A 117,908-nucleotide genomic window follows, 5' to 3' on the forward strand; every position below is an offset into this window, starting at 1 on the left:
GATAGAAACATTTATTGAATCAGCAGGGCTTCATTCCAGTTGCATGGGACATTGCCGGTAACTTTTCATACTGGGGAGCAGGCCTGGACATTTGGAATATGAGCTTTTATTTATTTAATTTTTTTATACCTTGACACAGTCGGTGGAGGATAACTGTTAGATATGGTTTTCTCTAAAACTCGGGTTTTCATCCCGTAAATCAGTAACGCGACCACGAGTCACGCAATTTCTAGACAAAATGCAAAGTCCAGGACTTCTCTCTAGTGAAAGTGGTCTAGTTCTAACAATCTTTCCCCTCTTCTTACATTCACAACTCCAGAGACAGCTCATCTTGGAACTCTTTCGAGCAATTCTATCTAGTAAGCAAAAGGAATTTGTATCCATGCCTCCTTCAATGCAGCCAGGAGTTCAGTTGATGAAGAAGGATGCTTTGGCTGCAGCTACGGCTGGCTTTGCGAGACTGAAATGAGGTTGAAAAGTGACAAACTGCTGGTCACTGCCTGCTAATAGACACACTGAAAATACACATTTTTAAATTTGTTCCTGCTTTGAACGAATCTCTTTCACATAGTTTTGATTACATTGAGAGGTGTTTAATTTTGGTAAGGTAGTGTATACAAGAAATTCTTAATAATCCCTAAACACCATTTATAACAGGGTGTCACTCTCTGAGGGAGCGATTACAACATGAACCATGTAATATACTGTGGCCCATGTAACAAATATCAAATATATTTCATAACTTTCTTCTATACCAACCAAAGTGGTGGACTTTGGCTATTCCCGGGGCCCTCAACTAGTGATTTATGGTAAGACATATTCGGCAAAACAAGCAAATCAACCATAGAAGCACGCAATTTACAGACATACAACTGGGCACCTAATGGACTGTTTCCTTGTTGAAATATCAAGAACAGCAAAACGATAGGAGTTAATCACTATAGGGACCAGTTGCTAAATACAAGAAAATAACAAATAAGAATCGTTCTTAGCGTTAACTTGAAATATTGTGAGAGTGATTTAAACCAGAGGTAAGTGGGGAAATCTAGATTGGAATTGATGACATGATGATATAAACGAAATCGGTATGCCATAACATTTGAAAATTCGGAATCAAGAGATTTTCATATTTTCCGGTCACTAAAACTTAAGTCACTTGTAAAAGGTCAAGTCAGGTTAACAGGAAAGATAAAGTAAAGAAAGGTAAAGTCGGATTAACAACTAACAATTCAAAAAGATTTGGACAGACTGCAAGTATAATCTGGATCTGGAAAACAGCAATTAAAGTAGAATGCTACTGAATACAAGGTATTGCACCTGGGAAACATCCAGGAGTAACTTCGCAGAATAAGGTAGAGGAATTCAAGGGTGCTCAGGATGAGAAAGATTACGATATAGAAAGACATGAATTTCAACAGGCAGTGTAAAAAGACAAGAAATTTAAATTTTATTTTAAAAAATTCTGTGTAGTTTTTAACGAGGAAGGGGAAATTTTAAATGTGATTTAGATATATTTCTGTCGATCATGTTATTTTATTTTTCAGAACAATAAAATAAAATAATATGGCGTGTGTTCTGTGGCCTATTTTCTGTCTTCTGGACGAAAAACTCAAGTTTCCGGGAGAAAAAACCATGCTACTATACTCGCCTAAGACTGACTAACTCAGCCATGTTGTGAAAAAGGCCCATAAAAATTCCTCACGTCATCTAACAATTCTAACACGAGCGCATTTGGGTACTTGTTCTCACCACGGGAAGGTGTGCCAGGTCTTGTAACTTTGCCTTATATCAGACTCTCTTTAACCATAGTGCTAAACTAGAAGGTGAAGTAATTCTCTGGGGTGCCCACTTCAGAGAAAAAAGAAAAAAAAAGCCTCCTGTGTGGTGCTGAGAAGAAAGAGAGAGAGAGCGAAGTGTGCCCAAGTGCATAGTCAACTATGTACAGAGCATTACTTATGCCATATACATTATTTATTTAGTATTTTGTGATTGCCCGCCGGATACAGAGATTTCTGGAGGGCAAACACAGCGGAAGCAAGTCCTGAACGAGGGATAGATTGTTTGGATCGCAGTAACACATCTTTATGCCCAGGAGAAAAATCCGGACAGCAGTTCGTAGGACAGTTCTAAGGTGTTCATAGATTTCACACTCGAAAAGCAGGTACGATCGACTCTCCTTTGCACCGCAGAAACAAATCTTCGAATTAGGCAGCCCAAGTTGATGCAATTTTTCATTAAGATATCCATGACCCGTAATAATAAAAGACGTCTTAAGTCCGAAAGAGAACCAAGATCTATTTTTAAGGTTACATCTGGTAAGAATTTTTTAGTAGCAGCACCCAAAGAAGTAGTGTCCCATCTTAGAAGAATAACTCTTTATTGCATACAAAAGGCCCACGCCTTTTGTATGCAATAAAGAGAACTTCTTTTTTCCACTTTAGGATCCATGACCAAATATAGCTGAATATCTAATATCTTAGTGGGTATCAATAAGAAATAGATCAAAAGGATTAGAACCAGCGAGAATCTGAAGAGTCACATTTGAAATAGTCCTGCAAACACGGTTAATGGGAAACGGCGTAGGCTTTCGAATAGAAATAAATTTAGACTGGAATTTTGAGTTGAATGCCCTATGAAACCATGCTCCTGCTGCATAGACAACAATGGGAAGATACACTGCGTGGAAATAAAGGTAAAGCGTTTTACGAGAAAGGCCCCATTCAGAACGGGAAATTCGAATTATCGAACTAGAAAATCCTTTAATCTTCGAAAACACAACCTATAGTCAATCACTACACTCAGAAATTGAATCCCAGTAACAATAAGTATTCGGATACAATTTTATCCAAATTGTGGTAGTCTATTGAGATGTAACTTGGACTTGAACATCATCATTTTGGTTTCGGTTGGACTGATGGAAAGTTTATTAGTAACAGATCAGCTAAATAAGTCTGATAACACGCGGTTAGCCTTATCTTCGATGATCTGCCTTAAACGATAATGGTCAGGTCATCAGCAAATGCAATTACTTTTGAATCGGCAAACCTACAACTAAGCCAGTCCTGCAAAACGATTTTCCAAATCAAAGGGTCCTAATATGGAACCTTGAGGGCAGCCCCGAGAGATTTGTCTGTAACAGAAAGATAAAGTTGGTGCGGACAACCAGCTGAACGAAGTTCGAGGGCACTATCTGACCAAAGGGATTCAATAGCGCCCTGGAAGTCAACAAAGATGGCTAATTCATATTTATTTGTAAAATATTCATTGTGCTGGAAAAAGTCGAATACGGCATCTTCGCATGAGTGACCTGGAGAAAATTCGTACTGATGAGGTGAAAACAGATTTTTATAGTGAAATAGATCAAAAGTTCGCAAAGCCTCTGAAGTTCGCAATGTCTATCAAGAATTTCCCCAAATTAGCAAGTAGAACTATGGGCTATGATCAGGGTTCTGATGGAGGTTCTCCAGGTTTCTTAATGAGTCGAAGCAAGCAGTTTTTCAGTCCCTTGGAAAAGTGCCTTCAATAAGACATTTATTGAACAGCAGAAGTATTTGAGGTCTCAATTTGAAAAAGACAAAAACGAAGGATAAAAATACTCTCCATCAAATCCAGACCAGGACATTTTGAGACATTGATGTGTTTTGTTACAGATTTCAATTCCTCCAGACTAAACAGTTCAGAACAGAAATTAGAAACATAACTATGATTTGCAGTTCGTATGGTTGAGTGGGCATCAGAATTTAAAATATATATATATATTATTATATTAGGGTTACCGGTAATTGATTGCATAAACCCGTATTTGTGTCTGTAAATTGCGTGTGTTCTCTGGTCGATTTGCCTGTTTTGCTGGACGAAAAACCCCCAGTTTCTTGAGAGGAAAAACCTTGCTATCTACGCCTGAGACCGACTAACTCATCCAGAGAGTGAGCATCTAAATCTAAAGGTGGATCTTTAGTGAAGAAATATTGGAAAATTATAAGTTTGCAAACTTATAATGAATCCAGAGCCGGACCAACGTATTTCCGTGCCCTAATCAGAATGGCTTTTCGGCGCCCTCCTACTAAGAATATATATATATATTTCTTGCCTCATTCTTCTTCTTTTGTGTTTGGCGTCCCTTAAAGAATGGCGTCCCGGGAAAGGGCCCTGCTAACACGTGCCTTAATCCGGCACTGAATGAATCTCACACTAAGATCATCAGGAACATAAGTCCAACTACCTAAGCATATTATATTCGTTTGATTTCCCTGTTTTTCTGGATGAAAAACCAGTTTCCATGTTATTTACATCTGAGACCGACTAACTCAGCCACAGAGTGGAAAAAAGCCCATAAAAATTCCTCGCGTCATTAACGGGATTCGAACTCGGGCCTTTTCCACACGGTGTGGAGAGGGTGGTAACGATACCACTGTGCTACCGTGCATATTTACAAACATGAACTATGTAATTCCTGAAATAAGCAAATTCGTTTATACTAACCTCAAAATGAATGGAACTGTCAATTTTAATAAAGCCTTCGCCAATAGCATAGTGGTTATAATCGTCATAATTCCATAACATGATTTCGGTCTGGGTTACCGGGCTGTTTTTTGTCATGACCGAGTTAGTTGGTCTCAGTGTAGGAGAACAATGTTTTCTGGGAAACTCGGCTTTTCATCCGGCAAAACAGGACGATTCAATCATGGAATTTACGCAGTTCTTAGGCACGACGCATCTCGGCTTTCCAGGCGAAAATTAATACAACCCAAGACCTTATTGAACCATGATTATTCTACATAACGTTTAAAACTGGTTTTGCTATCAATGCGAATATTTATTGATATCATGAAAGCACAATCTTCAGGGACTATGCCATTTTGCTAACACGTGCCTGGGTAATCAAAGACCTGGCAGTCCACAATCGAATATTCAAAACTTAATTCGATTTCTAAAAAGGCTAATGTGCAAATTGGACTATATTTTCTTTCCAGTTGTGCTTTAAATAACTAGTTTTTTCTGAATGCAAGCGGGTATTTATTATTATTAGCTAATACTAATAATAATCGTGACTGAGAGGTCTAAACTTTTTTATGGGTAATATAAAATGTAAATACTGCTGTTTATTCTTCCGTGACTTATTATTTTTTCTGTTGAAAGGCGTGTCTTGAACCCACAATTTCAAATTTCGTGAAGAATATTAATTCATTTTGGAGAATTAGGACTACGGAGGTTTGGCTTCCCCACTGATACGTTTCCGTTGTGAGCTACCGCCTTCCTTCCCCGGTCCTAAAGTGATAAGGGAAAAAACTCACTGATGCCTTGTGACGCGGGGTGATAGTCGGTGAACTGCACTCTGCATTTCCGACTTTATAAGACACATTTTCGTTTAGAGGAAAATGTTTGGTAAATGATAATACACAACGGCCAACAGAATCACGGTTTTGTACTGTTGGGTCCCCTGAAATTTGTTTTCTTTAATTTTACACTCATTGTAAATAGTTGTTTGACATCAGCAGGAATTATAAACCTATAACGCATCAACGAATAATACGGCTAAGATAAGTAAATTTTAATTTAAATGAGTGATGGGAACTGCAAATGAGAATTTATTTTTATTAATTCAATAATTAGAAAATTCTGTTGTCTAATTATTGATTACCAATGATTAATGATGCTTAATCATTCGATAGTATGTTTTCTAAATTATCGGTAATTATTTATTAATTATTAATATAAGGATTATCGGAAGAAATTATCAGTACTGAACATTATCGTGCTAGAACATAAAAGGCCCATAAAAATTCTTCAATTCTTCACGTCATCGACGGGCATTGGAAATTAGGTCTTTTCCACCTGGTGTTGGAAGGACAGTGGTTATAACCACTATACGACCATAGAGGGCTTCGATTCCAGGACTACGTTCCAATACACACCCAAAAAATAGACCGACATCATGGTGAGTTCTCCTCCTGCACCCGAACATAGCTGTTTGAAGTGATGCTTTAGGAAGAATTCTATGGTCGATTTTGTTTACTCTAGACATTCTCCTAATCTTGACATTTCGACTAGACATGTAGTGATTCATTGTCGCAAAGAAACTCGTTCCAATATTAACCGAGTCCACACTTCAAACGGTGTTATTTGGTGCTGCTCTTCTGTTAAAATGAATCTCCCTCTTGGCAGTCCCCAAAATAGACGATCCTATTCGTTCATGGACATTTCATGAACCAAATTCCGCTGTCAAATTTTTTTCACAACGTAACCTTTTTTATAAATGGTCTTTGTTTGAGATTGAAACAAACACAACCCTCTGGACATCATATTTTTCTTTCAGGTTCTTCTACGTTTAATTAAACGCAAATGTAGGCTGAATATTTGATCAAATTTGCTATTTCAATTGTCTAGATGGAAGGTTAATCTTAAAGAGTAGTATTGTCTCTATTTTAAAGCAGTGCAAAACCGAAGCATATCTTTTTAAAGGTAGTATTTGTTTCGTATAGGCAAAAGTGGTTAGAAAATAGCAAATTATGATATTAAGGTTCCTTCGTAAATGATTACATCTACCCGTATATTGATTTTGTCTGTAAATTGCGTATGTTCTCTGGTCAATTTGCCTGTTTGCTGGACGAAAAAACCCCAGGTTTTGGGGGTCAAAACCTTGCTATCTACGCCTGAGACCAACTAACTCAGCCACGGAGTGAAAAAGCCCACTAAAGTTCCTCGCGTCATCGACGCGATTCGAACTCGGCCCTTTTCCACCCGGTGTGGGGAGGACGGTGACGATACCACTGTGCTACCCGTGCAGATGGTTAGAAAATACAGTCTCTTCAAGGATGATACTGTCCAACTGTACTTTCAGATCCTTTGGTTTTACTTCTAGCTTTCTGCCCATCAGATGGCGCCAATAATTTCCTTTTCCTCTTGCAGCATCACAATCGCTCCTTAAAGTTGCTGACATCCTCTTCGAATGAGTAGTACGATCTCTGCAATGAACAGATACCCACCTTCTGCAGACCGCGATGGGGGCCGTTTCGCCAGGCACATATCGGCGGGTGATGAAGGGTACAGAAGACGGATGAACTATAACCTGAGAGAAGAATGGGAACGTAGAAGGAGAACTGGAGGAGACATACGGGGTGGACGACAACCAGGTTAGTACGAAGTCAAAGTGTATTAGTTTTTCGTGGCGGTCGTTTGTACAGGGGGGAATTTTACATTACTCTGATTTTCTATGATCGTTCCAAAATACAAGCATAAAATGTATTTATTATTTATTTAATGGATGTTCGAGATCGAATAGTTTGTAGAAAGCTTCCTGGAGTCTAAATGTTATCTGGATCACGTGATTTCCGAGTTCCGTTTACATCCGTTAGATAGTAGTCCGGAAGGAGTAAACGAAGTCAGCATTGGAGGAAATCAAGATGTGACCGATACTTTTCATCGGTTATCCTCATGATTGACTATCATTCTCATAACTTTGCACAAATTCCCAGCGAAGTGAAGATAAGTTCGAATTTCATGGCAATATGCAGATTGTATCATAGCAACCAGTGCAGAAAAAAAAAAAAAAAATGATCCCAATGATGGCACTTTATGAAATGCATACCCATAAAAGGGATTTTGCAATCTGAAGCACCCATTCACCAGATTTGATTTTCTAATTTTGATCTGATTTTTGTTCTTTTTGAAAGTAAAAAATAATGGCTATTTAGGGCAATGTTTACAATCAATTATCAGCAGACCTGTAAGCTAAATCTCTTAGAGATTAGAATTTTTAAGGAAATTAAATGAAGATATTAGACATTTTTAAAGTTACGCTGAATATAAAATAAAACCAATAAAACCGATAAGACCAATAAAATCGACTTCATGCTTTAAATGAAAATTTTATGGTTTCGATCATTTGAACATGAAAAATTAACATATTTTAGAAAATGAGCAAAAAGATCATGAAATCGATTTTCAATTTTTAATGAATTTGCTTCAAATTATACACCCGCTGGCGAAAAATTAGAAACATTTTGCAATTGGTGTCAATAGATATAAGCGTAGGTATGCAATTGCAAGTTGTCATATGGTATGACAACTGACATTTGCATTGATCTGACAAGGAACTTGTGATCTTTCAGGTCACAAGTTCCTTGATAAAATATGATTCCTTGATATCATACCATAATCGTCCCGATTTTCACAAAAGTGTTAACGTTTAGCAGGAGCTACAATTGAGAAAACAAAAAAAAAAATCATTAGTGTCTCGAAAGCAACGGTTATTGAATTCAGTGCTCCGTTAAAATATTCAAATATCAAAGTAAACCTAAAAGGATTATACACGAATTACGTATTGACAGAGAGCTTATGATGACCGGAATCTGGATATAGAGTCTGCTAAAGGAATCCTTGACAGGTAATATGTTAATATTTAATTTTTAGGCATGTATGCTTCGATGTTTTGTTGTAATGAACAGTCAGTCTATAGTTGACTCAGCAGCGGAATGCAGCAATAGTCACTTAAGACAATACGCTGCTTACAAGGTCAAGGACAACGTCATGTGGCGACAAAGTTAGGGATTAAACCCTCCCCACCCCAACTGTACTTTTCTTCTATTATTCTCGGAGGCAATAAGTTGCTTTGCTGTGAGATATTTTAGGAATCTGTGGCCTTTTGTGTGCCTTAAGGGACAAACTTTAGCTGGAAGACATCTGAAGCGGATATAACTAAACTGCATTTAGTTCGTGTGTTTCATATAACTCGCATAAACCTACACATGGATGACAAACAACTTCCTAATATTGAGGAGTTTCTTTCGTCAGTATCTACGGCTGAAAGTTCTGGGTTATTAAATCCACAAGTTGCCCTCGAGGGATCGGATGATTCTGAGTCTTCGCAAGATGAAACTTTTCGTCAGAAATCTCTTTCCGCTGAACAGATGGAATTGGATGGCTCATTGCAGGACTTTGCAACGCAAAAAACACTGGCTAAAAATACACAGTCAGAGTTGGATAGCGATATCGCAAAGGGGGAGCCAACGAATGACAAGTTGGATACAGACTCCGAAGGTGAATTGAACTTACAAACAAAGCTAAATGAAATGGACGCACCAGTCATTCTGGGAACCATATCGAAACTGCATAATGATTTTTCTGGTTTCTTTCCCAAGAGGGAAACAAGATTACTAAAACAGCTGGTAACATCCTAAGAGAAAAGTGGCATAATTTGGAAACCGTGACAATGTCACTTCTCATTGAAAACGAAAAACTAAAGGCACTTAATCAGGAGGTACAAAACAGAACAGATCTCCTTGATAGGATTATAAATACCTGCCCGGCATTTGTGATGAACTCAGATGGGGCCAGACGAGAGAAATCGAAGGATCTGATGGGATCCGAAGTTATCGATTCTCAGCTGATACGGGAGTCACACCTGTCATGTTCACAACCTAATCATTCTGGGTTACTACCTGCTTCTCCTGTTCCTAGATCATAAGCAGACACTGTTCGAATTTCGGTACAAAACACTGGACAACCGAAAGTTAAAACTGATAATGTTATTATTCTTCGAGCTTCAGACACCAGTGGGTGCAAAACAAGTGGCGATGTTAAAAATTTCGTTACTAAGACCCTCAAGTCTGATCTTAAAACTGTTAAAATTAAGTCCCTACGCATGATACGAAATAAAGGAGTTATTATAGAAACCGCTACCAAGACAGACTTAGAAAATTTATCTGCTTCTGAGTCTCTTACTTCGGCTGGCGTCTCTCTCGGTCGCCCTCGCATGGGAAACCCGTCTATGCTTCTTTACGACATTCCAAAAGATTTAAATAAAGAAGAAATAATCGAAAATCTTCATGTGAAAAACTTGGCTGACAATGGATTTTCCTTAGAGGAATGTAAACAGGAAATTGCTCTCAGATTTACTACCCGTGCAAGATCGTCGTCACTTGTGAATTGGGAAATAAGCTTCCCGCCAAGAATGTACAAACGCCTTCTGTCACAAGAAAGGATTTTCTTATCTTGGAGTTCTCACAAATTCCGTCGGTTTACAATTGTAACTAAGTGTTACCTCTGCTTAGGATATGGGCACACTACACAGTTTTGTTCCCACGAGTCCCCTTCGTGCGGTCACTGTGCCCGCAGTGGTCATGTTTTCTCTGAGTACCCTCATAAGGAAGAGGCGGCTTGATGCGCAAACTGCAAGCGACGTAAACGGGAGTGCAGCCATTCTGTAAAGGACAGTGAATGTAATGAATATAAAAGAGCATTAGAAACCGCAAGAATAAGGACCGCTTATGAGTAATTTGACTCATCACTCTCTACATAATGTAAACAACACCACCTCTCTAAACGGTTCTACGCCAGTTTCGTCTGTGAGGAAGAAAGGCCGTCTGTGGATTATGCAGATAAATGGGCAGCGATCTCGGGCAGTAGTTGACGAGATTAGGCTTTCTGCCGAGAAAAATTGTATATACAAGAGCCTTATTTTGCACGCGTCCAGTCTGGACCACAGTCTAAAATCCTGGGTTACTCGTTAAAAATGAGAATAATACAACCCGTTGACCAAAATCCCAAATCTTGTATATTAATTCTTAATGACTCTTTAGACATCACGGTTCTTCATGGATTTTGCACTCCGTTCTCTACCTGCGTTCTCGTTACACACTCAGTAATGAATTTTTACTTAATTTCTCTCTACTGCCCTCCATCGGAGGACTTTAATCACTCTCTTGCTTACCTCGAGACTTTGGGACCGAATAGCAATATATTGATCTCATCGGACGTCAACGCAAAATCAAACTTTTGGCACAGCTCTTCTACAGATGCACGTGGCCTTCTCTTGGAGGAGTTTATAATTAATCATTGTGTTTTAATTCACAACAAGCCTAATCACCCTCATACTTTCTCAAGTTATGCAGAAGAATCTAATATAGATATAACGATGACAAACTCTCACTTCGATTTGCGGCTTACTGACTGGACTGTGTATCCGGACTGGTGCACCAGTGACCACAGAGTCATCTTTTATATGCTTTCCCCTGATTCTGCTGTTCCATCTTCACACACTTTCTCACAGCCAGAATTAATAAGATTTTCCATCAGAAATATTGACTGGAATGCTTTTGACTCTTCCATTCTTCTGGACCTTGACGAACAGAAACTTGCTTCTTTTGAAACCTCACCTATTTCTCATCAAGTGAACTATATTCAAAATGCTATAATAAAAGCGTCATATAAGTCTTCTAGGAAAAAGAGGGTTAATCAGAAGACGTGTTCATGGTGGACGCAGGAGTTATCCCAGTTAAGAAGGGAAGTTCATCGAGCCCGTAGGTACTACCAAAGGCATAGAGACTGGCCCCAAGCCGACGTTAATCGTTTTTACCAGCAGTATTCTTCATTGAGGAAAAGCTACGTGAAGGCCATTGCCTCTCGAAAGTGTGAAACGTGGATGAATTTCGTTCACACCTCTGGAAATGCTAACCCTTGGGGTCTTCTATACAAGACTGCAAGAGGAAAAACCTCTGGTTCTAACATATTTGGCTCAATTGTGGCAGACTCCGTGGAAACACTGAACTGGCATGATTCTGCAAATGCAATCTTAGAAGCTCTTTTTCCGTTGGATGATCCTGCCTCAGACTTAGCTGTTCATTCTAAAATCCGATCAGACAATGAATTTTATGTGTCCTCAACAACCACCGAACCTTTTACGTTGGATGAACTGCAGGCTGTCTCGCATAAAGTTAATGTTCAGAAGTGCCCAGGACTAGATCTTGTAGAAAACATTTTTATTATCAGCTTGAAATTGAAACCTTATGCTGTTCTTCTAAACTTATTCAACAGATGCCTTCAGGAAGAAACTTTTCCTGAAATTTGGAAAGTCGCTCTAGTTAAGTTGATCAGAGAGCCGGATAAGCCTTCTGGAGCGGCTAGATCGTACAGGCCGATAGCTCTGCTGGCTAATTTGGGTAAATTGCTAGAGCGACTAATGGCAATTAGGTTGAATACCCTACTGGTAGAACAGGATCTGCTTTCAAGGAGTCAATATGGGTTCTGTCCCAGACGTTCCTGCGAGGATGCTCTTGTGGACTTTGTCTCTTCAGTTCAAAACTCGGTACATAAATATACCCTGGCCGTTTTCATCGACTTCGAGGGCGCCTTCGACTTCCTTTGGTGGGAGAGCGTCCTGGAGCGTCTGCGATCGGCTAGGTGCTCCAACCACCTTTACCTTTTAATCCGTAATTACTTTGCCAATAGAACCATAATAGTCAAGGCTAAACATAGCCAATTCAACTATCAAGATCAGTATCTAGAGGGTGCCCACAGGGCTCTATATTGGGTCCTTTTACATGGAACATGGTGCTGCAACAGTGGCTCTCCCGATATTTCGATAACGTCAAAATAATAGCGCATGCAGACGATCTCACCACCTTGGTAAATGGTAACTCTAGGGCCGATCTTGAATCTAAGGCAAATTTTGTTCTCCGGTATCTCTATGATTGGACTGTGGCCAATAAGCTTAAAATCAGCCTGTCAAAAACAAAGATGATGATTCTTGGATCAAAGTTGGATATCTCTCGCCCTCCGTTGGTCAAGATCAACAACATTCGTCTCCCCATAGTTAAAGAGTACAAGGTTCTGGGAGTGGTAATTGATTCCAGTCTCAGTTGAAAAATTTTATTCCTCACTTGACAAACTTATCATCTAAAATACGTAGATTTACTGGTGCAATTGTTAGGGTGTCCCGTGTTGAATGGGGGCTCTCCAGAAAACTTTAAGGATCTATTACAATGCAGTTTTCCTCCCTCTAATCATGTATGCTGCCGGTGCATGGTTTAACAGGGCACGGCTCAAACACTTCAAAGCAAAACTCGCCTCATTGCAGAGAACCATTTTGCGGTGTTTAGCTAAGGCATGCAGGACAGTCTCGACGCAAGCTCTGCAAGTACTAGCCGGAACATTACCTTTAGACTTGCAGGTTACTTATAGAGGATTTTTATACAGACTGAAAAGGCAGATTGAGACCGAATTTCTTGGAATAACCATCAACCTTCAAGATGATGCTAAAAGAGAAAGAAGGAGACTGTGGAACGAGTTAGGTAACATCTGGCAGTCTCGATGGGATACAGTTCCCGTTGGTGCAACAACGAGAAAATTTATACCACAAGTTTCATTTCTCCTTGATAAGCGTGTTCGATTGTGGTTCTGCATGGACATATTCACGTCCTACCTGTTGACAGGACATGGATCGATGAACCAGAGTCTTTTTAGGTTCAATTTATCACAAACAGACCTCTGTTCGTGTGGATCACAAGAGAGTTGGGATCACATCTTGTTTCATTGCTCCCTGTATGACGATCTCAGACTTCCTCTTCATGCACTTACTAATTTTCAACCAGGACAGGAGTCGTCTCTGCATCAAAGCTCGGAGTGATATCAGATTCTTCAGGCTTTCGCTCAAGGCGTATTTCTTCGAAGGCGTTCAGTGTCGACAGATCTCAACAAAATGCAGCACAATGATCCTGCTGATGCATAGCTGGTTAGATCTCCTTTAATAATATATAAACTCAAATCCTCAAGAAGTGAACTTTTTCTTCGGCCTGCAGACAAAATTAAGTGCTTTCTTTCTTTTATGCATTTATATATTATAATTTTTTTTTCTGTTTACTAATTTATTTTTATTTTTTATTTTTTTAGCAGCACCACTTTCCTTCTTTTATGTATTTATTTATTATTATAATTTCTTGTTTTTTTTATTAGTAGCATCACTTTATTTATGTACTTATATATTATCATAATTTTTTTTTTGTTTACTAATTTATTTGGCTTTTTTTTTTCTTTTTTTTTCAGTAGCACCACTGCCTTCTTCCATTTTACTTATATTTATTATTATTATTATTATTTTATATATATATTTATTTTATTTTATTTTATTATTTTATATATATTTGTTTTTATTATTTATTTATTTATTTTTTATAAATGTTTTATTTTAATAATTTCGGTTCCAAATCCAGCACCATGGGTGATCGTTTTTTTTTTTCCCCTCTGGAATTGGCCCCCAGAGGAATGGGCCCCCAGAGGATCCTGGCCTACCTTCTGACAACATTAGGTGGGTCAGAGTCTCTCTTGAGACAGTACGTGCTTTACATGGACTGGCCCACCTTCCCGTGGTGTGGACAAGTACCCAGAATCATCTGGCCAGGTGACTGATGCTTCTGGGTAGCCAAGTGGCCAGAACAGAACAACAGAACACACACATAATGCACACATATCTGGCCCATTTGTAGTGATACTGTTCTTCAGATACGAGGCGGAGTTGAACAAACGTTCTAGGAGCCGCCCTTTACATATACACATGTCCACATGTCTCGAAAGCAACTACCTCAAAAGTATACAATGAGTGGAAGACGAAAGGAGAATGCAATTCCAAAAGGAAGAAATGTGATAGAGAGTCGGTACTCCAAGAACGAGACTGCAGGAATTTATAATGAATTGTGCATCGGGACAGTAGGTCAAGTGTGCAGCAAAATTTAAAAATTCAATTAGGCAAAGAAAGTCCCATTTCCAACCATGCTATGCGGTGGGAGTTGAAGAATCTAGGATTTGGTAGTCGTGTGCAGACGAAAAAATCTTGTTTCTGTAAACAATCAAAAGATTTTTTGTGGACCGTTTTCCAACGTTACAAAGTTGTGAAGCCATGCATCCAGGCTTTGTCGTGGTCCATCAAAGCTACAGAAGGTGGTATCATGGTATAGGTTCGTTCTGTTGGTATGTACCAAATCCACTCATACCCTTAGAATGCTATGTTACCTCCAGTGAAAATTTTTCTGTCGTATCGCAGTACCAACTTACTGCATTGCTTCATTTTTACTAGGATTCCTACATTGCTTCATTTTTACTTGGATTGCGATGGATTCATCAAGATGGATTCAACAGCACAACTGTCCCAAGTTCAAAAATTGTATCTTCAGGAGCGTTTCCGAGATTCCACACATCTACCCTGGCCACCTGATTCTCCAGATGTGAATCCAGTTGAGAATGCCTGGGATGGATATGCTGGAAAGGGCGGTTCATCTTAGCAGCTCTCTACCGACCACGTTATAGCAGCTAATAAATATCCTGATGGAACAAATGGTCAAATCTGAAGCTAGATTCTCCCAGGGACGTAGTGGAATCCATGTAAGGAAGCCCTTTTGGCTGAATTACAGGCTAGATATTGAATAAAGGTTTCTAATTTTTTGACCAGTAAGTGTATATCCGAATGTTTTGATTTTAGAGACTAGTTATTTAGCTATATTAGTTTCTTTCTTTGATGAATAATACTTCTTTAGAGGATGATTTTTAAACTTGAGGTAATATTAGTCATAAACGGTAATTCACGCTGTATAAAATTCGACATTTATTTTTTTGGTTACGGCATGTCTGTTTGTGGGGACCACGAAAGGCATTATCCTCCTTTGAAACAACTATCATGTTCCAAGTTAGCACAGCTCCCAGTTATAATTCCAATAAGATTTTACTACTTTTCATTTGTTTTCTAAAAGTAGATTTTTTTTTTTTTTGTATTTCTAAGATACATTTAGATCCTATAAATAAATTTAGCTTTAAATTTGTCGTATTATTGTTTGTCGCACTGCAGCTGGCGATCGAGGCATCGAAGTACAGACGGTGGAGTTTTACCCAAGAGAAAATGCCAAAGAACATCACACAAAGATGTATGACCTGGTAGACGGAGCTGATCCTGCAATCATACTAAGGAGAGGTCAGCCATTTTATATAGCAATCCGTTTCAAGAGGACGTACAACCCACAGAAGGATAAAGTGAAGTTACAGTTCATGTTTGGTGAGTATCTTTCCACCAACATTCGCAATTCTCTAGAAATAAATAACAAATGAATAAATTTTTATAATCCATAGCAAAAAAACAAGTTGCCTTTCATCAAGCAGCGCTGGAAGTAATTTCCTTGCTGATTATAAGAATATAATCAGCAAGGAAATCACCTTAGAGATTATAAGAATATTTTCTTTTAAAGAGACTGTGTAGCTGGTGAAAGAAACTCTAGGTGGGATAATTTAAGGATCAGTTATAAACAGAACCTTTCGACTTCCTGACAGTTACGGCTTTAGTTGGCTACTCCAGGAAGGAAGGAAGAATGCACGGAAAGAGATGATAGGACCATGTGGGAGTGGAGAATGTTCTTTGCCGCAGAAAAGTAAGAAGCAACTATCAACACTGATTCCACTCCCCGACTCCACTTGTTTAGAATGAATCAATGAATGCAAATTTCCTTATACATTAAACAGCATTTATTAGTGATTTCCGACTCAGATTCACGAACAAGGGTCAGGGAATTCGTCCCAGATGGTGTTTGATGAATGAAAAGCATGTTTTTGTACATCGTGCTCATTTATTCCGCGGAAATAGTTCCCAACAGGCAGATTCTGTCAATGAAGAATATTTTATTCGAATGCAAGGTGGTTGATATTTTCCGATTGAGCCACATAATTTTTGTTTTGTCTTCCAAAAAAATGGGGTTTCGTGTTGTTCAGAGAGGTGTGGTACTTAGATATATAACAGTATTTTAAGGGAAAACTTAAACTGTCAGTTGAATCCTTTAAACATCCGTTTAAACAGGAATTTAAAAAGTATAAAAGGAGCAAATGCGATAGAAAATAGAAATATGGCGGAAGTAGATAATTCTTAGGAAATATTAGGATAGTTCAAATGAAATATTACACTTTTAGAATAAACAGTTTAGGGGATGAGCCTTCTTAAAAGCAATCACTGCAACGTTAAGCAATCGGTCCCATCGTGTCATCACGTCAGGCACTTCGTTGGCGTAAAACTGGGCAGCAGCTGACGAAACCAATACGTGACGGCATCTTTATCGTCTGCGAAATAGGGATGTCAATACTTCTTCGGGGGAGGAAGAGTGTTTAGTATTAGTTGGAAGTTTATTCCAACAATCAATTACTCTCTGTTTGCAAGGAAATTTCGGCACATCTATCCTGCAACCAGCCGTCCTCAATTTAAATTTATGTACACTTAAGTGTGTTATCAGAGAAAGGATGCCATCGGTATACTCAATCCATGTAAGGCGTTCAATCAGATCTCCTTGCAGGTGCCTAGTTTCTAGACACTGTAATTTGTAGAATTGAAGACCTTCATCATAAGAGTATCATTTGTGTCCTTGCTTAATCTGGTCGATCCTCCCAACAGATCTATACTTGAAATGAGGCATCCAGACCTCTGTGCAGTACCAAATATATGGCTTTACCATTTCCTTATAGTGGAGTAATCAGCTGCCACGTGGAAAAATTCCATATATCATTAACAGAACCCCATGAACTGTCCTAGCAGAATGTTTACACTACTCAGGGAACGCAATAACGCGAGAAATTTTTATGGGACTTTTTCGCAACGTAGCTGAGTTAGTGGTCTCAGGCGAGGATTGTATAGTTTTCCTCACGGTAACTTGGGGTTTTCATCCAGCAAACAGCAAATCGACCACAATTGATATTTGTGGGCAAGAAATTTAGCAGACATATTATATACGGCCAATATGGTATAAGTTGCTGATGCACCTAAAAAACTTGCAACCAACCAACTGAATAATAAAGCGCCGTATATATTATGTCAGTTGATTTGTCTGTTTGTTGGACGAAAAACAGAGTTTCCCGAAGAAAAGAACTATGCTGTCCCCGCCTAAGATCAACTAACTCAGCCACGTTGTGAAAAAGGCCATAAAAATCCCTTCCACCCCGTGAATGCACCCATGACTACAATTTTGCGTGCTCCTGATGTTTAGGCTGTTTTACCGGAATGGTGAAATTGTTTCAAGTAGCATTAACTGAATGCATAAGATAAATCTGTGGTCTATAAAGGAGGTTCACATAATTTTCTTTGTTAATGTACTTTTTATGTTTTCAGGGCCGGAGCCTCATTCCATTAGCAAGGGAACAATGATAATACTTCCTATTAGTACAGAGCAGTCCTTCACCAAAGACAAAAACCTATGGGACGTACGAACACACCATTACAACGGGGCCATCGTCACAGTCCAAGTCCAAGTTCCAGCTGCAGTGGCTGTGGGGGTGTGGAAAATGCAGATCAATTCTTACTCGCCGGATTCTCCACCTAACGCAGCTCCTACAGAAATAAGAAAATGTGATGATAATATTTACCTGCTCTTCAACCCCTGGTGCAAAGGTCAGTGGAAAATTAAAAAAATAAATAAAACTACTTCGATACTCTTTCTACAATATTCTTTCTTTCTCTCTTTCTTCTCTCTTGATCTTTTTGATAACTGGCAAAAGTAGTGAAGCATATTCGTATTGCAGAGGACGCAGTATACATGGAGAATAAAGAATGGAGGCGAGAATACGTACTGAATGATGTGGGCAAGATATTTGTGGGCACCAAGAAACAACCATCTGGTCGTCGATGGATCTATGGACAGGTGAGGGGTTTCTTCATGAATTTAAGGAGTATTTTTTTAATCACGCATAATACACTATCACAAAGTAAAACCAAAATTTCGGTTTGAATACAATTCAACTGGAAATCTTAAATTGTAAAATGAAAGTAATTATACATAAAGTATAATTATTTTAGCATTTTTTACATATCATTGTGCATTTTTCGAAGCTCTCACTATTTTTTATCATATTTGAACCTACGTATTTTAGTAATTTCGTAATTAAACACCAATTTTACTTTTTAGTTTACAGACAGCGTCTTACCAGCAGCCATGTTTATTTTAGAAAATACAGGACTTGACAGTACTGGCAGGACGAGTCCGGTTACAGTGGTCAGAAGCATATCAAAATTAGTAAGCAGGATGTCAAATTTTATCTTCTTTCTTCAATCTGTTGTTATGAAATCATAGCGAAGTTTCTAAAAAAGAATTAACTAAATAAACTCTTTTAATTCTTAATAATTACTGTCACCGTGCAGGTCAACAGCGAGGATGAGGATAAAGGAGTTCTGGTAGGCAACTGGTCAGGAGACTATGAAGATGGAGTGTCACCCTGGATGTGGACTGGAAGTGCAGCAATTCTAGAAAAATACCTGTTGGGAAATGGAGAAGAGCCTGTGAAGTATGGACAGTGCTGGGTTTTTGCAGGGATTACTACCACAGGTTAGGAGAAAATTCCTCCTGAACTATATTTTGCGATCTCAAAAATACTGGTAAAGATAACGTAAACATTATCATGTTTTCCAAATACCCTATTAATAATTTAAACTCACAAAAATGGAAAGTAATCTTTATAGCTCAACGAATTGATAAGTGATCTTTAAAAGATATTTAAGCATAAATAAGCGTGGTGTTCCACCATTGTAAGAATTGTGAAATTGTATATGGCGCCATCTGTCGTCGAAGAGGTATACTACAAACCAATTTATTAATTAAGAAATCTGTTAAAATAAATATATTCGCTAAAATAAATATCTGTAAGTTTTAGAAAGAGCTATGGATTTTTATTTATAAAAAGGACATTTATAAATATGTTTTTAAAATAAATACATCGTAATTATTGTTACTCATTGACCATTTGCTTTATTAAACAGTTAATAAAAAGACATTTCTAAGCTGTAGAAAATGTTATAATTGTAAAATTTTTATGTTGATATTTTTTTATTTTTTATAGTGTGTCGTGCTCTGGGAATCCCATGCAGAACAGTTACCAACTTCGTTTCTGCTCACGATACCGATCGAAGTTTGACCATAGACAAATACTTCGACGATAATGGAGAAGAAATCGATGATATGACAAGTGACTCCATCTGGTGAGTAAACCGATGTTCTACTGCCTTCGATTACTGTTGTAATTTTTCTTTAAGGAAATATGTCGAAAATGCAGGGCAAACGTGGAATTTTCAAATATAGTGTCAAAATTTTCAATAACTTATGAATCATTTAATATTGGCAGCATTAAAATCAGTTAAAACGTATAGAAGTTACGATATTTAAAGGCATCCTGTATGTTACTTTGAAAATGGTTGTCAGAATTTTTTTCCTGTTCACTAGGAATGTTAATATTTTTAAATGGATGGCAAAATCTTTTAAAAATTTTCTATAGAACGTGGAAAATGTTAAATAAAAATTTTATAAACTTTAAACTTTTATAATTTAATGTGGCAGCGGGAAAATAATTTCTGAGAATACAGTACTCAAAAATCTGAAAATATTTCTAAACCCTGGATATCATTATTCTTCTCTTGAATTTTTTTTTTTTTTTTTTTTTTGGCTGGTGCAGCATAAGCCTCAGGCTTCTTTGCACCCTATGATTAATAATAATAAGTCCTTCTTGCTGTTCATAGAAAGTGAAAGATCGTATGTGTCCCAAATACAACCACATAAATAATGGGAGTGAATTTTATTTTTAACAAATTTATAACACATAATAATTATAATTTTGTTGAAATAAAATATAATTGTAATTTTATTAAAATAAAATACTGTACAGTATACAAAAAATACGATATACTCTTCACTTTTATATGTTTCAGAGGTATGGGCATCTGCTGTCCCCTAGCACAATTAGACTACTTTTTCTGCTGAGTTTTGGCTCTTAAAATGGTGATTAGGGTTAACGCCTTAAGACGATTGTCAAAATGATCATTGGCAAGATTTTGGCAATATCATTCTGGGACTTGTGCTTTTGGAGAGTCCTTCAGCCTTCCTCAGAGCGACTCCAGCTTTATGCCGACATCTCAGCCTTCTCCAAATATCCGATAGGTTTCTGCCTTTTCAGCTATTCCCATGTGTCCAGTCTTTGGATGCTGACCTTAATAAGTTTGCTTGTGACAGGGAACACAAACGCCGCATCCTTGAATTGTACTTCCCTGTCCCTATCCCTCTCCTCGAAAGTCGTCTTAATGGCCCAAGTCATATGTTTCAAAAGTCCCGAAAGTTATGAAAATGACTTACTAACTTTTCAGTTTTCCACCTATATCTTCTGATGTATATAACTGTATTATACTTTGAGTTTTGAGCTGCATTTCCTTTTGTGTGTCCACGTAGGTGTTTCCTTATGTTTAATTTATTAATTTTCTCTGTTTATTATTATTATTATTATTACTCCATTTTTTCTTACATATTGCATTATCACTGTTAATTCCTGGCCTGGTGGCAGTGAATGGCAATATTGCAAAGTGTCGATTTGTGTTATTATTTTAGTGCAATAAAGATTTCTATATAATTATAATTTTGTTATAAATAAAGTTTATTTCATCTTACTATTTTTGCTTATTTATTTATTTTTAATTAACACAGGAATTTTCATGTGTGGAATGATTGCTGGATGACAAGACCTGACCTTCCCAAAGGGTACGGAGGATGGCAAGCAATCGATGCAACCCCTCAAGAAACCAGCGGAGGTACTAACTTTTACAGATTAACAATAAACAGTAGTAGTTACAACACGACAAGAATAATAATTTTATAAATACAGTAGGCATTTGTGCAGGCAGGAAATTTTGCCTCTCATAAGCTGTAAGCGTAAGTGTGTGTGTTGTTGTCATATGGCACCAGGGGGTTCCCCCATCTCCGCGTTGTTTTCATTGTTGCGTGGGAATTGTTCATGTGTAGTGTCCTGTACCGTTGTTCATCTGGTCATTTAGCCGTTGGACCCCTACTGAGGTCTAAAGTTGCCCCACTTATGCCCGTGGAGGCAGACCAGGAACCCAGTAGCCTTAGATTCACTCTGGCAGGTCCTGCCGCTTAATTTCCTGGGATTTCGGTGGCTAGGACCTAATAAAAAAAATCTGCGCTATTGTAGGGGTAATATCGCTTAGGTTTGCTAGGCCGAGTTTTGGGCCTAAGGTGATTTTATCACGTTTTTGATGTGTGGAGCTTACGCTATGATGAAAGTAGAGAGGGGAGGGAGACCGAAGATTGGGGGTAAAGACAGAAATATAGGGCCAATAGAGTAGATAGCCCTAATTTTCAGTGGGGCATGCCCATGCCAAACCAGAGTAGAAGTTTGAGGTCGGAGGGAAGGGAACAGAGAACGTCCCCTTCCTCCAAGGAAGTGGGAATAATAGGTGAAATGGGCTAGGGTGCCCTCTCTGTACTGCGTTTAGTCTGTTCTGTTTTGTCATACATGGGGCAAGCCCCATCTTTGCTTTTCTTTTCCGTGTGATCAGTACTCTTCTTGTCCACGTACTGGTCCCCTGCGGGTTTCAGTTTTCTGTCACATTTGCGGCGATTTTTATCAATCTCTATGTACGTTCCTGTAGATAGCTATTAGTGTTTTTCTCCTGGTGAATAGGTCTTGCGCATACCAGGAGAGTGCCCTATATTCATTCTCGGTGTCCAGGAAGTGGTGCGCCAGTCCTTTTGGGATCTCAATCTTGTTATTAGTAGCCCTTTGAGGTCTTCATAGTGTTGACAATCATAGACTATGTGGCTCCAGCTTTCGCTCTCCCCACATATGTAGTTGGGGTCCTCAACGAGTCCAAAGCCAAACAGTTTCTCCTGTTTGGCTTTGTGTCCGGTTAATAGTGTTGTCATATGGTACCCTGGGAAGAACCAGGACAGCTGCTTTGGGTATATTTTCCGGAGGTCTGGTAGAAATCTTTTTGTTACTTCGTCTTTTGTAGTCCACCTTCTCTGCCAAAGGTCTAGGAGGTGGGTCTGTAGCCTAATTTTTTTGTTTTTCTAGGTTGCCCGCCCGGGAACCTAAAAAAAAAAAAAAAAAAAAAAAAAGGGTGCTCTTACCAAGAAAAGCTTCATTCTGCAAATTGCAGTGTCTGGAGACTAGGCACCTGAGAGGTGATCTGACTAAGGTGTTTAAGTCTTTTTTTATGGATTTAGCAAGCTCAGTGCTGATGGGATTCTTTCTCAGACTACGCACATGAGAGGCATAAATTCAAATTCAGGAAGGATAGTTGCAAGATAGACGTGGGAAAGTTTGCCTTCAGCCAACGGGTGTTTATTGTTGGAACAAACTTCCATCTGTAGTTGTGGAAGTGGGTCGCTTGAATAAAATCAAGGAACAACTAGATAAATGCTTGGAGGGGATGGACAGGTGATGTGGGAAGTTATTTTTTTAATTAAAAATTTTTTTTTTTTATTTAGTTGATACGTTATAAACTTGCTTGCATCACTTTCCATTACTACTATTAATAATAAATGATGAGAAAAATCATTATCAAAAAATTAATTTAAAAGATAGATTTGATTTTGGAACTGAATCTTAATGCGATTGTTGCGTGGTTAACTGCATAACTTTGATCTTTTCTGGCAGATGTGTTCCAGATGGGTCCAGCGTCTCTGGAAGCAGTTCGCCGTGGTGAAATTGGGCATCAGTTCGATTGTCCGTTCGTGTTTGCTGAGGTGAATGCCGACGTCGTGCACTGGAAAGTTGATCCGAACGTTGAGGGTGGACTGGTCAAACTGAAGACCGAGAAATGCAGGTAAGAACCAACTGTAATATTATTGCGTTGCGTACAAATCACATCGGTGGTCAAAGTTAAGTATGCTCGCTAACGGAGAAAGAGGCTATTGTTCGCACTACGTCCACCCTCTGCAAGCAACAAGTCGATTTACATTTTTCGTTAAATTTCATTCAATTCGAATCAAACAGAAATTCTTTCCTTCTTTTTTGTAAATAAAATAAAATGCGAAAAAGATAATAAACAACCCGTTTCTTTCTCTTATCAAGTAATTGTCCATCTGACTTTTAAAGCTGCGAGCGTCAGCTAAACAAGGAGGTAACTTACTCCAGTAACTAACAACTTGCTGGCTGAAAAATCTTTCTACAATCGCGTGTAAGTCTCTCGCTTTCCCGTATATTTTTGGTTCTATGGTCCCTATTTTTCGCGTCGTTTATAACACAGAAAATTACGCCTTCATTCATTTTACTGCCACCTTTCAGAGTTTCACACTGGGAGGGGTTTGATTTAGGTGTCTGGTTGCCAAGCTATGTGGTCCACATGTTCGAAGGCGTTCCTCACATAGACGCCCTTTTGTCGATCTTACCATTTCCCTTTCCATTACTCATTTGAATTCCCAGAAATCGTCTGAAACACTGCCTTCATGAACGGATTTCCTCTACATGTTATTAACAGAGCAATAGAAGACATCTCCAAGACCTTCACACAACCCCAACCCAGCAGGGACAGAGGAGCCACTATGCATACCTTACATACCAATAATCAGTATAAAAATAGCAAAATTAGCAAGAAAATATGGAATCAACACCTTTTTCAAGAAAGTTCGGCCTCGGTTAAGTGGATCCTAAAACAACAGCCCAATAACCCAAACAACCTTAGAGGACCTATTTTTAAAATAGATTGTAAGTGTGCGGGTTCGTACATAGAAGAATCATATAGAAGACTCAACTGCAGAATCAAAGAACAGAAAAGAGATGTACAATATGGAAGAATTCTAAAATCCGACACAGTTCTACATGCATTATAATGTGATGGGACTTCAACAACACTAGAATCTTCTTTGCAGATAACCAGTACAACAGAAGAAAATTTAAAGAAGCCTTCTTCATAAAAAATATCGGAGCCTCATCAATTATAACAGAAAACAAGGAATCAAATTCAACCCTCAGTGTTTCCACTTATTCAGCAAGAAAATAGAAGAAGAAATGGAACAACGGGGGGGGGGACGTCCAGATATCCGTAAGAGAAACCCACATACAACTCTCCTCCAGATCCTAAGAACCAGCCTTCAGAACAATCACAGATAAATAAAATAAATTTTCTGTTTATACTCCGGGACGACCAAACAGTCAGAGAAGTTAACAAGATAGACAGAATACAAGAAACAGCACCGTATTCAGCAATCACGGGTTTGAACCCCGGTCACTCAAGGCACGTGTACTTATGCACCCGCGCGCCTGACCACCAGGCTACGGCTTAGAATGTGAGGGTAATGTTCCAAGGCTTCCACTCCAACAAGAACTCGTGGATCCAGGATAGTAAAACTTAACATCTTACTATTGATCAATAGATTTAATTCCTCATGCATAAATGAACTGTTGGCAAGAGGTGCTGCCAGTATGCGCACCAGGTTGTGAAAGCATCAGCAAGCAGGAGTCTGACAGCAAGTAAGAATTTTATTTTTATGTATATTTATCCGTATGTATTTATTTATTCTTAATTTCTGTTTTCTGGTATAACACAAACGGAAATTTAACCAAAAATTATTTACACTTAAAATTCACAATTAATATTTATTTCATTATAATTAATTACAAATGTTCCCAAATTGTAACCTTTCCTATATTCTACCCCTAACAGTATGGTCTGATGATGGGTATCCGTAAGATGCCTGAAACGTCACCTTAAGTGTATAGTGGTTTGGGCTATAAGCTTAATAAACTATATTATTAATTTCACTTGGTATGAATGGTTATTAATTATAGTAATTAAAAGGGGTACAGTTCTATTCTTTGATGAGTCCTGTTTAGCTTACAAACAGATTCTAATTGTTATTTCATCTGGAGACGAGGAATGCGGTACAATTCCTCCAACATCAAAGAAAAGGACACTTGGGGTGGACATTTTCACAGTGTCGGAATAGAGATACGCCTCACTTCCCGTTTCAAAATATCCCCGCAGTTGTTCAATTGGACTGAGATCAAGCAAATTTGGAGGCAATTAAATTGGGCGGTATCTTCATTGTGTTTCTCGAACCACTCGTGCATGCAGGCCCGATGACGTGCCCATTATCGTTCAGTAGACCTAACCAGTGAAAGGTTGGCCCCCTACGCATCAGGGGTCCTAGTTGTTGCGAGCAAAACATTTCCCATGTTAAGCAACTACCGTCACCTGTCTGGATAGTGGACACCACGCAAGTCACACACACATGCGTCCGTCGGTGTGTTGCACTGGGTACCTGGACTCATCCAACCTGTACACTCGTTTCCAGTCCTAAAGTGCCCAACTAGCGTGGTTAACACCACAGCATTCGCCGTTGACAATGATCAGCAGTGAGGAGATTTTTTGATATTGTCCTTGATATTTGGGATATTGTTCTTGCTTTCCCCATATTACACAGTACTGCGATGTCACCAGTCGCACAGTGACCTGCCGTGTATCCCGTACAATTCGCTGCCTCCTGCGCTCACCACGAACGTCCACCTTGCGTAATCCTTTACAGTTCTGTCGGAAGGAGGTGGTTTGACTAGGTAATTATAACAAAAATAATAATAAGCAAAAGAGAAAACATATTATGGTGACACTAACAAAAGAGCTATTTTTCTCATTCAATTAAGAGTCCTTGTATATTGTCTTGCCGAGATATGGTTCAACGAAAATTAAACAATATTTATAATTCCGGGTTCAGCAGGATACAAGGGTCGGTCTGAAATTAAAACAGCTGAGAAAGGATGTAGCGTATGTACGGGTATTGTACTGTAAGATAAATTTAAGGTCACAGTGACATGTGAGTCACCATCTAATTATTTTGATATACAGTATTCTCTGTCCAGGCATTTAAGACCTCAAGGCTTCGAGGTATATTTCGAGATTTATGACCTCACAGCATGAGGGTTGTTAGTGCTGCAAATCTGACTAAAGGTATCACTCTACGAAGAGATTTAAATCTTCCATCTCATGACGAAATCAGAGAAATACTGCTTAATAATTTACATCTGCTGTCGCTAAAATCTCTGACTCAGAGCTAACAAGAACGTACCAAAAATTTCATATCATCATTTCTAATGTATCTGCTTCTTTTATGAGGTCTATACGACCTTCAATTTTATTTTAATCTTGTTAAAGATTAACAAAAAAAAAAAAAAAAAAGAAAAACTATATAGCATGAACAAAAAATTAGGACTGAAAATAACCAATGAAAGATATTTTTGATATCACAGGTTTCTAACCTAATTGCTGTCCTGAGGTGTACGATAAAGGACTGGCGTGGTCTTCAATGTCATCTGATTTAAACCAATGTGATTTTTATCTCTGGGGTTATCTCAAAGACAGAAGAATTCGCGAACTATTCCTGCGCTGAAAAAAAAGTGATTGAAGATGAATTTTTTTCTATCGGAGGAAATGTTGGGGCTTCACACTCCAGCTGTGACATGTTATTGATAAACGCAGAGTACACCTTGAAAATATTGTGGAATGAATTTCTCAACACCTCTAAAAATAGTTCAAGTGTAATTTTCTGTTTCTAAACAATATTTTAATGTTCTTCAGATGAATAAAATAGTACGGTGAATAAAAAATCACCATGTACATTGATGGGTACCCACCGATGAGCAAAAAATAATCTACGAACGACAAATTGGTAGTTGTAAGTTACAAATTAATATATAGGGGAAAAAGTGGTTTATAGCGATGCAGGATATTTGTAAACATGAAACCCAGATTTAGCCTGAGTTTTTATACCCCAAAAAATACATATTGAGTGGACAGAAATCATGGGATATCAACCTAATAATGGGTAGGCCCATCTTTCGCTCGGATAAAGGCAGTCACACGGCGAGGTATTGAGCCCAACAGTTCACAAAAGCGTTCCATAGGTATTTCCATCCATGCTTGCTGCACCGCCGTCCATAATTCAGTCGCATTCCTGGATGGAGGATCCACAGCTCGAATGGGCCTTTCCACACATCCCAAAGAAGTTCATGTCTTCCACAAGGTTCATGTCTGGTGAACGGGGAGGCCATTCCATGGTGTTAAATGTGCAGAATGCTCTTCGAACCATGTTCAAGTTACCAAGGCTCTCTGGGGAGGCGCATTATCCTTTGGGTGCACGATGACCATGAAGGGATGCAGATGGTCTGAACTATTCAGACATGCATCTGAACGTACCAGAGGTCTCAACGTGTGCCAATTGAACACGACCCAGATCATTACCGACTGTACACGTACCTGAAGGAGTTCCATGTTGACATTACGAGTGCATAGCTTCGTGCGGTTTTCGCCAGATACGCACCAGCCCGTCCGTTCGATATAACTGGAAACGAGACTCTTCGGACTAGGAGACCCGTCTCCAATCATTCAAGGTCGAATGCCGATGTTCTTTCGCCCAGATGACACGTGGAGTCCAGCGTTGCGGTGTTAGCAACGGGACTCCGGTGAGTCGGCGGCTTCCATGGCCTATTGCAACTAATGATCGATGATGGTCTTGGTGGAAAAGTTTGTGGCGCCTCCCTCGTTGAAGTCGGCGGTGATTTGTGCCACTGTCGCTCTTCGGTTGGCTGAAACAATGCGAGACAGACGTCGACAGCCACGTTCAACCACCATCTTTCTCCGCTAACACTGCTGTCCACGATGAGATGTTATTTCGGAAATGGCATATTCCCGATATACTCTTGATACTGTCGAACAGGGATAGTGCAATTTCTGTATCACCTCCGCGATAGAGTGACCCATAGTCGGGCACCCACTATCATCCCTTTTTCAATGTCGGTTAACTCACGACGTTTATCTATACTGACATCGATTTACCGTCTAAGTGAATGCAGTGATGCAGTGTACCTATATTCCTGCCAAGCGGTGGGTTCGTCCACTAGCGAAAGGGGTGACAGCGTCGCGTTGCCCAAGAACTAGGTATCCAATGAATTCTGTCCTTTCAATGGTATTTTCCAGTCTTGTCTTGTCTTGTCTAGCAACTCCCATTTCAGCGCTCACTTCAGAATTTCATTTCATTGCTTATTAATCTAAGTTTAATTTGCATCAATCGCTTGTAAATTCCCAATAATTTTTATACTTTATTCTCCTTTTTAGAGATTTCTTGATAGGTTTAAGGCAAAAGATCGGAAATAGGGCAAAGATTTAAATACAAGTTTGAACCTCCCTTCCTGAAAGATGCTAAGAAAAGCCTGAAAAGGTTCATAACTCAGAAGGAAATTTAAAAAAATCGACCGACTCAAGGAAGCATTACATGTTCTTTTGGTATATCTTTTAATGTTCTCAAACACCTTACGTTGTCCTCGAAAACAGTTAGCAGGATTCCCTGGGTGGAAAAGACCTGAGTTCTACTCTCGTCGATGATGAGAAAAATTTTTATGGGTTTTTTTTACAACGTGGCTGAGTGGTCCGTCTCAGGCGAGGGTAGCATGGTTTTTTCTCCCGGAAACTCGGGTTTTAGGTCCAGCAAACAGAAAATCGACTATAGAACAAACGCCATTTATATATTATGCACTGAGCAATATGGCCTTAGTTGCCGATGCTCCTAAAGCCCTACTTCAACAAGAACAACTTCTTATGTCTTTATTTATGTTATAAAAATCCTTTTCTAAACTATAACTTGGACACAGCATAGTTTTGTTAAGGGGAAGTCTTGTCTGACCAATTTGATTGGATATTATGATATGGTCACAAAGGAACTAGATGCAGGGAATAACTTTGATATCATATATTTGGATCTTAGAAAGGCTTTTGAGTTGCACATGGAAGACTGCTGCACAAATTAGAGCAGTGTGGCATTGGAGGCAAATTACTGTTATGGATAAAGGGATGGTTGAGTAGGAGAAGAGTGGTAATCAATGGACATTGCTCTTTATGGACTGATGTTATTAGTGGAGTCCCTCAGGATTCAGTGTTGAGTCCACTGTTGTTTTCTGTATTTATAAATGATATTGATGATGGTATATCAGGCTTAATGTCCAAATTTGCAGACGATGCGAATGTTGTCAGGGTTATTAAGGACACTAATGACAGTACGCTGCTGCAACGGGATCTAGAAAAGTTGAGCAGATGACAAATGAAAAGTTGACAAATGTAAACTACTACATATGGGAAGCAGTAACCCCAGAGTAATGTATCAACTTTGTGGTACTACACTGACAGTGGTAAAGAGTGAAAAGGACTTGGGGTTAATTGTGCAGGCAGATATGAAGTTTTCTGAGCAGTGCAGACGGTCTGCAGGAGTAGCTCATGATGTCTTGTCAATGATATACAGGAATTTTTCTAGCAGGGATAAGGAGGTGATTATCCCCTTATATAAGGCAATGGTCAGGCCACACCTTGAGTACTGTATACAGGTCTGGAGGCCTCATTTTAAGAAGGTGTGTGTGTGTGTTATGGAGGTTTAATGGCGCATAAGCTGCTGAGGCTATAGTGCGGCTATTTTAAGAAGGATATAGAGCTGTTGGAACGAGTACAGAGAAGGGCAACAAGATTAGTGAATGGAACGAAGGGTTGCTTGCTCTTACGAAGAAAGGCTTAAGTTTTGCAGATTACAGTGTCTGGTGACTAGGCACCTGCGAGGTGATCTGATTGAGATGTATAATGCCTTGAATGGTTTGAGCATGATCAATGCTGATAGGATTCTTCATCTTGCTCAGAATAATCACCTGAGAGGGCATAAATTCAAATTGAGGAAAGACAGTTATAGGATAGATGTGCGGAATTTGCCTTTAGCCAGCGGGTAGTTGATTGGTGGAACAGACTTCCATCTTTTGTTGCGGAAGTTGATAGGTTAAATAAGTTTAAGGCTGAGCTGGACAGGTATTTAGAACGAACGGAGGGGTGAAATGGGAGCGGTTTTTTTTTTTTTTTTTGGCTGATGCTGCATAAGCTTAGCTTGCTTTCTTACATCATATGCCTCTACTAATGCTAATGCTAAAAATATAAACTTTTAGAAGAAGAAAAAATGGAGAAGTTTGATCACCAACCACTCAGTAGTTGGATGTTTGAATTTTTTTAAAATAAATTCCTCTAAAATATTGCAGACATCTCCAGTTGTGCTTTACTCTAGCATGTATGTTCTAAATTAATGAGGCCAGGAAGTTACATTCTGGGAGTGCCGTGCCATCGTGCCATCTGGTGGCCGACATATTCCAGATGGAGGTTATATTTGGTTTTGTAATCTGCTTTCTGTGAGGGAGCGAATTAGTTAAGCGAAGTACATGAACAGCTAGCTAGCTATGTTGAGTACTGCAGGGTAAACTCCGATATCCAATCACCTCTGTACAACCCATTTTAGAGTTGTAAAATACACAAGACACCGATCCTTTACAGAAATCCATAAATGGTGCATGCGCGTTAATATTTTACAATAAAATTCTATAAACGTGAATTTACTACTGATTTATAAATTTAAAATTAATTTATTAAATATAAATTTAAATTTTACGGTTATTAAAATTAAAGGATGTAAATTTAATAAATTTTAACAAATAAATTATACATTTCATAAATAATGAAGTGCAAGTTCTTTAAAATTAAACTTTTAATATTGAAATGCTAGAAATCAATTATAAAAATGTTTATAAACATTTTATAAATACATATGTTTAATGAACATACTTAAATATGTTTAATAGATACACTGGTGTTCAAAGAAAGAGCATCACCTAGGAATTTCACATTTCTAACCCTTTTTTCGCGATGGTATGTTACATTAATGACTAGCATCACAAAAAGAACTATAAACAAGATATTTATTAATAGTTAAGGCAAAGCTAAGTAATATTTGGGAGGTGCTCTCAAAATATTCCAAAATGAGCTTTGCAATCTTTATACAACAGTTCTGGTAAATACGACAATTATGGCTGAAATGTTATCAGAATTTGCTTCAGTGTATCATTTTAAATGGAAAACAAAATGAAAAGTTCACCAGGTGCAAACTGATATTTAGTTGAACCGCCTCTGGCTTTGATGACAGCAGCACACCGTCGAGGCATTGACAAGATCAATTTCTGAAGATAATCAACTGATAGTTCGTGGTTCCAAACACCAATTATGGCTTCCTGAAGTTCACGAAGGGTCTTCGGTTTCTTTCTGGCAACTGCAGATTCCACACGATGGCAACAGTTCTTTATAGGATTCAGATCGAACTGTTTCCTGGCTAGCTAACCGTTGTAATGGACCGTTCTTCCAACCATTTTTTCACCTGTAACAAATGTAAACACATTACTGTCGAACCTCTAATGCAGAAATGAAACCAAAGTAACAACGGAAGTGCCTACTTACACTTTTCGCCCGATGACAAGGAGCAGAGTCGTCCTGAAAGATGCAGTTGCTTGGCAGGTTAAAATGGTCTTTAATGGTTCGCAGCAATTTACCTTCCAATATAGCCAGGTATCCATTGGCATTTTACGGAACCTTTTATAAACTTTTGGGGATTACCCTGACTTCTAATCTCTCTTGGCACAAGCACATTACAAATATTGCTTCCTCTGCATCTAAAAAAACTTGGTTTTCTCTTTCGCTCTCGGCGTTACTTTTCTCCCAAAACAGCTGCTCACGCTGTATAAATCGCAAATCCGCCCTGCCATGGAATATTGTTCCCACATCTGGGGTGGTGCCCCCAAAACCTCTCTCAGGCTTCTTGATTCCATTCAGAAGAGGGCAGTTAGGTTAATTAATGATTCATCTTTAACAGAGTCTCTCCACTCGCTTTCTCATAGACGCACTGTTTCTGCTGCATGCCTCTTCTACAGATACTTCCATGGGCACTGTCCTTCTGAATTGGCTTCTATAATTCCCGCTCTCTCTTTCAAAACAGTCCGAACACGTGCCGCCACCAGCCAACACCATATACTGTCCAACTTCAAACCCACAGAACCAACTTTTCATCTTCCTCATTTATTCATTCAACTGCCATTTTCTGGAACAACCTTCCTTCATACGTATTTCCTGAAAATTACAATCTACAGAAGTTCAAGTCCAATATCAACATTATATCTTCTTTCGTCTTCTCAACCTCCCAACCCAAGCACGGTACTAAGTACTATAGGTTATAATACCTCTCGTGGTTTGGGGTTCTCATAAAAAAAAAAAATAAATAAATAAACTGCAGGTGACCTACTCCACTAAATGCCCCGCCCATATCATTTTGCTGGTAGGAATTTCACTGTAGATACCATACAGTCTGGATGGTATTCTTCACCACGTCTACGGCGAATCGTTTGTCTCCCATCAGAGCCATGCAGGTTGAATTTCTTCTCATCCGAGAAAATAACTGACTTCCACTGCTCGGGGTCCAATTAATCGGGCCTTTTTTATTTTTTGTGTGAGTACGGGCTTCTTCTTAGGACGACGGGCTAAAGTCCAATTTTGAAGAGGCGTCTTCTGACTGTTACTGCACTTGCTACCATTCCTGTATGTTCTTCCCATTCTATTTTCAGCTCAGACGAAGAACCCTTACGGTTTTAAGGCATAAGCGCTTCAAAACGCGATCCTGTTTTGGCGTAGAGACTCGTTTGCGGCGTCCGGTTCCTTTTCTCCTATCAGCAGAACCAGTACTCTTGAGTTTGAAAAGAAATCTACTCACTGTCGACTGATTACAAGACACTCTATATAAACAATATGACGGGAAGAACATCTTTCCTCACGTAAAGCAACAATAGCACTCTTTCTTCGTGGCGTCAACTGCACGTAACTCGCCATCCTGACACAAGCAAGGAATGACTGCAACTCTTGCTGAGCGTGCTTATATAGCTGAAAGTAACAGCTGATGCAATATTACGTCATCCCTACGCGTGTCAATCTTATCTGATGCAATCTGTAAGAAATATTGCCATATAATTACGTTATTCGGACGACAATTACAATTTTAAGGGATGATGCACTTTCTTTGAACACTAGTGCATTTCATTTACTAAATTCTTTTACAATGTGGTGAGTTAGTTTTTTTTTTTTTTTTTATGAAAACCCCAAACACGAAAGGTATCAAAACCTATAGTACTTAGTACCGTGCATGGGTTGAAGGAGAAGTATGGGGGGAGGGGGATGCCGGAAACTTTGCTCTAGAGACTAAACATGGGTTTCACCATGTTTAGTCTCTAGAGCTCATGTACTCCAATAAGCAAAGTGGTGGTATTTCACCGGTTGATGAAAGTCATCTACCACCTCAGTTGTAGTAGGAGTTTTAGAAGCGACTAAGGTCATATTGCTCTGTGTATACTGTCTGTAAATTGTTTGTGTTGTGTGGTCGATTTTTTTGTTTGCTGGGCGAAAAATCCGAATTTCCGGTAGAAATAACCATGCTACCCTCGCCTGAGACAGGATAACTCTGCCACATTATGAAAAAGATCCATAAAAATTCTTAATGTCATCGACAGGATTCGAACTCAGTTCTTTTCCAGCCGGTGTGGGGAGGACGGCTATTCTTCCAACTGTGCTACCCATGGGGATTACGATTTGCTATGTGCGCGACAATTTGGTGAAAGACAGTTCAGTGAGTATGATGAATTCTATGGGAGGTCTGCGCGGTAGCACAGTGGTATCCTCACCGTCCTCCCGACACAACGTGGAAAAGGCCGGGGCTCGAATTACTTCGATTACGCGAGGAACTTTTATGGCCTTTTTTCACTACGTATATGAATTAGTCGGTCTCAGGTGTAGATAGCAATGTTTTTTTTCCCCCGGAATCCGTGGTTTTTCGTCCAGCAAAGAAGGAAAATCGACCAGAAAACACACGCAATTTAGTCACAAGCCACATGGGTAGATGAAATGACTTTCAGGGTGACCCTAATAAATAGTTTTAAATAGTGTTTAATTCTCTGGGAGAATTCGGTGTATGGCAAAGGAAAACAGAAAATGCAAACTCTTACAACTCTTACCATGTGTTGCTATAAATATGATCACGGAACCGTTTTTGATATTTTATATGTTTGATGGAGCGTACTATCCACTTTTGTTTATTAACGCACATTCTACTTTTTTTTAAAGGAGATCCTATCACCAAATTGTCTCTTACATCGAAATGTTATGCACAGAATTGTTGCATACAGAGTATTGTCATGCATCGTACAATGAACTGGAACCGACGTGGACCAGTATATGGGATGACCTTAACACCTCATCCCAAGCATCCTACATTATGATTTGGTTGATGAGATTATTCACTCAGCTAATTCTTTCTTGTTTTCTCTTCGACAGCATTTCTCCATTTATCCTGACCAAGCGAGTTGGAATGGATGATTACGAAGAAGACCGTGACGCTGAAAATATCGTCAGCGAATATAAGAATCAAGAGGGTAAGTTTCCCATATATATGTAATCTACTTACGAGTACGTCATAGTATAATAGAATCAAATGGAGATATTGGAATGTCCTGATCGATACAATATTCTCCCCTATGTTACCATTCAGGCATTTTTCATTATTTATAGGGAAATCCAAAGAGGGCTCGTGCAATAGGCTAATCCTTATTATTGTTTTCTACAGGTAGTGAGGAGGAGCGACTGTCTGTATTGAACGCTGCACGCATGGGCGGTAACGACACAACCCGCAGCGTCATTTACAACCTTCCTACTCCAGAAGCTGAGGACGTATCCTTCGATTTAGTTGAGATCGACAAAATCAAGATTGGTGATCCGTTCAGTGTCACAGTGAAGGTGGAAAACAGGTCATCGGATGTCAGAACCATTTCCGCTGTTCTGTCGGCAAGCACCATCTACTATACCGGAGTGTTGGCCGAGAAAGTAACACGGCAGAGAGGGACTTTCTCCCTGAAACCAGGACAATGTAAGATTTAAAAAATTTTAATAATTCTGTTTTTTTTTTTTAAAGTACACCTTTCTTCCGACCGTTCGTAACTATGAAGACAAAAAATCATATTAAAGATTTTTAAAGAGAGAGAGAGAGAGATCAATTATTAAATCGTTTTATCTGTCTCCAGCTGAAGAGTTGGCCATCACGGTGCTCTCAGATGACTACTATGACAAGCTAGTTGACTACAGCATGATGAAGATCTATGCCCTTGCCACAGTTAAGGAAACTCAACAGACATGGTCAGAAGAGGACGACTTTGCTTTAGAGAAGCCAACTTTAAGACTAGAGGTAGGAGTTGTATGTTGAGAAAAGAACTGAAACATATTTTGACTCATTGTGACTCAAGATCTTAGTGAAATCTTGGTGTTACTTTTTCAGGTGCCAAATTTAATTCGACTTAGGCAACCATTCGAGGTAGGCATCTATTTCACCAATCCGCTTCAGAGACCATTGAGGCGGTGCTGGTTTATTACCGAGGGACCAGGGTTGAGTGAGCCACGACGGACAAAGTTCAGGTGAGCAATGAAAGGGGCGAAAGTTAAATTTAGCAATGCATTCAAGTTCTGACGCTTTTCCAAAATCCGCTGCTTCGGGATCCCATTCTAGTAATATTTAAATGTCTTTCTGTGTATTTGATGGATTTCTATGGAGATAATTATGTGATCTAATGCGCATCTGAAGCACGAATACGTAGTGAAGTCCTTTGAACATTTGACTTATACATTTTTTTTTCCTACTTACAGGGACATTCGCCCAGGAGAAAGCATTAAACACAAAGAAATTCTGATTCCAATGCGCTCTGGGAAAAGAAAGCTGGTGGTCAATTTTAGCTCGATAGAGTTAATAGAGATTCTGGGATCCAAAGAAATGGAGGTGTCTGTATAACGCCTCTCTGAAAAAGGTCGCTTTCAGATCGTTTATGTTTTGTATTTTTATATCTGAATCATGATGTTTGTGAGTAGATATTTTAAGTTGACGATCAAAGTAAGTTTTGGCCACCCGAAGAGGCTAGCTTTAACCAATTTTTATTTGCCAGTGATTAATTAACGAAATATTTTGTTACTATAGAAGAGAGTATCAATATAACGAAGTTTACAATAAATAGTCCTTTTAATGATAATATTTTCTGTCCCGTTATTTCACAAAAATTACACAGGGATTCATCGATTGATTGTGCAATTCTGGGAACCCATTTGAAATTTATACATTAGCCAGCTGAAACCAGGTTGTCTGAAGGTTTATCTGAAGGGAATTTGAGATGGGCACAAAAAAATTTTAAGATTGTTTTAAAATAGGTAATATATAAACTCACTGACCGAAAGCTTTAATTCACTATCTGGTAGGGCCATCTTTTGACTGAAATACAGCGCATACAAGTCGTGGTTTCCGACCAGGCTAGCCGGGTGGGTAAAGTACCTGCTTGGCAACCCAAAGGTCGCAGGTTCGAATCCCGCCTCGGGCTTGGATCAAAGTACTGCAAAAACCTTGGGAGGTGATTTATGGCCACAGAAGCCGATGCGCCAACAATTACCAAAAAAAAAAACAAAAACAAGTCGTGGATTCCACTAAGTGTCTGAATGAGTCTAGCTCCATATTTGACCGTCCTTCCATCAGGATATTTGTCAGCTGCTCAGTTGTGGAAAGTAGTGAAGTTCAAAGCCGAAGTGCACTTTCCAACATATCAAAGACATTCTCAATTTAATTCGGAATTCGGCAGCCAGGGTAGAAATCTTAGGAACATTCCTGAAAAACACAATTTTTGAATAGTGGATTTTAGCTATATACAGTCTTGAAAGAATTAATCGCAATCTGAGTGAAAATGAAGCGCTGTAGAGTGAACTAGTCCGATACCACAGAAATATATTCGCTGTAGCTTATACTACCTTCTATTGGTATGAGCTAAACACATACCCGCACCAAAAGAACATACCCCATACCATGATACCATCTAAAGACCCCCTGAGTGGTCGACACGAGACAGTCTGGATGCATGGCTGCATAATGTTTACTCCACACTTTCACCGTACCATTAGTTTTTCACAAAGTTTCCCTCAAAACGTAAAAGTACATAATGTATAAGTAGACACTATCCTATAATGGTGTGCAAAACTTAAGAACCAACACTATTTCTAAAGGTTACAACCACAAAATCTTTACTTAAGATACTCTTTACTGATGAGAGTAGATTCAGTCTCAGCAGCGATTCTGGACGTCAGCTAATCTGGCGAGAGGTTGGCACACGGTATCACCTCGCAAACATCACTGAAAGGGATCCATATGGTGGTAGAGGTGTTCTCGTCTGGTGAAGCGTTATCTTGGATGGACGTACAAAACTGATACTGGAAGGCGGTACTGTACACCAGTGCACGCTACTGTACTGAGGTAATCTTTCCCCATGTGCGTCTGTTCCGAGGTGCCATTGGCCCACCCCGAGTTCGTGTTTATGGATGATAACCCACACACCATCGCACTACAGCTGTTGATATGCTTTTGGAAAGTGAGGACATTGTTCTTATGGATTGGTCTGCCCGTTCGACCGATCTAAATCCTGTCGAACACATATGGGACGCTCTGGGAAGACGCCTAGCGGCAAGTCCACAGCCACCAAAAAATGTTCACCAGCTTAAGATGACGCTGACAGAGGAATGGACGACGTTACCGCAAGAGGTGTGGCGCCCACACCACATGGAGGAACGCCGCCCCTCTATGTTACCAGGCAGTACTAGGTGGTAGATGACTCTCATCAACCGGTGAAATACCACCACTTTGCTTATTGGAGGCTTGAAGTGGTGGAACCCATGTTTAGTCTCTAGAGCTAAGTTCCGGCCAACCCTTCCCTATCTCTTCCATCATGCAGTATGATTGATGATTTTTGAGGTTATGATGAATATCGTGGCGAGATCCAATATTCCCTACATTTCGAGGGTACAGCTCTAAAACGGTGTTCGCAGGCCAGCCGCTAGTTAGTACACCGGACTGAACCTATTGGTAACTCTCTAGGAAGCTTCCGGATCAGCTAGTGTATAATCTTGCTACCTCTACTCTGCCAGATAGTGACTGGAGGGAGTCCGAGTAGTGTGTATGCGGGGAGCATTGTCGAGGCCACGTTATGTCAAGGATCTGGGTATATTCTTACCACATGTACGCCATATCCAAAAATTTCATTACTTCATACAGCATGTCCCACCCACTTTTTCTTACTATTGAATACACCATGAATTGTCAAAATAATAGAGCAAGCTTATCTGCGAAAAGATCTAAACCTCCCAAGGACTTCCTAATTCATTTCACAAATATACGTGGTCTCAATTCTAATCTCAACGATGTCCATTTCCACTTGCAGTCTTCCAAACCCCATGTACTTTTTCTGACTGAATCTCAGTTATCAGTTGATTCAACTACTGCTCATCTCAGATGTCCAAATTATTTGCTGTATGATTCCTTTCGCCTCAAAGGTGGTACTTGTGCATATGTCCGTTCTGATATTCCCTGTCAGAGACTTGGCAATTTGGAATCTCCTCTCTTTGATCTTCTCTGGCTTAAAATCTCTCTACCTCATTGTGTAAAATTCATCTGTTGTCTCTACCGTTCTCCCAACTCCACTAATCACTTGGAGCTCTTTGACTTCCTCTCTTTGCAACTTGACTTTCTCCAGTCCAACTTTCCTAACAGTGAGGTAATTTTCCTTGGTGATTTTAACGTTCACAACTCCAGCTGGCTTCCGTTTTCTAGTCACACCGACCCAGCAGGTCGAGATGCTGAGGCTTTTGCAATTACTAATGACCTAGCACAGATTGTTCATTTACCTACAAGAATACCGGACAATCCTAATCATACAGCCAATACGCTTGATCTTTTTCTCACAAACAACCCTTCTAAGTACAAGGTCGAAGTGAGAGGTCCTTTAGGCACTTCAGATCACAACTTGGTGATTGTCTCTTCTCCAATGGAACCTTTATCTCATGGCTATTCCCAACCTCGTATTGTTTGGCATTACAAGAATGCAAAATGGGATGACCTGCGAGACTTCTTTTCTTCTTTTCCTTGGTCTGATTACTGTTTCAAAACTTCTGATTTCAACGTTTGCTCAGATCGGGTCAGTGAAATTATTCTTGCAGGAATGGAATCCTTTATCCCACACTCCACTTTAAAATCTCGTCCTTTATCTAAACCTTGGTTTTCCAATAAATGTGCTAAGGCTGTTCAAGAGAAGAACGTTGCATATCGTAATTGGCTTGTTTCTAATTCTTCAGTTTCATTTTCTGCCTACACCAAAGCTCGCAACAATTGTAAAGCAGTTATTAATCAGTCCAAACTAGAGTTTGAACAGGCTAAGAGTAGAAAACTTGCTTCTTGCCCTAATGGTAGCCGAGCATTCTGGTCTCTTGCCAAAGCTATTGGCCGCAACTTTTGCCCATCTCTGCTCCCACCTCTGTCCAAACCAGATGGTTCTGTTGTCACTTCAGCCAAGGATAAAGCTGACCTGCTAGCATCCCATTTTTCTTCCAGCTCATGTATTAATGATCTTGGTAAAACACCTCCCACCATTCCTAACACGCTCCATTCAATGCCTCCTGTGGTCTTCCGTCAAAAGGATATCAGAAGGATTTTGATGAATCTTGATGCTAAGAAAGCTCCAGGTCCTGATGGTATTTCTCCACTTGTTCTCAAAACCTGTGCTCCTGAACTTACTCCTATTGTTTGCCGCCTTTTTTCACTTTCTTATTCCAAAGGTGTTTTTCCTTCTGCTTGGAAATTTGCTCATATCCAGCCAGTTCCTAAAAAGGGTGACAAATCCCTCCCATCCAATTATCGTCCCATTGCAATTACTTCTACTCTTTCTAAAGTAATGGAGAAATCAATTAACCGCCAACTCTTAAACTACCTAGAAACCTTCCGTCTGATCAACGATCGCCAGTATGGATTCCGTCAGTGTCGATCCACTGGTGATATTCTGGCTTATTTTACCCATTTATGGACTAATTCAATGGAAAGGTTCGGTGAAACACAAGTAGTTGCTCTTGACATCTCAAAGGCTTTTGATCGTGTTTGGCATAAAGGTCTTCTAAACAAGCTTCCATCTTATGGTTTGCCAACTGTTTTTAGTAATTGGTTATCCAGTTTTCTCTCTGATCGCTCACTGAGGGTGATGGTAATGGCTCTCTGTCTTCTAACTTCTCCACTAATGCCGGTGTCCCCCAAGGTTCAGTTCTTTCCCCCACTCTTTTCCTCTTGTATATCAATGACCTTCTTCCATTGACTGGAAATCCCATCCATAGTTTTGCCGATGATAGCACATTGCATTCAACTTTCCATTTTGAGAAACCTTGTCCAGCTCAATCAGCTTCAAGTTCTCGAAAATCTGCTGCCAATTCCTTAAATGCCGATCTTCAGGTAATTCTCCAGTGGGGCAAAGACAACTTAGTTGATTTCAACCCTTCTAAAACTCAATCTTGTCTTATATCTCGCAAAAAAGGATTCTTCTGCTCCTATGCTTATCTTTAGTGACACTCCGATTTCTAGGCAAAATGATATATCTCTTTTGGGGATTACCCTGACTTCAAATCTCTCTTGGCACAAGCACATTACAAATATTGCTTCCTCTGCATCTAAAAAACTTGGTTTTCTCTTTCGTTCTCGGCGTTACTTTTCTCCCAAACAGCTGCTCACTCTGTATAAATCGCAAATCCGCCCTGCCATGGAATATTGTTCCCACATCTGGGGTGGTGCCCCCAAAACCTCTCTCAGGCTTCTTGATTCCATTCAGAAGAGGGCAGTTAGGTTAATTAATGATTCATCTCTAACAGAGTCTCTCCACTCGCTTTCTCATAGACGCACTGTTTCTGCTGCATGCCTCTTCTACAGATACTTCCATGGGCACTGTTCTTCTGAATTGGCTTCTATAATTCTCGCTCTCTCTTTCAAAACAGTCCGAGCACGTGCCGCCAATAGCCAACATCCATTTACTGTCCAACTTCAAACCCACAGAACCAACTTTTCATCTTCCTCATTTATTCATTCAACTGCCGTTTTCTGGAACAACCTTCCTTCATACGTATTTCCTGAAAATTACAATCTACAGAAGTTCAAGTCCAATATCAACAAATATCTTCTTTCGTCTTCTCAACCTCCAACCCAAGCACGGTACTAAGTACTATAGGTTATAATACCTCTCGTGTTTGGGGTTCTCATAAAAAAAAAAAAAAAAAAAAGAACTTATCAACATTGTTCTAAGTATGGACAGGTGGTGCAAAGTCTGCATCGACATTAGGGGTGGCCATATCTCCTACTGAGGACCAACTCTTCCCTTTGTTCCATCTTTGGCAATGATGAATCTGTATCATGGCAGCCAGTGCTATGTTTCCATTTTTGAATAAAGTCCCTCTGTACCGTTTTGATTCCGTGTTGTTTCCTTCATCATTTCTGCACCTCACGAAGTTCCTTTGGTATGCTTTTCCCATATCCAGGCCACTCCTATGAGAAGCTACAGGTGAAAACCTGACTGGTCCTTAAATTTTGCACACCGGTGTATAAGGGAGTCATGGGAAACCTTCTGATTGCAGGAAATTGTGTATGACTATGAATAAGACAATACTTTGACCTAAAAAGGTGATCAGCAGCCCAGGATCGTTGAATACGTACGCCGAACAAACGATGAACCCACGGAAAGAAATAGAGTTTCAGAGAGCATGGCAGTTGGGAAAAGTAGGTATTTGTTGCTCGGGACTCTCCAACAGTCCTCAAAGAATTTTATGAACCGATCCTTACTCTTTCAAAGCAATAAAGTGCGAGTGGGGGAGATAGTTTGAGAGTGAGAGTTAAAGTGGAAGAAAGCACCCTCCAGTTCAGTAAGGATGGGAAAGAGGAAGGGTTTGACATCCCTGAGTTGGGGAGCCCACCCACCCCAGGGAAAGTAAAAAAGACTGCAGGGCAAGGGTGCCATGCAAAGAATGGCACCATTTAGTCCTAGGACATCCGAGGATGTCCCAAGCCTAAAGGTGTTGGGACACCACTGGATGGATGTCAATCACACCTGTCCCACAACAAGGTATTCAGGTGGAATCCTACCCTGGATGGATTAGTAGCTGTCCCGCATTATCAAATGAGTGTACCTGCAATGTGTGTCGCAGCTGTTCCACATCAATGTATGTAGGTGGAGTATCAGCAGTGAAAGTAGTAAAGGTTGGTATCAGCAGTGGAGGTGATTCCGCGTCCAGGAGGGCCCGGAATACTGACTGGGAGTGTCAGCTGCATATTACTGTTGGAGGTTTGCAATTTGAGATATCACATCCTTTGGGGACGGAAATTTGCTCTTCTCAAGGTGAAGGCACATCCTGTGCGAAGGTCGAGAAATCAGTAAAATAGTGCTCGTCAGTGACAAAAAATTCCTCTGCGCCAGGAAGAGAGCGGAGTTCGTGTGCATTTTGCTTTTAGATTGGTATATTGATGACAATGATAGAGGATGTGCTCTATATCCTCAGAGAGTCTGCAGGAACATAATGGATCCTCTGTAAGTCCCAGCTTAGCAAACTTGGAATTTAGTCACGTCCTGTAATCACAGAGGTTGTGTAGAGTTCCCAAGAGTCCCACGGAGGAGAATTCGGATATGTGATCGTGACGTCTGGAATGAATCTCTTGGTAACGCTGCCTTTTTGAGTGGTGTTCCAGTTTGCTTGCTAGATGTCAGTAAGGTGATCAGTAATCTCTTCTTGCTTCCGGGAATTTGTAAGGTTTAGATTGTAGTTTAGGATGGTTACAGGCAGTGCCTTCTTGTGACAGTAGAGCAGGCCTCTGGCAATGATTTCGAGGTGGAGGAGAAGATCCCTCGCAAGAACCTGTGAGGGATCTTCTCCAAGATAATATGTCGCTGAATCGAATTCAATTTACATTGATTTCTAGCGATGATGGTCCGATGGTACCAAACACCAGCACCGTAGCACACCGCCGTAATAAAAACAGCAATTTACAATTTATTGTTCTAGGCGGTCCCGGCCAGCTTTCCTGGCATCCACACCATTATTTACAATACCACACAGATAATTACAGACTTATATCTACTAACACCCGCTCCATTATAAGACATTGAAGTTCTGAACTTCATGTACCCGCTCCACTATAAGGCATTGAAGCTCTGCAGTTCATAATGTAAATTTGATGTCCCAGTCACGAAAAGTAGCTAGTGAGAAGCAGTCAATTAATACAATCTCAATGTGATGTCCAGTTCAGTAAGTCTTTAATAAATGAAATGTAATCCGGAAAGCTGAATTGCGCACACGCCATGGAAGTACTGTATTCTCATCAGTTCTCATCAGTAAATTGCAGTCAGAGCGTGGAAGAATTCTGAGTAGTTAATTGCAGTCAGACCACGGAAGCATCTCATTAGTGAATTGCAGTCAGACCACGGAAGCATCTCATTAGTGAATTGCAGTCAGAAGATGAACAAAGATGTTACAAGTGCGTCATCTTCATAATCGTTGAAGTATACTTAATTAGACGCTGACGTTTCCAATGGCCTCGTCGAGTACACCGACTTGAAAGGTCAATCAGTGATGAAATGTACACCCTGAAGCACCATCCTCGTCGAGTACTCGGACTGACCACTCAGTGAAGCACCTGTCCTCGAATACTTTGACTTGAAAGACTACTTAGTGATGAAATGTAAGCTAACTAGGGATGAACTGGCCTATTCCGACTAGCCCTCTTGAATCATTAGTGATTGCCTACCAACTGTCAAAGCTGGTGCCTGCAGTACAAGGACCCGCATTGCATAGTTGTCCGCGGCGGCACAAGGAACCGCTTTGCAGTAATCTAAAGATCGCCAAGTGAAGCAACTCACCCGAGGATATCGTGTGATATGAACTGGTCACACCTTGAAATTTTAATTTCAATACGTTGTAGCCAGAGGATCATGCAACAAGGATCATTCAAGAAAATGTTGTAGGAGCTTTTCACTGAGTAGTGGAAATTTTCATTGTGATGTTGCATGGATCACGATTTCAGGAAGAAACAGATTCCTTGTAGTTCTTTGTATTTATTCCTGACCATGACGGTTCTGGTGCTTAAATAATAGGGACAGCTATGAAACGGCAAAAAAGACTCGGCCACCACAGGGCACCGAAAGTACTTATCAATGGCTATGTCGATAAGATAAGATATTTTTGTTTAGTAGCAGCTGGATCAGTTGTAAGAGACAGCGGAGCACCCTCAGCACAGCAACCCTGTTTGAATCCATACTGGAGGGGAGAATGGGGATTGGCAGTGTAATATAGGAAATTAGTCCTGTGATGAAGGAGACACTCAAAGATTTTCCCCAGTGCTGGTAGAAGAGCGATTGGACGATAAGAGTTAGGCTGAATCGGTGGCTTTTCTTTAAGACGAGACGAATAGATGCAAGTTTCCAGCAGTTTGGGAAGAGTGGATAAGGCATTTGTTGAACCAGATGCTGAAGGAACAGGCTATGGAATTTCTTAATAATTTCTGTCTCAAGGTCAGGTCCAGGTTCTTTATTGTTTTCAGTTTTCTCCAAAGCCAGATTAAGCTCTTCAGCGGTAAAAGGCTCTCCAATCGTTTTCGTGGTGTACGATCCATTTTCACTGCAGATTTCTCCCAAGAGTTGAGGTAAGGGTGCACGCAGGGTTGAGCATACAGAGTTGACTACTTCACCATAGGGGAGCTTTGAAGTAACATTATAAACTACGCTCCAAGGATGGTTGTTCCAGTGGTTACGACTAGGTGATGCCAAGAGGCCCTCTTTCTCTCTTGCACACGCTAATGGCCTTCATATAATTGTTGCGGATGTATGCGTCAAGGAAGACGTTAACTTCCGGCTGTGGCCATGATGATCTAGCTTGCTGAAATATCTCTTACGGGCGTTATGCCCTTGTCACTTGAGGGTGTGGAGTGCGTCGCACAACCAAGGAACCGAGTTGGATTCTTTTTTGGAATTGCATCTCTACAGGCATCGAGAATGATGCTTGTGATCTTGTTTGTATGTTTCTCTGGAGAGAGTGGGGCGAGAGTCGAGGGTCAGCAGTCCTGCAGAGATGGTGGACAGCAGAAAACCTGTCCCAGTCGGCAGTCTTGAGGGCGAACCTAGTGATATCAACATTGATGGGAAGAGCTGAATCCACCTGATATACCTGAGAGAAGGAGATGGTCCTGTGGTACAGGTCTCATTTACCCGCTAGTAGGCGAGATGGAACGGGTGGAAATAGTAATGTCAATAATTTATTCATGAAGAGTGCTGCAGAAGGTTGCTGGGTGTTCAGCTCTGTTGACGATTACTAATGAGGAAATAGCAATATTCAAGAAGACTGCCATTTGCAGAACGGATATCATCAATAATCAGGTCTGTGCCAAAACCGAGAGAGGCAGTTGGTGTCCATGGAAACAAGGATCTTTTAGTTGGTCAGAATGGATGTGACTGTTTGTAGATGGTGCACTGTTTGAATATAGAGAATAAAATCAGTACACTGAAATGGCCAGGAGATAGCGTCGACCTCAACGCGATTCACCTTTCATCTTTTGGACGAAATGAACAGAGGCCAAAGTACCCCCTCTCTGTCGGTGCAACCCAAGAATGCTTTAAAGTAGTGGAACACAGTACTAAGAGGCTGCTGCAAAAAGTTCCCGAACTGCTGCTGCTGCGGTCATTTGATGAGTTTAAAAATAAACGGAAACGGTATGTTCCAGTACAAACTTCTTCCAACAGATGGTGGTACAGAGATTGTCCAGTAGGCTGACAGGTTGCAAGTACAACCAATTTCGTTAGTAGCGTTAGCGTTCCGTGTAATCATTTTGCAGTGGGGCAACGAACAGCTATCAAATATCACTTTAAATTATCTACAACAGAAACGTACGAAATGTTAAAAACTATGTATGGTGATGAAACGTTAAGTCGCGCCATTGTGGTTGAATGGTATAAGCGGTTCAAATGGTATAAGTGGTTCAAAGACAGACGTGAGGATGTTTGCGATGACCCAAGAAGTGGAAGTCCGTGAAAATTTCGAAATGAGGACAGAGTTGCAAAATTTCAGGAAATTTTGGCAGAGATCATCATTTCACTGTCAGAATAATGGCTAATTCGTCAAATTCCGCATGAAGATTTAGGGAAAATGATGGTCTGATCAAAATTTGTGCCGCATAGCCTCAAGGATGAGCAGAAGCAACGAAAGAGTGTCATCATGTGAATACTTCATCCAGACTTGTCAAGATAATCCTAATTTCTCCGACTGTATTTTCACTGGAGATGAGTGTTAGGTGTTTCAATACGACCCCGAAAAGAAGCGTCAGAGCAAGCAGTCGTCTTCAAAATAATCGGCTCCAAAAAGTTTCGTTTAAGGATGAAGATGTGCTAATCATGTTTTCGACAAACAGTGCGATTCAAAAGGAATTTGTACCTGAAGGGCAAAGAGAGAGAGCCAATGCTGATTTCTAAGTACAGATTCAAAGATACTGACGTTCATTTCTTGGGTGAAGCCGCCACTTCGAGAGAAAGGCAGCTGGGTCTTGTTGCATGACAATGCAGTCGCCCATTCCGTATGGTGCTGTACAGAATCAACCATTCAATCCAATCTAGCACTAGCGGTCTTCCTCTTTTCCCAGGTGAAAAGTGCCCTCAGAGGAAAGAGATTTCAGGATGTTGAGGACATAAAGAAAAACGTAACCACCCAACTAAACATCATGTCTTTGGACGCCTTCGCTGACTCTTTTCAGAAACGTTTAGAGCGGTGTAGCAAGTGCATTAAATCAGGTAGTGTTCACTTTTGAGTTCTTTCACTTTGTGTCCTTTTTATTGCCCCACAACTTTTGTTATTCAAAAAGCTGAGAAATGTTAAAAATATTGTTTAACTATGCCTGCTTTTCCATTTTTAAAAATGGTTTTGTGTCAAAAAGTCAAAAACTGGAATAGTCAGTTGCAAATGCCTCTTTTGACTGCCTGTTTGGTAGGTGTAAAAGAACTTAAGTAGTTCAGGCCTTTGTAGATACCATTATATTGGAATCAACCATATTTATAAAATTGAAGATAAAGATTCGCATATTAATAATAATTAATTTGAAAGCTACACAGAGACCACCATCTGGCGTCTGCAAGATCGAACATGAAAGCGTAACTTCCTGCTCTAGGAGGAAGACGATGTGTGGCTCTCTGATGTTTAACTGTAGCAATAATCACGACACAAAGCGCCACCTTGTGACTGTATATGTTTGTGTTGTTTTGGCAAAAAACGTGGGTGTCAGCGGACGTGTGGTCATGACAGGGTGCGCATAACTTCAGAGAACAGGTATCGTGAAGTGGGATGCCCACTTTATTCACGTAAAACTTCACCGCTGACCTTCGGAGGTCGGAAACGAGCAGTTTATATAGGAAGGAAAATGTACGGGACATGCATGAAACTCTCGCAGTTGCACGAACACTCGAATGGTAACAAAAGGGTGACCCGGTTGCCATTACACCGAAATTTTCTCTGAAGGTTATTTGGAAAAGTTGTTTTCATAGAAAGACTGGTTGAGTACTCAGAAATATATATAATCTGGTACGGCCACTATGGCAAAAGGAGTTCGCTGTTGATGGCATCCGAAATAACAGCGCCACAGTTACGAATTGATCGCGCAATTTTTGTGTTGGAGTAAGAACTTGAACTCAAAATATCAATTTGTACACAATAGTTCAAGAGGAGTAAGGCACGCCGAAATAGTACGTGGTTAAATTATGTTCAGCAAGTCCTCTTCTAAATACAGTGTCCTATCTAAGAATGGTGATTTACGTTATCTGAAAAAGGTTTCAGTTGAAAGCGAATGAAATTCTTTGCGCAATTTCTTTATTTCATAATAGAGGAGGAAGGAAGGAGGGAAGAGCTACTGTTTTGGCATTTATTTATTTTACTTAGAATAATGCATACATTACAGTGCTGAAAGTTGATGTGCTACTTCATTTGTATTCAGAAAACAGGTGAATAATATTTCTAAGGCATTTACATCATTTATGTATATCCATTTTTTGGTCATCATGCGCCACCTCCTATGATACCCTAATTTATAAAAGCTTTATCGAGTACTGTGTCGGTTTATGGGTTGATTTCGCCAAATAACTGACAAGGGGGGGGGGAATCTTTCTTTCTCTTCCCGTGCTCGTTTAACTACATTTCCTATTGAAGCGCTCTTAAAAATTCCTCCACGATCCTACAGATTTCAACTCAGACCGCTAGCGAAACTCACTATATATACTGTCGCAGAGGAATGACAGAGAAAAAGAAGAACGGATGGGCATACCAAGAAAGACAGAGACCGGAAGAAAGATAGAGACAGATAGATGGAGAGGAAGAAAGAGACAGGCAGAAATACAGAGAGAGAGAGCAGAGGGACAGATAGAAGAAGAAAAAGAGAGAACCAGCGAAGAAGAAAAAGAACAGATAGACATACAACGAAAGACAGAAAGTGAGAGACAGGAAGACAGACAGAGAAGAAAACAGAGAAAGGCAGAAAAAGAGACAGACAAAGAAAGAAACAGAGGGGAAGACAGAGAAAGGCAGAAAAACAGAGAAACAGAGAAAGAAAGAAAGGCAGCGAAGAAGAACAGATAAACATACAACGAAAAGGAGAGAGAACTGAGTGACAGTAAAACAGATAGAGGGAGAGGAAAATAGGGAAAGGCAGAAAAGCATGGAGAGAGAGAGAGAGAGAGAGAGAGAGTAAAGCGAGGGACGGAGAGAAAAAGACAAACGAAGACAAGGATTAAGAAAGGAAGAAAGGCAGAGAGAAGAGGCATACAACGAGAAAAAGACACTAGGAAAAAAATAGAAAAAGGCACAGGGCGAAAAAAAAAAAAAAAAAGACAGAAAAACAGTAGAGACAGAGAAAGATAAAGGCAGGTCAGGTGCGTGTGTTAAGCGTCAAAACTAAGGCTATGAGGCGTTTGTGTAACTCCGTTTTATGAATTTTTTTGTTCGATGTTTGCTGGACGAAAAACCGGGCTTATTTTACGGAAGGAACATCCATGCGACTCTCGCGTGAAACCAACTAACTCAGCACTTTGTGGAAAACGATAAAAATTCCTTCTGTCACTGACAGGATTTGAACTCGGGCGTTCTCCAACCGGGTTCAAATCTTGTGGGGAAGAACGCGGACTGTGTTCTTTTATTCTAAAAAAGCGGGTCCTTTATCCCTCAAATCGAATACTGTGACTGTAGACGCGCAATACCTCATGGCCTTAGTTGACTTTAAACAATTGTTAATAATTATAACGGTAAGGCTACCGTTATAATTCTATAACGGTAGCCTAATATTATAAATCTACCACTTAACACCTTCCTCACAGGAAGATTTTTTTTTTTTTTCATGATTGTGCTCCCGAATGTCGTGTCATGTGACTTCTGTAGAAAGAAAGAAAGAAATACCCGGAATACCGACGTTTCAGCGTGCGCGCGGTCACACACACGTTCTTAATTTAATAAGCGGGTGGATAAGTGGAACCGACTAGGGATAATGTAGCGTTCGGTGTTGCACTGGCAAGGTTATAACTTAAGCTGAGGAGGCGAATGGGGGGTGGGTTGACACCTGATGCCTTTTAACAGAGCGCGCAGTGAATTCAGCCGTGTCGCCTTTCATTGCTCAGAGTCCACGCGTAAAGCCTCCAGAGACAAGCCACGATGGCATTCCTTACCAGAAAAGTTGAAGAAACGAAAGAGAAACCTCCCAAACAGAAAAATAGAATTTAGAATGGCCAACAGATGGCGCCCCTAGTGGCGTTGGGAAATTTTTGCAGCAGTCTAACGATAGTTGGAAAACGCCGAAAATACGATTGTAAATATCCAAACGGATTTTCACACAAGCCAGCCGGGTTTGAGGTGAGGGGGAGGGATAGCTTGTTCATCGCTCCTGATAACCGGAAGAAGTTGGACAATGTCTTCCGAGAAGCTTTTCCTGTTCCTTCGAAGAAAGATTTTATTTCTTCGAACAGGAATTCCGTGTTTGTTTCCGTTCTAGCGTCCGATTTTCAATTAATTAGGCTGTTCCTGAGCTGGGGGTTTTCCTCCTTAATGAAGTTCCCCACTCGTTGCAGGGATGTTGAAACTTCGCAAAATTTCCCACACATACGGACGCAACTGAGGAAATGATCTGTGGATTATGAATAAACGTAGTATTGGTAATGCGTCATCATCAGCAAAATACTCGTTTTGGTATCAAATGTTTCTAATTTAGTTCGTAAACAGACATTACGTGGTAGCTTTTACAAAATCACGAGTCACGTATGTGAATGCCACTTTGTGTTCCCCCCCCCCCCAACACTTTTGGAAATATGGTGTATATACATTGATAAAAAGGGCGTATACTGTACTTAATTTTATGATGTTCCCTGCGTTTTCACCCACTACATTTAATGCAATTATTTTGACAAGAATGCAATCATTACCGTATTTCACAGTCACGCGGAGCTGGAACCAGGGTCAATTCAAACGAGTGTGCTACTACACTCCCTACAGACTGAAAGTATAAGCAGAACCAATTTCGGTATCCTGTCCTATTACAAAAGATTGAGTTCTAAGTCAACTTCAGTTTCCGTAATAAATATGATTTTAAAATTTCATATTTTAAAATTAAATTCTCATTTTTACCACGAGCCAAGAATCGTAAGAATGCACATTACAGAAGTGATGGTTTTTCAAAATTTCTCCTCTACAAGGCTAGACAATTCAGTTCCAGGATCCAGTACGCATGCAAAAGTACGTAGGACCACGATGCAATGCGCTGCAACAGAATACGATGAAATAATTCAGGCTGTTGATAGCGATGATCTCTTCTTGCTCGACTGGATTGTAATAGGTGGAGTCGCAGGGTTTCGAATACGAACCATAAATAGAGAAAGCATGGATTGGAGATCAACATGCTCCTTCGAGAAATAAAAATCTGTTTGTTTTCAAAATCAAAAACCAAAGTTCTATTGATCACTTTCTTCGACCACAAGGAAATCTATTCCAGTTAGCTCTTCCATTTCATATTTATTTCCACAATCAAGAAGTTATCCAGGAGTCAACTGGTAGAACAAATAATGGTGTTGAGGACATGGAAAGAAGTGCGACAAAAGAATTGGTGGAGGTCAATTCAAATGCTTTTAAAAAATGTTTCCCTGCTTAAGGGGATTATTTTTAAAAATATTGAAAGAGTTTTTCATTCTGATTTATTCTGAACTGAGTTAATTTTTAATTAAATTAACTCAGTTCTGAAATTTAATTATCCTATGTTGTATAATCTATTGAAAACCACCTTCTACTTTTCAGTTTGGTTCCATGTCTTGAACTCAATCCCCATAGGACTCCCTCAGTTGAACCTCAGATCTAAGTTCAAGACTCAGGGAAAGGAGGAGATGATAAAGACGGTTGTCAACAGACTTTCCTCGACACTACTGTTCAATACGTTCATTCTCTATGAATTTGAAGGTTGGTGTCAATCTTCATTTAGAACGCATTGTTATAGAGGCCAAACAACTAATTTTGGTCAAGACGTGACCAGTTGACGTATTCATACGTCATCATCCTACCACTAATAGCAAAATAATGGTTGAAAAAAAAAAAGTAATAATTGTTGACAGTTAAATTACTTCCATCCATCTGTCAACCCTGATTCTCAGAATAAATTGCTTTTCTTATTTTTGGAAAATATTTTTGGCATTGTTAAAGATATCAATTCCTTTAGTTCGTAGAAACGCAAGCTTAAGTTGTGGTCTTTATCATAACTGAATCTTGGCTAACTGGTTTCGTTCCAGATAATGAACTCACATTGCATAATCTCTCAATCGCCATACTTGTAGTACCGGTTTAGCTATTTGTTTATATCATAATGTCTCACTCCAAATTAGAATGGTCCTCGGTTTCGCATTGGTTCTAATTCTAAAATGTATAAAACGTTGCTTACGTCTTTCACTTTTAATTAAATATTCCTTATCATTCTAGTATACACTGTGTTACCAAAAGTATTGGAACATAGTGTATATTGTCTAGCGATACCCCTCCAACTCATGCCCTGTCGATACAGTTGGCACAATCACCATCCTCCTCACACCGGGTGGGAAAGCCCTGAGTTCGAATCAAATCGATGATACGAGGAATTTTCTTTATGGGTCTTTTTCACAACTTCACTGAGTTAGTCGGTCTCAGACGAAGGTAGCATGGGTTTTTTGTCTAGCAAATCGACCAAGGAACAATATATAGAGGCAATATAACCCAAGGTGCTATGATGCGCCTAAAACCCTACACAAACAAATCAGCATCCAACTCCGCGATAACATCTCTGTAACACATTCAACACTTTGTAAAGGCCAGAATGGGCATTTTGTGTGTGTAATGCAGAGTTATGCTGGTAGCGTACGGACCCACAGAATACCACCGAACCTAGCTACCGTCCATCAGCACTGAGAGCTGGACCAGGTTAGTAGGGTGGCTCTCCAACGGGGCCAACTTCAGAGTCGCTTGAGCCTTCTTGGGAGGGCACAAGATAAAAAAAATCATCTTTTTATTAATTAAAATGATGGAGCACGGGAGGATAGGATAGTAGAGGTGGAAGGCAAAGGGGTAGGATAAAGAGACACTTACCAGGCAAAGTGAACTTTCGGGAGGTTCCACAGGCTTCCTCAGCAGTAGAAGAAAGAGCAATCATAGGGACAGAGTAGTAGTAGTAGTAGAGGCATGTGATGCAAGAGAGCAAGCGTATGTAGCATCAGCCAAGAGGAAAAAAAAAAAACCCATTTCATTGAATTTATTTAAGTTATCAACTTCCACAATGACAGTTGGAAGTTCGTTAAAGCAATCAACTACCCGCTGGCTAAAGGCAAATTTTCGCACATCTATTCTACAACTGTCTTTCCTCAATTTGAATTTTTCCCCCCCCAGGTCAGTAATCCGAGCAACAGAAAGAATCCCATTTGATTTGAGGCTACTCAACCCATTTAAGACCTTATAAACCTCAATCAGCTCATCTCGCAGGTGCATAGTCTCCAGACTCTGCAATTTGCAGAACTTAAGCCTTCCTTGGTAAGAGGACCCCTTCATTAACTGTTTTGTTTGTTTGTTTGTTTGGGTTTTAGGAGCATTAGCAACTAAGACCATATTGCTCCGGGATATGCGGTGGTCATTCTCTGACCTTTCCGCATCCTCTGTATTTGGTGGTGACGGGCTCGAACGCCGGTCTAATCAAGAAGCGTGTGCTACGCACTGCTGCTCCTTCCCACCTGGCTACCGAGGCGCCCCCTTCATTAACCTCACCAATCTTGTTGCTCTTCTCTGTTATCGCTCAAGCAACCCTACGTCCTTCTTAAAACGAGGCCTCTAGATCTGTACGCAGTACCCAAGGCGTGGCCTGACCATTGCCTTATACAAAGGGATAATCACATCCTTTTCCCTACTAACAAAGTTCCTGTATATCATTGACAAGACACCATGACCTGCACTGGCCGCCTGTCTCCACTGCTCAGAAAACCTCATATCTGCCTGCACAATTACTCCCAGGTCTTTTTCATTTTCTACCACCTTAAGTGTAGTACCACACAGTTGGTACGTTTGTCTGGGATTACGTCTACCCACGTGCAGTATTTTGCATTTAACAATATTAAACTTCAGTTGCCACTTCTAAGTCCATCTCTCCAACTTTTCTAAATAATGTTGCAGTAGCACACTGCCATTACTGTCATAACAATAATGACAACCTTTGTATCATCTGAAAACTTGGGCATTAAGCCTGATATGCCTTCATCAATATCATCGATAAATATACAAAACAACAGCGTCCCAACACCGAACCTTGGTGGACTCCACTAATAACATTAGTCTACGAAGAGCAGCGTCCATTGATTACCACTCTCTATCTTCTCCCACTCAATCACCCTTTTATTAATTTGAGAAAGAATCTATATGGAGAGAAAAAAAATCATACTTTTATTGTAATGGAGTCCCGGGGGGTAGGAATATTTTGGTTAAGAAGGCACAGGAGTAGAGTATATGTGTGGACTAGAGCGGTCTGGAATCTTTAAGAATTTCATCATCAGACTGTTTCTATCGTAAACTTTGACTCATTAAAAACACTATGTATCCATCTATGGTCCTAACCTTACTGGAATTTGTGGCGCCTGTTTGTATTAGAGCAGAGCTCTCAAGTATCTAATAAAAATTGATGGTAGTAGGCTATCAATGTGTGCCTTATAGGGATTATTAAGTACTGCAATTTTGATGGTCAAGTTATGGTCAACTGTTTGTGTTAGGTACATGTACGTCTACACGGTATATCTATTTTAAAATATAATTCGAGAATCAATAAAAAGTCATGGTAATTTTTAAGATAGCTTCAAAGATTGAATACAGTTAAAGACCTCCCAGTTTGGAAATGGTGGAAATCACGTGCAAGTACAGTAGCACAGTTTAGCACTTTTTTTTTTTTAATACGAGACGTGGTAGCACAATGGGTGTGTCTACATTTCTGATTACTACGGTGACCTTTCTTGCTGATAAAATAAATTGGTCTAACAAAGTACTTTCAGAAATAAAGATATAAAAAAAAAAAAAAAAACCAACCCCCTCCTTGTGAAAGCATTACGAGGTTTAATTTATCTACGACATCGGCGCAACTATTGAAAAGATTACGTTTCATTTTCAGTTTCCATGATCTAATTCCACACCACTCCGGGACACAGAAAGCAGCTAATTATAGTTGAACAACTATCCCTCTTCTGAAAAGACAAGAGTGGAAAATTATAAATCTTTCTCTCTTTCCCGATAGCGCTGTTGAAATTTCATTCGCTAAAGCGGTCATAGCGTCTGCATGCTTTTTATTTTAGGTCAACGTCTTAACCACCACCTCCTCCTTCCCTCCCAATTCAACAACTGCATTTTCTATCTAAACAGGAAATAACTCGAGCCAATAACGAAGCAGTGCGAATGTTTCGTCTCTTTCTCTCTATCCCCGACATCAGTGGAACTCGATAGGTCACATTTAAAATATCCTCCAGAAAAACTGATTTTTTTTTAGGCACAATTTCTATACTTTTTAAGTTAATGATTTTAAGTGTTCAATTAGCAATGATCACAGTTTCCGGTGCAAAAACATTGGAATGACAGAACATAAACATATATCTCAGTAATGAGCTCAAAATGAACTATATTCAAATTTAAATCACTGTTTTTATGACAGTCTAATCGTTTCTAGCGAGAAGAATAGATGGCAAAACACATCAACTGCTACAGTAGAGAGAAAAACAATAGGCAGCTCATGTCTGACCAATTTGATTGGATACTATGATGTGGCCACAAAGGAACTGGATGCATAAAATAATTTTGGCTGCTTTACAAATTGAAGCAGTATGGCATTAAGGGCAAGTTGCTGTTATGGATAAAAGTATGGTTGAGTGGGCGAAAACAGAGTGGTAATCAATGGACACTGCTCATCGTGGACTAATGTTATTAGTGGAGTCCCTGAGGGTTCGGCGTTGGGACCATTGTTGTTTCTATATTTATCAATGATACTGACGATGGTGTAACAGGCTTGATGATCAAGTTTGCAGATGATACAAAGGATGGCAGGATTATTAATGACAGTAACGACGGTACGCTGCTGCAACAGGATCTAGAAAAGTTGGGCAAATGGGCTGAGAGCACCACTGAAGTTTAACATTTACAAATGCAAAATACTGCATATGGGTAGCAGTAATCAGAGAAACGTACCGTCTGTGCGGTACTGCGCTCAGGGTAGTGGAAAATGAAAAAGACCTGGGGGTAGTTGTGCAGTCAGGTATGAAGTTTCCTGAGCAGTGCAGACAGGCTGCAAGAGCAGCTCACGGGGCCCTTGCCAATGATATGCATGAAGTTTTCTAGCAGGGATAAGGAGGTGATTATCCCTTTGTATAAAGCCATGGTCGGGCCACACCACGAGTACTGCATACAGGTCTGGAGGACTCATTCTAGGAAGGATGTAGAGCTGCTGGAACGAGATTGGTGAGGGGAACAAAGAGTTGCTTTTACTAAGAAAGGTTTAAGTTCTGCAAGTTGCAGCGTCTGGAGGTGATCTGATTGAGGTGATAAGGCTTTGAATGGTTTGAGCATGCTCTGTGCTGATGGGAATCTTCCTCTTGCTCAGATTACGCACGCGAGGAGGCATAAATTCAAATTGAGGAAAGGCAGTTGTAGAACAGAGATGTGTGGAAGTTTGCCTTTAGTTGACTGATGGAAAAAAAACTAATAACATCTGTCGTTGTGGAAGTTGATAGCATAAATAAATTCAAGTAAGAACTGGAGAAACTTTTGGGGTGAATGGATGGGTGGAGTGGGAAATGTTTTTTTTTTTTTTTTGGCTGATGCTTTCGTGCAGATATGCTTCTACTAATGCTAATTCATTTATCCACCCCCCCCATTCCGTACTAACGCCACGGAAGAGAAGGCCGAGTGAATGACCTTGAGCTGCCATTCGTGTTTCCCCTGCTATACGGATAAAACAAAAGATAACTGAAGGTCTAAGCAGTGCTACACAACCCGTAGTTTTTCTAAGAAAATCGCGAATTCTCGGGTGGCCCTAATATGATATATTTTTTAATAACAGAATCGCCAAGTATGCATCTAATTTCAGGCTTTTTCCATACCATATACATATTAAAAAAAATAATAATAAAAAAAAAACATTGGGCCTGTATTCTGGATAAATATTTACAGACCCAATGTTCTCATAAATCATGAACACGTTTTTCACGTAGATAAGAATCCTACGTAAATATTTATAAAAGCCCAAGCATTTAAAAAACACAGATAAGTTTACAACGGGTTCCAGTAAACCGACAATATGATATACTGTAATCAGAGCGCTCTCAGGTAAGGACACAAGTTAAGAAAGATATCGTGGAACAGTAAGTAAAGATTATTCCTGTTATAAATGCTAAATTGTATTTGCATCTATAAGTTCATCAATCGTAGAGAGAAAATGTTAAATTCCACACAGGACCGTGCAATGATAGCTGGAAATTTGGGATGGTTTTAGGGCATCTTTTTTGTTATAGCTGTGATTGTAGCCATTTAATAAACGTTTTTGGGATCCATTCTTTCGGACCGAGTTGGATTCATGTTCCTTTGGACATTTCATTTTTAAACTTGAAATCGTGTTTAATTAATAGTGACCACGGTACTTGTGCCTATGGAATCTACCCAATTATGGAATATTTCCAAGGAAACAGAAGGTCATCATCAAACTTTTGGTCGTAGTAATTACAGCATCCTTGGACTCAGCTGAAGTGTCTAATTTGCGAGTTTGGATACGAGCGTGAACGGACCCTACCATTGTGATGTAGTGATTCATCTGGACAAGATTAACAAACAACATGACTGCATTGATTTCGTCGTAAATGATGCTTTTAAAACAGTATAACTTTTAATATTACTTTTAATAAATATTTAATAAAATAATTTTAATAAACGTTAAGGAAATTGGAGAAGTGCCATTAGGTGTAACTTACTACTGTTGGCAAAGGATCGTTAAAAATGAATATATAGGAAGTATTTATTCAGGTCATTGTCCTGCATCAGCCAAATTTATGAGATACACAGGATTCAATACTAGAATCATGTATTTAGTATTCATTTTCATAATAGATGAGAGTATAACGCAGTGGAAGTTGGTATCAAAACTTTGCCATAATATGAAGTGTAAGGTGGGAGGGGAGGAATTAGTTCCTATAGCAACCAGGATACTTATAGAAGATTTAAACTAAATCATCAGGGAGATATGGATTTTCTGATCTTTGAACTTATACGAATTGATAACCTTGCAATAATGGATGAGGTGAAAAACCAAAAATAATTTGGTCAGTAAGTACATATATTGGTAAATGTAAGAGGTCCCAAATTCCGCTAATAACAATCCTACGAGATATAAATAATAATGGACGATATAGACAGGCTGCTGGAACAGCATTATCATGGAAGGTGGGGGAGTTAAAAAGAAACAGAAAAACCAATAGAGGAAACTATCTAATTTTATGGAAGTGGAAAGTTAACGTAGATTTAATGAGGGGGTGGATAAATATTTAGGCAGTATAGGTCACAGTATACGAGTTATTTTGAATAGTATCAATCTTTTGTTAAAACCCAACCATAGAACTTTGCTTCCTTCTACATTAATTGTAGAAGGAAGTAATTTGGCCCAAAGTGAAAGATTTATTGGGGGTGCGGAAGTAAAAAAGTGCAAACTCACATCGTGTAGTAATTTCGTTTCTAATAAGCCGATCTTGTTAGCGTCTCATCACACATGACACTCGACACGAGACGCTCCGGAAGGGATGTTGAGCAATGAGCATTAAAGGAGAATCAGCCACTCATTTTTCGCTTCATTTGAATTGGTGTGGGTCGAATGACATCACCAACCCTTTTCCTGATGTCTCGGTATAACCGTGTTGACCTTTGATTCATTCATCGAAAGTAAACGAGTGAATCACGAGCTTCTGCTGGTGGACCACTCTTGCTCACCGAGAACAGGTGGCGAAGCTTCTCGTGTGAGGTCATCGCGAACTGACGAAAGAGGAAGCCAAATTGTTTCGGGGTCAGTCCGTATCGAGTTACGGCTCGAGAGAAGTGAGCTCACCTTCCTGCGGAGGTGCTTGTCTTTCAACTCCACTCGTTAAAACAGAGGAAACTCCTCGACTGGGGTCAGTGACGAAGAAACGAAACTCTTAGCGGACTCTCTAAACAAACCCTCGTCCCAGAAACTTGAGGTGATTCCTGACGTCACACTGTCGAGCACGTTTATTTGGCAGAACCGGTCCGTTCACGGCGACCCGCACTTCACCCTCCCGAAGCCGTCAAGTGGTCCGTCCAACCCCGAGTGTGTTTAGTGCGTTCCCGGAACGCCGTTTCTCTTTCGCACCACCCTTCCAATTGTTTCGCCACTTCCAATAAGCCGTGGGAAACATCACTTCGCCGACTTGCCAAATAGGGTATCGGAGCGTGTGTGTACAGCCGTCGCCGCCTCGGTAGTGCGCGTCCCACTTATACAGCCAAAACCGCGCTGACCAAGGCCACTTCAAGTCACCGATGGGGAATTGTTGTTCGGACTGCCTCAAGTTCTTAGAGGCACATTTGCGCGACACACCTGCCATCCCTCTAACTCCTAGCAAGCCTCCACCAACAACGCCCGTAGATGATTCGGGGGACCTGCCGAAACCACCCACTGAAGTCACACGTAAGTAGTTTCAGTGATTTATGCTTTAAAAGTTGACAAACCGGTGTCTTTCTTTACTAGTGTAAGCTCTAACTGAATCTGTGAAAATCCCCTTCCATCGAAGTACACCTCAAAGTTAAACACGCGTTCCTCTGAGATCACCGAACGACGTAGACTTAAAAACAAAACAAAAAAAAAAAAGCTTACTTTTTACTGTAAGTAAGGTTCAGCATAAGTGTCTTCTAAGATTCTTGGACCATCATAGGAAGAAGAGAAGTCTCTTCAAATCTCCATCAACATTTAAAAATAACTTTTTTATCTGTTCATCATATTTCTCTTGGACTTGAAGTGCGTGGTGTGTTGAGGGAAGGTGGAGAAAATATTCTCTTCTGCCTCATTCATCCTTTCATGGAGCAACGATAATATTCTTGATAAAAGGGCATATTGGGGAAAACATTTCTCATCGCACTTCCCACCGCTATTTATAAATACCTCCCCAAGTCCATGTTCCCTCCCACCAGTGAGGGGGAAGTCTACTTCTGATCAGTTAACTGTGAAATTTGGTGAATCACTCAGCTACTATGTGGAGCGTAGACTATGAGAAAAAAAAATCTGACTCTTTACGAAACAGAAAAAAATATAAATTAATTTTCAATTTTTTTTGTTAGTTCTTTCAGTGAATCAATGGTCCCAGATTCCAATTCTACCTTCCCTCCTCACCCCGATCAGTGTTTTGATTGCATAGCATGAGTATAGACTACCCAAGGCTGCAATAATACCTATCGGTGGTATTCAGCCTTGGAGATTGGTGTAGCTCAGTGACGCCATGTACGGGAACAGGCCCAAAGCGAAAGCAGGCTGTGCATACTTCATAATCAGCATGATTAATTAACTTAGATGCCTGTCTTTTCATAATTTTGGTAAATTTTCGATCTATGGGAAAAAGGGAAGAAAAAGCCCGGCAATTGATACCAAAGAGTTCAAAGAGTGCGAGTTCTATGACGTCATCCGCTCAAACTTCAATACACATCCCAGTTTACATCTGAAAACGTTTTTTTGAATGAGCGCTATTTGGAAAGTTAAGGAACTACCGGGTTCGTTTCGAGTGTAATAGTGTGTGGGCGATGAGATACCATCGAACATATGTCAAGGGTATTATTTCCTTGATGCCAAAGATAATGATTGTGTTCCGTGAGTCATTAAGTGGATAAAAGAGCTCATGGTAATATCGGAGAATTGTCCTTTTGATGAAAACCACTTGCTCAGCAAAATTTCAAGAAAAGAAGGATTCCTCTCCCATAATTAATTCATTGGGATGGGGGAGGAACCATTGGGTATCTCTCCCATAATTAATTCGTTCTTTTGGTAGTGTTTTTTTGATGACAGATATAATCGATCGCAATATTATGAGCTGCAGTAATCGAAACCTGACAATTTGTTATAGGGATACCAAACGGGTAATCTTCTGGGTTAAGAATGTGGAGTCTGGTTCAGTGGCCACTGATCTGATGGATAGGAGCAGACAGGAATTCCAATAAATGACGTGTGCTATAAACATCTTGATAGACGATAAGGTGGGCAAAGTGCAGAAATTTGTAAGAGAAGGTTAAGCGTTGGGAAGACCTAGCAGAGAAGGTAAGAAGAGATACTGCTGAGAAGTAATAGGATACAAAGAAGGGATGTTTAGACGAAGGAGAGTATTTTTAATTTAATCGTTAAAAAGAGAACCTTAGAGTCGGGAGTTAAACCGACGGTGGTAGCTTCTGGAATAGAATATCCTTCGAAAGATTGGAGCTGTGAAGATTTAAAATTTTACGAAAAATAATTAAAAATAAATTCTTTCGGTAATTTGTTTATAAATAGATAAACTATTCAGGTCCAGGGCTAGTTTCTCTTGAGACTCCTCTGGTAGGAGAGATGAGGAACAACCAGAGAATGCTCTTAACCATCCAGAGAGCAGAAAGAGAGCTTCCCCTACCCCAGATGCGAACAATCCCCATAAATACACAGCCTTTTTGTTTTTCATCTTCAAAGTGTTGACTCTAATCCTGTGACCTTTTTTTAACTCCCAGTTAAAACGCTTCCCGTAAGTCTGCCAACTTAAAAATAGCTTCAAAAAGTTTGGTTTGCAAACCAGACATAAGATTTGTTTATCCTCCGAGAACTCTTCTAACCTCTCTGTTACTGATGTCATAAAGATCTGTAGTGTGTCTAGTAACAGCGTAAACTTCTATTAGTGGGACTCTTCCTTATGGGCAGAAGGGATTTATTTCAAAAGACATCTTTGGGTCAACAGACATACAGAGGCTGTCTGGAATGAGGTTACGAAGCAGCTGAAGACAACCAGAATTTTAATAAGCACAGGCCACGTGCCTATTCTAGTTATGAGCTAGTGGGGACTGGAAACTTCTTACAAATTTACATATCTGCGACTTTAACTACTGTGTTGCTTAATTTAAATTTGTTGGTTAGTTAAAAAAAAAAAAAAAAAGGAAACACCAAAAAATTAACTGCCAAGGTTTCAAAATAGAGGACAGTGTTATTTATATTATTCGTAATAAAAAAAAAAAAAAAAAAGAATTGTTTTAGTTTACATTTTTTTTCTTTTACACTTAAAAATAACTGAAATCTATAAAATGATGCAAGGTCTATATGGGGGGGGGGGATTGAAAGAATAGTAGTACAGTGTTGAAAATTTGTACTTAATGTATAACGCTTAAAATAGTAACCCACCAAGTTTCATGAGGCTTCAATAACGTCTTTTTTTTTTTTTTTTTTTTTTTTTAATTACAAGTTCTTAAGTTAACAAAGTTGTGTTAATGAGGAAAGATGGACAAAATCAGTCAAACAATATTTGGGGGAAAAAGGAAACTAACGCCAAAGACATTTCATGAGGATACGCACCCCTTCATGATTAAGAAGTGGGTGGCAGAATTTAAACGAGGGAGGGAAAGCCTGGAAGGTGACCCACGCTGTGGAAGATCTGCAACGTCCATCACTCCAGATGTTTTGAATGTATGCATGATGAGTGAATTCGATACACTGCCAGTGTCTTGTCTTGTGTACCACATAATAAGAGGTTCTCGATATGAAAAAAAAAAAAAAAAAAGTATGAACAAGATGAATTCCAAAGTTGTTGACAGTAGATCAAAACCGCACAACAGTTATCAAGTCAAGTAAACATCTGCATCGTTTTCAAGCAGATCTAGCAAATTTCCTTGTAAGGTTTGTGACCATGGAGAAGACACAATCCATTTTCAGCCAGAGATAAAGGTGCTGTCCAAATAACGGAAACACAACTTTTCTCCCTCCAAAGAAAGCTAAGTCGATTCCTCTGATGGCATCGGTTTTTTTGATGTTGATGGACAGCTTCAGAAAGGCCAGACAGTAACAGGAGCATATTACGCAGAGGCGTTTGCTTGAAAACATCCAAGGTAAAAAACCGGAAAAAAACTCCGGAAAGGAGTCTTGTTCTACCAAGGCAAACACGCCTGCTCACAAGTCTGATTTGCCATGGCTGCACTGCATGAGTGTAGCTCTTGAAGTCTTGGACTATCCAGCATATTCAATAGTTTTAACACTATCGGACTTTCACCTATTTCCTAATTTGTAAAATATCTGGCTGGCATCCATTTTCCCCCCTACAATGACGTCATTCCTGGATGTCCAAAAGAAAACTTTCTTCGTAGCTAGAATTAAACGTACTGCAGTATCGGTAGCAAAAATGTATTGACTCCAAAGAGGACTACATCGAGTAACATGTTGCCAGACTCATCAAATAAACTTTTCAAACGCCCCTCCGTATCCTGCAACCATCTGCTGCAGTAGAATACCTTGATTACTGTCATTAACCACCCTGTTCAATCTTTGCATCACCTATAAAAACTTAGATATTAAGCTTGATATTTCTTCATCAACATAATTAATAAATAATGATGTCGATGATGTTGACATTAATATTGAAAACAACCACGGGCTTAGCGCTGAAATCTGGGGAACTCCACTATATTATTATGCTCACTCCACCCTTTGATCCCTCTTTGTGAATTGCGGATACGTTCTCACATCTCCAGTCCATATGGACCTCCCCTGAATTCAAGGTGTTCTCATAATTATAGCTAAAGGTTTGCTCCCCTCTTTTTACTTCTTTTAATATAACTGGATAGATCCCACCACCCAAGTGCCCTTATTTACTTTTTGCTTCAACAATTTCTCTTCCACTTTCTTCTCAGTTATAAAAAAAAAATCATTTAGCTTCCAATTATAACTTGTTGTACTTCTGGTATTCCTATCCCTAAAAAAATGTCTTATCAGGTGAAAGCAGATACAAAATATTTCATGGTAAATCTGCGATAAACCTGTTCATCACAGCGATTTATTTTGCAGGGATTTATTTAGTTATACATTTATAAAAAAAAAAAAAGTGTTTTTACTGTGATTATATAACTGGTATTTCTAATCGCGTTTCACATTTCGAATTTTTTTTAAAACTCGATTAAACTTTAGCCTCGGTATTGAAGGCATTTTAAAACTAGGAACTTCTAAGCGAAGCCAGAATTTTCAGAGAAGTTTTGATGTGTGCTCATTTGCTAAATCTCACGGGAATTCATTATGCTACTGTAATTACCAAGTTCAAACTGCTGCCATTATAACCTCGTTCATAACGAAGCTCTGCGCAAAGAAACACCAGTCACGTATTACTCATACATTTACGTAATTCATTAAACCTAAAATCAACCCCAATTTGAGCTATAAGAATAATTAAAAAATAAATAAACACTTACGTAATTGAATGGAAAGTTCAATTTCCCACAAACATTATTTTTTTTTTAATTAATGTTGTTTAGAATTCAACTTGATTGATTAACTAGTTATAAAATCCTGTTAGCAAGTTTACTTTCATCGTCTGAACTAGGTGATTCATGCGCGACACCTAGCGTTAGCCCATTTTACAGATTGTTATTTTTAAAATTGTATAAACGTAAACGAAATAAATAATTAATAATAAATAATTTGTTTAAAAGAGAAACCAACTTGTGTTTCATTTTAGGAAAGTTTTTAAATTAATAAGAATTTATTTATTTTTATATAAATTAACAAATGTCGCTCAAATGACAAAAGATAAATCATTAATTCTTAGTAAGAATTGGAGTTAAAAGTTGAAAAATAAATTCAAATTTCGCTAATTGTATTAATTGGTCAACTGAGGCGCAAAGTTTCGACAAATATATGTATAATAAGCGTCTCAAGTTTCCCACCCATTTCCAACCACTGTGATTTAAGCTGAATGTATGCAATACAGTATTATATATTATTAAATATATCCAAATAGAGAGTTAATTTTCATTCCCTTCTAACCGAAATGATTGGCAGATGCTGTTATACGTAATGATCTTCAAATTAGGACATTACCAAGAGAAGAAAGTAGGACATTACAAAGATTACACTGTTTAATAATTTTCAACAAGGTGGACCGAATATGACCGTAATTCTTTTGCGCAGAATCAATGGCTTTGGCAGAAACGAAAGAAAATTAAAGACTACACAATAATACTATATCAGATTTATTAACATTTGTTTAATTTATTGACCAATAAATATGTCACTTTTGCATAATACAATTTTGGAAACAGATTGGATATGACTGGCCAAATCACCTTTAGGATCTAGTCCTTTAACAAATTGTTTTACCAATCCTAGCTTGATAGGCGAGAGGGGGAAGCAAGACTCATTTTATTGAACCAAGGGATTATACGTTGTGTTGGCTACGCTCCAACTCAATTGTGGCAGACCGTCCGCTCGTCCTGTAGAGCTAATGTAGTGTCCTGATATCCTAAAAGCAGAGAAAGCAAGAGAATTTAGTGAAAAAAAGTTGCAAATATAGAAGGAACCCCAGTAATCGATATCCAATTTATACTCGATCGCCTCTAAAATAGGCTTCATTTCTGTAATCGTTTTTAATGTGAACACAATGCGCAAAAAGGAACTTTGAGTGTGTACTCCCATTTTAAAACAACACAACTTTTAAAATCATTATGAAAAGATGCCATTTTTCTGGATTGTGACCAATACCACTTTCTTCGTAAAGCCTAATAAAACCAAGCAATAGCAAGTAGGATTCTGCCGAGAACTCTGCAAAAACTTGCGTAAGTGGCTAATTTTTTGTATGCGGAAACCTTTCAGCTGGGGTCCAGTGACTTCACTTTTTTAGCGAGATATCAGGAGCTGCGCATTGGATTTGGCTAGACTAAAATCCCTCGTTGAGTAGCCCAACCCTTGATGATTAAGTTAATATGCTTTACTTGAACAGGCCTCTGAGTGTAATCCGAATCCTCTATTCACCAGATTCGTCACCCAGTTTTGAAGACTTCTCTGGTAGGTGGACTAGAAGACCCAGAGAAGACTTCTCTGGTAGGTTTGAGAATTGACAGGGCTTCATTGTGTGATAGGGATAGAACAGAGGATGGTACGTTGGGATACATTACATCTTTATATTCCACAGATATTTTAAACTTTGATACGCCATGCAGAAGTAACAGTCGTCATGATAGCTTGTGGGTTCTTTCCATATTTGAAGTATAGCAAAAGGTACACTTACGACTACCACGAAACCATTCTCCCAAAGTGTTGTTCTGTAACTACAACATTAAAATGAGGTGCCAATAATTTTTGATCACTCATAGGCATTCATATTTTTTTCTCCAGCCTCATTCTGCTTTTGATCTGTGTAATATTCACAAACAAAGCAGTGTGAGGTTGGAGATAACTTACACCTTCGTTTAGTTGCCATAGGAAACCACAAGAAATAAATGTAATAAAAATAACTTTTTATATAAATACTACAAACCCACAGATATTTTAAACTTTGATACGCCATGCAGAAGTAACAGTCGTCATGATAGCTTGTGGGTTCTTTCCATATTTGAAGTATAGCAAAAGGTACACTTACGACTACCACGAAACCATTCTCCCAAAGTGTTGTTCTGTAACTACAACATTAAAATGAGGTGCCAATAATTTTTGATCACTCATAGGCATTCATATTTTTTTCTCCAGCCTCATTCTGCTTTTGATCTGTGTAATATTCACAAACAAAGCAGTGTGAGGTTGGAGATAACTTACACCTTCGTTTAGTTGCCATAGGAAACCACAAGAAATAAATGTAATAAAAATAACTTTTTATATAAATACTACAAACCCTCAGATATCATAGAATTTGTAAACACTTATTTAAATCTTGCAAAAACACTTTTCAATTCTGGCCAAAATATTGACACCATGTTAAAAGCTGATGATATCATTGGGAATCAGCACATCAAAGATTTAAGAAATGAGAAGAAAACTAATAGCAGTCAAACACTTCCTTCTGCATAACCTTCAATCCTATTTGCTGCTGAAAATTGCTTAGAGCAGTGCAAAAAATTAGCTTTCACAACAAACGTTTTCGCGTGGATTTCTATACCAGCTGCTGACAGTAGTGCATTGATAAAAAAAGAAAAAGGAACTCTTCAAGGTCGTCTGAACACAATGCCGTGTTGAAATCCATCTTTCCAGACAGTGCAAGGCACAAAGAGTGTTTATGATGCGAGATCGTAGGATGAGCAATTTAAATCTTAAGGAAATACGTAACGATTATATTAAGATAAAATAGCCATTAAGTGGACGAAATTAACTTTGACTAGATTAAGGAAAAGTCAATTAACTGGATGCCCACAACAATCAAGAGTGGTTGTTTCGACCAGGCCAAATAAAAATCATTCTAATCACAATTAATGATTTAACATTGAGGGTGGCAATATTAAAGGACAAGAATTAGAGGGCAAGGATAACTATAACTACAAGTAGTTGATCAATCAAATAGTTGAACATACGACATCAATGAGAAGGAATTTATTTATGCACAACGTGTTGCTGTCCTTAGACGCCGTGTTCTAAAGTTATATAAGTTAGTATTGCATTGTATCTAGTTCATTCACTTTCAGATGACATCCACCTCCCTGAAATAAGTCCTTATTTGAGGGGGGTGAGTAAATTGAACAGGCTTCTTCTGTATTTCTTTTTGCGTTAAATTTCGGAGGTTGATTCTGAGGTATATTGGTAAGCATTTGGTTGGTCGTAATTGGTCCGGTAAGGGAAGCCTGTTGGATTTCACGATCAGCAGAGATGTAGCTCGTAGCTGGGGGCGGGCAATTCGCAAAGTGAAGCGTTTCCAAAGATTCAGCTGGAAGATCAGTCCAGCCATCATCTTTGAAATCAAGAAAAGTCTTTATTTTTTAGATCAACAAAGAGGTTTTTGTATTTAGTGAATTTGCCAATTCAGTGGTCCTTTGGGCGGAAGAATTCGGAGCTTATAAGAGGCCCATTTCAATAACCAGCGGTGTTCCATTGTTTATTTTAGGTTGTTAGGGGCGGCATATGCGAAGATTTCAACACCGTAAAAGATTTCTGAATATATACAAATCAGGATATACGATGCAGATGGTGAAATATCAGAAGTACTTGAAGCACCTAATCAAAAGGTGCAGATGGAAGTTCTGGTGATAGTGTTTGGGATGTTGAAAAATCACGTTCACATCCCTTTAGGGAAAGAGTCGATGGCCTATTCTGAAAGAACTCAGAGCCTAATTCTAAAAAGGGAGTTCAGCGTTTTGGCAAATTCACACCATGTAGAAGTCAATTATGCAAAATAAAAGTCCCGAAATTCCCAACCAAGTAACGTGAAACCGTGAGTTTTCGATTTTTTTTCTCTTCTGATTTATGTAAAACAGTTATTGCATGGTCCAGTGGAGCATAATATGCATGTTGGCACCTACCTCCAAAGTAGAGGCTCTCCGGGGATGGAAATTGTGCTATACCCGGAAAGCCTCTACTAAAACTCCTCTCTCGTTGACTCCCGTTAAAGAGTGAGAAGTTTTTAATTTTTTTTCCTTTCAGAACGTGGCTGAGTTTGTCGGTAGGAGACAAGGGTAGAATGGTTTTTCATCCAACAAACAACAAATCGACTACAATTAGTAATGAACCGAGAAGGCCGCAATATGGCCTAAGTTGCTGATGTGCCTAAAATCTTAAAACATCTATCAGGGCTTTGTGTATACTGATATCCAAAAGTTACAGGGAATGTTATTTATTTTTTAAACTTAAATACGTAAATTTTTACGTGAAATTTGATATAAATTAGTGTGATAAATTTGAATATATGTCAGAATACCATTTTAAAGTCCGAAACATGCAAATTAGCGGAGCTTATTAAAGTGTGCACTACAACTACTTCTTTTTTAATTTAACACGATACAAAATAGAATCATCCTCTTCTCAGAATGCAACCACACATTTGGAAGCCTGTATGACTATTGACAGAATGATGGCAGGGTAGTCAGAAGCCAAGGTAGCCAACGTATTAAACGTAATAGGAATGCTATTTTAGGGTAATTGCATCACCATCAGATGATGTTATTACCCTGGTGGTGACTCATACAGGAGACAGATCTAAAAATTGAAATTACATCTACATCGAAATACGCATTTTATACCAATAGGGACCCAAAATTCCCACAGCATTTTATTTTGACGTCTGTGTGCTTCATCAGCTGCGGGAGATGAAGAAAAGGTCTTGACACTGCAGCGGCTCAAGAGCTTTTTCAAAAGCAGTTTCAAGGGGGTGTTGCAGATTAGTTCCAGGAAAAAGAGCTCCTTGAGAGACTTTTTTTTTTTAACTTCACCCTCTCTACACGAAAGTCCCTCTTACCAAATGAGATGGGATTTCCTGTAGAAACAACATAATCTCTGGAGTCAATACCAGTGGTCAGTTTATCTTTAGGGTGTGATCTTAACCGATTGATGAAGTGAACAGATGCATCTTTCTCCAGTTTTCTGAGAGAGAGAGAGAGAGAGAGAGAGAGAGAGAGAGAGATCGATCCTTGTGCCTTATGTGAAGCTTTTCAAAGATTTAATCTGCTCGGAATTGATTTTCACGGACGATAACGTTCTTCTAAACATCGGCTTCATCTAGTCAAGAAAATTCTAAGTACAGGATTTTCTTGACCCATCCCCTTCAGGACTATCAGGAACCGTTATCATGGGAGAAAATACTAAAATTTCCCTAATTTTGTATACTAAAATTAGGAGTGTATTTTATTAAATTAAAGAACTTGAGATACTGGTTAAATCAACAAATACAGACACTATAAACGATCGTCATTTTGATATACTGGACGCAGAATTCGAATTCGAATATGGCAAATACATCGTGTACAGTGGAGGGGTAGACTTGACAGAAAGGGATGAAAGTAATGCTTTTATCCAAGCATATAGGTTCAAAACAAGTACTTCCAGTAGGTAATTATATTGAATTAGTGTGATGTGACATAAGAATGGAAAAATGAAGAAGAAGAAAGTAAGAGTGTGACCAGATGAATATTATGAACATCATTACAAACAAATAGAATGGGGAAGAAATCAGAATGTCTTATTGTGAAGACTTGTGGTGTAGCCTATCACCTAGTAGCAGGACATTCACTAGGAGGAAAGAAATATTCTCGACCTGGTTATCCATAAGGAGCAATCAACTCTTGAGAATCTGCAAGTAAAGAAACCGTCGCTGACAAAGAGTGATCACAGTATTATGTGGACAGGGGTTAGGCATACTGAAGGAGGTTAAGAAAATGTTTATCTAAGAATGTAAGGATTTCTTCGCTTATAGTACTAAGAAGTAAAAGCAGAAGAAAGAATCAACCAAATTTGTTCACTTAATATTTGTGGTAACAGTATTAATGATCCTGAAATGGTTGCTATTAAGCTAAATAAATTTTTTTCTTTCATCTACATTTTTTCATATGACGAAGTTTGTAAGCTTGAGGATACCAGTGACCTAGATAACTCGTTCTTAAACTGTAGTGATCTAAGAACTCCGTTTTAGCTTTAAAAATTTTCCGCAGACCCCACTCAAAGGCCAACAAAACTCTGAATTCTTTTGGTTTTCATGTACTCCCAGGTATCTTGGAGCATAGTATGAGAAAAACCTGCCTTACTAGTACTGACTGGGAGTTGAATGATTTATGATAACCGTAAAGAAACTAGAAGGGGAAGTTATGATAATTAAAAGCGAAACAAGGCACCAGGGGCTAATGAAATCAAATTATATCGAAGGAAGCGGAAAAAAAAGCGAAACAAGGCACCAGGGGCTAATGAAATCAAATTATATCGAAGGAAGCGGAAAAAGAGGTAAAACAAACAAGCGAATCCTTGGATTCAGGCAATGTCGCTATAGATGGAAGATGAATAAATGTCTCTCCTAGGAACTTTGCCAATAGAAATGAAAAATGTGATTATTCTACCATATATTAACGGTTAGACGACACCTTAAATATAGCATATAAGCTTGAAATATCATTTAGGAAAGATGTGGACCTGCTTGAAGTGGGAGATCGAAAAGATTGCTTAAAGTCAGCGCGGGGGACAGGGTTAAATTGTATTGATCAAATTTTTGAAACGTTCAAGTAATTGAGGTAAGGGTAGGACCACTCTTTTTGTTTTCGCCAGTCTTATATCTCTTCAAATATCTCTTATATCTCTTTGTAATAGACCTCCTCTTCCTCTTCCAAAGTTTAATAAATTTCATATTTTCTTCATACTTCTGGTTTCCCAAAAGTGAAATCAGATGTCTCAAGAAGTTTTTCACAACATCAGTTAACAATTTCGTCTTTCTGTTAAATCTAAGTAATATTAGATTAATTATTAGCATGGATCCCTATAGATAGAAACATATTTTTCATAAAAATGAATAAAGCTTTATGATTATTATTTGAAATAAAATCAATAATGATCGCTGTAATACAACCATAAACTATTTTGCAGTCTCAGCAGTTGTTTTTATTTTCTTGCAAAGTGAAGTGACAGTAATTGCCCACATATAGTGGACTCCACCCTATCGAAGTAGCAGGTAGGTTACCAAACAGCTGACGCGTTTATTCAGTCTGAATTTCAAGTTCTAGGGTGTGTATAAAGAGGACACTGACTTAACAAAACAAATCATTAAATAAATAATGTTTGTACAAAATTATTACATATCAAAAATGCAATGTTATTACTCTTGTTGCTTGTTAAATAATTAAGAACAATCTTTCTTCATGTCTGCTGTGTAATATGTTTTACTATTGGCGTTAGGTTGCTGTAAATACCAAGATTGTAGATCCAGACAGTATCGCTAGATAAGTGTTTCACTGGTTATTTGTTCTTTTTATTCTTCCTAAATAAACTTTCTCCTCAAGCGGAAGTCACTAGGGAAAAAAAATATCTGTTGAATTTAGTGGGTGTTTGATTACTGATGGCAACTAGAAACTAGTAGGTTGTTCAGAACTTCTATAGTTGCTTGTCCTTGATCGCTGGGCAGGTTTCCACGTTGCTATGCGTAATAAATGCCTGTGATGTCACCCGCACACCACAGGTAATCAATGGGCAGGTCCCCTTCTACGTCTCAGGAAATGGGCCGCATAACTTTGCCAACCCGAGGCAGCGATACGAAATTTCTTTAAAGTCAGCGTCTTCCAAATGTTATCGAAGTGGCAAACTCCCGTTTTGCTAGAATAGGAAATCCAGAAAGAAAATTATTCTTGGGCTTAGGGACTTTTAATTCTCTTTTAATCGCCTGCCTGATATTCCTTAATCAGCCTTTCAACTTTCATATTAGCGTATTTGTCATATAAAATTGGTGATTTAGGTAGACTTCAAGCTAATGCTCAATTTTCGAAGTTTTGATTCTTGAGAATTAATCCAGACAAAGTCAAAATCGGATTATAGATTACTGTACTTCGTTTATTCAAGATTACAATCGTACTCTTTGGACTTCTAGGACGCATTACAAATGATTTTTTCCCATGTTGGTATAAAAGAAAGCGTATGTCAACTCTCTCTTATACAACTCTTCGAAAATGGATTGCGATGAACCTACATTCATTTAAACTGTTGCCAGTTGTTCGTTCAATTGACACGCTTTAGGGGGCAGAAAAAAGTTGCCTGCATTAATGAACCGGTTGGTCAGGCTGTTGGAGCAGACACGGCTGATATTATGCCGCCAATACTTCCAAGGGTCTCTAGTTCGATTCGGAACCGGACGGTGTACGTCGGTGAAGGAGAAAAGAATTTTATTAATCTTGCTCTGAAGGATGTTTTGAGGTCGCAGACTTCTTTCCGGACTGACTTCACACATTCCTCAGATAAGGTCAGTAGATGGCGAAGTGAGGTCTGCGCCAAGTTCTTGGTCCTGAGATTATTTCTTATGATATTCTTGAGGACTTTTGTTATTCACCGTGAAAGTCAACGCTTGAGTTAATTGAATCGAATAAATCTGTCTTTCGTCTCTTTAATGTCCTGCGTGGTGAACAAAAATCGAGTGACGTCATATTTGGAACGTTCCCAAGTTGAACAATATTTAAATTACTCTAGACGAGAAGAGAGGGGGATGAAAGGGCTTACAACTGAGCTCAATAAGGAGCACACTGGCAGTAATAAAAACGTCGTGTGAGATGTTTTACCTGATGCAGATAGGTTCATAACAGTACAGTGGGTTCACCACTTGTTACTCGTTTGGAGAGATTTGAAATATTCTCAACCAGACTTCAATTTTTTTGAACTCCTTGCTTCAAACCCTCGCTGAGAGGTTAATGAACTCTGAGAGGCGAATAGTAAGACGCCAGGATAGGGGCGAATTGGATAATGACGTTGGTGAAGAGCCCGGTCGAGAAACGTTAATCAACGTCATTAGAATAGCCGGATGTTTTACGCTGTGGAACGAATAGCCTGTCACTTGACCAGTCTGCAAAGAAATAGGCGAGAATTTCGCTGATGATTTAATTCGTACGCTTAGGAATTCCTCCGGAAATCGCTTCGGTTCCAGTGAACGGAAGGCATGACGTCACATCTGCGCGCATTTCTTTCGTATTTGGGAGCAAACCCTTGACCCACTTGTGACACCAGATGGCGCTGATTGCGTGCCATAAGTTCTGGGCGTTCCTATCAGTACATTACTAACATTAATAGAGGTGAGGAATGCGATTTCAACACAGCCTCCTGCCCCACCTTCCTTCTTTTCTTTCTAGCTTACTGCCCTTGAAGAAATCGACAGACGAAAAGAAACTTTTTAAAAGACACCTGTTGCAGATATGATACTCTGATTCATTTTAACATTGTCCGTTTTGTGGATCACCAGTTCTTAGAAAGTGATCTTTGAATGCCGTAGTGGGAGTAATCTGTGTTATTAAGAGGAGTATCACCCACAACTCTGGGGACTTAATGATAGATCACGAGGCTTCAAATGGTTCCTTCAGAAGCACGTCAGGGAACTCAATAGCCAGTTTATAAAAATATTCTGCCAATTTCAAAATACAAAAAAAAAAAAAATCAGAATAGTTCATAATATAGACAATACTGTACAAGGAACATCACCGTATTCAGCAGCCCACGCGACTTGAACTGTAGTCAACTCAAACGATTGTGCGTTCACGGATTGATTTCATAGAAAAGGACTTTGTATATTGTGATTAAAAAAAGTTGTTTACTCCCAGTTTAGACAATTAAAATCCCGATTATATTGTGTCGATTATTTATAGACAACTGTTGAACCTATTTCTCAGGAAGCTGGAAGCAAACGCCTCTCACTTCATCTCCATAAACAGGGATTTCTTGCAACCCATCGCAGCGGACGTCAAAATGCAAAGTAATCAACGATAGATCCTTTTCTATTGTCGGATAATGAACTCTCTGATGGTAGCTACTTTTATAAATCCATCTTGCTTTTTGAGCTTTAATAATGAATAAAGAGACTAGAATAAAAAGAAACTATAAACTGAGTAATTTTCTTCAGACAAAAGCCCCGACTCTGACCTTAGCTTTCCCCAAGGAAAATTCTGGGTAAGTTACTGTGGGATCGGAGGTGTTAGGAATGATTAGAGAGGTTGTTAAGTAAGCCATAGTTAGATTTTAATAAATATCTTTCTGTAGGAATTTATACCACCTTTTTTTAAAAAGCGCTTATACAACAATATCTATCTAAAAGATTCAAAAATTGATATAAAAATTATGGACCGATCACACTTCTTCTTAATAGCTTATCCAAAATATTTAACACTGTCGTTCAAAACTTCCAAACTTATCAATCCTCTATTAGCTTCGGAACAGCATGGTTTTCGCTCATGTGGGTCGATGTCGACCAACATGGTTTTCCGAAATCATTTTGCCTCTAAGGTAGACAGAGGAAACTGTCTTTTGAGCCTTCGATTCTCAAATTTCAGTTCAATTCAGTGAGGATTCTCTTTCTGTATTTTTTATTGTTGACCACTTCTTGGAGGTCACCATCGATCGCTTGCAGTGAGGACAGCATTTGCTTTGGCAGGAATCTGTTGGCAAGTACTAGCCAGTTATGGTCTGCTGAAGACCAGAGATAAGAGGAAGAATGGGCCAAGAGCAGTGATCCGAAAAATTCGGCTCTGTAATTTTACTCCTGGCCATCTTGATTTTGAATAGCAGCCTTCTTTCTCCGATGTAAGATTGGAGCTTGCGCAGTTGAAGGGAATCTTCTAACTGTGCTGCTCTCAGAACTGGGAGAAGGGGGAGTTTGGTGTTGGCCCATTTTAAGAGCTGGAATTCGGCAGCAAATATCCTTTTTAAGGTTGGATTCGTCATCCGAGGCCCATATCTCTGAAGCGTACAGTACTGTCGGGTATAGATTTGATACGCTATATCTTAATATCAATGCCTCAGTAGCCGAGTGGTCAGGAGCGGGAGTATAGTAGCACACGCTCCTTGAGTAGACAGGGGTTCAACAGATTCAAGCCCCTAACTGCTAAATACGGTCGATCTACCAACTCGCACTGGACCAGCGTGGTAGATTATGGTCCATTTCCATCAACATGAATTGCTGAGGAGGCTTCCATCCTGCAGTAGGTTGATAATAGCTGCAGTTTATCTTTATACCAGGTGTGGGTCGTCGGTGTGGAGCAACTGTTGCTTGGCGGCGCCCCATCGTACTGGTCAGCCTAGAATGTATGAGGTTAACGTGATAGCTGAAGGATAGCTTGGTCGAAAACGATCTCCAGATCTTTGTGCGTTTGAGCAGTTGGAACTGAGGAGACATTGAGTATAGGCTCCAGCATGGTTCGGAAGCCCTTTAGTGAGAAAATGATTTGTGCCGATTTCAGAGGATTAATTTGGAGGTTGAATGCGTTATGTAGCCCATCGATCCTACAGAATAATTCATAATGGTGCAACTACTCATAGTATCTCCTTCCAGGGCAATGCTCCCCCAGGGTTCCTCTCTGGGCCTTCTCTATATTTAACATTTACATTAATGGCATTTATTTTCGCCCTTTCCCCCACGGAACAGACTACATTGTATTAATCTTCAGAAATCACTGTTTTCGCCCAGTGTTCTCAGGAAAATAATTTTATTATCAATACAAATAAATGTAAAATAAATTATAGAGACCCTATTAAAAGCCATGTCGACTTTTGTTATTCTGGAAACAACCATATAATTAATAGAAAAATATAAATATTCGCTTGTACAGGTGTTGACTTTCATATTATGAATTAGGATTTTATGTAAACAGATTCTACTTTATGGTGCATTGTAAACGGATTTAGTTACACCTGCATTGTGCCCCGATAACGTCACTTAGTAGTAGACCAGTATTTTTTTAGCTCAACCCTTCATTATGAAGATTCAGTGTTCAGCTGCCTTTTATTTATTATTTGAGAAAAGTTAGAAGATAACCTAAGAAAGTGTTGCTTCTATAGACCGACATTTCGGGATGAAAAAAAGCTCTTAGCCAGATGGCCCCACTAATGACTCTTAAACGAACTGTGAAATACACTTTTTGGATAATTTAGGCAGTTAATAACTCTCGTGTGACATTCCCAGGAACCATGAGGAAGTTCTACTTACGGCATTTTCCGCGGAGAGGGGAAGGGGGAAACTTAAGGTGACCTCATACTTCAATGAGAAAGTAGAACGAATATAAAGGTCGCTATTCTTATTCAAATTCCCACGAGAGTAACGGTTTTTTTTGATCCTAGCACACCAGTCTAATACAAACAGAATTCTAATCATCAACAAGCACTTTCCCATGCCATGAATAAATTCAGATTGCAAGGACATAAGCCATAAACACGATTTATATTGCTTAATGAAGCAACTCCACCTTTTTAAATTTGTTTAAAATTTGCTTTGTCTGAGAGCAGATTATCCGAAAGAAGCGAGGTCCTTCCAGGACCTGTGCTAGGACTTCTTGGTTCTGATTTTTCTCAATGGCATTGAAGACGGGATACACGGAGTGATGTCACAATAGTATGGTCAATGACTAGTCCTGGGCAGTACTCCCCTAGAAAAATGACAGGCTTCAGAGACGGGCAGAAAAGTGGCAGCTATGTTTTGTACTTTGGTACTAACAGTTCCAAAATGACTTAAACATTAGGAGGAGTTGAGTTACAGGCAGTAAAGAACGAGAGAGATTTGGGGATTATTCTCAAGACAGATGTGCAGTGCAGAATAGTAAAAAAAACTTGTCTTAGTTATGCAAATTCGGTTGAATTAGCTTCCAGAGATCAAACACGCGAAAGCAAAAAAAAAAAAATGAAGAATTTCTGAATAATATTTTCCCTCCCGGAAGTGATTTTTTATTGTTAATTAACACTGTGAGAAAAGGTAGTTATGAATGGAGGTCAACACTAAGGGCAAATGACTCACGCGGAATATTTTCCCCTTATTTTCCTCACGTTGTTAGACTCACTAAATAACAAGGTGAATTAGCAGTCAGTTCTCTTTGTGTACAGTAAAAGTAGCTGGACACGCGTGATGTGTTTTGTTGGTGAATCTGGTGGGGGGAAAATGCCGGGGAATCAATAGTGTAGTATACTGTAGACCCCCTCGGGATATGAAAAGAAGGGAGGCGCCTATAATCACATCTCCGGGCAGTACGCTTGCACAACAGGGTTCTCTGTGTCCACGTGTTTGCTTCCACTGGCCCGTGCTCATGGACACCGATTGGGGAAGCGAAAATTAAAAATAGGGTTAATTGCCGGTTTCAAGGAGAATTGCAACATTTCAGGTGGCGCCACTAGATGTAATTATTTTTTCAGTTAGAATCGCAAATCCGGTATTAATAATTTAGATTTCACAGTGGTTAGATTTATACACTGATGTCCAAAATTTAAGTAACAGTTATAAAACAATTTGGGATATCAAGAGAAATAGATGATGGAATTCTGTCACATCTTTTGAAGACTGTGACTCAGTTATATTGAAATATGTCTTTAATTTTTATTACTCATTAATGAAATCGTGATTATCAAAACCGAGGGCCAGTCCCGAATAATTCTAAAATGTAATAGAGCGTGGTTACCCAACAACGCTCACAACGTTTACAATGCTGGGTTATAAGATCAGTGATCACTGAGCTAGAGGGTTCTGGGAGAAAGTGAATGGACCCAAAATTCTTTGCGGAAAAGCATCACTAGCCATGAAAGTGAATTCATCTTATGGCAGATCTCAAAAGAAGCATATAGTGTTCGAGGACCATTCAATGGGAAGGTTGAGATCCTCTTAAAAGTCGTGGAGATGGGTGCCATTTCATCATAATGCCTTCCCAAGACTCAAAATTTATTATTATTATAAATCCTCCTCCCCACTTGAACAGCCCATTGGACTAAAAGGGTTTACAGGAGGATATACAATTAGAAACAAGTCAAATAAGCAGTTGTAAATACGATGTTATGAAATTTTGAACATAATGGATAGATATTAATTATGCAACCAGTAAAAATATGAAAGTGACGTTGCTGTCAAAGACTCATGCATACAGAAGTTGCAGATTATAATTGGAAGCAGTAAGCCCTCCGATCTGCCAACCTGCACTGGACCAGCGTGGCAGATTATGGTCCATTTCCCTCAGCATGAATTGTTGAAGAGGCTTCCATCCTGCAGTGGGTTGATAAGGGCTGCAGTTTACCTTTTTTTTTTTTTTTAATAAGGATAAGAATGGGTTCGTGAGAAGGAAATCACCAATAAGAATTTATTTTCTGTAGGTCATGTGCTTAGAGAACTTCTGGAAGTTGATAGTGTCCATTTGAAACCTAGTAGTGCACTAAGTAGTGTTCTGTTACAAAACAACAACAACAATAACAAAAAAAAAAAAAAAAACAGTGTGGAACGAATAAAATTGAACTTGTTGGTGATTTTGCTATATGGTGTTATCCAGGACTCACCGAAAATCGAAGTTCCAATGCAAGTCTTCTAGAATTTTCTTCCTGAATTTCTTGTCATTGATCAGATTATTGGGTTCTGTTTTCAGAGTGGTAAAATATTGAGGGGTGTGTGCTGGTAACATGTCCTAAGGCAGAGGAGGTTGGTGAGTGGATGAGGGAAGTTGATCTATGGCGTTTTTTATGTCGCTCTCTAGGGAGGATACTTGAAGCTGCAGTTATATCATTGAGAGAATCTATCCTATTAATTAGTAATTTGGCAACCTTTTTTGATTTCCCGTGAGCTTGTTCATATTAGCATCTAGTATAGATCTAGAGATGATGAACAGAAACCCTCAGATCTATTCAGCTATCTCAGGATCCAGCACTCACTTCCCAGGAACTTCTGAATATCTGATGGGATTGGGGATTATATCTCTTAGAGGCGTATAAAGGGATAAGCGTGAGGCATCTTTTGATGTATTTTGGCATCTAATCCCCGTGCCAGATTTCACCTCATACGGATGTGAGGTTTTCATTCGTATAGGATGAAATGTTTGTAATTTGGTTGCCATTTATCGACATATGAAGGTCATTTGTTCTTCGGTATGTTTGATGAAATCTGGGAAGATTTTGCTTCATTCATTTTTAACTTTGACAGCCCTAACTAATAGACAAGTAGGTTGATTTGTATAACAGTATTTTGATTTCTTCATTGGTTTTAGGATTTAAAGATGGTAAACAACTTCAAGTTGTTAATGTAAAAGCTGAAGTTGGTAAACTTTATCAGAAACGGTTCTAGAACCACTGCAAAGAACGTAGTGTTTTCCCCTCCACTTTGTGGTATACCTCTTTTTATAGTAGTCATAGTGTGGTAGTTGCCATGCGATGTGATGAGATGAGTATCCTTTCCTTAAAGAGGTTCCGGAGAACAGGGATTAATGTTCAGTTGCCTTGAAATAGTTTTTTAATATAATAAGCGGTATTTGAATTGATAAATTGTCGAAACCTGAATTAATGTCAAAAAAGATGCCTCTTTGGGACGTGTTGCTGATAGCACGTTGAATCCAAAATAATGCATCAAGGTTTGTTATTGTAGATCTTTGCTGCAGTAATTGTGGAGATGTGGGAGTCCATTTCTGTAGCAGTGGCCGACTATTATATAGGGATTATTAGCTTTACAAAGATTTTTAGCAAAGAGTATCCAATGGATATAGGACGATATTTGTTGGTAACTTTAGATATTTGTTTTTTGGGAACAGTTTACACAGTAAGTCCTCCAAAAAGAAGAATAGTACCGTTTGTAGAATACCCTGAAAAATGAGTAAAAGGATGCCTACAATATAAATTGAACATATTTTGACCTCAAATAAAGGGAAGCCTTCCGGCCCAACTGTAGTCTTATTAGATAAGCTGGTAATCGCTTTAATCAACTGCTCCTTTGTAATAGTAATTTCAATAATGGGCCATGAGAGACTGTGGTTTGCTTTCAGGTAGGAATCTGGTGGTTGCTGGTTTCCCTTGATCTTTCAAAGCTTGGTCTGCCCAATTTCTAAAGAGCTTTTCTTCCATATCAAACGTCCGGTCTTGTCGCACAAATATTCTTCTTAATTATTTTATCCGGGAGATGGTGGGTGCTGCTTTCTTTATTTTAACGGTCCGTTTTATAAGTTTCCTGGTTTTCTTCATCAATATTCATACTTTTTAGCTGGTCCAGTAGGTAGTTTGGTGAAACATTTTATTTTTGGCTTAAGAAATTTAAGGGAGCAGGTAAGTTTAGCTTGTGGAGAGGCTGTTTGATTACTAATTGTTTCCTCTTTGTGGGAACATGTGAGTGGCAGGTGGTCAGAAGTAAAAGAACATGGAGAGAGTTCCATGTCTTGTAAGTTGTGAAAAATAATGTCACCAATTCTTAGAAAGTCGATCTTTTAGCTTTTCCATCTGTTGTTGGTGGAGTTTCGTATCTTTTAAAACTCCATCCATTAATGTAGAGAGAGAGAGCTGGGATGAGATTGGTTATTAACCAGGATTGTAGTTCAAAGCTAGAAGCATCCGTTTGGTAGAGTGGGAGGTAAACTAAGCATATCTGGATGAGTAGCTTTCTAATGGTTAGCATAGAAATAACATCCCCCTTTTGTTGTTCCATTTCTGTGGTGTTAAAGGGACTGCAGCGTGTTCCATTTTCTTTTAGATGTAAACACATGGAAAACCGATTCAGTATTCGTGGAATTTCAATATTTACAGTTTGCAATAAGTATTGAAATTTTTAAGAATTTCAGTACTTAAACTTTCAATTACAACCATCGTGCATTCGGAATATTATACCTTGTCATTTTTCAGACCAGAGGAATAAGTTACCTGGCACTTTTGAAGCAACATACTTTCGTTATTATAACTTGCTACCCTCTTAAATATTATTTAACACCTCCCTCCCTTTTTTTATTCTAATACTTTGTATAATAATAATTGTTTAGTTTCATATCAGTGTCCCTATAACACACCAGAACTAACGTATCGAAGTTTGTCACGATGGACACTAGGTGATTTCCAGTTTTCCAAAAATTGATTGCAGTCCATAATTAATGATGAAAGGTGTGTGTAGTGGAAGATTATTGGCAGGGGTTCCATTTCCTGGGATCATTAATTCGCTCCAGGAAACGTAACTGCTCTCCCTACATCATTCCACCAATTTCTCTCTGTCCAGAAAGAACTGGATGCTAATCACCAAGCAAGGTTGTTGCGAATCCGGACCTCCTTGATGAACCGGGCTGGACATTCAAGGACAGCGATAACATGCTGCTGGCAACAACTCAAGGCTTTATCGATTCTATTTATTACAGGCAGTGACGTAATGCACGTGCGATTTGATCTGTGTCATGACGATAATGAGGACAGCGTGCAGTTATGATTGGGCTTGGATTTAAAAAAGAGCGCACACATTGCCAGGGGCGATCACGTCGATTTGAGGTCATAAAAGCGGAAAGTAGAGGACGTATAATCTGAGGCTTCTAAAGACAATGAAGACAGTGTTTTGGCTTGGAGAATCCTCAAAAGAAGTTTTATAATTGTAAATAGCATTACTTCTTTGAAAAGACTCACGCAATCCGGTTTGCAATTTTATTAAAAACTAATATAGAATTTAATTAAACACTTATTCTTCTTGGTAAAACCCTAGTTACGCACCTCATTAATAATTACTGCACTGCTCTTCAAATATCATTGTTGTAACTGCCAGATGGTAAAAACATCTCTTTATATCCATTGACATCTTATACGTTCTGTTCATTAAGTAATTAGTTTTGTAACTTCCCTGAAGAAGTATTGAATGATATCTTTACTGTTATTTTAGCACCAGATGGCAGCACAGTCGACGACGTCGTCCTCGTTGTGGAAAACGTGGATTTCTGTGTGGGAGAGAACGCTACCAACCACCATACCACGGCCTACGATTCTGTTCAGAAGACTCCACCCACGCTAGTAATCCGCAGGGGTTCTCCTTTTCGAGTCAAAGTGACTTTCAACAGAAACTATAATCGTGACCGAGACGCAGTATGTCTGGTGTTCACAGTTCAAGGTACTAACCGGTTTTAATATAATTGCATTAAATTTTCATGACATAACTATGCAAATTACACACACACCCCTTCTTTTTGCTTTGTATTTCTCACCACAATCGTATTTTTGATGTTTTTTACATTAGATGCCCCCATGCCGTCCTACGCTCAAGGCACTATGATCATCATACCTGTTGTTACTGTGGATGAAGTGGTGCCCTCTGATGGCTGGAGTTGTAAGCTAGTTTCAGCAGACGAAAAAACCATCACCCTAAACGTAAGCGAGTAAATATGGTAAATAAAACGTCTTTTGAAAATATAAATCCAAGATGATGTGTAATTTTTAGCAATTTTCATAAATTAATGAAAAAAACTAACATATTTTTTCTTTCCTTTTTTTAATATCCTTTCTTCTTGGACAAGCTTAGCGCCTTTTATCTGATATTCAGTCCCGCATTATCACTTTACAGTATTAACGTTTTTTTTAACAGTGTAAAATATGTCTTTTCATCAATAATTATTCGATTTTGATTCTAACGTTATTCGTGACCATTTTTCAGGTGTCGAGCACCACATCAACCATCGTGGGGGCATGGAAAGTTGACATAGACACCAAATTAAAGAAAGAAAAAGAAGATGATGCTCAGATACTAAGACATTCCGTTAAGGAGCCAATCTATATCCTCTTCAACCCTTGGAATAAAGGTGAGTGTTTTCGCTGGACCGTTTCAATTTTTATTGAGAACCGGAAGAGTGCTATTTTCTCAGCTTTTGGATATTACAGCCATCGTGTGCACCCCTTCTTAAAATTTTTCTATTTATTAAGACGTTTTGATTAGTAACGAACGATCTTTTATTGCAGATGACACTGTGTATATGTCCAACTTCGAGTGGAGGAAGGAGTATGTACTCAATGACGGCGGGTTAATCTGGAGAGGCAGCTACAACAGGCTGAGACCAACAGTCTGGAATTTTGGGCAGGTACGTTTATTTCTAACTCTGCATTTGAATAACAGAAAGGTGTAGCCATATAAAAAGAGGCGTGACTTTCAAAAACATTTTACATGTGTATTACTATCAACAAAATCCAACCCATTTGTCGATCTCTATCTCAAACATGTGTTCAAATGCCTCCCATATCCAGTAGTGGCTTATTTTTACTTCTTTCTTATGAATTCGAAACTGCTCCTTTAAACCGATTTGCTCTCCTGTCTAGTAACATATCCCGACATCTTTGGATAATATCACAGCCAACTTAAAATACTTTTTTTACTTATTTAAAACATTAAGATAAAATATGGAGCGAAAGAAACTTAATAATACAACCTTTATTCAGTATCGATTGCAACCAATCTTCCAACAAAATATCGAGCAGCTGGGTCACAGATGTAGGAAGAGGCTTCGTTGCCGAATAGCTCTCTCCAGCGTATCCCACACATTCTCAATAGGATTGAGATTAGATGAACATGGGGGGGACAGGGAAGATGGTGGAATTCCGTGTCATGTTCTCTGAACCATTTTTGCATAATTCTGACACGATGAGCTGTTGCATTGCCATTCACAAAGTGGCCAACACTTTCGGGAAAAGTGTTGGCCACTTTGTGAATGGCAATGAATGACATTCGAACCTCCACCGGTATAAACGAGCCCAGCCCGTGCCAACAAAACATTCCACATACCATGATACCACCTCCAGGTTCTTGGGTTGTCTTAACAAGGCAAGCAGGGTCCATCGCTTCTTGAGATTCTTGCCACCCTCTATGCCCACCATCAGGAAAAAATAAAGTGTATCGTGATTCGTCTGACCACATGACTTTCTTCCAAATTTCACTATTCAGTTATGTTCTCCGCACCACTGCAAGCTGGTTTTTCTGTTTTTTTTTCCCTGAAACAATTAGCTTCCGAATATTCAGACGACTACCAATACCCAATTTCTTCAATTCCCTGATCATGGTACTGGTTGAAATAGAGCTTGGTTGAATTCAGATGTTATTTTCTGCACACTGGATGTCAATTTTTCCGTACAGCCCTCCTTAGAGTACGATGGCTTCGCTCTTGAAGTTTTGTTTCTCTGCCACATGTTACATCCTTTTGAGATGTGGAAGAACTGCTTCCTTTCCAGTCATTAAAAACTTTTGAGATGGATACTTGTGAGAAACCAGTTATGTCTTTCGTTTCTTGAATCGTGGCTACTGCTAAATGTGCACCCACGATAAGACCGTTTTCAGTCTGTGAGATCATGCGTTTTCCCCAATTCTAGCTTCAGATTACTGCAGTCGAACAGCCTGTGTACTCTTTATATCCAGTGAGGTAACACGTCCTCACCCCATTTTAGTTTTCTTTACATCTGTTTCCATTTATTTGCATTTCTTCTGTCTAAATACAAAGGTTCGTATATTTTTGGCCAGTGTGTTTATTTTATCTTTTACGTGATGCGCAGTAGTTGTCCATTATTTATTCTTAAATATCTTTTGATTTCTTTCAGTTCGAAGAAAATATTCTGGAATGCTGCTGCTATCTGCTAAGCCACGTGGGGAAGCTACCTGTTGTAGCCAGAGCCGATCCTGTGAAAGTCGCGCGCCACGTATCGGCAGTTGTAAGTACAACCTTCATGATGTCAACTGCCTTGTAAGCAAAATGTTTTATTAAATTGTTCAACCACCACTCAAAACTCCAGGTTGTTCTACATATTGGTTATGCGTATTCTTTTCCAGGTGAATGCGCCAGACGATGCAGGGGTTCTTGTTGGTAACTGGTCTGGAGACTACAGCGGAGGGCAACCTCCCACTCAATGGGCTGGTAGTCAGGCAATCCTGCAGCAGTTTTACAAACAGAAGAAGCCAGTGAAGTTCGGCCAATGTTGGGTGTTCTCTGGAGTCAGTACAACAGGTGAGTTCCATTTCAGCGCTGTCTGCAGTGCCCTGTAGTGTCACGAGTCTAGTCTCACTAAGTTTTTCTTTGCAGTGTGTCGAGCTTTGGGTATTCCCGCCAGAAGTATTACCAACTTCGCATCAGCCCACGATACACATAGTAGTCTCACCATTGACTATTTCTATGACGAAGAGGGAGAGCCGGTGGAACGCCTGAATGTGGATTCGGTCTGGTAAGTTGAGCATTCGGGCATATTTGGACGTGGTCAGAATAAAATAAACGCCGATAATTATCAATTTTCTTTTAAAGTCTAACTACGTGCAGTAATTAAAATTTTTGGTTGATTTCGAATTTTTTGATCCTCAATTTCTTTATTAAAAATATATTTAAAATTTCTAACTGTTAAATAATATTCAACGCTTATCTTTTTCCTAAAACCGCGCTAATAATAAATACATCCCTTCAGGAACTTCCATGTTTGGAACGAGGCTTGGATGACAAGGCCAGATCTGGAACCAGGAGACTATTCAGGATGGCAAGCTATTGATGCCACTCCACAAGAAGAATCATCAGACGGTTAGTTTCTTTTCATTCATGCTCAGATAGAAGCTGTAAAGCCAGATTTTTTTTTTCCGTTTTTTGCAGAGGGGTTTTTATCCTTAAAGTTACTGTTTCTTTTAGGAACGTACCGGTGTGGTCCTTGCAGTGTGAAAGCCGTAAAAAGGGGCGAGATCCTCAAAGGATACGATGCCCCATTTCTGTATTCGGAGGTAAATGCTGACAAGGTTTACTGGAGGTATCGAGGCAGGAACCAACCCCTGAAGCTGATACAGAAAGCGACAGACACGTGAGTATTGAGTGCATTGTAATTAGGATGCATTTTGAGAATTCTCAAAAAGAGAATTCTTTTGTTTCGAAGATGTAACGTAAAATAGGTTATTGACATATTCAAAAACTTGCTGAACGAAAAGCAATCGAAAACTTATTGTAAAAAATTTCGAATCGCCCTTAAATGAAGCGTGCTTGGCATATTCAATAAGCAATTACACAAAAAAAAAGGAATGTTTCGATAATTGTATAATACTCGTGTAGAGGTCATGATTTAAAATCTCCTTTTGCTTTGCATAATCTAAATATTTTAGCTTTGTGTTACTGTACTGCTAGTTAGTGAAATATGGCATTTAATAATTTTGCATCTAATTCCAGCATTGGCCAGTTCATCAGCACCAAGGCTGTCGGAAGTTACGACAGAGAAGACTTAACCCACGAATATAAATTCAAAGAACGTGAGTACGTTTTAATGTTGAAAACAGACATGTGTTGCTAACTTGCCGTATTTATAAATGATTCAATGATTAAATGAAATGCTTTATCTTTTACTTTTTGTTAACAGACTCAAAGGAGGAAAGGGAGGTCATGTTACGTGCCTTGCGGATGTGCAGGAACTCATTTTCTCGGTACTACCTCAACGACGATTTTGAAGACGTTCAGTTTGACTTCCTTCTATTGGATGATATCGTGATTGGATCCCCTTTTACAGTAGGTTTTTAATCTTTTGTTTATGTCCTTTTCAATTCTAACACAAATTCCACAATATTTCCTTCTCAAATTCATTTCGTAGTATATCATATTAATGCTGCACAGTATTTTTTAGTTTTATGGAAACATGAAAAAAAGCCTTTGACCCAGCGTTCTCAGTTTGCTAAAATTTTATAGGCCACGTTTCGAGTCCTCTGCGGAACCCTTCTTCGCTCCAAATGTGGTGGGGAAGCTGAGAGTTCTTAGTAAAATAGCGTACAGTGTGAACACCTCCAAACCCATCAGTACACAGCGTTATTTTGTTACGCTATTTGACACCCTCGCGAATAGGGAAGTAGACAATGAGTCCCTGTCTCAGTAAAAGGGCCTGGCTTGATTCCAGTTGATGGATTGAAATCGAGAAATACTTTCCGTTAGGATGAAAGGTTTTTAACACCACGGCAAAATTATCTCTGGATGAAAAACTAGTTCCCTCGGATTTTCCCTAAAACAACAGGCAAATAATGCGAAGAGACCAGAGCAACCCAGTATTCACGATATAAGAAAAACGGCTTTGGACAACAGTTACAATTATGTTTTCTAAAGTTCAACTAACTGGAACTTTTAGAAGTTTTCGATTAGTTAACCAAGATTAATGATAGTTTCTTTTTTACCCTGCAGGTCAGGCTGAACATAAAGAACAAAAGCAGGGAAAACAAGTCCTATACCGTTGAGGTTATACTGCGGGTCATCACAGTGTTGTATACAGGTCAAGCAAAGAGTCTCGTGAAGAAAGACAAGTTTGAGCTGCAACTTGCTGATGGAGTTGGTAAGTGGCGACACATTTCTCGTATGATTTCTAGCTAATTATTTATTGATTTCAGATCTTCAAAAATTTCTTAATTAAAAGTAATGTATGGATATGATTAATATTTCCCACGAAATTAAAATTTACATTTGGATGGGCTTTGACATTCTCGAAAAAATTTATTCTTAAACTACACACCTTGCTGATTCATCGATTATCTTGCAGAGGAAGAAGCCAAGATGCAAGTCACCTTCAAGGAATACGAGAAAGCCCTTGTGGACCAAGCGGCCTTCAACATTTCAGCAGTAGCCAGCGTTCTAGAGACAGAATTTGAATACTTCGCACAAGATGATTTCAGAGTTCGAATGCCTGACATTAAAATAGAGGTAAGATGAATGTTTTTAACTGGTTGTTCTTTAAATAAGCCTTTTGATGGAAACTAGGGTCAGCGAATCGGGAGTCTATCTGGACACCACTCAAGTCTGGGGCCGACTCTCTGCAATAACCATTAAGTATATCTCTGTATACGAAGTCTGGAAATAAGTTATTTAAAATAAATTATTTAATTAATTATTCTCTAGAAATTCTTTTCAGCATTAGTTTTGTCAACACGCAGAGTAGCACAAAAATTTTGGTGTGCTCTAATTGATCCCAAATGAGACTTCAAAGCCCAAATCTCAAATGTAGTTCTGAAACGTAGTCCGATTTAGGGCAAGATTATCTGGTTATTTGATAATAACAGCGCTACCTACACTAAGTAACCAATAAACAATTTTTTTTTTTTTCAGTTTATCGCGTGCAGCTAAAGTGATTTTATTATTTTAAAGTTAATTGCCTCTCCACGTCATGCCTTTCTCATAAGAATCGCGTGTTTTATTTTATATATGCAAATACTGAATAATGAACAATATTATTCGAAATTTTCAAAAGAACTTTGGCCATGAGAAATTAGTGTAGTGTGTGTTATTGAGGCTTTGCAATGATGAGTTTGGGAGCAAATGAGGAATAAAATTCTCAGTGCAGGTCCTCTAAATCATGGACTGGACATAGTGTGTTTCCTTCCTAGCCGCCTGTTTACACTGCATGGAAAATCTCACGTAAGATAAGTCTTTTTAGTATTCTGCCCCTGAAAACTCCAGGATTTTTGTTCCCCAAACTATACATTTAGAAGCATTAACTGTAGTGTTGCCATTTTTTTGACCCAATATGCAATTGATCTAAGTCTTGTTGAATGGCTTGGCGATAATATTAAAATAAATATCTAATAAAAACATAAAGATAACATAATATCTAATATATGTCTAATAAAAACGCAATTGAATTATTTCACTACTGGAATAACTTATTTTTAATGTTTAGCGTTTTTTTTTTTTTTTTTTTGCTCTTCAGACTGAAGGAGAGTTCGTCCAAGCTCAGGAGTTCACCATTCATGCTTATTTCACGAATCCTCTTCCAAGACCATTAAAGAAAGGGATCTTTACTATCGAGGGACCAGGTCTGACGCAACCGTTGAAATTATATGTGAAAGGGTGAGTTGGTTTATACTAAGGTTGTATATTGATTAAAATATATGCAGTTAGCAATATTAGCATCAGTGCTAACCATACAGTGCAGGGAAGTGGCAGGCTTTTCAGGAACCATCTAAAAATAAATTTCTTGTATGTATTTCTTTGAATTTACCCAAATATTTCTAATCTGGATAACTAAATGATATCTCTGCATTTAGATTAACTCGACGGAATCAAAATAAACAGATTCGAATGGTTGCGATTGAAACAACCTGTCTGTGATTTTCATTATATTAAATTTTTTTATAATTTTTCCTGGTAGATAATCTATAAAATTTCTTTGAATCACTGACTTTTAGACCTACACTGAACTCAGCAATCATGTAGATGAAATGGAGATTTCATCTACTAATTAAAAGGACCCAGTCAATTTGCCGATTCCATTTGGTATATTAGATATCATGGAAATCGGTGATTGGTACCCTTAACAAATTAATGTTTTTGATGCTATATTGGAAAACATTGTAGCGTTTATGAGAGAGAGAGAGAGAGAGAGAGAGAGAGATCTTCAACTAAGTGGAGCCTGCAAATACAACAATTTAATTCTCTAATTATGGGCATTTTTTATTTTATAAATTAGTTTATTTAAGTTAAATCATATCTAATTTATTAAACCATTTAATTTCTGTAGGGATGTCCTACCCGGAAATGAAGCTCGTGTTTCTACCAAGCTGACGCCTAAAACATCAGGAGAGAAAACCATTGCTGCCAAGTTCCAGTCCCGTGAACTTAATGATGTTGATGGTTATAAAGTGATTGAGGTTCACCCAGCAGAATCAACAGAAACAAACAACAAACCTGCGGATGGTCATGACTGAAAGGTCCATATATCGAACTCCATAAAATGTGTGCTATCAACCGCGGTGATTCGAATATTGTACAGGTTGTAGTTTTACAAGTTATTCCGTCTATGGGGTCTAAGACATTGACCGCGCATGTTCAGGAACAACCTGATGACAGGAAAGAGACTTTATTTTTGTTAAGATGTTTTTATAAATATATTTATGATAGAATAAATATACATTGATTAATGATTTTATAAAAAAAATGTTAGTAATAATTTATTAAATTCAGGTGCCACGTGAATAATTTTGTAATTACGCTTCATATTTTGTTCCTTCTGGAGCCGAATACATATTTCTTAATTTTATAGTTATGAAACGTTATTAATTAAACAATTTTTTTAAGTGTTACTTTCTGTTTGTTTGCTTGAACAAAATAATTTCCAGACATATAGAGCGTAATGTGAAAAAAAAAATAATAAACATAATGTTTATTTTGCATTTTGTATTTATTTAATTTAGCATCCATGTTTTCAAATATCCAGTTCAGCGCGTGACCGTGATCGTCTGCCTGGAAATGTATTTTTACCTGCGCTGAAAGCGACATCTTGTGAAGTAATTTATAAATATTGGAAATTATTTTCATACTTTTTATGTTGTGATATATCTTAAATGCAGTAGAATATTTTACATTATTTATTATTTTATTACCACCTTTGTAATTTCTAAATAATTAAAAAACGATTTCATAAAAAAATTTAGAGAAATAACCACGCGACCTCCCATAGAAGGATATAATTAGAAATTATAATAAATTTTCTAATTATGGACAAAAAATTATACATTATGTATATACTCTTTTTTTATTTGTGTAATTGAGAATTTTCCACTTTATATCAATTCTTTAATCTTTCTCTATTCTTGTAAAAGGAAGAATATTTTTAAATTTTGTTCTAATTTATAAATGAAGTTTTAGTTTGCCATTACGATACTGTTCTACAAAAAGCAGTTTATGTGAAATAATGTAATGTATTTTGTGCCAAATAAAGTATTTTTTTCATTTGTACATAATTTAAAGTGCCAGTTATTGTTTAAATATATATTTTTTATTTAATACTTTTTTTTATTAATCGCAATAACACCATTAAGCCATACATTTGTGATTTACAGTTTGCTATACAATTATTACAAATAAACGAAAAACATATTCTTCAGTAATGTTAAAAATTTATAAAATAAATACAAAGCATGTATAATCTTCAATAAAAATATTTATAAAATAAAAGCAAAACTTATTTTTAGATGATAAGCAAATATTAAACACATATCATAAATAATAAGGTAGTATTTAAAAATAATGATATAAAACATTTGAAAAACAAAGATAATTTTACTTCATTATCAGTATGATAAATGTAAATTTTTAATCGTTAAAATAATAGATAAAGCCAAATAGATAAAATTAGAAAAAAATATTAATTTTTAAAATTGTTTTTGCTAATAAAAATATCAATTTTATTTTAATTTAAAAATGCTGCTATTATGTTGTAAAATTTAAGATGTTTTGTTCTAAATTTGGTAATATGACATAAGTTAACCCAAAGCAGGGGTTGGCAACTTGCGGCTCTTTGAACTGCAGCTCTTTAACTTTAAGCTCACATGAAGCACAATTTGAAATGGAGTTAGATGACTTAAAAATCAAGGACGTGAGGAGTGAAAGACTAAATGCCTTAAAACTGAAATTGAAGGTTTGGAGAGGCAAAAGGCTGCCCTTGCAATTCTACAGAATGGATTGCGATAGATGAGTTGAAAATGCAAGACCAAATTGTGTTCAATGCGTGGAGTATCTTACCGGACACGTATATATATTTTTTTGAAAATATTTGCGTTTAGACTTCTCTCAGATTTTGGTTCGACGTATTTCTGCTGGCAAATATTTTCGAACGTGAACTATTTTAAAAATAAATCAAGAAAACGTCTGAACAATGCGAGTCTCTCAGCATCTTTAAAGATGAAAATGACTCGCCTGATGTTGAGAAATTCCCCCAGGATCTCATAGCTGGTAAGTATGGGCTTGGCATCTAGGGTCCTGAGCTGGATATCATCATTCTTCTCTCTCTCTCTCTCTCTCTCTCTCTCTCTCTCTCATGGTAACTCCACAATTTTTTATTTATTATTTTTTTTTGGATGGTGCAGCATAATTTCAGGTTTCCTTGCACTACGATAATGGAATTGCTCAAGAAGTCTAGCAGCAAAAGTCACGTTAATTCGTACCTAACTGGTTGTTTGTTCTGTTTTTTTCCAGTATTAATAAATGTTATTTGAAAAAATATATTTTTATAATATATATATATAGATATACACTGATGACCCAAAACATTATGACCAGCGAGTCGTTATGCAAATCGAAGCAACTGCAGGTGAACTACGGCGCGTGCGCGGGTCGGGACACGGTATAAAAAAACACCTGATACTGAGCTCCCTTAATCAGTGTTACTCTTGTTCTTCAGATGGGAAAGGCAGCGAACTTAGGCGAGTTTGACAAAGGCCAAATTGTAATGGCCAGACGACTGGGTCAGAGCATATCCAAACAGCTGGACGAAAAATCCGAGTTGCCGGAGAGAAAAAACCTTGCTATCTACGCCTGAGACCGATCAACTCAGCCACGGAGCGAAAAAAGCCCATTAAAGTTCCTCCCGTCATCGACGGGATTCGAACCCGGGCCTTTTCCACCCGTTATAGGGAGAACAGTGACGATATCACTGTGCTGCATGGACAGATTGCTCAAAGTATATCCGAAACGGCATGGCTGGAAGGATGTTCATGGTTAGCCGTGGTTAATGGTCCGACGAGGGGAAACCCACGAACCGCCAGCGAGGTGTTGGACGACCACGGCTCATCGATGCTCGAGATGAGTGAAAGCTCTCCCGGATGGTACGTGGCAACAGAAGGGCGACTGTGGCGCAACTCGCCGGTAATTGGAATGCTGGTGACGGGAATAATGTGTCGCAACACACAGTACATCGAACCCTGCTGAAAATTGGGCTGCGTAACCGCAGGCCGCTCCGAATGCCCATGCTAACCACGGTTCACCGACGACAGCGCCTACAATGGGCGCGCGAGCATCGAAACTGGATCTTGAGTGATTGGAAGAAGGCCGTCTGGTCCGATGAATCGCGTTTCCTGTTGCACCATGTGGTCGGCAGGGTACGTGTACGTCGTTTACTTGGAGAAGTGATGGCACCTGGATGCACCGTGGGATGAAAACAAGCCGTGTCATGCTTTGGGTGATGTTCTTCTGGGATACCCTGGATCCAGTCATCCATGTGCCGGGCACTCTGACGTCTACCACCTACCTAAACATCATTGCTGACCAGGTACACCCTTTCACGGCAACGGTCTTCCCCTCTGGCAGGGCCGTCTTTCTTTTAATATGCACTGATTCTAAAGTGTAATTATAACAGATGATTAATTGTTTATGGGATCAGTAATGGTAACGGAATGTCATTTATCAATAGAAAAAGAAGAACTCTTTATTGCATACAAAAAGGCACACGCTGTACACAATACCCTTCACGGCTACAAGCCAGTAAAGATTTACAGTAAAGGGTAATACAATCAATGATAAGATAGGAGGAAAAAAACAATATTGTTACTAATTATACAAGTGTAGGCTTAAATTAAACAATATTCACATTTAGTCCATGGTAGTAGGTGCAAGATGTGCTGGACAAAGTATCTCTGAAACGGCAATTCTCCTGAAATTTTCACGCCCCACAGTTTCAAGGGTGTATCGAGAATGGTGCAACGAACAGAAAACATCCTCTCTACGGCACTCCTCTGGAAGAAAATCGCTTGTTGATGAGTAAAGTGTAAAGTGTGTTTAGGGTCAAACGGCCCCAGGGATTTCCCCCATCTCCGCATTGCTTTCATTGTGGGTGAACCAGTTCGCTGGTAAATGCCAGAGATTTAAAAGTGTATGGATATTGTATATGTGTAGTGTCATCTTGTCGTTTAGCCGCTGGACCCCTACTGAGGCCCAACTTTCGCCCCTTGGAGGCAGACCAGGAAACACCAGTAGACTAAGATTTACTTTGGCAGGTCCTGCCGCTTCATTTCCTGAGATTTCGGCGGCTAGGACCTAAAAAAATTATATATATACAGTATATATATTTGGTAAATTCGATGAGGAATAACGCTAAATTTTTGAAAGGCCGAGTGTATGGGCGAAAAACGTAATTTGGAGATGATTAAATCATCTCCAAATTACTCCGAATCGCTATGGAATGGTTCCAGGAACATGACAATGACTTTTCTTTGCTGCAGTGGCCCGCTCAGTTCTTCGGATCTCAATCCTATTGAACATCTTTGGGATGAGCTAGAAAGGGCTGTTCGCTGCAGGCCTACACCTCCGTCGAATCTCAAGGAACTGCGTGCCACACTCATATGTGCATGGTACTCCATTCCTGCGCAACGTTTTCAGCATCTTTTTCAATCCATGCCTAGAAGAATTCAGGCTGTTTTGAAGGCTAAAGGAGGCTCAACAAGCTACTAGGTAGGCTTACCTAATAAAGTGGCAGCATAGTGTATATCATTAAGAAATAGAGTAAGGGACCAAGAGAAGAACCCTGTGGAACACCCTTCTGTATATTAATGTTTTCCGAATAAACACCATTATAACGAATTATACTTTTTCTATTTTTAAAATGGTCTTTAAACCATGTTAGAGCTAATCCTATTATGCCCAGTTCAGAAAGCGTATCGCATAATATTTTATGGGAAACTGAATCAAAAGCTTTTTGAAGATCTAAATAAATAATATCCAGCTGTCTTTGTTCTCAAGTGCTTTCCTAATGTCGTGTTCCATTGTCAGTAAACATTTAATTTGGGGAATGGTGCAAGATCTTATCTTAATTGTCACCATCTAATGATGAATATCGGTCTGCAGAAGTTATAACAAATTGAAGATTGAAAAAAAAAAGACGAACATTGTATTTAAACAACCGGTATTCTGGTTGCAATGGTGGTAAATCATTGATAAAACACTGTGCGCCTTCCTGGTTGCCTGCCTCACCCTGCATGACTTTCATGTCTGATGTTATCGAAATACCAAAACACATTCGGGTTACTAATATACAGTGGCGGACAAAAAAACTGCATCACCTTGAAAAAAGTAACATTTGTAGTGAAGTGTATACGATATTGTTTGATTACAGTCATTTTGTTTGTCGCAAAGCAAAGGAACTGCGTCAGATAACGCTTCTATTGCATCAGACAACGCTTCTATTGCATCAGACAGTAATTGCAAGGTATTGCATCAGCCATTTCTATAAATACGGCATTGGAAGGGTATACACGCTCATTAGTATCCTGTTTTGCGGAAGGGTAAGCATGGCTCCATACGTTCCGTTGACACCAAGAAAAAAAGTGTAGCTGTTGCTCTGTCCCAGGAAGGTCTTTCTACGCGTGCTGTCGCTGATAAAATCGACTGCCACCATTCAATAGTATCCCGGGTGCTGAAATTAAATTTCTGCAACCCACAATTCAGCGCAAAGCACATTATTTGCAAAATTCACAAGTGTGATGCAGTTTCCCCCCCCCACTGTACTGTATTTACTAGACTTTCTGTTTACTCTTTTCCAAGTACATTTGGCAGAATTACAAAGATTAAGTCATTTCTGCGAAAACCTGAAAACTACTTTCAGGTTTTTGCAGACTGAAGACAATAATACTGATTTGCTTCATAATCACACTTATTAACTTTTTGATAATGCGTACCCTTCTGTTCACAGAGTACGTTTAGGTCTGCCTAAACTCATTCAGTTGTCATTCGAGTGAGTTCAGGTAGAACTAAACTCACTCTGTAGTCTATATCATTTGCCCTTCTGGCTACCACAGTTGCTAGAATCGGCGTCATCCCCACACTGGGTGGAAAAGACCTGAGTTGGAGTCCCGTCGATGACGGGATGAATATTTATTGGCCTTTTTCACAGCTGTTTCAGGTGAGGGTAATTTTTCCTCCAGAAAACAGAAAATCGACCTCAGAACACATGCAATTTGCACACAATATAAACGAAGCAAGATGGCCTTAGTCACTGATGCTCCTAAAACCCTCCAACAACAACTATATTATTCAAGAAGACTAGAAACAACAGTGATGATAGCATCGAGCCCTCTGGGACACCTCTTCTGCACTGGCCCACTCTGAGGGAAGACCATTTATATCCACCTTATACCTCCTGTCTTTCAGCCGTCTCTCAATCTGCTTCAGGATCTTGCCGTGACCTGAACAGACTCCTTCTTCAGCAATCGCTCATGTCAAATGCTTTGCTAAAGTCCAATTATTTTGTTGCATCTAATTGCAATGTGATCACATTCAAGTAATTTATAAAGTTGGCCAAAGCGATTTTTCCCTTTACAAACCGTGTTTTGTAATGCATCTTTGACCATAGACTCCATGATCTTCCCTGCCACTGAGGTCAAACTAACCGGTCTTTAGTTACTCATCTGATTCTTACTCCGTCTCGTATTGGCAAGACACTGACACTTCCTCAATCCAAGGGGTTTATCCCTGAATGTAATGACAACGGCATCTATGCAACAATCTATGCAAAATATCTGTTCAGCTCACCAAAATCTGCTGGATTATCTATGATTGTGCGTTTCCACCGAACACAAATCCTCTTCGGTTTACTCTTTCTCTCTTTGTATTTACATACGAATAAAATCCTATTAGCATTCTTGTTTACTTAGCCAATGCTGTCTCACACTCAAAATTCGCTCACTCACTCTGCATCCTTATAAATCAACTTATAATCATTATACGAATCTCAGTTGCCAATTGCCCTCTGATTTTTCATGTTGTCTTTTTCTTCTCTATCAAACTAGGTGAATCGTTTTCCATCAGGTAGCATCTTTGTGTGTTATCTTCTTTACGAGATGAAAGCACTAGTAGAGTCGATGATGAATTTCTTGAACGTATTCCGTAGTTCATCCCATTTAACCTCCGTCGAGTAGTACAGTAATTTAGTCACCATCCTCCCCACCCTGGGTCGAAAAGAACGAAAAGCTCGAATCCCTTCAACAAGACTAGGAATTTTTATGTGACAGTTCGTCAGTCTTAGGTGAGGATAGTAGTTTTTCCTCGTGGAAACTTGGATTTTCGTCCAGGCAAATCCACCACAGAACGCACGTAATTTACAAACATAATATATACTGCGCAGTGTGGTCTAAGTATGGTCTCAGATAAAGATGGCTGACGCACCTAAAACCCTACTACAACAACAACAAACCTTCGAGTCACTGGTAATGACCAGATCAAGAATGTTCCCTCCCTTTGTAGTCTTTGTTGACTGCTATTTGTATGAATGCGGATTCATACAAATAGTAGTCATCCAAAAAGCTTATTCAGAAAATTTACTCCACAGGTTGAGCTGCCAGTCCATGGTTTCCGACCAAAAAGTGTTAAATTGAAATTCCCCATACGCGAGCACCAGAAATTGCTCATTCAATTTGCACATAGAGACTCTTATCATGCTTAAGCCCTCGCGGTAGCGAAGTGGTTAAAATCAGCGTACTCCCACGCCGTGTGAAAGCTCGAGTTCGAATCCCATCGATGATGTGATGAATTTTTATGAGCTTTTTTTCCATACCGTGCCTGAGTTAGGTGAAATAAATAAGGACATATTTTTTCGTATTTATCATGTTTCAAATAGTCGTTTTCATTTTATTTTTTTAACTTGGGGCCTGTTTCCTTTCAAGAAAAATTATTTAAAAAATTGAATTGTATAACCAATGTCTGATTGCGAATGGTGTTATCTTTTAAGTAGATTTGGACAATATACAGGCCGTAACAGCTGGGTATTTCCCCACCTGGAAGACTGAGAATCTTGCGCTGAAAGAAAGAAAGTATTACCACACAGAGCTCACCGTGAACGCCAATGGACTCTACACAGACGCAGTTAATCCCAGAGCAATTGGCGATGTTAGACTTCCTCAGACAGAGATCACTTTCCCTGACTAATCTCCATCATTAACTCGTGCGTTAATCTCGATGACTGTATTGGTGGCTGAAGGACACTGAGGGATATCGCTCCTACTGAGGGAATAAATCTCCGATTAGTACAATTGTGCCGACAGCAGTGGGGGGAAGGGGGAAATTATTGCCCCTTTCATTGCTTGTTATTGGCAAACCTGTGGAGAAAACAGCCATTATTCGTTATAACGGTCGTTGTAGACAAGCTGGAAATTGGTGTAAATGATAACATAAAGAGAAATGGTTATCAACATCTGTTTCAACATGTTAATACAACTTAACCCTTGAGTTATATCGTGGTGAGTCAGCATAGGTGAATCGTTCATGGAGAGATGAACGATTTGCTTTTGTGGAGTCCCTGATATTGGAGAAGACTATATGGAAATTTTGGTAAATCCATAAGCCCAGAGAAACTTAATGTCGAGAAGGTTGTCAGCTTGCGCTTCTTTAATGAAAAGGTTACTAATTGAAATACAGTATTGACATAATTTGGATTTGGTTGGTTGGTTTAGTGTTTAATGGCGCATTGGCACATAATTTGGAAGAGGCTTCTCTAACAAAACATGGTGCGTCAGTATAGCAATCTTACATCATTGAATGGAGCAATTTTAAAATTCGATAATTGCAAAGTTTCATGTCAAGATGATCATGAAAGGCACCACCGAAGGTTTTAGCCATGTAATTGAAGATGATATCAAACAAAACGAATGACAACGTGTTATGAGATTAGTGATTGTTGATCTTCCTGTGGTGAATCTCTAAAGAAATCTCCCAGGCGTTTTTTTGTTATAGTATCAATGACTCTCGACACTATGTCAAGGATAATTATATCAACTGAATAAAATTAAATTTTAAGATGTCCTCCCAGGTAGCGCCTTGGTAATCAACGTCTTCAAGACAGCGAATGGAAATGACCCAGGTTCTACTAATCTCTAGTTAATTTTTTCTCCCGGAAAATTGGGTTTTTGTTCCAGCAAAACAGGCTAGAGAACACAAACAATTTATGAATATAATATAGATGATAGGATGAAATTGTTCTTGGGTAATTTTTTTTTGTAAATTTAAGATGCACATGAAGTCCAAACATATTTCACAGTTACTTAAAAAACACAAGAAAATTGAACATTATATTGCACCTGTGAAACTCATCTAAAAGTTTACTTTATAATCGATTGTCCTGTGTTGTTAATACTCAGCACCGAAACCGAGGAGGTCTATAAAGACAGAATAAGAAATCTCCCGAGAACAATGCTATGACAGTGGACACCTCCGATTTATGCTTCTTAGCTCACACGAGCTTCGTCTCAATTTCCGGTCGTGGCGATGGAGATAGGTGTGGTCAACCGTTAGCCGGAATTAGGGTAGTGTAGTGCAATCTCGTCCCATCGTGGTGTTTTTGTGGATTTGAAATATTGTAGAGATTACTTTCAGCTCAAGTGGTTTCCGTAATTGAAAAACTACAAGCCTTGGATTATGGTCGATTGATCCCTGTACCGGACGAAATTCGAAACGTTAAGAGAAGAATTGATTGTAAAAAATAAGTTGTCTGTTCTTTTCATGACATAGTTTCTCCTTGTCTACCCTAAAATCATTTTGCGTTATAGGATTTGCTCCATCCCAAACTCCCAAACCCAATTTTTGATTGAAAATTCTGGTTTCATCGTAGTAGAAGAGAAATTTCCTTGCATAATTAACTTAACTGAAATGGTAATTAACAATGAAACACATATTTTATTACAATTAAATAAATTATATTAAAAAATATATTTTTTTCTTTCCCTAGTAAAGATTTAAGATCACGAGCATATTGAAATAAAGAAAATTAACTCAAGATTATAATTAAATTCGACCTCGTGGATAGCACAGTTGGTAGAATCGCAGTCCTCCTCACACTGGGCGAAAAAGAGTTCGAGTCCCGTCGATGATGGGAGGAACTTTGATGGACTTTTTCAAAAAGTGGCCGAGTTAATCGGTTTCAGGCAAGGATAGTATGGTTTTTTTTCTCCTGGAAACTTGGGTTTTTCGTCCAGCAAACAGAAAATTTCTCAGAACACCCTCAATTTAAAGACAATATATATGTCAATATTAAAAAAAACAAAAAAATGGTTGAAGCTGTAGTCCTAATTTAAGTAGCCAAGTCCAGTGAGCTGGTTTTAAAACGTTGCATAAAGAAAAAGAACTTTCAATTAAACTTTTTTAAAAGAATAATGATAGTGTTATTGCAGTCTCAGTGCTTCATTGTTTGGAAAGAATCATATTAAATATAGTATGGTGTTTCAAAGAAACCTGCTTAATTTTGAAGCACAGAAATTGGGCGCTTTTATTTACCTTCATTCTTTTTTATTTCCTTTACCTGGAAAGCCTGCCCAATGGCCGTCTACATCACGTGTAGAAGGCCATTGGGCAGGCCAATGAGAGGTGGGCCACAACTGCGCATGTACTGTGGCGGACCTCGACTATCTCGTGGGTCTACTATTCTCTGCGTGTGCTATATTGCATAAATCTCGCACCCACCGGACGAAGTGCTATACCAGTAGGTGCCAGCAATCCCGCTTCCTAAGTTGCTCAGACCTGGAGGGCCAGCAAAAAAAATTACTAGAGTAACAACTCCCGTAAACTCAGTTCAATTCAGAATTTAAAAATATAATATATAAATATATACAGAAGTACCAAAACCTTTGAGCTCAGAACCTCTGAATATTCTTCAACTTTGTAACTATAAACATTAAAGGATATATGGGGCAAGCAGCACCATTAAACAACTTTCCCAAAAAGTCTCTAAGACTTTTTGGGAAAGTTGTCAGCCACAGACTTAGGATTCTACCTCACAAATCACATTAATTTGAGAACACTGTGAGAGGCCACCATGAGACCTTATTCACAAAAGAAAACATCAATTTCTTCTACACTAATGAATGATAAGATTAGGGTAGTTGATGGTCACTATGAGACCATTGCCCCGATAGGTAATTAATTCGTAATAAATTACGAATAGGTAATTAATTCGTAATAAATTACGTCCTGCCCACCACCATTAATTCGTAATAAATTACGAATTAATGGTGGTGGGCAGGACGGCGATTCTACAACTTCTTACGCCCTCGTAGGTAGCACAGTTGGTAAAATTTCCGTCCTCCCCTCACGGGGTGGAAAAGATCTGAGTTCGAATCCCGTCAATGATGGGAGGAATTTTTATGGGCCTTTTTCCCAACGTGGATGCATGGGTTGCATGGTTTTTTCTCCTGGAAACTCGGGTTTTTCGTCCAGCAAACAAAAAATCGGCCAAAGAACACACGCAGTTTACAGGCAATGTGCACGGAGAAGTACGGCCTTAGCCACCGATGCTCCTACAACACAACAACTTACATGTAAATCTGGCTTTCAATGTCTCTTTTAGCGAAATTTATTTCCCACAGATATTATTTTGAAATAAAACATTTTACAATTAATTTTATAAAAATTTTAACTTCTAAAATGAATAGCTAAGATTTTATTCCTATTTAAATAAACTATATACGAATTTGGATAAAGAGAAACTCTTAAAGGGGTTCACTGCTCAACGTTGCCATGCTAAACAAATCACCCTTGCATAATCAAGATTCAAAGGTCATGGCTAAATTCGTTAAATGTATTATGTACCGAGAAATATCTTTTTGAAATATCTTTTTATGACTCCTATACGTTTTTTAACTATGGATCTCCAAGTCAAAAACAAATTTTAGCTTGCAAATTCTGGCTTCTAAAGTGGGTATTCCTTATATAATAACTCCTCTCCTCTCCCATCCCTTCCCTCCTCTTCCTCTCCACAAATACTCGTCTCCTGACGATTCGATTTAATCAATTTTAAAAGGATTATAATCACTCTATAGATCTCCAAATTTCTGGGACATCTACAAATGGCACACTCCGATTTCAGAACAAAACCAAAGCTTCATCTAATCAAGATCGTTTTAGGTTCTTTGACAAAAGCTTCAACAAATTCTTCAAGTAAATCATTCTATTTCAGAACCTTGGGAGAGATGTTAATAAATTTTCTTCAAATTCTGCACATTGTCGCTTACTTCTAAACTGGCACCCTTCTCCATCTGCAATACTAATCTTATCTCAATCAATCTTAGCTCCGGTTAATAACTGCATTCTCAGGACACCGACCCCTACTCGCCCTGCCATAAATTCAAACTTGACTTGAATTCCTGTAGCAATAACCTCACCGCCCGTAATAGCTGGAGTAACACCGAACCCAGTTTTATTTCTATCCAAATTCCATACCTAATTTCGCCACCTGTTAACAAAAATTTACCAAATGAAAAAAAATAAATAAATAAAATAAAAATAATAATAATACGTACAGCATATATGTACTTGTAGATGCTTAGCAGGATTAAATCTAGTTAAATAAAGCTGAATCCAATTAACAAAAAAACAACAATTACTGTATTTTCTCTTCGTAAAGGCCTAGGAACAGAGTTAACACATCACCTTTGTACCCTCGTGGGTACCACAGTTGGTAAAATCGCCGTCCTACGCACAATGGGTGGAAAAGACTTGAGTTCCAGTCCCCTCAATGATGTGAGGAATTTGTATGGGCCTTTTTCACTATGTGGCTCAGTTAGTCGATCTCAGGAGAGTGTAGAATTGGTTTTTTCTCCCAGAATCACGGGTTTTTCGTCCAACAAACAGAAAATCGATCTCAGAACATGCAATTAACAGCACCACAAACACGGAGCAACATGGTCTTAGTCGTTGACACTCCTAAAACTCCACTTAACAACAACTCTTTCGCCAGTTTTCATTAATTCGTCATCGGTGTAACCATTACATTACAATCTTTACACTTGACAGATTGTAGAAGAGTATTTGAGTAATGAAACTCTTTCTTTTTCTAAGTTTTAATGTCATTTGTAAAGATTAGCAATTCAATCTGCATAACAGTGGCAATCATTGAAATGAATTAGAAGCAATGGTAGAGAAAACTCTCTTTTGGAACTTGAGTGATAATGTTTAAGGCGTTTTGACAGTCGACTACTCAGTGAACTTGCAATTCTTTTTGGACAGCCATTGAGGCAGATTGTGATAGTTTTCTAAGGTATATTAGATGACCTCAATAGGAGTAATAAAATTGTGCTTAGTCCCAATTCTATTCCTCTGGACGAATCAGAAATATCGTATATATGAATTTTTGTAGAGGCTTCTAAATGTAGATAGGATGGTGTACTCTAGCAAACATAAACACTGTCCCGTTGTACGAGATTTCGCATTGTTGCAGACATTTTGCAAATTAAGTGCTGGAAAGCATCTCCATCGCATGACAAATATTATTACCACTGGTATCACATTACACATTCAAAGAAGACTGCAGACAGAGTCCAAAAAACAATCCCGGCGAATCCTTTTATTTGGGGTGCGTGAAGACGAAGATCTGGCGGAAGCAATTACGGATGAAAGAAAGTTGAGTGCGGTTTTCAAACACCGAAGAACAAACAGAGAAGACAAGACAAGTTTCTTCGGAACAGACAGACGAACAAGTTTCTTTAGAGCGACGATCAACGACACCATCCGGACGAGTTTTCGCCGATCGAGAAGATTAAAGGAAATTTTTGTGCCATTGAAGCGACTTTGAATGTTTTCCGTCATCAGGGCCGTCTGTTGCGGGCCACAAATCCCCGATCCAATTACCGTACTTCGGCCGAGGCATGCAGTGTGGAGAAAATCCGCGCGCAAACGATGAGAATGCCGCAGCGGAAGAGAAGCAGCAGCCAAGATTTAGCGGCTGGACGGGGGAGCTCCCGACGCGTTCATGGCAGCACTAATGCGACACAGCGAGATCGCCGTCGCCCGAGAAGAAATCATGGTGTCTAAGAGCACCTGGTCTTTCCCACGCTGTCCGTCGGCTGCCCGTGTCAAGCTACGGTCTTATAAAAACCCCGGCATCTTCGGCAAACGACCATGAAAAGCTGACAGACGCTATTTACTAACACCGCTGTGGCCACCGGATTCCGAGTCGCCGACTTGAGGGCTTGTGCTCCGGAGAAGCCCTTGCATCGAGCAGCTCATGACTCACAGAGGTAAGAATGTTAATCCCTTTAATTCCCTTTTCTATTGCGTGCATGCGTAATAAATAGTAGAACCAGCTGTGATCTGTTGGCCGACGTGTGCCTTTAACAAATATTGCAGTTTGCATGTTCCGTTAAGAAGTTGAAAGTTCTGTCCGACTTTCATTCTGCATTCCTTCAAATAATTCTAATGGATTCCATCCATCCCTTCCATTGTATGCTTGTATAGCCAAAGCCATTAATGTTCAGCGAATGTGTCAATATAGAATCAAAGACGAAGCCCTTGAAACTATGCTGACTCATCGCTGGTCTGTTGACTTGGTCAACCGGAGGAAATTGAAGCCATAAACAGCCAGCGTGTCATATCTCTAATTGGATGCGTTCTAAGGCTGGTTATGGTTACTTCTCGGAGAAGGGATGAAAAACATCTCAAATTGTTACCTTAACACCAACTAACTATCATGGAAGTAACACACTTGAAAAGTACTTGTTAATATGCTTGAGTCGTCAACGGCATTCAAACACATTTGCCCAAACAGGTGTAAAGTATCTCTGTCCGTTCATGGAGGTCCCGTAATAGAATAAGAAGAATTTGGCCTCTACCAAAGAAGAGGAAGTCTGCGAACTTTAAATGTATCAGTGACGCTTTGGATTTGGCTTTTATACTTATACTTTTTCCTCTTCGGTATAGGGTACAGTAATGAATTGGAGGCGTCTTCTATTAACCTCTTTTAGTAATGTCAAACTCTTGCTTACATAGCTGCTCATCCATGAAATCCATCCATTCTTAGTAGTGTTAGTAATGCCAAATGATGCAAAGAAGCGGTCTTTTTATGCATCAGCCAAAATAATAATAACAATAATAATATAATGATAAAAATAAAATGCAATGTCAATAGTATTTTTATTCCCACAACAGGGTAACTATCTTGTAATTCTAGTTCCTCTTTGAATATAGCCAGACCTGTTTCTTCCACGCTGGGAGGTAACTTATCCTAATGCTCGACGACACGCGGCACATACGCGAACTTTACGAGATCCAGCCTTCATGAGATCCATGAGATCCCCTGGTCTGCATCTCACCTAGGAGTGAGAACATACCTTTCTCATTCATTTTCCTCAATCCTTTCAGCTCTTTATACACGTCATTCAGGTCTCCCTTTAAATGTCCGGTTGTCAAACTTTGCAGCCCACACCTTCTAAGTCATTCTTCAAATGTGCATCGCTTTGCACCCGTCACCGATCTGGTCACCCTCCTCTCAACCCTTTCCAGAAGTTCTATATCTTTGTTTGGTGTGGTTCCCCCCTGAATACAACGTTCCAAATGCGGTCTAAACACTTCATTGTAAAGAGTGATAATGGTGTCCTTCTCCCTACTAAAAAGATCTATAAATTATGGACAAAACACTGTGTACTTTCCTAGTCATCTGTTTGTATTGCATTGAAAATTTCAAATCATATTGAATCATAACACTGCTTCATCTTTAACCACTTTTCTTTCCTCTCCTCTAGTTTATACGTGACTCCAGGATTTCTTTTATCATTCTTCCCACATTCAGATCATCCGTAAACTTTTGTAGCTTCTTCTCTTGGATACCATCATCAGTATCGTCTATGAATATTAATTATAGGACGGGACCCAACATTGAGCACTAAGGAATCTGGTGCAACCCGAAGGCTGGCTATTAATGACAACCATCTGTCCCCATATTTTTTAGCCCACATGCGACTCAGCGTAAGATCTTACCAGTAAGTCCAACTTCTTACAGTTTATATAGCAACCTGCCATGTGGGAAGGCCGTTGTATAAATTGGTCTTGACAGTTGACTCTTTGGTCAATAGGGGGGAACCTGTATCTTGTTCATCCCCCAACAGAGTAGTCCGAGACTGTGCCATCAACAGGGAAATCCATCTTCATATTGACGACCAATCTTTAGAGGAAAATGTCGACATCGAAGAAAAAGATTTTCTATTTCAGCTGCCCAAAATCCAATACAAAATTATCTTTGAAAGCAATGTGGAAGATGCATGGAAACTATTTTATTTAAGATGCTTTGGGATATATTGTGGATAAAACAAACGTGAAAGTGCTGATACAAAATGAAAAGTTGATACAAGACATCTTACCTTCTTATACAAAAAGAATTGATTTTTGAACTACCAGAAAATTTACTGACCTATTTGCTTCTGATGGCACAGTAAGAAACATTTTGAGATTTTTGATCATTTAGGGGCAGTAAAATTGCTAGAAGTACAATCAAATTATCAAATTTGATTGTGCTTCTAGCATTTTTACTGCCTTTTGCATAGGAATTCAAGCTTCATTGCAATCGAGTAGTCGGTTTTATTCTATTTGTTCATTCTCTCTCTTTTAATTTTTCAAAATTTTCAAATGATTTTTACATCATATCAAGCATTGTTCACCTTCATGCCTGGTAAGTTTATACACGATAATAAATGTTTCTTTAGTTATTGACAGGTCTACAGAAGGTAAATGGTTGTGTGTGTTGAGGTTAGGTGTGTGTTAAGAGGATAAGGCACCTAGGGCGTCAGTACATTGTGTCTGTAACTTCCTGTATTCTTCGGTCGGTTTGCTGTTTGATGGATGAAAAACCCTAGTTTCCGTGAGGTAAAACCATATGACCCTTGCCCGAGACCCAATTACTTGGTCAAATTTTGTGAAAATTCCTTGCTTCATTCATGGATTCGAACTGAGGTCTTTTCGGCCTAGTGTGGTTATAATCACTCTGCTACTGCGATGGGTATTTGGTGACCAATCATTTGAAACTGCAGAGTACAGAGTACAGAGTATTTTTTGGGTCTAACGGCACCAGGGATTTACCCCATCTCCGCGTATGTTCTTTGTATCGAGGACAGTACGCTGTCAAGGCCAGAGGTTTAAAAGTGTGTGGGTCATGTATTGTGTAATATGTTGTGCCCATTGTTCCTCTGGCTTGTTAGCCGCCAGGCCCCAGATGGGACCTGTCGTTTACGTACTCCGCCACGTGGAGGCCAGCCAGGTGTTCCCTTACAGTTTGCTCTGGCAGGTCCTACCACCTATTTTCCTGAGAATTTGAAACTGCAGTGCTAAAAATAATAAAATATGTAAATACAACCGGTTATTATAATTCACGTTCCACTTTTGTGATTTCTTTTATTACTACTTAGCGCCATTGTTCAAGCAGAAAACTTCAACATTTGATAGGTTGGTTAATGTGAGGGGGAGGGGTGAGAGAATGAAGTTCAGATTTCTCTGAATATGAATAAAACCTTGAGAATAGCAGGTGAGTAATGTTTTTATTCCCCGTTTTTCCGTGTCTTTGCGCTTTCATGTAGGAAGTTAGCCAGCAAACATTGAGTAACTACCAACCTCTTTCCTCCACCCACACTCCATCTATTCCCAAATATGGACTATTATATTAATACCTAAATGATGAAAATTTAAAACTGGTTTTTGACGTCGTACAAATCAAAAACCATGAACCAGTCTCAATTTAATTCTACGTCTTCGATAGAATAAAATCATATACAATGGCAAATGTTGTAATATTTAAACAAATCCCACGCTGGAATTTAAATTTCAAATTATTCAATTATACTCTACCCTTCAGCCATGTTAAAGTTTCTATTCAGAAAAAATTAGTTGTTTATTGTGAGAATAGTTTTTTTTACCTTTTTTTTAGGCCCATAAATGGCACGCCAACCTTTAAAAAGAAGCAAATTGGGCATAGGGGTCGTTTCCTTATCAAAGAAACGAATTTATCATTGGCCAGATCATGCTATTCGTCGAAGGTTAAATCTTCTACGTCTTTAGGATTTTAAACTGTCGTCCAGAGGAAAGTTTTGAGAAAGATAGAAAAAGAAAAAAAAAAAAAAAAAAAAAATCGACCACATGACCTCACCTTCCAGTTCCTCTCCGATGTCATTTAAATTTTTCACTTTATTGCCACTTCTGAATATTGCCCTTTTTGTTCTATATTCTGTTTGCTGTTTGCTGTTTGGTTTTTAGGAGCATTAGCAACTAAGGCCATATTGCTCCGGGATATGCGGTGGTCATTCCCTGACCTTTCCGCATCCTCCGTATTTGGTGGTGACGGGCTCGAACCACGGTCTAATCAAGAAGCGTGTGATACGCACTGCTATATTCTGTGGTCGATTTTCTTGTTCCCTTCAGGAAAAACCCAAGTTTCTTCGCATCATTGAGGGGATTTGACTTAGATTGTTTCCACGCGGTGTGGAGAGGATGGCGTTTATAACCACGGTGCTGCTGCGAGATCTTTATATCATTGCCACCCACCTGGTAATAACTTCATTTACCTATGAGTCCATAAATTGTGTGTGTTCTCTGGTCGGTTTGCATATTTTGCTGGAAGAAAAATCCGAGTTTCAAGGGTAAATTACCTTGCTATCTCACTTGAGCCCGACAACTAATCCACGAAGTGCAAACGGGTCCATAAAAGTTCTTCGCGTCATTGATGAGATTTGAAACCAAACCTTTTTTACCCGGTGTGCTACTCGCAAAGACTGCCTTGCTCAATAGCTTAAAGCAGAGTTAGGCCGAATGATCTATTCCCTCCACAAGATAATCATACAATGTTGCTTTAAACTTAGTCAGACCCCCGTGCCCTCATCACTCTGAGAGGAGCAATGGAGCATTGTTCGCTGCCGACAGGTGAACTTCATGAATCCACTCTTTTGTTATTCTTCCCTGAGATTTCATATCTGTCCCCGGCTTATATACCTCAATTAGATTTCCCCTTAGATGTCTGGTTGTCAAACTTTGCAGTCCACACTTTCTAAGCCTTTCTTCACATGCATTTCGCTTTGAACTCGTCATCAATCTAATCGTCCTTTTCTGAACCCTCTCTCGAAATTCGATGTCTTTTTTTAGGTTCGGTCTCCCCACCTGAATGCAATATTCCAAATGAGGTCTGACTATCATCTCGTATAGATGATTGACGTTATTCTTCATTCCAGCAAGGCTCTATAAATCATAGACAGGACGTCATGTGCCTTTCTCTCTTATTTCTATTTATTTATTTTATTTTTATTATATTTTTTGTGGCCTCTTGCCCTTTAGGCAGGATTTTGCTGTTCCTGGGTTTGCGCTTCCTAGGAAAGTGGCATCCCCTGATCATGCACTCCACCAGTAGACACAGGATGAGTGTTTTTTCTTAGAATGATTCCAAACATGTTTTAGGTATTCAGCTCGAGTTAGTCGAAATTCGCCACAGTACATGCGCAGTTGTGGCCTACCTCCTCGTGGTGTATAACAACACTGGGCAAGCTTTTCAGGGGATCGCCTTCCTGGTGACAAAATATCCAGGCGAAGAAACAACGCACACTGCGCAAGCATAATATTAGACACATCTCTGGTCTTTTACAGAGTTGTATTCACCACAGTGTACCAAGGCTGATGTTGAACTGATATTCAGGTGCCGCATTAACCAAGAACATTAACCGAAATAAGTGGTAAATATTAAGCTTATGAGAATAATGTTTGTATTTTAGACACTGTTCTTTGACTGTTAGCCACTTACAAAATTATTGCTAATGAAAGAAACAGTTTAAAAGAATTTCATTTTTCAAATATTATATAGCAAAAAGTTATCGATATACACTGTGCTACCACTTTATTAGGTACACCCCTGCTGTGCACACAAATGGTTAACAAACCATTTGTGTGCACAGCAGTTGCAATGTTGCAAGTCACATGACGTCACAAGTTGTGGATATAAATGCAGCAGAACAACCTTTCTAGTATCAGTTAAGCGTACAAACTGTAGCAAGAATGTGGAAAAGGAGTTATCTAACGGACTTCGAACATGGCATGATAGTAGGTGCTAGACGTGCTGAAAAAAGCTTCTCTGAAACGGCAGTTCTCCTGAACTTTTCATGCACCACAGTTTCAAGGGTGCATCGAGAATGGTTCCACAAACAAAAGAAAAAATCCTCTCAACGGCACTCCTGTGCAAGAAAATCGCTTGTTGATGAGAGAGGTCAGAGGAGGATGGCTAGAATTATGCAAGTTTGTCGCGAATGGGCTACAATAACCGACGGCCACATCGCGTACCTTTGTTATCAATGAAGAACAAGAGAGCACGCCTCCTGTGGGCACAGCAACACCAGCACTGGACTATCGAGGATTAGAAAACTGTTGCTTGGTCTGACGAGCGAAGTTCCTGGTGCATCATGTTGAGGGAAGGCTCAGAATTTGGCGAAAAGGCGAAAATAACATGAATCCATGGACCTGTCATGTCTGACGACTATTGTTCAAGGTGGTGGGGGCAGTGTTATGGAGTGGGGAATGTTTTCTTGGCACACGTACAGTCCATTGATACCCATAGATTCACGCCTGAATGCCACATCCTACCTAAACATCGTTGCTGACCAAGTGCATCCGTTCATGTTGACAGTTTATCCTCAGTCAGATGGTTACTTCCAGCAGGATAATGCGCTTTCAGCATCTTGTTCAATCCATGCTTAATAGAATTCAGTTTGTTTTGAAGGCTAAAGGAGGCTCAACACGCTACTAGGTAAGTGTACCTAATAAAGTGTCAGCACAGTGTAGAAACTGTGTAATTACAATGCAAAATATGCGCCTGTCGTGTATTGTGTACTTTCCAGGCTAACCCTGATGAGCTAAATTGAATTGATTTTATGCAATTTTTATTTTATTACTTGTATTTATCTTGGTTAATGTTATTAGTGGAATCAACAGGATTCGGTTTTGGACCCATTGTTGTGTTCAATATTAATGGTGTTGATGAAAGCGATTTAATGTTTCTGTTTGCAAGTTATACGAAGATTGGCAGCGTAGTTAATGATAGTAAGTAGGGTATTCTCCTGCAACAAGATCTATAAAAATAAGAGGCTGAGAAATGGTAATTGAGGTTTAACATTGACAAATGCAAAGTACTACAAATGGGTAATTGTAAACCCAGATTAATGTACCACTGTGTGGTTCTATACTCAAGGTAGTGGAAAATGAAAAGATCTGAGGGTAATTGTGCAGTCAGATACGAAGTTCTCTGAGCAGTGCAGACAAGCTGTCAGAACAGCATTTCACCTCTTATCGTTGACAAGACCCTCATGGGATCTTGTCAATGATATAGAGGAATTTTATTAGGAGGGTTGAGGGCTGCGCCGGTAGCACAGTAGTAGCGTCACCATCCTAAACACACACACCGGGTGGAAAAGAACCGGGTTCGAATCCCATTGATGACGCGGGGACTTTAATGGGATTTTTTTCCCTCCATGGCTGAGTTAGTCGGCCTCAGGCGTTGATAGCAAGGTTTTCCCGCCAGAAACCGGAGGTTTTCATACAGAAAAAAGTCAAATCTACCAGAGAACATGCAATTTACAGACACAAAATACAGGGATAGATGTAATCAATTACAGGTGACTAATAAATAATTAATTAGCACGTATAAGGACGTGATTGTCCCATTACATAAGGCAATGGTAAGGCCGCATCTTGAGTACTGCACACAGATCCGGAGGCCTCATTTTAGGAAGGATGTAGAGCTACTGGAACGAGTACAGAGAAGGGCAACGAGATTGGTGAGTGGAACAAAGGAATTCTCTTACCACGAAAGGTTTCAGTTGTGCAAATTGCAGCGTCTGTAGACTCGACAACTGCATAGTAATCTCATTGAGGGGTTTACCGTTGAGCAAGCTGAATGTTTTTGGGATTCTTCTTCTTGCTCAGACTTCTTGCACATGAAGCGGAGGGACAAGTTCAAATTGGGGAAGGTCAGCTGCAGAATAGATGTGTGAAAGTTCACCTTTAGTTATCGGGTGGTTTATTGTTGTGGAAGTGGGGAGTTTCAATAAATTCAAGGAAGAACTAGACAAACTATTGTCTAGTCATCCATAAACACGAACTCGGGGCCAATGGCACTCGGAACAGTACAGAAGCGTGCACCGGTTACAGTACCGCCTTCCAGTATCTGGACTTGTGTACGTCCATCCAAGATAACGCCTCCTCCCCAGACGAGAACACCTCGACCGCCATATCGATCCCTTTCAGTGATGTTTGCGGGGTGAGACCGTGTGCCAACCTCTAGATCCCACTAAAGTTCCTCGCGTCATCGACGGGATTCGAACCCTGACCTTTTCCACTTAGATCTCTTCTATACCATCCTCTCTTCTCTTTTTTCAAGTTTCATTCTATTTTCCAGTCCTGTTATACGTTGGGATCCAATCCGATTCTTGTCGCAACCTTTTAAGTACAAATAATTGAACCAATATTGCTATCTCTTCTGAACATAAGCCAGAGAAGCTGTGTGGTCCAGTACACGCCTTTCTGTTGTCTGTGGTGGAAGCCCACATGACTAATGAACAGGGTTAATGATTGTATCACTATCAAAAGATTAATGAATTTTTAGTTCATGTGACCTAGTGATGGTGCTGAAGTATAAATAAGAGTTTTGTTATTCTCATTTTCTCGATTTTTTCCTTATAATTTGTTCTTTTTCTCGAAAAGTGGGAAGTCATCGAACATTTGATATTCATTGGGAGGAGGTGAAACCACATCATCCCGACAATCTATTCAACAATCAGACTGCAGCACAGTTGTGATTTGCAATTCTCTCCACACCGGGTGGAAAAGACCTGAGTTCGACGTTGATGAGTGAGGAAGTTTTATGGATTGGACTTTTTTATGGTATTGGACTTTGTTAGATGTTGGGTTAATAACGGTGGGATTATCTGCCGTGTCTTAAAGATTCAAATGAACGAGAACTCCTCCTTATCGCTTTCTAGTTTTCGTAGCTTAAAGACCATTTTCAGGTACTATTTCCTGTAGTACCTGAATGTGGAGTTTATAAAGAAGAAAGAGGGTCTTCAAATATGGAAGAAAATGAACGTACGATCAAAATTTTCTAAGGTGGTAAATGTTTCTGGGTTGAGCAAGAGAAGATATTTCGGCTATTTAAAGATAACATAGAGTATTGAGATGAAATTTCCATACTAAGTTGATATTTATTGCCAGTAAGGTACGTTCAATAATGTAAAGTGCTTTTAAAAGAATTCATGTCTCTTAAATCCATTTACCACTAATCTTTCATTTGGTGCAGAAATAACCTTTCTGTTTTTTTTAGGTAACGGAGGAGTGAACCAACTGGGGGGGACATTCGCTAACGGGAAGCCACTCCCTTTCCATGTGCGTTTACGGATACTGGAGCTAGCCCTCTATGGATATAGACCATGTGACATCTCCAGACATTTGCTGGTCTCGCACGGATGTGTCAGCAAGATCCTGGCAAGGTTTGCAGAGACAGGCTCGATCCTGCCTGGGGCCATAGGTAAGCAATGGGAATCACATCAGTTTCTTCCATTTGAAATTATCGTTTATACCACACTAATAACAAGATGGCGAACGATTTTCTTTCAAAGGGTCTTAGTTTGAAGGGAATTCAACCCACACTTCTACAAACGAGACAGGTATTTTTGCTCTTCAACTTTCATTGTTCTTTTGATAGAAAAATTATACTAAAAACATAGAAGTGAGTCTGAGATTACCATTTAATCTTCAAAGTACAGCCATCGTAACTCCAATAGAACTCTTTGCATGTTTGTACATCTTCTGAATGCCTCTGAGGGAACCAATCTTGTGGAACACTTTTTAATTCTCTCGTCACGGAATTATGGTGCCCCTTCAGGTGGGATTTCACTTCGGGGAACAGAAAATAATCAGCATATGCGAAATCCGATAAATTCCGGGGATGAAGAACCACTGTAAAGTATTTCCGTGCGAGAAACTCCTTCAATGGTTGTCTTGTGTAAAGGTGCATTGTCGTGAAGCAAAGAACGACCCATGTAAACTTAGCCGCGTCTGGCATAAGACACCGAATTCTCTTCCACAGTGTGTCCATCACTCCTCTGTAAAAGTCAGGGTTGATTGTCTGTTTTTTCCAGCATATCCCACACATCCGGATTCAGATATGGAGAATTAGGCGGCCACGGTAGATTTGGAAATGTTAAGAATGTTCCTCGAACCTTTCAAATATAATTTTTGAACGGTGGATAATTGCGTTATCATCTTGAAAGAATCCATCGCAATCCGTGTTAAAATGAAGCGCTGCAAAGTTGGTACGATACGACAGAAGGATATTCATTGGAGGTAACACGACTTTCTGAGGGGACAACGCCATGCCAACGGAATATGCCCCACGTCACGATAATATCTCTCTCTGACTGCTTGTTGTTGTTGGGGTTTAGAAGCATTGGCGACTAAGGCCATGTTGCTCCGTGTATATCGTCTGTAAGTTCCATGTAGGTTAATTTTCTGTTTGCTGGAAGCAAAATCGGAGTTACTGGGAGAAAAAACCATGCTACCCTCGCCTGAGACCGTCTAACTCAGCCAAGTTGTGAAAAAGACCCATAAAAATTCTTCCCGTCATCGACTAAAACTCAGGTCTTTTCCACTCGGTGTGTGGTCAACTGTGGTACCCACGAGGGCCCTGCCTGCTTCAATGGTGGATACGAGACACAACAGAAGCATCTCTTCATGGGATTTAAATCAGACTTTCACCCTACCATTGGTGTAAAAAAGTGTAAATTGAGATTCGTGATCACGCGACCTTTTTCCCCCAACACTGTTCCACAGCAGTCCACCCTTGGTGTTCGCGGCACCACAATCAATCGAAACATTCGATTTTTTACAGAAATAAGTGGCTTTCATATAGGCACACGACTACCAAATCACCGATTCTCTAACCTTCACCGGCTGGAAATGGGGGTCTTTCTTTGCCTAAATTCAAATTTTCGTTTCAAATAAATTCCTGCGGTCTAGTTCTTGTAGTACCAACTTTCTGCTGAACTACTTCCTTTTAGATCTACATTTTCCTTTCATCTTCCACTCACGGTACACTTTTGAGATGATTGCCTTCGATACACCAGTGATTTCATTTGTCTTCTCATTTGTGGCTCCTACAATAACAGCTTTCTGAAAATCGGTAGATTTTCAGAATGGTGTTCTTGCCTTCCACGTGGAATTGACTAAGAAGACTTGGAACCGAATCGACTAAGAAGCCCCAAGAAACCGCACAGTATTTATGTGATATCAAGGAACTTGTAATCACATCATTTGACGACATTTGAATACCTTACATTTAATTATCTGTAGACGCACCAAATACAAAATGCTTCTAAATTTTTGGCCAGTGAGTGTAGCACTGATCATCAAAGTTAGGAATTTCTTATCAGTTATCTTTTGGTATCAGAGTTAGGTATTTCTTATCAAGTAAAAATCATGTACCGAGAGGTTTTCATCTGTTATATTTTTAAATATTTTTATCACTTCTGACTGCATTTTATTTCTTAATTATTATTTATTTTAATTATTATAATTATTAATTCATTTTATTATTAAAACCGTTAATCGCAGAATTTCTTTTGGCACTGCAGGTGGCAGCAAGCCGAGAGTTTCCACCCCACTGGTAATCAGCAAAATACGTCAGTACAAGGAAGAAAACAGCGCCCTCTTTGCTTGGGAAATCAGGGAACGTCTCTTGTTCGAAGGGGTTTGTCCGCGAGATTCTCTGCCCAGCGTGTCCTCCATCAACAGGATTCTGCGTCGCACGCTAGGAAGGACTAAACCCCGCTCTTCGCTGTCGATAGAAAGAAGCCTGCCCACCTGTCACGCGCAGACGAACAGCCCAAGCGGATTCAGAGGTCGCGGATGTAACACCACCGCAGTATACGCAGACGATGCGGTTATCGCCGAGGCAAGCGCATCGAAGCGAGAAAGAACTTTTCTGATTCGGGATATCCTGGACTTTCCGAGGGAAGGCAGCAGATAATGATGACGAGAAGATTCCGCACTGAACAGGCGCAGGCGCAGGCCCAGGCCCGAAATTGAATCCTTCGCATGTCCTAGCGGAACGACAGGTCAGCAAGAAATGAAATATCCGTTGAGTAACTTATTCGTGTAAATATTGAAGTGATTTATGGCAGAGAACGCAGCAATTCTTCAGTGTAATACATCAACGAACATGACCAGTACATGACACCTTAACGCTAAACATTTTTATTTACGTATTCATTTTAAATAAATATTTTGATTTTTAAATGTCGAAAGTTCATTTGAAGTACGAAACTAACGCTTGAAACGTTAAAATTTCACAAATTGGCATTTTACCAAGTTTTGTTCGTCTGACATAAAGATTATTTTTGCGCATGAGCAGAATATTCACTTCAGCTATTGTAACTAGAAATGATATTGTACACTTCAAATCAATATTTTATTACATTTTAGCATAATTTGAGTTGATTTAAATATCTCTTTGCGAATTAAATGTAAATAATTTTACATATACGAGGGGCGTTCAATAAATTATCAACTAAGGTACCCTCAGTTATATGTATTTCAATGATTCATGATTTACCATGTTCCTACATATCTCAACTTGAATCATACTAATTTTGATCCCACTATGTTTTTAGGTTGTGCTGCTGTAACAGAAAGAAGGAAGACATCTTATCAAATTATGGATTTGCTGAAATTGGAGCATCGTTCAGTCATCAAGTTTCTTACCAAAGAGGGAAATGGGCCAAAGGCCATTCATGAAAGGATGGTGGCTGTGTGGCAATACTGCATCTTCAGAGTACTAGGTGAAAATCTGGTAAAAACAATTCAAGGGGTAGAGAGTCTATCGAAGATGATCCACGTCCAGGAAAGCCTGTGACAGCGACAACTCCTGAAATGTGCCAAACTGTGGAAACCTTTACACTAAATGACACATTTAAAGGTGTCCCAAATCTCTGGGGAATGTGACATACACTGTGCTGCCACTTTATTATGCACACCCCTGCTATGTTTGTCCCAGAACGTTGCAAGTCACATGACCACAGTTGTGGATATAAATACAACTTTTTTAGTATCAGTTAAGCGTAAAAACCATCGCAAGAATGGGGGAAAGGAGTGATCTAACGGACTTCGAACGTGGCATGGTAGTAGGTGTAAGACGTGCTGGACAAACCATCTCTGAAACGGCAGTTCTCCTAAACTTTTCACGCACCACAGTTTCAAGGGTGTATCGAGAATGGTGCAACGAACAGAAAACATCCTCTCAACGGCACTCCTGTGGAAGAAAATCGCTTGTTGATGAGAGAGAGGTCAGAGGAGAATGGCTAGAATTGTGCAAGCAAACAGACGGGCCACAATGTCTCACATCACGTCACAATACAACTCTGGTGGGCAAAACAAAATATCGCAACGGACCACTAGTCGCACTTTGTCGCGAATGGGCTACAACAGCCGACGGCCCCATCGCGTCCTTTGTTATCAATGAAGAACAAGAGAGCACGCCTCCTGTGGGTACAGCAACACCACCACCACTGGACTATCGAGGATTGGAAAACAGTTGCTTGGTCTGGTGAGTCGAAGTTTCTAGTGCATCATGTTGAGGGAAGGCTCAGAATTTGGCAAAAACAACATGAATCCAATGACCCGTCATGTCTGACGAATACTGTGCAAGGTGGTGGGGGTAGTGTTATGGTGTGGGGAATATTTTCTTGGCACACTTTGGGTCCATTAATACCAATAGATTCACGTCTAATTGCCACATCGTACCTAAACATCGCTGCTGACCAAGTGCATCTTCATGTTAACAGTTTATCCTCAGTCAGATGGTTGCTTACAGCAGGATAATGCGCCGGTGTACAAAGCCCGAATCACCTTGGAATGGTTCCAGGAACATGACAATGACTTTTCTTTGCTGCAGTGGCCCGCTCAGTCCACGGATCTCAATCCTATTGAATATCTTTGGGATGAGCTGGAAAGGGTTGTTCGCTGCAGGCCTACACCCCCGTCGAATCTCAAGGAACTGCGTGACACACACTCATGTCTGCAGGGCACTCCATTCCTGCAGAACATTTCCAGCATCTTGTTCAATCCATGC

The 117,908-nt window shown here is 39.2% G+C and overlaps 2 protein-coding genes across 2 annotated transcripts; both read left to right on the plus strand.

Moving 5' to 3' along the window:
- Positions 1 to 6,956: 6,956 nt before the first annotated feature.
- Positions 6,957 to 36,483, plus strand: LOC150082448 (hemocyte protein-glutamine gamma-glutamyltransferase-like). The gene is made up of 14 exons (XM_090377510.1): positions 6,957 to 7,133; positions 15,614 to 15,817; positions 17,906 to 18,184; positions 18,316 to 18,434; positions 18,699 to 18,806; positions 18,932 to 19,115; positions 19,627 to 19,765; positions 21,255 to 21,358; positions 23,230 to 23,398; positions 34,787 to 34,884; positions 35,076 to 35,375; positions 35,530 to 35,690; positions 35,781 to 35,917; positions 36,146 to 36,483. Exons 1-14 carry the CDS (start codon positions 6,971 to 6,973, stop codon positions 36,285 to 36,287), a joined length of 2,307 nt encoding a protein of 768 aa, XP_090233636.1. The 5' UTR covers positions 6,957 to 6,970; the 3' UTR covers positions 36,288 to 36,483.
- A 22,370-nt stretch (positions 36,484 to 58,853) lies between these two features.
- Positions 58,854 to 90,206, plus strand: LOC150082449 (annulin-like). Its single transcript, XM_090377511.1, has 16 exons — positions 58,854 to 59,603; positions 82,162 to 82,386; positions 82,513 to 82,643; positions 82,927 to 83,071; positions 83,229 to 83,347; positions 84,852 to 84,962; positions 85,081 to 85,255; positions 85,331 to 85,469; positions 85,704 to 85,813; positions 85,919 to 86,084; positions 86,444 to 86,523; positions 86,631 to 86,776; positions 87,437 to 87,584; positions 87,789 to 87,949; positions 88,953 to 89,092; positions 89,763 to 90,206. The coding sequence occupies exons 1-16, from the start codon at positions 59,456 to 59,458 to the stop codon at positions 89,947 to 89,949; spliced, it is 2,331 nt and encodes a 776-aa protein (XP_090233637.1). The 5' UTR covers positions 58,854 to 59,455; the 3' UTR covers positions 89,950 to 90,206.
- The last annotated feature ends 27,702 nt before the right edge of the window (positions 90,207 to 117,908 follow it).

Source organism: Mastigoproctus giganteus, chromosome 7 (genome assembly GCF_048544385.1).
Source record: "Mastigoproctus giganteus isolate SK-2022 chromosome 7, ASM4854438v1, whole genome shotgun sequence".
Taxonomy (NCBI): Eukaryota; Metazoa; Arthropoda; class Arachnida; order Uropygi; family Thelyphonidae; genus Mastigoproctus; species Mastigoproctus giganteus.

What these genes read in the sequence shown, in the direction of transcription:
- LOC150082448 (XM_090377510.1), top strand. Translation starts at nt 6,971, where the DNA reads ATGAACAGATACCCACCTTCTGCAGACCGCGATGGGGGCCGTTTCGCC. An exon ending in GTCGATGGATCTATGGACAG is followed by an intron (nt 18,435 to 18,698) that starts GTGAGGGGTTTC and finishes TTTACTTTTTAG; the next exon opens with TTTACAGACAGCGTCTTACC. An exon ending in TGCAGGGATTACTACCACAG is followed by an intron (nt 19,116 to 19,626) that starts GTTAGGAGAAAA and finishes TATTTTTTATAG; the next exon opens with TGTGTCGTGCTCTGGGAATC.
- LOC150082449 (XM_090377511.1), top strand. Translation starts at nt 59,456, where the DNA reads ATGGGGAATTGTTGTTCGGACTGCCTCAAGTTCTTAGAGGCACATTTG. An exon ending in TCTGGTGTTCACAGTTCAAG is followed by an intron (nt 82,387 to 82,512) that starts GTACTAACCGGT and finishes TTTTTACATTAG; the next exon opens with ATGCCCCCATGCCGTCCTAC. An exon ending in ACAAGAAGAATCATCAGACG is followed by an intron (nt 85,814 to 85,918) that starts GTTAGTTTCTTT and finishes TGTTTCTTTTAG; the next exon opens with GAACGTACCGGTGTGGTCCT.